At 41.7% G+C, this 143,653-nt stretch overlaps 3 protein-coding genes across 4 annotated transcripts in view; 2 read left to right on the forward strand and 1 right to left on the reverse strand.

Annotated features, from left to right (window-relative positions):
• Window positions 1–42,985: 42,985 nt before the first annotated feature.
• Window positions 42,986–49,601, forward strand: msantd2 (Myb/SANT DNA binding domain containing 2). Its single transcript, XM_085798718.1, has 4 exons — window positions 42,986–43,453; window positions 45,693–45,948; window positions 46,036–46,099; window positions 47,370–49,601. The coding sequence occupies exons 1-4, from the start codon at window positions 43,019–43,021 to the stop codon at window positions 48,304–48,306; spliced, it is 1,692 nt and encodes a 563-aa protein (XP_085654844.1). The 5' UTR covers window positions 42,986–43,018; the 3' UTR covers window positions 48,307–49,601.
• A 6,592-nt stretch (window positions 49,602–56,193) lies between these two features.
• esama (endothelial cell adhesion molecule a) lies at window positions 56,194–121,222 on the forward strand. Its single transcript, XM_085798719.1, has 7 exons — window positions 56,194–56,327; window positions 112,947–113,098; window positions 116,911–117,109; window positions 117,213–117,368; window positions 118,337–118,459; window positions 118,652–118,784; window positions 120,634–121,222. The coding sequence occupies exons 1-7, from the start codon at window positions 56,261–56,263 to the stop codon at window positions 121,184–121,186; spliced, it is 1,383 nt and encodes a 460-aa protein (XP_085654845.1). The 5' UTR covers window positions 56,194–56,260; the 3' UTR covers window positions 121,187–121,222.
• Window positions 121,223–125,431: 4,209 nt separating this feature from the next.
• The window catches only part of fez1 (fasciculation and elongation protein zeta 1 (zygin I)), a 29,560-nt gene continuing 11,338 nt past the window's right edge, over window positions 125,432–143,653 (reverse strand). For both annotated transcript variants that reach the window (XM_085798720.1, XM_085798721.1), the window contains 6 exons: window positions 130,725–130,890; window positions 129,434–129,747; window positions 128,787–128,867; window positions 127,309–127,384; window positions 127,162–127,227; window positions 125,432–126,479 (listed from right to left, as the gene is read on the reverse strand). In XM_085798720.1, the coding sequence (XP_085654846.1) occupies window positions 126,463–126,479; window positions 127,162–127,227; window positions 127,309–127,384; window positions 128,787–128,867; window positions 129,434–129,747; window positions 130,725–130,890 (720 nt within the window). In that variant the 3' untranslated portion in view covers window positions 125,432–126,462. The remainder of the gene's footprint in view (window positions 126,480–127,161; window positions 127,228–127,308; window positions 127,385–128,786; window positions 128,868–129,433; window positions 129,748–130,724; window positions 130,891–143,653) is intronic.

Raw genomic sequence — 143,653 nt, forward strand, 5'->3', positions numbered from 1 at the left:
AAAACATGCCATTAAGCAGACTCATATTCCATAGTGGAATCAAGAACCTGAATACAAACAAGAGTCTTATAATCAGGATCCTTGTTTAAGGGCCATGAATATTGCAGAAATAACCTCAGAGCGACCACATAGACGTAAATTAAGATATAAAGCACAAAGAGAACACACAAGAGTGATAATAAAGTGTGAAAGTGGCAAAAACAATATTTCCTCCAGAGCTTTGTTGCACGTCTTAATTGTTGAATATGCACATTGACACATCTGTGCATATTCATCTGTAATTATCCCGTCGAAAAGACACAGAGGTAACAGGAGGATGTATTATGGTATGTAACGCAAAGCCACCGTGATGCACACTCCTCGCACCGTTCTTTATATCTTAGTATTCATGGGCATGCGTGACCAATTGTGTTGACACCGCAGGGATGTCATCGCACATTTCTATCCCACCGATGCATTCAGGAGGTAATTGTCAGCGGAGGATTGAGATGTGAAATGAAATTTTATGGATTTTGAAGGCAGCTATATGTATTACAATGTGTGTATTACATGTGTGTGTGCGCAGAGTGTTCTTTGATTTCATTTGTCTGTACAGTATGCTGATATTTAGGTTTGCATGAAGGTGTATTTATTTCTTACAGTTTCTTGTAGGAGGCTTTGATACAGACTTTGTTACAGTTTAGAATAGAATAGAAAAATACTTCATTAATTCCCATGAGGGATATTCAGGTATCCAGAAGCTTAAAGGACCAGTGTGTAATAATTAACAAGGTTTATTGGCAAAATCTGAATAAATTTTGTAAGTGTATAATCGCTATAAAATTCAATTTGTTTGGTTTTCGTAGCCTTTTAATTCTTCTTGTATATCTACATACTGTACAGCAAGGGTCTTGCCTTAGATAGTGTCACCATCTTGCGCCGCTATGTTTATACAGCAGCCTGAATGAAAAATCCAGCCAATCAGAGAGCACGTTTTGCTATAAGTAGAAGGTGGAAGGAAAAGAAGGAGTAGGAAACAGCAGACGTATCGTAAAATGGTTTAGATCTTCACCTCATCGCTCCATGCTCCTGAAATACTTCCAGTTGTGATAAACAAGTTTTTTGTCCACGGGGGCCACCGTCACTTTGCCGAAGGGTGAGTGCTAGCGAGCGAGTGAGTGCTGCAATCTAGAATCTTAACGCTAGATATCACAGTTTTCCCCCCATTTTACACATTGGACCTTTAAAAAAACACAACACATAATGAAACACACACGCAGGGCAAATGACCTTTCCAACCAGAACCTGTTGGTCTTACCTCCACGTGTTTATCATACATAGGATTACCTGGAGGACAACACTACAGACACTTCACTCTTCAGGTGAAAGACAGTTTTAGAGCCACCACCTTCCTTTCACCGTTGCCCCCTGAAATCACTTCCATTGTGTTGCGTTTAATCAGGCTACATATGTCTCCATTAATGCAGTGATTAGCTGAGGAGAGGACAGTACCGACACCCACTCCTGACTAATCCCACTGATTGGAATCACAATGGCGGCGGGGCAGATGTGCCGCACAAAAGGGCCGTGTCATCACACTCAATATATCTCAGTGAAGATGTTTTGAGGGTGGAGGGAGGGAGGGAGGAGGGAGGGCTCGGCTGGCTGGGTGGGTGGCTGGGTGGGTGAGGGGGGTTGTGGATGGGTGAAGGGTTGTGACCTCTCTCTGTGACCCGTTATTCATCAGCACACTTAACCCCTCATTTTCACTGACCCCCTCCTTGTACGCCGGCTCCCAGATGAGCAGCGCTGCCTCTTTAACACACTGGAGTAGGAGTTGTTGAAGAGACAGTCAGGGTAATTTATGGACGGTTCAATCGAGGAAGCTCTGTTGGTTTTTTTTTTCCTTTCTTTTTTTTTTTGTCTGGTGTTTGCAGAGAGCGTGCAAACTCTGTGTGGTTGAATTGATGCGATTGATTTAAATGTTGCACATGTTCATGCCATTAAGACGTTTGTATATTTGTTAACAAAAATCCATCTGAGTCTGTTCTGTTCACTGCATACGGATGCTTCAAAGGGTTAGATGTGGATTTTACAGGATCTAAGTGAAGTTATCATCTCAATGTATAAAAATTTCATTTAGCTACATAAAAATAATTTTATCCTTTAAAAGAAAAATGAGTCTTTGGAAAGCGATCATATTGAAGAAGGGATGACTAACATAACTAACACGTCTATTAAACTGAATTCTATTTGTGTAGCACCCAATTTTTCCTCAATAACCGAACAAGCAACATTGTATATTGTGTGTATATATATCTTCTTGAGGTGAAGATCTAAACCGTGTTACGATATGTCTGCTGTTTCCTACTTCTTCTTCTTCCCTTTCGCCTTCTTCTTTGTTGGTTTATTTATGAACGCGAAACTCGCTAAACATGCTCTCTGATTGGCTGGATTTTCCATTCAGGCTGCCGTACAAACATGGCGGCGCAAGATGGCGACACTCTGCAAGACCCTTGCTATGTAGATATAAAAGAATAATTATAAAGCTACGGAAACACACACATTTTATTTTATAGCGATTATACACTTAAAGCTATAGTGCGTAACTTCTGTCGCCCCCTAAAGGATTTCTGCGTTATTACAACGATACGGCCGGCACCTATGGCCCGGTGTAACCCTCCCCTTCCCTCCCCACCGCTACCCCTGGAGCTCTCCATGGCACATCACACACAGTAACAGTAACACACCACATAACGTAAGTTACACACAGCAACACGGGCTACCTTGTAACTTACTGCTTGTTAGGCTAACGATGTGGCTAACACCAGGCTGCTAACAAGTGTTGCTTCTAGCAGCGGAGCGCTCTCCTCCTCCCTCCTCGTTGTCAGGTAAAACCGAGTAAAACGCGTTGTTTCAGTTGTTTCCTGTGAGCCAGCGCAGGAATGTCGCTCCAAGACAACAAATACTGAAAAATACCGCGAGGTGAGCCGAACGGCTTAATCAGCGTTGTATCATCTCCTCTTGTAGTGGCTTGGGTGAAATGGATATTTACAGACACATAGAAGTTACGCACTACATAAATATTCATGGGTAGTATATTCAGATTGTGCCATAAACCTTGCCAATTATTACACACTGGACCTTTAAATAATTATTGTACAGAACAGCAGGGCCTTTCTTATATTTTTTATTAGTGATTTTTTTTCCTGTTTGCCTCTAATTTCCCATACGTGGGATTATAGAAGTCACATGTCTAAATAAAAACTTAGCTAACATGGCGCAGTCAAGACCGAGCCAGAGAGCAGCACAGGCTGGTGTGGTCCTGGTTTGAGAACTGATGTCACATTCACAGACTAATCTGACCGACACTGACATCTGCACGTTGTCGGCTGCTTGCTGTGCTTCCTGTCTGTCCGTCACAACTGATTGTTGGATTACAAGAATTCCTGTGGAGACATTCCTGGACAGACATTATAAACTTAGTGTGAAATACCACGTTGATAGAATGACCTGATGATGATGTCATTTTTTGCCCGTTTGTGAGACAGAGACGTCTCGAAAGCGGACAGCTGTCTCACTGGATGACACTAGCTGCTCTATGCAAATCAGGCTGAGATGAAATAATTTGATAGGTTATATGCAAAGAGTTCATCTGCCTGTGTGACCGGGGAAACTCAGGGGAGGGAGGAGGCGCTGTCACCAAATAGAAAAAAAACACGGACCATATTCTTCTCTTATACAGTAGGGTTTATAATGCGAAGAAAGAGAAATGAAAACGGGAGAGGAATCTTGAGTTTATTTGTGAATTGATTGTTGAGTGCAGAGAGAGAGAGAGAGAGAGAGAGAGAGACGAAGACGTGGACGGCCCCAATCAGCTACGATGTTTAAAAAAACCGAGAGGCTCCATGTCTGAAGTGAGACAGACATCATTTTTATTCATTCCAATAACTGCGCCGTCCGCATGCCCACCCCAGGAACAAAACTGCATTATCATACCCTCATCTCCGCGGCTTATCGCAGCTCTTCCTCCCACAAACAGTCTGGAAATTGAATGAGCCACATTGACAATTATAATTCCAGGGAGTTATCTTCCTCTCCCTGCATCCACGCCTCTTCCTTTTTCTTTTTTTTCCGTTTTCTCAGCAAATGCAAACTAATCCCTGGCCACATATTGTACCTTATGAGTAAATCCAACAACCATCTTATGTCTTCATCGTCACAGTCATCATCATCGTCACAATCATCATCATCATCATCATCATCATCATCCAGCCTGCCTGTTTTAACCACCTGGAGAAATCTTTACTGAACGGTCTTCTGCTTACAGAGCAGTGTCTCTTGCCCTTCTCTCTCTCTGTCTCTCTCTCTCTTCATTCCACTTCAGTGTTCCTCCTCGCCACAGATGCTACCTAATTTCCATTCCCCACTTGGTTATGTACATATTTCTGCATATTATCTCAGACACGGGGGCTAACTAGAAAAAAAAACATCCATCAGATGAGGTCTAAAGGTGACTTGGATTTATATTTTTTACTTTTAATCCTGTTTCGATTAGAGATATAAAAAATGCATCCTAATATGCATTTTGAACTTTTTAAAGTAAAATCTTACCCAGATGTTCCAGTTCTCCCATACACACAAATAAAGACATACAGATCAAAGATATGTGGTGAAACTATAGCTCGGGTATTGAAGCTGGTAGACGGGGGGCAACGTTTCCACAGACGGCCCCATGCTGCAGCCGTAGATTGAGGCTTTAAAGTGAAATTGTGGATGATAAGCTTAACAGGGACGCAGTGGGCCCTGTGTTTGATAGAAAAGCCACAATGAGGAGGCTCAAGCTGATGGCAGCAGAAATGTACACTGGAGATGATCTGCCCCGTAATTGGGCACCTAGCTGGACCGCTGAGCCACCGTCGAGACGGAGAGTGTCCGTTTGATGTTATTCATCCTTCTGTGAAAGAAACAGAGGAGGTTTCTTAATAGGGAGGATGGGAGGGACAGATGGATGGATAAGGTGAAGGGGGCACAGGATGGATGAGGAGGAAGAGGAGGAGGTGAAAATGTTGCTCAGTCAGACGCTGTCGGACATATGAATTCAGAAGGAATTCACTGGCTTTTTTTGTTTTTTTTCCTCCTATGTGGCAATACTGTTTGTGGAACAGCCACGCCAATAAATGGAAGTGAATTGAAACAAAATTGAAGTGAGGCAGATAGTGGGAGCGGGCAAATATGGAGTGATACGGAGGGAGGGAGGGAAACAGGATGAGTGATGGGGAGACGGGAGAAGAAGAAAAAAGAGGAGGCAGCACAGGAGAGAGCAACAACAGACGTCTGGTTTATCTCACCAAGCTTCAAAAACAGCACAGCACCTCTATTTATTTACCAACAATACATCTGTGATTTCTTTCTAACGCTAACCTGCCAACCCATCCTTTCATTTAGCAGATAATTACCTCTGCTGAGAGGAGCAACAGGTCACACAGCAGACTGAAATATAAACTATACTGTAGCTGCTTCTGTCTGGAACCTGTGACTGTCATACATTACAATATATGTGACTGTTTATTCTGCAAATTATGAGGTTTGTGAGGAGGAAGTTGTTCAAGGTCGCCTGCACTGCTTCATTTTCTAGTGTCGACACATAGCTACTACAGTACAATATAGAGGTGCATCTGAATAAAGCAGAATATGATGGAGGTCAGCAGTCTTCTCTATGATAGTGGAGCTACTGAACCAGACTAAGAGACCATTTAAAGGCTCAGGAAACCTTTGGAGTTGATCAGCTGATTAGAGTGCGACACCATTAGGTTACAATAGTGAACTTTTTCACTGTATTCTAATTTCTTGATTTACTGAATTTGGGGTTTTCATTAAATAGATAGATGCAACTTTATTGATCTTGAAGGAAGTTCAACAGTGGTCAGCTGGTCTCATACACAATAAAAACATACATACAATAGAAATCAAAGCCAAATAATAAGTTTGATAAAACATGAATTGAAAATATATAATCAAAAGTCACTCAAGGGTCCAGCTTAAATACTCAAATGTTCAAATGATCAAAGTTAAAAGAAATAGAGACATGATATATTTCAGTCTGTGTGTAATGAGTAAGGGATAATGTGAGTTCCCCGACGCAAGGTTGTTATTTCTCCATAACAACTCCACATTATCCCTTACATAATCTATGTACATAATCTATGAGTTTCACTATTTGAGTTGAATGACTGAAATAAATGAACTTTTCAATGATATTCTAATTTAATGAGATGTGCCTGTATCGGTTATTGTAATATTGTAACTATAAACCTACTAGCATCAGATGCTTTGTATGTGACCACCTGCCTTCACTCAGTCTAGTCCATACTTATATATTACATCCCTGCTCCATGGTAACAGAGAATATGAACCATTTTGTCACAATGTGAAGTCTAGTCTAATGGCTAAAAAGTAATTTGGTGAGGTCACACTGACCTTTGACCTATGGCCACCATAATCTAATTAAGTCCTGATCAGCCAGCAGCTGTGGCAGCAACAAGGCTGCATGTCACACAGAAGCATTGTTAAGTTCACTTGGACCATGTTGTGTTGACAGTTTACACCTGAGTTGTGTTATTAATGAAACTGTTTTCATCGACAGCTGGTGTGATGCTAAGGTTGTCCATTCCTTCCTTTGTGTTTTTTGTTTTGTTTTAGATTCACACTTTCTGGAGAACACTTTGAGCTGGATAAAGCAGTGGTCTGTTCTTCATAGGGAATGGATTACTATTCATATTGTACCTGATAATCAACACAAAGCAAAAGTCCACAGAGCACAGAGAAGTCTGCGTTGCCAGGTTGGACGGAGAGAGGTCCTGACGCGCCCTCGCTATAGAATAATGAGTTGGAATTGGCCGGATGCCATCAGTGTGTGGGGTTGACTTCCCTCCACCTCCTGCTCTCTACCACAGTTAGTCTGGCCAGCCGCCGCCGAGCCCCCCCTACCCTCCACCCCCCACCCCAACCCTCCACCCCTCACCCTCTCCAATTCATCACACATTCTCTTTCTAGCCCACTACAAAGTTCCAGCCGCGGCCGCCACCACCATCACCACCGCCACCGCCAGCATCAGCATCAGCATCAGCATCAGCATCAGCCAGAAAAGGTCACGTTTAATGATCCGGGCTTCACGCTGGAGCTGGAAGCAGCTTTGACAGGAAGTCCAGGAGTCCAGAGGTGAAGCAGTGTTTGTGTCTGTCCTCCTGGTGACTTTGAATTAGTGTGCGTTCAGTGTATCCGTGTTTCCATGTCCTAAGTGTATTTGTGGTTTGTGTGTGTGTGTGAGAAGAGCTGCAGCCGTGGTCGGGTAATGGGCGCCTTTTAGCGGTGGCAGAGTCAAGCTGAGGTGAGAACGAAAGGGGGGGGGGGACAACTGGTGGTTCCCACAGCTTGGCTCGCGCTATGAATAAAGATGTTTGGCTTCCCAAAACGCTCCCTGGAAATGTATTAATAATGCAGCTCTGCTAGCCGGCCCGTTCCTAACGAATAAATGAGCAGCCGCAGCAGCAGCAGCAGCAGCAGCAGCAGCAGCAGCAGCAGCAGCAGCGAGCATGTGGTGGATACAGATGGAAACAATGCAGTCTGACACCACTTCCACCTTCCTCCTTTTCATGTTTCGTGCAATAGTGAGGCTCTGCAGGTACCGGCCGGGCTCAAACGGCCCCACGCTGACAGCACCATTAGCACCAAACAGCGAGCTCGCATGGAGTTTAAACACTTGGAGCTCCCGGTGCGTTTGTGGGGAGACCGCCTGCTGGTCGCCTTCTTTCTGAATTCACCACGCCTCCACTCCGCTCTGCAAATTACCACCGGTACAAAAATACGCTGATTTACGTTGATAAAGATTCTGCAGGCGACTCACTTGGCCTCCAGTTCTGTCCAGATACAAATCAGTGGTGGACGTCGCAGGGGGGGGAGTGTACTTTTATGGGATTTGCATATTAAGATGTTTTGAAGTAATTAGCGAGAAAATATGCACGCACACACACACACGTGCACGCAGCGTTAATGACTGCCTGGCGGATTTATGGGAAACGGAGCAAAGGGGAGCCTACTTGACCTCCATAAAGGGACAAATGGACACATTAGAGCCCATAAATTACAATAAACTCACACATACAATTACACAATGAGATGGCAGACATGGACAAGTACGCAGATGCTTGTGTGGATACACACACACACACACACTGACTGACTGGCAGCTTCTGGCATCAACTCACTCACCATGCAAAGTCCCATAGTAAGGACCTGACCTGAGGTGTTATTGATCCTGCTGTGGCCTCTTTATAATGAAGGTGTTTACATCTTTACTGCAGCAGAAAAAAAGCTCACAAACTTCTGACCCTCATATCAAAATGTTAAATATTGATTCTGAAGCGAAACATCTTCAAAGCAGAGCTGTTTTTGGAAAGCGCAAACGCTCCCTAAAGGACGCCTCTCTTTACACCCACTGACCCGAGCTGAGCCTCCGTGGTCTCTTTGTGGATTATAAATGTGTCTCTCCACAGTCAGGAGCTGCAGCCAGCGCATAAATGAGAGCGTGAGATGAGGACGTGTGGGAGGGACAGAGGAGGAGCTGTCATTTATTCTGTATCCTCAAAACACTTTTGAATCATCTGTTTTGTGTTTGTTTTTTTACAGTTTCTGTGAAGTCTATGGATAAAACTCAAGGAACAAAAAGTGCAAAATAAATCAGTGGTTTCCAGCCTTTTCCAAAGGACAGATCATTGGAAAAGTTAAATTTTCATCACCACCAATGACCATCATTGTGATTCTCTTTTCTTATTAATTTTTCCTGTTGTGTCACTTCTGACATGTTTGAGTATATTTTAGTGCACAATCAATAGCAAAAATTATGCTATGAGGGCTTATCATGGGACTAAATACAAGAAAAATGAATAAATAAGTATTTGAACATAATTTTACTAAATTTAAGAAGATAGAAATATTATTTCATTTCAGAGACAGATAATATCCCTAGTTAATAGACATATATTCTAATTTAACGTTTTTTTCATTCCATCGTCCAAGCAAACAGCTTTCCGATAATCAACTTTAATTAGTGACACACTCAACTATCAGGTGTTGTCAGGTGAGAGTGAGTTCATCTTGGGAGCTGAAAATCCCCAAAGAAACTATCAATACTTCAAACAGAGATGGTGTGATGAAGGAAGAGAGAGAGAAAGAAAGAGAGAGTGGACAAGTGAAAGAACTAATAGATAAACTTGCCGGGCCCCAGCAGTCCACTATAGTGCTGTGTTTGAGTGAATTGTCCATTATTTCCTAAATTGGTTATCGGGCTGTATTGATTTTCCCATTGAGCCTCCCTCTGAGCTCCAGGTCGACCCACACAAGCTGTCCACCCACTGCTTTGCTATTGAGCTTCTCGCCTGGATACACATGGCCAGACCCCCCAACCCCACCCCTCCACACCTCTACTGATGAATCAGCACATGATGGCGGGCGAAATACATCTCTATTGCAGCACACAGCGATAAATAAAATTATGTGGCGTATCAATCCAAATAAGGGAGAGAAAAAATGACACAAACCACATTGTATAGAGAAAAACAGCTGGGTGTGCCTTTTGTGAAGGGACAGTGGTATTGATTTGATGAAGCAGGTGGAAATTTAGATATCACTGTTTGTCTTTCATTCTCCTCGTGTGCTCAATCTATACCCTTCACACTAGTTTACAATGGAGAAGCCCCCTATATACTTTATCTTACTGATCACTGATTAATTGATCTATTACATTTACACCCTCCCCATCCTCATTTAGACTCCCTGAATGTATTGATGTCACTTAAAGATAAGGAGGAGGAAGAGGAGGAGGGGAGGAGCTAATTCTTTCTAGGAGCTCTGGGGAAACGTCCCACAGAATATGAATCCAGATGCAGACGAGTCACGTTCGTCTATCAGCCCATCAGCGCACCAGAGCTGCTCTGCACCACATAGGTTCCTCTCAATAGATTCATTGTTCCTTCTCTCGCATCTCGCGCTTACTTTCTCATCGGGCCGCTATAGATCTGAGGAGTGAGCACCACCGCGCTCAATCTGCACTCCATTAGAGCTGCTGGATGAGACAGAGATGAAAAGAGAGACACAAATAGAAGAAGTGTGAGGGGCAGTGGAGGAGAGGCTATAAACTCAGCATTACTGATACAGCACTGCTGCTTCAAAACTGGTTATTGGGTGTATGTGTGTGTGTGTGTGTGTGTGTGTGGGAGGGGGGTTCACGCCCATGTCCACTCATCAAAAGGCAAACCTCACTCCCCTCTGTGACAAAGTACACACCAATTACCTACATACACACATACACCCACACGGGGCAGCACAAAGGGGACACACTGAGAGCACTCACTGGCTCTTAACCATCAGATGATGGGCACAAGCTGGGAAGCAGCAGGAAAGAGAGGAAGAAAGAAAGAAAGAAAGAAAGAAAGAAAGAAAGAAAGAAAGAAAGAAAGAAAGAAAGAAAGAAAGAAAGAAAGAAAGAAAGAAAGAAAGAAAGAAAGAAAGGGATTTGCTCATACTACAGCATACAGTATATTAAGTATGCATATGTTTCCTAAACAATGGTATGGTGTGTGTGTGTGTGTGTGTGTGTGTGTGTGTGTGTGTGTGTGTGTGTGTGTGTGTGTGTGCGTGTGTGTGTGTGTGTGTGTCTTTCATTGGTATGCAGTGACATGGAGACAAAGCTATAGTGCTCATTATAGCAGACATCAAGGTGATCTTTTGACTTAACGCCACCCTGTACAAATGCACAAACACACGCACACACACACATCCTTGTAATGCTATCTTTGTGAGGACACTCATTGGCATAATGTATTCCCTAGCCCCTTACCCTAACCTTAGCCAAACAAAACAAATGCGTAACCTTAACCATTACTCTCAACCTAATTATAACGTAAAGTCTTAACCCAAGTCTTAACCCTCAAACAGCCCTTGGAAAAGTGAGGATCGGCCAAAATGTCCTCACTTCCCAAAAATGTCCTCACTCTGTTGGTTAAAAATTATTTCCGGTCCTCACAACGTAGTAAGTACAAGAACATACATACATACATATACATGCATGCAGCCCTGCCATCACAGCCACTCACAGGAAACATCTCATTATATCACACAATGCTAAAAAGCCCAAGCAGACGCACAATTAAAAAACAAACAAATAAAAAACAGAATTTCTTCTTTAGCCAAAAGAGAAAAGAAAGAAAGAAAAAAAACTCAATAAACTTGAGTGAATTCCACCTGCAGCGTAAACACACACAAGTTCCATCAGTGATGAAGAGGAGGGGATGAGCCCCGTGGCAAAAGTTAAGGAGATGTGACAGCTCCGCTCCATCACGCCTGACAGCAGACAGCTTCATTTAACACAGGGAACAGGCTGTCCGCTCGCGCTCCTACAAAACAGCCCCTACCCGTGTTATTGGGTAAAAAAACAGCCTCTCTGTCAAATTTCCCTCACAGCCTACAAAACACTTTGACAAGCATGCCATCCCAGAGCGCCGCCGTCATCTTGCCGACCCTCATTTTCTGACAGAAATCTTCAAAAAAGGGACTTAGATGGAAGAAAATAGCAGTTCAGTTCAAGGACAGAAGATAGAAACTGAGATCAAGAACAAGTTGATCTGCCCTGTTTTAATTATTCTCTCTTTTATTTACTTTGCTTTTTCCTAGGGATTTATCCCATAATCAGCTTTTACCAGTTATTTGATAATATATTATAATCCATTATAAAAAGAACACCTCGTCCGATTCACCTCGCATGAGATTTTCCCTCATGCCAATTCATCCCCACTTTCCCTTTTCTCCATCTCCAGCTCAGTTATTATCACATCACATTATCATCACAAAAGACCCCCACTCTTTCAAGAAAAGCCTTCCCTGACACTCTCACATCCCACTGTCAGGGAAAAGAAGGCAAAGACAAACCAAAGTTGGGGGCGAGAGGGGGTTAAAGAGAGGAGAGGAGAGGAGAGGAATGTCAGACTCCTACCGTTGAAGCCGGTGAAGTTTCCCCAGTCCAGCAGGGAGCTGTTGAAGGACGGCAGGGAGACGTTGAAGAACGGGTCGCTGCCATTGGACGGGTTGCGGATGGTGTCGGTGAACAGGTTCATCTGCAGCAGAGTCTTTAACAGATATCGCAGCATGTTGCCTCACAGAGGGGCGTCCGGCGCTGTCCCCCCTCCGATGAAGCTCTGTCTTTTATTGAAAGTGTGTCTCTGTGTGTGTCCACACACACTCCTGAAGCTCCTTCTCCTCCGTGTGCAGATGAATCAATGAGAAGATCCCCGGCTCTATCCAGAAATCGTTGTGGTGTTCTTCAAAAAAAAAAAAACTGGAAGAAAAACAAGTAAAGTGGACAAAAAGAAGTCAATTGTAGATGTCAGAGTGAGTTGTTGGGTGAGGTGAGGTGGTGGTGGTGGTGGTGGTGGTGATGGTTGGGGGGGGGTGGGACCCTTGCTGTGATTCCCTTCAGTTCCTTCCCAGCGTCGGCTTGTTCCTTCCTCCCTCTTTCTTTTGTTCTGGCATCACATAACTTCACACACTGTCTGCCATCACACACACAAACACAGCCTCTTGCCGGTGTAAAAGAATCCAGCAATGTGGTGGTGACCCCTTCGGATTTGCTGCTCTCCTCTCTCCAACCCCTCCCTCTGGCTCCTCCTGTGTCCCTCCCTCCCTCCCTCTCTCGCTCTCCTCGCTCTCTCTCCCTCCCTCTCCTCTCTCTCTCTCTCTGTGATGGGGTCCCGCGGGGGTCCAGAAGAGAGAGAGAGCAGGTGCTGTTGGCAATAAATGTTTAATTATTAGATTAATAATCATCCCAGGAGGTTCGGAATCGGGGCAGTGGAGGGAAAAGGGGGAGAATAGACTTACTGTCACTGTCTTAACCATAAAGTACACACATGCATGGGGGTCATCTAATGCACATGCATGCATGCATACTGTATGTTTAAGCCAAACAAACACTCACCTCCAAGACAAAACCGGATTGCTGCTGCTGCTGCTGCTGCTGCTGCTGTTTGGTGAAGTCCAGGGTTTTGTTGCAGAAATCAGCCTGATGATGCTGTGACTCGGCTTCAAACTCACTTTTTCAAGTAGAATTTATGATTGTTTCCATGAACTTCCAACAATGCAAAAAACTGCATAATCTCAGTGTTTCATAATACCAAACAAAAAACAGGAGAAAACAAAGGCAGTGAAGTAGCAGCAGCATTAAGTTGAGTGAAGTGCAGTGAATGTTAAAGCAGATATCAGTGGAATGTTTTTGTTAATGTAAGTCCTAAATAGTCCTATTTTCCGTCAGCAATCACTTACATGAAGTATTTCAGCCTAAACACGAGTCTCTCCGTCACTCTGCTCTGCTGTAACCCGAGGAGAAAATTTTCCTTGTGGGATACAAGTGTTATCCAATGAGGGGAGAGAACGGCATGAAGGGCTGTGTGTGCAGCCAAGGGATGCGCGTGAATGTGGTGACGTAGCACGAGGACCAATTGATGCCTGACAAGGGCGGGGGCTGCTAACTCATGGTGCGTTCAAGGAAACTCGTACTTTGTGTTTTTCCTTCCTGTGAAGTCATACCAGTTCGATCTGGTACGAGTTCACGGGTCGGAAGTTACGAGTGGCCGTTATAGGGAACTTTCACAGACAACAGGACGGTAAAAACACGAGCTACGGGTTACCTGGAACGCTACCAAGTCGTAGTTGTGACTTGAAGCTGTAACTTACGGTTTCAAAAGCCTGCCTTGAACACAGCATTAGCCGAAACGGCCGTGCCGATGATATCTGCTTTAACTTGATGCCTTTGGAGGTCATTCCATCTTCCACTTGCTGAACTGTTCACATTAAGTTAACTTAATTTTGGCCAGGGGTGCCCTGCCCATACCTTTGCATGCAGATTTCACTTCTGGCTTTTAGAAAAACCTTATTTATTAATTCATTTATGCATTTATTTATTTTAATCAAAGAAAATTAAAAAAAAAAAAAAAAAACAGCCTACAACATCCTTGCATGATTTAGAAAAGTAGAAAACAAGTAGTTATATCATAGAAAGTATAGTCTGCATTTGATCCCAACAGTACAATAATGAGTTGTGTCAAACTGCAGAGCTGCTTTGTTGTTGTGTTTCAGTTCCATCAACTCTTTGCATGTGGATGAGACTGAATAAGTATGTGCATGCCTGTGTGTGCATGTGCATATGGATGACAGAAATGGAACCCACATACCTTCAATCATTCTCAGGCATGCTATAGCCCCTAATGCATAGTCTACATATCATCATTGACGTGCATGTGCGGTCGGAGCAATGTGGTCGCATGTGGCTCCCCAACGCCCCGCTGACAGCCTCAGTGTGACTCCTATTAACGATGCCCGTCCCCCATCAGGACCCTGTCCTCCTGCTCCATCACCGGGACAATGGGAGCCATCCCGGCAACAAACTTGCTGTGACGACCCCCGTCCTGCACCCCTATACTATTCCTGGGGGTTGTTTCCAGTCCCCAACCCCCTCCCTCTTCATTTTAGAGGGTCTTGCATTCATGGGGCATCTGTGCCAGCAGCGCTAACACAAACACACACACACACACACACACACACACACAAACTACACTAATGGGTGCACAATATGGGCACAGTATTGAGGGAGGGGTGTTCTGTCAGATCGATCGTTGCTGATAGGCCTGGTTGTGTGCAGGAGCCATGGGATGTACCCGAACCCGAATACATTACTCGGAAGTACACAAATAATGCTTTGATCCAGAATAGTTTTTTCTCCTCATTATTCTGGAGCTTTTTCTAAAGAATAAGAAATGTTTGGATGTGTGTTTTGAGCATGATTTTGAGCCAACTACAAGAGATTAAAGGGGAACTACGCAAGTCCGGTTGCTTTTCCGCTGTTTTGCTAACCCTCCTCTCAGCCATGTGCATTTGTTTACAACAAAGCCAGCGAAAAACCAATACATGGAACGATGGATAACGTTATATAACATATAAGATGTTACGACGAGTGTGTTTGTGTAGTCTTAACTGCCATAAACAAAAGATTGCCAGTAACGGAGCGCGTCTGTGTTGCGGTGTGCAGAGACGAGAGCTGGGACGCCGGGGCGATGATACAAGGTTGGTTTTCAGCCAAGAGATGCCAGGAGGAAGGCAGAGAGCCTCCATTCTCACTCGTAACAAGTCGTGTAGTTAACTATCACAATTAGCCCGGAACTTCTTGATCAAAGTAAAAATGTAGCATAGCCACGGGAAAATCCTGCTTAGTTCCTCTTTAAAACAAAACAGAACAAAAAAAAAACATGTGGGTGCGTCTTTTGAGCCAATCACATCCATGCACGAGACACTGCCACAGTTTGGTTTTGGTGAAGAGAGCCCTCAGGCTCAGTCCCTTAGGTTATCACAGAGGAGCAACAGCACATAACCAGGTGACTCTGGTTCACACTCCAACACAGTAGGTGGCGCTAATGCACCTGGACGGGAAAAGAAGTGGCTGTAAAATAGTGGATACATTTTTTGGAGTGTCACAAACCCCTGAAACGATTCGTTTCACTACCAGAATTTGATCCATTCAGTCCGGTTACATTTGGAAAGTTGAGAAGAGCTGCACGGTTTATTTATTTTAATGCTGTTCTAGTTAGCTGAGAGTTATTAAAGCGAAAGTTATCCAGCTAGCTAGGCGGAAGTCGCTAGTGTGCCCACTTCTGGTTTCTTCCTGAATACGAATAACGAATCCAAAGTTTTTTTTTAAAAGACTGAATCCGAACTCAAATATATACAGTAGTTCACTGGCTGTACACCCTTAGTATCTAGCCAGTCTGCTCTTGCTGTTTCACACAGAGGAGTGTTCAGTAATAGGGGAGAGGATGTAAACCCTGTGCATGCCTCACACAGATGAACGATTTCCTCCCTTCTCGTCTCAGGCAGCAACGGCCGCAGCTTCTTCAAACTCTTTCTCTCTCTCACACACACACACACACACATATATGCATGCTCACACAGTAATTCCTCAATCAATCTCCTTAAGAGCAGGCTTCCCACCTCCACAGCCAGGTCTCTAGCAGGGTGATTAACAGTCGGAGGGAGGAACACCTTGCTCCACTCTCCCCTGTTAGAGTCAGGTTACACTGTGTGGGAAAGGTTTATGTGCATTACAGGAAAGACATGAGTAGATACAGATAGACAAGCTAATGTTTTCCTCTTGTTTTCCAGCACAGCTCAACTCCTGAAGCACCAAACTGCATTAACCTGGGGTTATTCTTCTCTGACAACATTCAGCCCCATGCACAGATTCTATATCATCCGACGCATGAGCCAGGGAATAAACAACAAACACTTGCAGCGCTGCCTCACCTGATAACGATATGCAGGAAGGGAAAAACTACAAAAAAACACAAACTCATAACTTGTGCATGATGCTAATGTTGTTGCAATTATCCTCAACACCAAATTGCCTTTATTTTATTTCTGTAATAAACTAGCAATAATGAGGCGTTGAAGTGCCACCGCAATGAGCGCAACTGCATGCTCTGTGGTTTCTCCCGTCAGCCACTCATAACTCTCAGTAATGACTCAGTGGTCATGTCATACACCATAATAACAAGCATGTTTTTTGGGGGGTTTCTTTGGGTGGGAACATAATATTTCTGCTGCACAGGTGGAACATTAAACACCTCATGTACTTGTGCACCTGTCATTCTTCTCTTCTCCTTATAGCCATAGAATAGCTGTATTAATAATAGTATGAGCTAGTTGATATAACGTCTTGTTTTTTCCATATTGGATATGATTTAATTTAATGGCCGAGTGCGACCTTCGCACAGAATAGCAGGTATCCACATGGTGACCTTTTGTTTTGTCGGAGCTGCTTTTGTCTGAAACATTAGGACCTCTCTTTCAAGCATGAAACCAAATTTCATGCAAATCCATCAAACAGGGGGATGAATGGCGGCACACTGAGTGTTTGGCCTTTCATATTAATGTGGAGATGGACGCAGATGGGTCATAAATGTCAACATCCTGTTGGACGGACGTCTTTGTCCCACAGTTGCGCTTTCTACCAGCTTAAAGCCTTTTAACATTCCCACACAGGTCTGACAAAAGAGAAATGAAAGAACTGAAATCTCACTGTGAATCCCTAAGTCAATACCTGTAGATATTTTCTGACTCCTGGTTAAATCCAGATGGATACAGCGTATATATCAGGTCAGAGTAAGATGACTACATAAGATCACTGCTAATGAAGCAGAGATATGTTTGATTAGGAACTTGTAATTAAGTCACTCATCACGCAGGGACAATAACGTTCCGGGGATAAAACTGCTTAAAGTTTTTGAAACTGCATCTTTAATGAAGGAGCAGTATCATATCATGCAACAGCTATGACCATTTTAGATTCATTAAACTTGAATTAGAGCTGGCTCCCGGCCCATGCATGTTTCATGAATCCCTCAGAGTTTTTTTTTCTCTCTTTCTGTCTTTCTTTCTTTTTAGCATATTTCATTAAGAACTTTTTTTTTCTAAAAACTGCAGCAGTAGCTGTAGTTAGATTCTGACTGAAATCCTCCGTATTGAGGATTTGTGTGAATTTACATGGAATCCAATAGAATGTGGGGTTTACATGCGCTGACACTCACCTCTCTAGCAGAGCAAATGCACAGTGATAATGGAATAAATGCATAATTTTAACTTATCACTCTCCAAAAGAAAAAAAAAAGAATACATAATGCTGCTAAAATTATTTTATTTTATTCTCAGTCCTTCTGGATGTTGATCAGCTGTATAGTGCATGAACAGATAAAGGAAGACTCTTTGGTAACTATTATAATAGACAAGCCATTTGATTCAACTCTATGATTGAAAATACACTACTAGCAAAAAGCTAGGGATATTTGACTTTCGGCTCAACATCACATCGTCTGAAGCCTTCACATGGTCCAGGTACTGTTGATAGACTGTTACAGGTGTGGTCTTGGTCTCATGATGTCAGAATGTGAACAGCAGGATGAAGACGACTGTTTCAATACAAACTGTCACTGAAGCAGAACATTTAGTGGTGGATTCATGGATCAGACACTTGTTGTGATATTTGTTGTTAGTGAACAGCATGTTATGTTATAAGTACTGAAACATTGAACAGTTGGACTTGTGCATCCAAAAACTTTTTATGATTAGTGAATGTTATGTTTGTTGATGGGTCATCTTGCTGATCAGATCTAATTGTGCAGAATGATGTCAGTGATTCTTCATATGCTGAAGTGGGAACACTTTGAATGTCACTTTAAGGTTTCTTAATAATTTGTGGCAGAATTTGTGTTGAATTAAATCTTCATAGGGTTTCTTCAACTGAACCCAGATGCAGACACAGACACAAAAATTGGTGCCATGCAACAAAAAAATGTTTTATTGAAAAACAAAATAGGAACTTGCACCAGAAGAAGGAACACACAGGGAAATACAGAGAAGGAATACTGAGGAATAACACAGGGGAGGAGCAGCGAAGACGGACAATGGGAAAACACTGAGGTAAAATACACAAGGGAGAAACACAGGTGGTGCAATCAAACACAGGTGAGACACACAAGAGATAATCACAGGAGGGAGAGCACAGGAAGACAAGACAGGAACTTCACAATAAAACAGCACATGGACAGGGAACAGGAGACTGACCATGACAGGTTTTTAATTATGTAAAACATAATTTCTCTCAAACATCTGGAGGAACAGAATCTTTAGAGTAAAAACTGTAGAAAGCTGCTGCAGTGATAATGATAAAACATTTTATAGCTAAATGTATTGTGTTGCATATAATCACAAATATCACTCAGTGAGTGACTTGTCAAACAGATGGGTTAGACATAAAGACTTCCTTCTCGTAAAACTCTGATGTGGTAGCTCACCTTGTAAAGTGTCCGCCTCAGGCTTGGTCTTCTGTCTGACCTAAAAAATGGCCAGACAGACAGTCACCTTCTTTCTCCCTGAAGGATCAGCTGAAATCACAGCTCAGTCTTTGTTTCTTTATGTGTTTGGAGGTTTGATCAGAAGATTCCACAGTTAGAAAATCTGTTTTGATTTTCAGAAAGTTACCTTTTTTTTCAATGGTCATCTTTCTTTTGAAACAAGGATAGGAATCATGTCTGACGATGTGTAAGATAAGGTGAAGCTAAAGTAGACTTATCCAGTGTGAACGCAAGCTGTCCAATCACAGATTGAGGACCTGATGAGACCCGGTTCAGACCTGGTATTAACCTGATCCGATCACAGTGATCACCTCCAAGTGTCACACCTGTGTTCACACCTGCATGTGTCTCCATTGACCACTCATGACCAGATCCCACCTCCATCTTTATGTGCAAATTTAACAGGTGTTGTTGTTTCTATACAATCCACAGATGAGGAGCGAGGGAGAGTGGGCGAGGGATTGAGTGTACTAACGTGCCATGCAAAACTCTTACAATTGAATAAAGTTTTATACAGTTGTTGAAATAGTGAAATATTTCACTAATTAGACTGTGGCAGCTGTTGAGTTTACACTGTTAAAAGGCTGGGGACACACGTGGCCCAGGTCACCTCTGAATGTGAATGAGTGATCAGATCTGAAATGTGTCTGAACTCAGAGCTGACCCATTGTAATTGGTTCACCTGGGACAACAGAGCCTGAGGCTGTCAGTCAGACTTGTGTCATACTGTTTCAACACGTACAATAAACTCACTGGCATCAATCACATACTGATATTTTGTTCCATTGCTGTTGTGTTGTAATGTTGCTGCTGAATGTTAAAGCAACCTGAACCAAATGATTAGCATCACTTGGTCAGTGATTGAATCCCTATGTATGTCAGTTCCCACCCGGGACACGCCCCCCCTCCCTCTCTGAGTGGCAAGACCTCCATCGACATAGTGGAGTGTAATGGTAGACGCAGCAAAACCAGGAGTACCCAAGTACAATCCATTGCACAACAGCTCTTCCCAATTTCGGACATAGTTTGTTAAGTTTTAGTAGCGGTCAAGCTAGAGTTCACAAGTTCGGGCGGACAATTGACTCAGGTTGGGTCGAGGGGGGGGTTGGCTTCTACACAGCTCTCATGCCCGCCAATATTATTCTGTACGTTCGGTCCGATTTGGTATTTCATTATTTCATTGAAGTTTTATCTCGTCATTAACTCTTTGGCCGGGTTCTGGCTGATAATTAACGCTCATTTCCAGCTGCGTTGAGAACTCTAATTCAAGCTAACGCTGCCACTCACTCTGCAAGTGTTGTGTTGTTTGCGAACGCTTTGTTCAAAGGAAGGAATTGTTTGAGTGAACGTACTGAATGGAATCACTTCCCTGACCTGATTCGTTCTTTTCTCAGTTCACTTGAACTCAGCACTCTTACACTGAACGTACTACAAGTGACACAATGATACGTTTGCAAATGTGTCGTTTACTGAACATAGTACTGAATGTAGTGTTGTGCCATTCGCAAACGTGTCGTTTTGACGCTCGCGAACGTCTGTGCCCACAAATGTATCAGTAGCTACGTTCAGTGAACACACTACAATGTGAATGTGAGAAGGACTGCCGTTCCCAACAACTTTCTGCCACTCAGTGGGCCTAACCACCTATATGTTTGTCTGACTGCTCGGCAGACATATATGTCCCTCCAGGGTGTGAGCAGGATGGAATTGAGTTAAAGGGATAGTTCACCCAAAATTCAAATTTCACTCATTATCTACTCACCCTCATGTCGACTAAGAGGAGGGAGAAGTTTCAGAGTCCTCCGTGCCTTCTCTGAGTTACAGCGGGGCTCCGTGCAGCACTGCATGTCCATATGACGGTTGCGAACGGACCCCCCTTTTCTTTGTCCAAAAAGACACACCAAAAAACATCCAAATACCTCCACACAGCTCGTCTGTAATGTACGCCTTGTATTGAAGCCCCAACATGAGAAATTGTCCCAAAAAAATGAAACAAGTCTATATTTTAAGCTTGTTTGCCGCGGAAGCTCCTCTTCCTGGTCCGTCCAAATCTTGCTAGATTTGCGCATTTGCATGGTGAAATTTTAATTTTTAATTTTTTTAATTAATATCTTTTTTGGCTTTTTATACCTTTATTGATAGTCCAGTTGAGAGAGACAGGAAAAATGCAGGCGACATGCAGGAAAGGGCTGCCCAATTCGGTACTCAAACGGGCGCCCACTCAACCCACTGTGCCACCCAACGCCCCGTGTAATTTTTCTTTTTATCAGTTTATAAAAAGGTTTAAACTTCCCTTCTACAACTGACCAACGTTTACAGTTAATGCCTGTTTGTTCTGACTGAGGTGCTCACACATTAGGCTCCATGTACATATGACGTCCATTAAAATTAACACGACAGCCTTTGCCGCTGCCTGGGGAGCCCTGTCTCTCTCAGGAGAAAGCCTTATACGGCGATGTGTTCTAACCTAACATGCGATGTCCACAGAAAAACTCAGCGGCTCATTGTCGGAGCTGTCGGTGTAATGACAGAGTGTCGGCCCCCGCTCCCCTGGATGAGGCGTCAGCCCCAGATGAAGTGTTGTTAATGTCTGACTTGTCTAGAGCGGCGAGGACGGTGATCGGTGCCAGCGCTCGCAGTGATCTGCCTCCAGACGCCACACGGCACCGGAGTGGAACATCTGTGCCCCAGGTCTGGTTTGGTTGTGCACGTCTGGGGTCTGCTGCTGCAGTTTAGCCCCATGGGAGCCTCTCTGGGCTGGGGGGCAGAGACAGCCGGCTGCATCCCTCACCTCCTCTCTCCTCTCCCAGCTGGATGTTTGAGGGGCTAAACGCGGCAAGCAGCCAGATCCGGCACCACCTACCAGGCTGCAGGTGTATGATACCAACCCCCCCAAAGTCTGCGCCTCCTGCACCGGTACATGCGAGACCACCATCAGGGAAAGGAAGGTGGTAATAATTGGAGGGTGTTTTTTTTTTTCTTGCTTTTGTTTTTTGGCAGTAAATATCATGTCATCTGACCTGCACTGGCAAAGCAGTTGGTGGGGTCCATCATTAGAGCTCGCTGCTCCCTGCTGCCCATATGCCAAGCCTCCGTAATTGGTGCCTCTGTCCTCTGCATTTAGTGCGCAGGCCAGAAGGACAAGCCTCCCCTGAGCAAAATGGCCGCTGTCTCCCTCCGGGGCGCTGTGTCCAATCGCTCCCTCTCACAAAACTGGCCACTCAGGAAACCCCGCGGCTCATTTCCTTATTTCCTGCGGTTGCCTCATCACTTCAAAGGGCGGCTTCAAAGCATTTGAACTCTCCACCATTGTAGCCCTGACCGCACAAGACAAAACTTCTATCTATCTTATAGGTATAAAAGTATATATTTATATTTCCTCTTATCATTTGTCATATAGCAGGAAAAGTAACTGCAAGTGACAGAGCCAATATGCTTGAGCCGGGGGATTATCCAGTCTCCAGAGGCCCCCCGGTTACAAGCAGGGGCCACAAGGGGAGGAAGTTAAACAAAGCACTAGCAGCACCCCTCGGCCCCGACTCTCTAAACCCTGAGCAAAGTCTGGGTAATTGCTCAACAAAAGCACAATTAAGCATGACTCCATGGACGTTAAGTAGGAAAACATGGACCTGTCACATATCCTGTCATTTGCATCTCATGAATTCCCCTCCACACACCTTCTTCATATCAATTTCACTCTATTCTTATTGTCAAAGTCTTTTTTTATTCTCAGATGAATGCAGATAAATGCAAAGTGCTCATTTAAATATGCATTAGTATGATGACCGGGCCCCACCTCCCCAAACCTAAGGGCGGTAATTTTTTGCTAAGCCCCGACGCACGTCTGCTCCCTCGGGTTAGACGCCCACGGTCTTCAAGTGGCTCTCAGACACTGACCCATCGCACCGCACACAGCCAGACTTTGATGTGACTCGCCTGGAAAAAAGACGCGGCGCCCGCTCAACGAGATTGGTTCGCATTCTCACAATCAGCGCGCCGGCAGACCTTCAGAACACTGGAGCTCATTCCAATCAGCATTGGAGAGAGAAAATATTGCGGCGCGGGCGGACTGAAGAGGTCTGTGTCATATTGATTGGCGCTAGGAAAGATGACTTATTTGTCAGCCTTCTGAATTTGAGGGAGGAGAAAACTTTAGAGCCTGATTGCTTTCCCACAGTGCGGCGGACAGGCGGCTTCAAAGAGGCCACGCACGCCGGGGGAAAAATCAATGGCGGGCTCCAGTCCCGGCTTAATAAGTGCTTTAACCAGGACTCACCTGGAGAGACTTAGCCATCTTCACTGTCACTCTCTAAAACATTTTATCTGACAAGTCTAAAGGGGTCTCATGAAAATTTCATCTCATCCATAATATGCCCTCGAAATGCTACAAAAGTAAAGGTGAGACTAAAACATAAACTCTCATAGAAGAGCCCACATAGCTCGCGTTAGCTTCTGTTTCATCCCATTTTCCTACTGTTTTCTTGTTTCCCAGTGGGGTTGATGAATAAGAGGGAAACAAGATTATAAGAAAAGAGGCCCATCAGATCAAACCTCATGATCTTCTTGACTCCAATCTGAGTTTCAAATCCCACGTCAGCAAAGTAAAACAGACAGCCTTCCTCCACCTAAGAAACATCACAAAAGTCTGTCCCTTTCTGACAAGATAGGACACTGAAACTCTAATCCACGCCTTCATAACCAGCCGACTAGACTACTGCAAAACAGTCTTTACCGGCCTCCGAAAACCGTCCATCAAGAAACTAGCAGAGTGACTGACAGACCCGTGTTTCGGACCAAACACTCTATATAAGTGATTGCTGTCGGAAGATAGAACTATTTAAGACTTATATTAACACAAACATTCTGCTTACTTCTGCTTTAACCAAGACTCAACTTCTCGTCTGGTGATGCTGATGGCAGTTGACACTTTGGCTGCTCAGGTCGCCGGGCTCTCATTGAAAATGAATGACTTCTGATGTTTCTGAAGCTTTGGAAGCTTTTGGTGTGGTGTCTTAGCCAACCTGCACTGGCTTCCTGTGTCATCCAGGATTGATTTCAAGGTCCTTCTACTCATCTATAAAGCCCTGAACGGGATGGCGCCCCTATACTTAGCTGAACTTCTAACCCCTTACCAGCCACAAAGACCTCTGAGATCTGTAACACCTGGCTGTCCACAAAGCAAACCACAAACAAAGTGGAGAAGCAGCTTTCTCTGTCTATGCATAGCTCTGGAATACCCTACCCCTCGACATCAAACAAGCTGCCTCCGTGAACATCTTTAAAGGAACTGAAAACACATCTTTATACTAAAGCCTTCTTGATTTAGAATCATTATTACAAAACAATGGATGAAAAGCACTATACAAATAAAATTAGTATTAGTATTATTAAGAGGAGGGTGTCACCATTGTTCCTAACAATCCCAATCACAACAGCCATCCATCCTGACAGACAAAAAAAAAAACAAGTTGTGACAGATCTGACAGAAAACTGATGCTGGATGCGCGGGGCTGGTTCAGTGGTTTCAGCCTCTTCTTGTGTTTTATGGAGTAAAACAAACACACGGGGGGGGGGGGGGGGGGTGTACTTGTGTATGCATACCTAGTGATGTGTACTGTGCCCTAAATACCCTCAAGGCCGCTAAACACAACTGCATCGCACCCCAGCGTCCACCGCCCCACCTCCTCTGGAAAGTGCCAGTGCAGGCCAGACAGCTGGGCCCCCGCCACCCCCACCCCCCTGCCTTCTTCTCTGTGAGGCTGATGAGCCAGGCACTGTAACAGGTAGACTCCCCAGGTGCAGGGACCTCCTCCCAGATCACTAAGCTATTGCACCACAGCTCAACAAAGCTGAACTTAATTAGCCAGAGAAGGGGGGGTATAAGCTACTACTGGCCAATAATAAGCCCCAGTGAGCATGGAGGGACGTGGGATGGGGGGGTCCGAGTATTTTTTTTGGCAGTGAATTATGGATTTTAACCATCTGGCCATGCAGTAGGGGTGTGGAGAGGAAAATGATATGCCTGACGGGTGACTCTAACAAAGATGTGGCAAGAGAGGGGCGTGTCCGAGATCACAAGCTGAATTATAGCTAGCGTGACTGGGCTATTGTGTGGCATGATGGGTTGGTTATTCACAGCTGGGGCAGCCCAAATTGTTCTTTTATATTCTTTTATTCTCCTTTATTGAAGCCAGAGGGGCTTGTGGGGGATGATTAACCGACGGCACAACAAGATGGATCCAACGTCAGACGTTCCTTCTCAATTTAGTCCCCGTCCATTTATTCTGCACCACTGTCTCTGTGATGCAAATGCAGGTCCGGCTTGGTTAACTGTGCTATCACAAGCAGAAAATTGGCTGGAATAACACAGCGGGTACAGCACCAGATGGAAAATCACAAGGTTTGTTTTCACTTTTTTGTGTGTTTTTTTTTTTTTGTTTTTTTTAAACTTCTCATTGTGGAAGATCCCTGTCTGAGAGTTTTGGGGAAGAAACCCGAACTTTTCACAACTCTGTGTCCTGAGTCCTCCATGATTCCATGGTATGCAGGTCTTTGACATCTTCAGTCATCTGAAGATGCGTGGGCATATGCCTGAACATTATAGAACATCAAGAACTGCAGAGGAAGCCAAGTTGCCCACCGGGCTCCATACTTAAATCCCTCCTCCCCCTGCTGCTGTTATGCTTCCTCCATCTGGTGTCCATTTTGTAGTCCTCCTCCCTTGCCCCCCCCTGGGTGCAGGCACTGCAAGCCAGAGGAACGGGGCTTGCTTAACAAAACCTCTCAAAGGGCACCGGTCCCTCCTGCCACTCCATAAACCCAACTAGATGGAGTTTTCATGGCAATTAGGGTGGAGAGATGAGTGGCTCTTTTCCAGACACCTACTGGCCTTCCCTCCGCCACTGGTACCAGCACTCACGTCTTTCACACTGAAGCCATTAGCACGGCTGGCCCGCTGGCAACCGCTAATTGTTGGCCTCTCAGGAAATGACAGTGGTTCTAATGGTGGTGCCATCATTTAGAGGCTCCTGAGATCAGACACAGCTATTTTACAGTGACCAGAGCTTCAGGCCAGACAGTTTTTTTTTTTTTTTACTGAGAAACTTTCAGATGTCGTCATTGGATGTTTGTGTTAATTTGTTTGACACTTTGATCTTGGCTTCACGGCTTTAAATGGCTAAATTCTGGGTCAGCTCCATTGTCGACTCAGGACACACATACAAGTTACAACACACACACACATACAACACACACGACCCTCCTATTCTAATCTTCTCCCCCTACACACACATTTGCACACAGGCCCAGCACATTATCTAATTAAGTCACTGAGCATTTCATTGAGATCATTAGCAGAGTCTTGTTAAGATTTGATGCTTGATCAGGTCTCAGGCTGCAGCCAGTCAGCACAGGGCTCTGGAATCCTAATACACTAATACATGGTGAGCAGCACTGTACAAAAGGATCTCTGCACATACTGTTGACTACATTTACATAATATGGAGGCTCTCCTTACAGTTTTTTGGTTAATTACTAATAAACTTCACATACAAAAGCACAGTTGCGAACAATTAAAAAAATATGTTTCTGTCAATGATGATAAAATGTGTAAATGTTGCTATTTTTAGTTGCATCATCAGCCCCAGACTGAAGAACCCAGGCCTTTTTATTCAGTTCATTGTTTTCAATGCAGCACAGTGACAACAACAGTCTGCTGCTGAGTGTTTTATTCGTCCAATCACAGCAGGTCCTGCTCAGACAGACAGAAATCACATTTGAATACAAGACTGTTCGTTTGTATTGTTCCCTATTGTTATGTGGTTCCAGATGTAGTTGTTTGAACGACATGATGACACGATTTCGGTAACTCAGAAGACACAGAGGGAGATGGTATGCAAAATGCTACACACATTGTTACATATTAGGCTCTACTGTCACAATGATGAATGCTTTTATGAAGATAATTTTCACTCTGCATGGGTTCCTCAGCAGCAGCGGCATGAAGATACCTTCAGTGAACACTCTTTTATAGGAAGCTGATCAAAGCTGAAAGTTCAGACAGTCATTGCTGCTGCCAGTATTGTGGTTACAAACAAGCAAAACATCTTATTGACTCAGGTATAAAACATTAATGAACTGTTATTTCAAGTTTTATCTATTTATTTACTTTTTTAGTATAAAAAGTATAAATTTTCTTATACTTATTATCATCATAAGTTTTAATTTTTATGCAGTCCAGTGATATCAATTTTCACGACATGATCAGTGGCCAAAATAAATGCTGATGTTATCATGATATCTGTATAGGAAATTTGAAGAATTGATAAATGCTGTCAGTCAAAATCATATTTAACTTAACTGTGTATTTGACAGTACAAGTGTGAGGAGGTGGAGAGAGAGAGTGCAAGAGCAATTACACTTAATACACAGTGAAAAACAACCAGATGAACAGTAAAAAAATAAAATAAAAAACACCCACAGTCTGCACATCTGCCATCAGGATATTAATCATGTTGATATAATATACCTCTCTTTTTTTAAATACATATACAAATTTTCATCAACACCAGCCCAACTCTGTCCAACAACCACATACTGGAATATCTAATATGTGAAATCCATAAAAGATAATGTCTTTGACTTGGTTTCACATAATCATTGTTCTTCATTATTGAACTAAGTGTCCTTTAAAAGAGTAGAGGTCAACTAAAAACAATAGAGAGCAGCTCTGGTCAGCATCACAGCACTGAGGGTTTTATCTCTTAAATCTTGAAACAATACAAACCAGTGTTTCCTGTTTGTTTATCAGCTGAAAGCTCATGTGTTTGTCTATGCAGAGCCGTGAGTGATTACTGTTCATTGGAAGGGGCAGCCCTTTAATTAGTCAGGGATCTCTGGGGAGCCATTACCAGGGGGAATCTTGCCCCTCTTTATTAGCCCATTTTAAAATTGACTTTACCAAAAAAAAAAAAAGGAGACATGGGGAGAGGCAATTTGGATTCCTCAGACAGGATACCAGCTCCTGTGAATGCGGGACATGGGGGAGTGGGCTGTGAGTCATCAGAGGGTTGTGGGGACATGTGACAAAGGTGATGGACGACCCCGGTCGGGCATCATCTGGGGTCCCTCATGCTGTAACAATAGGGGTTTGAAGTTCCACGACTTAATAAAGAGAGCGTGGCAATGTAGCAGCAGAAAATGGGAGGCGAGAAGCAATTCTGATGAAAAGGGGATGAAGGGTTAGGAAGTGTTCCTGTCCATCACATGTATAAAGATATGCACTACATAAAACATCCTCTTAACTGTACAGATTGATGAACACGCACGTTCCTTTCAGTCCTTCCTGGCAAAGTCACCCTTTTCTCTTTCTGTACCGACTGAACCCAACAAAGTGCAGACACTAATTCCTGCCAAGGACAGACTTGATCTCTTCCAATTTCATCCCTGTATCTCTTTGAAAGCTTATATTTAAATTTAAAGTCACAGTGGAGAATTATTACATTTCACTCTTCCACAATACTGTCTGTCTCCACTCTCTCTCTTTTACCCTTCTCTCTCTCAATTTTCACAGGTCTGCCTTTTGTTTAGTCGACTCAGCTGCTCATTTCAAATGAAGCCAAATCAAGAGGCACGTCACGGGGGCTGACTAATTACCAGCCCTGATGCGTTTATTTTAGCCTTCTTGTTTGGGAATAGAAAGATTAAGGCATGGAGAGACATATGTCGTCGAGTAGCGACCTTGGAGAGACCCGGGACTCGTAGTTCCCGGCTGAAGTGGCTTCAGGTGAATTAAGCCTCTCAGAAAACTCCTGAATGCAATTACAGCGAGGGATTATGTCCCTAACTCCACAGTGGGGGATACACAAACTCAAACTGGCCACAGTGTGTGTTTAAGTGTATGTTTTCTTTGCATATGAAAGTGGAGGGGCTGTTATTGGCAGCTGATCCCCCCCCCTCCCTCCCTCCCTCCCTCCCTCACGGCCTCTCCTTCATCACCAGCACCAACACTGCTGTGCTGCTTCTGTTTGGACAGCCTGCTGCACAGTGCATGGTATGTCAATAAATATAGTAAATTAATCATTCATATCTGTTGTTGTCAGAAGGACCTTTGTGGTCTGAGTGATGACGGTCAGGCTGTGTCTGATGTTTATGAAACACAACCACACAATGCAGGAATGACCACTTTACTATAGTTTGGTGTTGGACATGGCAAGTCTGCACGCTCACAATGTTTTAGATAGAAATAGATGTCTGTCTGCAAGTTCATCTGATGTGTCAGCTGCTTTAAAAAAAGAAAGGATCTGCAATATTTTTTTTTATCCAACAGTCTTCACTTCAATTCAACTGTTGAGAGTTTCTATGGAGATGAGTGTGTTATGCTTTCAGCAAAGACAGTTAGAAACAAGATGCCCCATGACAAGTCAGTTTCCTGGACCTGAGTCATGTGGGTTTCTCCATGACTCTGCCCCTTGAGGAGACCAGCAGCAGGTTGGGTCTATTGACTCCAATGGGAGAAGTGAACATGAACACAGATTGGTCGATTCTTTCGCCTCATAGTCACTGAAGTCAATATTGGACTCATTTTTTACAACACGTCTCGTCTGAGCATTTTGACATGGAAATGACAAATTCAGACCTGACCTCCAGACCTGTCTCTGTCTCAACAACACACTCTCACGAGCTCTGGCACAGTAACAACAACTAACATCTTTGCGAATGTCGTTGCTAACAAATTTTCATATTTGCTAACTCTGACTGTTTGCTGTGTAAATATTTAAAGGTCCAGTGTGTAATAATTAACAAGATTTATTGGCAAAATCTGAATATACTATCCATGAATATATTTGTGTATTATCACTATAAAATAAAATTTGTTTGGTCTTGCTTTAGATTGTCGCCATCTTGCGCCGCCATGTTTGAACGGCAGCCCAAAGGGAAAATCCAGCCAGTCAGAGAGCGCATAAATGAACCAACGAAAAAGGAAAAAGATGGAGGAAGCAGATTGTGTGAGTTGGTAGTTACTCGGTAGAGAATAGTGAGAAGTTTTTGAGTTATAAACAAAGTTTGCGAATGTGTTTGTCCTCGGAGGTCACCGTCACTTTGCCGACGGGGGGGGTGAGGGCGAGTGAGTGAGTGCTGCAACCTAGAATCTGAACGACAGATGTCATGGATTTCCCCCCATTTTACACACTGGACCTTTAATGTTAACAGAAGAAAATTTAAATATCTTACTTTCCACTACTGACAACTTTTATCCATACGGTACGGGCGACCCTGCCCACTTAAGAGACAGGAAGTGTCATTTGATTGGCGCAGGCTCCACAGGTCTGACTCCACACCCCCTATTCTTTTACCTGTCAAACTCATCAGATGTCACCTGGTTCCTTCTACAGACACTGAACAAACTGTACATTTTTGACACAGAGCAAGGTTTAAATAGGTTGAATTGATCCTCTGTGTTCAGTTTCCTTTGGTACTGTCAGGTTCAAGTCTTCAGCCCTTTTTACACTGGTCTAAAACTCTGCAAAGATCCACTAATGTCTGACTTCTGTGAAAGAGAATAATCAGGATCCACTCGGAACGAGGCAAATGACTCTGCAGGGTGTTTATCAGCTGCAGCTCCAGTTAGCAGGGACAGAAACATGACGCCTGGGTGAACACACACATTTTCAACCCTTTTCCTGCTGTGATGCTTTTCACAGGACACACTCATACAGTGTTCACTCACACATTATACACAGAGCAGTCACTTGCCCAGGAAATTGCTGTTAGACCAGGAACACCACAGCTACACAATCACAGGCAACACGTTTCACCAATAAATGAAGGATCCTCTTCATCCTCTGTGTGTGTGTGTGTACTTGTACAGCTATACATGTGAGGACCGGTTTGAGTTTTATATCAGAGTGAGGACATTTTGGGACTGTGAGGACATTTTGGCCGGTCCTCACTTTCTCAAACCCCTTCCAAGGGCTGTTTGAGAGTTAAGACTTTATAATGACTAGCTTATTATAATAAGGTTTAAGTTAGGTTAAGAGTAATGGTTAAGGTTAGGCATTTGTTTTGGATGGTTAAGGTTAGGGTAAGGGGCAAGGGAATACATTATGTCATGAGTGTCCTCACAAAGATAGCCATTCAAACATGTGTGTGTGTGCATGTAACTTGTGATGACAATGCTCTCTGCAGCAGTATGCCTGTGTCCTCTCTGTCTGAACTAAAAAGCAAACTCAGTCTGTGAAAGAATCAAGTCAACCTCCTTTTTTTAGTGGGTGTTTAAAAAAAATGTGCTAATGAGGTAATCTTTATGTGAAAAGGGCAAAACAACAGATAAATACCCACGAGACGGATGCAAAACTGCTCACTCGCGTTGTTCAGGTGCTGTTACAGAACACAAACCAAGGCTGCTGGATCTGCTGCCTCATGACATAATGTCAATTACACAGTAGCCTCAGTGTATCATTACAGGCTCTCTTTTATTACACTATAGCGATACCAGCAAATGAACCATGGCATTAGAAACAGCAGGTTATGAAGAGTCAGTCTCTTACAGACAGTCACAGTCTGTCTATATGGTATTTAAGGCATTGTCAGCTGTGTTATCTGATTGCAGTAGCAAGACCTGCCTCATAAAAACACACTGACTGACTGAGTGATGAAGCTACGTAATGGGTCAGCCGACTGTTGGTTTTACTTGGGCTGCCCTTTCTTAACTGGTATTAATTGTTCTATTCACATTAAGATCTTACCTCGAAAGGAAGCCACACTGAATTGCATTAGAAAATGTGTATGACAAATAAAGTTCATTCATTCATTATTTAAAGTGACCTTTTGGACAAAGTTTAGCTACTTCCTGTGCAGGTACAGTATGAAGTAAGACCCTCTGCAGCCACAGCTCTCACTCAGCTGACCACACAGCTTCCCACATAGAAGTGACTGAGCCTCTAACTTTCTCTCTGTGTGATTATTGCACAGTAAATACAGAGAATACAGCACAGTCTTTGTCTTTGATGTGTTTTTATAGATTTGTGATTTTAACAGACAACATCAAATCATATTTTCTGGTTATCATATATGAGAGAAAATAATATGAGAACTTTACATCAACATCTGGCTGAACAGTGTCATATTGACATTGAACCTAGAGCCAGTTGCTCTCAGCTCCCTGTCTCTAGGTTGAATGTCAATATGACACTGTTCAGCCAGATGCTGATGTCTGCCTTTGTCTTGTTTAGGCAAGGTAAGTATATTTGTATAGTACATTTTTACAAATAGTTTGTCTCACAGGGCTTTACACAGCATCATCCTCTGCCCTCAGACCCTCACATCGACTGATGGAAAACTCCCAAGAAAAAACAGGAGAAAAGTCAAAGTCATGATGTCCTTGATGTCCATGTGAACATGGGCCAGGGCTGGCTGGTTTACAGCAGGCCAACTCAGAAAGACTGAAGTAATAATAATGAAGATATACAATAAGGGCAATGTATAGCTCACTTGGTAGAGCAGCCCCCTACAATCAGAAGCTGTAGTATGTATATATCTGTATAGTGTTTGTGTAATGTGTGGCTTCTCTGTCAAAGGTGCCAGGGCCGTTTTTTGGTGCCAGTCCATCACTGTCCCTCACCCAGGACGGACAGACATATAGATGTTGTGTACAGACAAGAAAACAGTTTACAATATGGAATAATGGAATAAACTGAGATTTTCCAGTCAAGGAAGAGCTTGCAGTGGCAAACACATTAGACTGAAAGCCACTGAAATTTTAGTGGAAGGCAAGGTTCAGTTGGCTTGACTCATGTACGTTACTTCCACACTCACAAAATCACCGCAGTCAGGTCGTCCTTTTGTGGGTTTTATTTCACGACGTTCCATTAGTACACATCCAATCTTCTATTGGGTTTACAACGGTCAGATAATGCTTCCAACTGCAACATCCTTCAGTAACATCTTAAAGTAAACGGTCCAAAACCTTTCTATGCTGTACCTATAGCACCTCCGCTAATCAACGTACTGACCTCCGATCTTTCCCTTTGGTCCTTTGTTAAAAGCGTATGCGCAGTGCTTACTTCAGGTGCTATAGGACCTTTCACAACTATGCAAAAAAGCTGTCATAACATAACACAACAAATACTTAAATATAAAACACAAACCACATTAAAGATTTGAACTCCCTTCACAACAATATTGGCTCCTACAGAGCTGATAAAGGCTGCCTCTGGTGGGCAGGCTGGGCCATAGGGGCAGGCCGGTTTAGGAGCAAAGGAAAGCAGGTGATGCAGGCTGCCGTACCTTTAACAATCAGAGGAGCACACCAGACATCCATGACAGACCTTAAACCCTCCTGTTGTCCTCCTGGGTCAAGAAAGTAAGGACGAAGGGAAAGAAGGAAGGAGAGAGGGAACAGATTGGGTCAACTGGGTCAAAAAGGAAGGAAAAAGTAAGGACAAAGGGAACGAAGGAAGGAAGGAATGAAAGATGGAGGGAGGGAACGGATTCGTTCAAGGAAGGAGGAAAGGGATGGGAAAATGACTGTGGAAAGAAGGATCGGAAAAAGGAAGGAAAGAAAAATGGAGAGAGGGAACAGATTTGTTCAAGAAAGGAAGAAGAAGGAAGGAAGAATGGAAAGAAGGCACGAAAGAAGGAAGGGCAAAAGGAAGGAAAGAAAGATGGAGGGAGGAAACAGACCGTCAATTGGATCAAAAGAGGAAGGAAGAAGAAGTAAGGAAGGAAGGAAGGGAAAAGGACTGTGGAAAGAAGGAAGGGAGAAAGGAAGGAAAGAAGGAACAGACTGGGTCAATATGACCCAGAATGACAACAGGAGAACTAAAGGTATCAGGAGTGAAAGTGAATATTTCTACCTGCTCCAGCAGTTGGCTCCCCAGGTGGCATGATGTGCCTACAGGCAGCCCTGGTCTAAGAGCCACCTCAGAGACCGAAACAATGTCTCTTGAGGAACCTGGTAAACTCTGCTCTGTGTGTCTTGTCTGAGAAGTAATTTCAGTTCCACTTGACAAATGTTTGAGCGAAACAGGATCTTTCTGGCCGGGAGCTCTCACGGTGAAGCGTGGGGAGGGAAAGGTGCTCTCTGACAGCCTTCCTCTCCTTGGCTACGGAGCGGTCACATGTGTGGCTGCATTTGCGAGGTATTAGTGCTCCTCCGTAATCAAAGGCAGGGTATGGAGAGGAAGGGAAGCGGGGATATAAAGGGGCTCGGTTGGGTGCCAGAGCGGCCCCCTCTGCACCCAGTGCCTTTTAATTAGGCTCACAGCAGGGACGCTGCAGCGGCACACACGCACACCGCTCATCACTCACGCACAGATGCATGCACGTACTCATATATACTGACAGTCACATTGCTTTATTATTCCGGCGTATGTGTCATCTCCATTTTCTGTTAAATTGGGAGGGGGGGGGGTTTGGACGTCTGCTGTCCCGGCAGCCGCCAGGGGAACAGAGAGGGTGTGTTCTGGTGTTCTCTCAGGTAAGCCTACTCTGTCATGGGCTTTTTGTCTAACAAAGGGATTAGAGGTGTCATATGTGTTCAAGGGCATTCATTCATAACCTCTGAGGCATTGCTGAGTCTCTGGATCTGATAATGCCTCTAAAATGTATGAGCCCACATGTTTTCATTTAATTGCAGAGGACAAAGTGGAGATGTGGATGTTGAAATAGTAACCTGGTGATGCACATGTCTGATGTCTGAAAGTTATATTTTTTGTTTCTATTACAATTTACATATCAAATTTAACTCATTTGAGCAGAGTCCAAATTCAAAACAGCTCAATAGCAGGTGCTAAATGTTTTACAGTAGTGAGAGGGAAACAACCCATAATTTCCCCTTTGTATTCATTAAACTATCACTGCTGCCTAAACTTTAGTATATAAGCTCATTAGATTTATTGACAAGATTTTTTTTTTCGCAACAGAGGCAATGAAGTGCAGCTCGCCATCTGCCTGGAATCCTCCGTCCGCTGACATTTGACCAGTGACCTTTAACCTTACACGGACATGTCATGACATCAAAAGCCAAGCTAACACAATAGACTTAAAAATAAACTGCACTTTGTTTAGAAGAGAACAAAATTCAAACAATCAAAAAGAGCATTCTCTTTGTTGGTTTGACTCAAACGCAGGTGCACACTTTATATATTTGAGGAGTGGTGACGGTGAATTACTCATGCAGGCACTGGAGGGAGTCGGCTCTTTGTGTATGAAGGTTAAAAATGATACAGTCTCATCCTCAGTAAGGAGATATTTAATATGGACACATCAAGGGTATGATCCTGACTTTTTGTTACCTGGTGTCTGAAAAGCTCCTTTGTTGGACCTGGGGAATGTTGATATTTAAAGTACACAGCCACATGCGTTCATCTGTGTAATTGGTTGACAGATTTGCATCATTAAAGACCATTTCTATATTATTCAGTCAATGATCCTTTTCATAGGGGGGTGCTGGAGGATTAGTCTCTGAGCTCTTGAGTTTTATCAATACATTGTTTTTTTTGTCATTATATATTCCCTCTGTTGTTGACAACATTAAAGAGATAAAATGGTAAATTATAGGGGCAAAGACAAGAGAAGAAGTTTTGATCATTACATTGTGATTAAAATGATTGGTGCTGAGGAGTGTGCAGGTCAGCAGCTGTGGAACAAAGGAGCATCCTCTGAGAGTGTCTACATCAAGTGTTCATTCATCATTAACAGCAGCCCTCATACGTCATCATTAAGTTTCATCACATCTTTCAGTTTTTACATTATCACAGTCACAGTGTTTTACTCTTTTTAAAACTCTGCAGATTTTGTTGCACTCACTCACATACATTTGAGTGATGTTCCTTACACGTCTCTGTGTTGTGCTGTGCCTCTAAAATCATCAGAGGCACAACTCCCTCCACAGTGTCCTGACTGAATGTATTCACTGACTGCAGTTTGATGAAGTGTTTACACTTAAATCCCAGGTCACACCAACACAGACACAAAAGGCCATATGTTCAAGTAAAAAAATGTTTTAATTTACAACAGTAAAATGCCAGATGAAATAAAGTACCATACAAGTATAAATTAAAAAAAAAAAAAAAGTTAGTACCAACAATTAAACAATGAATCTACTGGATAATAGACTGACTGTGGGTCAGTGACAGAGTAGGGGGAAGTCCAAAGGAGACAATACAATGGGCTAATTCCCATGGTGACTAATGCTTAAATTCATGCATAAAGTCCACTAGGACACTGCAGGCAGAATTAACCAAGTTGAAGCTAAAACACATCTGTACAAAGTTTTTAACAGCAAACACACTAATGAATTCAAAAAATCACACTTGTCATCATCTGACACGTTCTTGTAAACAAGTTTAATGTTTGCACATTAATGAGTAAATGAATGATTAAATCCGCCCAACTATATTCCTCTGTGCAATGATTTCATTACTTTATGGAAATAGTCATGACATTTATCATAAATTAGGGACTTGAGCAATTTAGACATTGCTTCATTGTCAAACTTTTCCTTGTATCTTATAGACAGTGAAGCCTGCCACATTGCTGCAGGTCAGCTGTGGAGGCTAATGGTGTATTGAGCTGTGGACAGGCCATGGGTCAAGAGGCCTGGGTGGATCAGCTGCTCCACACCTGGGGTCTGGAGATGATGAGGGTCTGGGGGGGCGGGGGGATCGTGGGTGGCACTTGGATCTCAGTGCTCCCCTCCACCATGAAACGGTACATTTCCACCTCAGATAGTCGTTCTCTCTGAATGTGGAAGCAAATGGGAGGGCAGAGTGCCTAATGATCTGAGAGTGAATAAAGCTCTTTATGAAACCAAGTGCATCTGTTTGCCTGAGCTTTGTTGCAATAATAAAAAAAACTAATCGTTAGAGCACAAGAATTCACATTGGGGCTTATGAATTTCCATTGTGATGACACTGCAAACTATATCATCACCAGCCAATTATTTGCTTCTTGATTTAACATTCATGAGATGATAATGAGCTGGGAAATGTCCTTAATTCAAAAAGCTGCTTGTGATATTCAGATTTAATTGGGTAATGGTACCCAGCTGCCGCATGGCGAGGAAACTTTTTGTCCGCGCCGGTTTGCCGATCGGAAACAACAAACACCCCAACCCTTCCGCCCCAAAGCTATGTATACATACGAATGCCTCCCAAATGAGAGCAACATCTGCAGAAAAGGCTGACTGTACAAGAGGCGGTGGTGGTGGAGAATGTTTTACTGTTTGATTAAGGCAATGTTAAGACACAGAGATCATGTGATGACTCACCAACAAGGAAGCATGAGCCATGAATTAATCCAATCCACACGAGACCTAAATAAAAGTCCTGATGGATTAGCATTAAAGAATCCTCCTCTCTGCCCTCAAGTATCCCTTTCTTCTCTTTTTCATCAGTACTTGAACTTGGATTCCCTCAGTGCCCCCCCTCCCTCCTCCCTCGGAGCCAGGGAGGCGTGACATGACTTTGGCCCTGACCCCCCCGGGCCCCTATACCTGAATGTTTTGTTTGGAGCCAGTGGAGATCAGATGTTTTTGGTCATTACACCGCCTCTCATTAGGGTCTACTGTTTGGTCCAAATAAACCTAATGAGACAGTGTTTAATGTCCAGAGTCCCTCTCTGCCCCCTGATATAAGGACGCTGTGTGTGTTAGGGCATGTCGAGCCAAATTACCCCGACGTCTCGTTCCGCGATGGCACCTGGGCCCCCTTGTCGCTCGGGGGAGGTTAGCTCAGGGTAGGGGAATCCACTGAGGGGGGTGAGCCCAGCTGGAGGAAGTTAAAGAGCTAAATGCTGATTGGGGCTGGCTTTGATGAGAGAGGTGTCTCAGCATCAGGGGAGTCAACGGGGAGACTCGGGGGGGTTTCTTTTGTTTGAGGAAATGTGTAAGAATCCAACATCACTGTCCTGTGGAAAATTCCCTGAAAGTGAATACATTAGTTTGGTGTTTGCTTTGAATGTTAAGCAATAAAACACAGTGTGTGTCAGGTCTCTGTAACAAAGAGAAGCTAAATCAATGAATTAATCAATACATTGATGGACAGAAAAATAAACTGCAGATTAAGTTCTATATTTACCTTTGGTTATGTTAAGTTAGTGTGGCAGTGTGGCTCTACTCACCACTTCACCACTTTGGTCCAAACTCAACAACTATTTAATGCATTAATAAATGTTGTATAGTTGTTCATGGGCCCCAGAGGATGAATCCTACCAACTTTGGTGACCTCTCTTGAGCCAACAGCTGGTCAACATTTGTGGTTCTTCACTGAATATTTTGACAACTATTGGATCTGATTAAATCTGGTACAGGCTATGATGTCGACAGGATCGTTTAAGTTTTTAGCTGAGAAATATCCCAGCATTTGAAAGATGTGTTTGATCAGATCAAGGTTGTGATATTGGATTTGTATCATCTTCGCTTACTTTTAGTTTAGTTTTTATTAGTTTTAGTGTTAGTTTGAGTCATTTTAACATGTTGGGATTGGGGAAGGTCATAAAAAAGTATTGTGTTATAAAACATCAAGACAAAAACCATCAAACTCTAGATGTCTGGTACTTGAAGAAACTTGTAATAAGTTCATCAAACAAATTAGCATTCTGATCGTTGAGGCAGAAGCTCTATTGAACATCATTGCAGTCAATTACCAATAAAATACTCCACAATTTACTTGACATTGTTAATTGTTTCGTACACTACAACCGGCTGTAAGAATTTGCTTTATATGACACTCTAACAAATGTCATATCCACCAAAAACACCAGGCTTATGTGTTAAATATACTGACTAAAAGAAAAACTGAAGAGATATTTTTCAGGCTTTTATTTGTAAAGACACATTAAAATTTCATTCACATAGATTGTTAGTGTTATTAACCAAAAAAACATGCATGTGTCACATTATACGCTTAACCAATAAGAAAACTGCAGTTATTAGTCTTAATAAGCCCCCCACAATCAAGTCATGGAACTGCTTATTGTCTTCAAATACAAAATCCACAAAATCCAAATTATTTTCCACTTTGTTTATAATGCACAAATGGCCATACCATAGTTATTGTTTTTCTGTGAAGCCATGTTCTATTCTTGATTCAATTAACTTTTCTTCTAGTTTTATTATTTTGTTAGTTGTATATTTAACAATATTAATCTTTGTTCAGATGTTCAGCTTTTCAAACCTGGTCTTCAGATGCCATAAGGAGAGCCATGTTTTTTTCAGCCTGATGTGCTTTAAGATGACATGTCCACTGCAATCAGTATCAGGGAAGCTATCCACATAATGGTCATTTCACACCTATCAGGTGATGATCCAACCACTGAGATGAGCCGAGTGAAATCACACTGAAAGTGGTGGAGACTGCGAAAAAAAAAGCCTTCTCTGAAACGCATAGCTCATTTTCAAAGACCATGCAGAGGGTGGAGAAGTTTAAAAGTCCTAATGTGTTTTAGCCATTATGTTATGAATAAATTGTTTTACTGCATAACCACCTCTTTTTTTCTAACTGCTGCTTTTAGTTCAGTTTTGCTGTTGGATGAATTTTTAATGAGATGATACAGGAGCAGATTGGACAACAAGGCTAAGGAAGCTTACAGATTATGCTGGAATAGATCAATCAATTGATTAATTAATCGATAAATCAAAGATACTTAACTTACAATTGTGTAAGTCGTCATGTCTAATTCTAATTCCAATAGCAGCTTCCATCCAAGGAAGAGGAGCCAATCCAGGACCAACACCTAACATAACAATGTAAAAGCAGAACTTAACACTCAGGCCTTGTTGGCTTGTGGCTACATATAATGAGAACTTTTAATAATGTAGTCATACACGATCAGTATCTTAGTATCGCTGTTTCAATTCATTGCCAAGTGCAGTTTGAGGCAAGTCCTCACAGAGACACATTGAAATGCAAAAAAAGGCAGAGCAGAACACCTGAAACGTGAATATGATGAGTGTAGGTGTTTAGCCATCTCTAATACATGAATATATTACACCTCTGAGGAACGCTAATAAATTCATGTTGGGCAGCTGAAGCCTAGAAATCACTCTGCATTAAGATTATCATCAAGAATGCAGATCGACTGCTGAATCGAATGCTGCAGTAACGTGTGTGTGACTTGTACCACCTTGAATTAAACAGGAATCATCTGACGGGCGGAAAGAGCATCAAATCTGAGCTGACAGACTGCACTTTAACTTCATAATCATCATGTCACTTCACACATGTAAAGTAATGAGTTTGGAGCCATAAGTAGGACTGCACTCAGATACGCTTAAATGAAAACACTTGAGGCCAATTCTGGCACTGTCATTAATACTGAGGCTCATGGGTAACAGATGTGGCCCGATCAAAGATGAGCATGGAGGCGAAAGAGAAATCCACCACCCAACTGAAGGGGGAAATTAATATTGCTGCCTTAAGCTACACAGCGGTTGAATTTTCCAACTCTTTTCACTGAAGCTGTGATTCTAACTCACAAAAAAAGTTTCTCCTAAAAAAAAAAAGAGAATATTTGTACATTCTGGTGCTATAAAAATTAAATCTATCCTCTCATTGGTCATTTATGTCATCCCCATTAACATCCATCTATGTCAACTCCAATCTCTTAGCAATCATTAACAGTTTGAAAAAGCAAACCATTCCTGTGATGATAAAACCAGGATTATGATCACAACCCTTTTCTAATTATAAAAAAGAAGGAAAAAAAAGCGACTCTCGGGTTTCAAATTCATGAGGCGTCAGCAAAGCTGGTGGAAATGAAAGGTGAAGTCTATGTCCTGAGCATGTGCAAATAAAGTCCCATCTCATTAACTTTAAGTTATGTCTGTTCATGTTCACAGAATGTGAGTGAAAATGTCTCTTGATGCCACGTAGATTAACACAGATCCTCACTATTTTGTTCAGATGTGCTTTCTGGAATATTAAAACACAAATGAGGCCACAGAAGACTCCAGTGCTTTCTGCTTGTGTCTGAGAAAAAAATCCTGGTGAGAAACACTCTATATAGCATCTTAAATGTTCCTCATTTAGTTCTTAAGCTGTGAGCCAATTGCACACATTAAACCTGTATAGGTATCGTGTACTGGATGAAATTACGTGTAAGGAAAATGTATGCTCATGCAACATTCTGTTACTTGCATTGATCACATCACATCACAAAATTTAAAAATATATAATTTTTCATTTTGAATATTGCCAATAAATAAAATGTTTTTTTTTATTGAAAATATAAAATATGAAGAGACTTCAGACAATGAGACACACTTTCTGAATTTCATGAAAAAGATTGATCCAATCATAAACAGGACGTTTCATCTCTTCCTGACAGCAGAAATAATTGACAGCTGCAGTCGTCATGTAAAGGTTATCCACTGACCAGTGTTTCCTGTCTTTGACCTTTCTTGGACAACTATTGTGTAGACCTCATCCAAAAAAAAGAAAAGAAAGAATCTAACTGTCCCTTTGGCCAGGTCATGACCCAGATGACCACAAACACACACACACTCACATACACACTGCCAACACCAGACAGATGGCGGAGCAAGCTGGAATGACTTGTAGCTCCTGAGGGACGCCAATCAAACACTGTCACAGAAAAAGGATGAAGTGAGCAATGACACAACTCCACAATCAGGACATCAAATCACCAATTATACCCTTAAAAATCCAATAAAAGGTCTTATTCACTGACCAGCAGTGACCACTGTCCTGCTGGACTCTACACCTCTGCTGCAGTAACATGAACAACAGAGACTCAGTGGTTCATGTCAGACTTTCTAGATTCATTGATAAATAATTAAGTATAAAACTGATCATTCTGATTCTTATAATTCTGAGGTTGTTGTTTCGGGTGCAGACCGTTTGTTTACTGTAATGTAACTGTACTGGTCTTGACATCACATTTTCAAGGTCCTGGTCTTGGAATCGACTACATTTTTACTCAGTCTTGTCTCGGTCGAGCTGGACATGAGATTTTTTCTCAAGACCAGTCAAGACCACAGCTGCGGTGACATCTGTTTTTTTTTTTAACCGCAATGTCTCTCTGTCACTCACTTCAGTTTATGTAGGCTAATGTAATTCAATAACTATAATTAAAATTTACCTACAAAAGTAGGCTATCTGTTGTGTAACCATCTGAAAAACTTGGAGTCAACAGGGGGAGGAGATTTCAGCAGGTTCTGTGTTGTGTTCTTCTGTTCAAACTTTGGTCTCTTTTTCGCTGAGGAATAGGCTAATGTAAATATCAAGCCACATGATTATTACTGAATACAGTAATGGTCTTGAATTGGTCTCAGTCTTGGACTTGACTCAGTCTTGACCCCCTCAAAGTCTTGGTTTTGTCTTGGTCGCTCTGGTTTTGGTCTTAGCCTACTTGGTCTTGGGTTAGGTGGTTCGCCTACGACCTAACTGTGAAGAATTGTGATGCCTATATAGCTTATAATTTTATGTGCCGCTTGGATGATTCAGGGAACAGCATTATCGAGGCTTTAACCATCACCTAAGAGGAGCTGCTTCAGGTAGGCTATTCAATCATCCAGGCTCGGGACATTCATCTCAAGCCTGGATGAAAGCAGCTTGTTTTTCTCTCCCTCTCTCTCTCTCTCTCTCTCTCACACACACACTTTTTTTTTTTTTTTTTTTTTTTTTAATCTGTCTGATTATAGGCCTATTTTATTTTTGGTGATGTGGACCACTTATTCTACAGAACAGATTGATTGATGTGCCTGCACTAACTGGGCCAAATAGTGTCTTGCCTCTGTCTCAGTGAGCTGACACCGTGTTATCCTTCCACACACTCATACAACTCGGTAGAATGAAGCTTTTGTTTTCTCTATTTTACTTCTTCACCTCCCTCCAGGTGGACCCCTCCTCCTCCTCTCTTCCGGGTTCCACTTTGCGCCCCTCTTTTGCATCCGCGCCGTATTTTATTTTTTATTTTTTTATTTTTTTTTATTTTTTCCCCTCCACGCTGTCTGCGCGTCGAGCCCTGACGTCACACTTCCCCCCCCTCCCCTTAGCAACAGAGGCAACATGGCGGCGTCCAGTAACGCGGAGCATTCTCCAGAGATATCGACGCCGTTAAAGATCCCGAAAACCGAGGTGCCATCCCCCGAGTCGGAGGATTTGAGTGACAGTAATCAATACCAGTCCAACCCCTCCACGCCGAACCGCTTCTCGCCTCTGAACGTGGGCTCCGGGGGGACCGCGGGCCGGACGGCGGCCTCGTCCTCCTCCAACAGCTTCACGGCTTGCCGGGGGATGTCGTGGACCCCGTCGGAGACGAACGCCCTCATCGCGGTGTGGGGCAACGAGCGGCTGACGGAGGCGAGGATGCAGCAGCTGGAGGTGGCCGGGACCGTGTTCTCCGGGAAGGCCCCCGGTCCCGCCATGTACGAGCGGGTGTCCAGAGCCCTGTCGGACCTGGGATACGAGAGGACCCCCTCCCAGTGCAGGGAGAGGATGAAGGTAAATAAGGTTGTGATGATGAGGAGGAGGAGGAGGAGGACACACAACAATGGCCGGGAGGCTGCATGCTCCATCCTCCATCATTATCATCATCCTCCATCATCAGGACCTGGACCTGTGGCTCCGACAGCAGACAGCAGACAGCAGGCTGCAGGCTGCAGGCTGCAGGAGCTGTCATGGAGTTAGAGACTGATACAGAGTAGACAGCCTGTCCTGGTCTCATATATGTCTTATATGACACCAGGACAGGTTCCATACACCACCTACATTTACCCACTCAACAAAAACCAAGTGTCCTAGTCTCACCTGTCACACCCTGACTGAACAGTGGCTGGGTGCTGGGGATGCACTGGAACAGTTGATTTCATATTTAGCAGAGTAGATGCTGATCACCTGATAAAGATGGGGATAAAAATAAGGCTGTAAATGAAAAGAATGTCAGATAATATTTTAGAAAAATCTACATGTTTGCTACAAGAGCCAGAAATGATATGACAGAGAGAATCAAACCTTAACTACTAAACTAAAGCTTAGCTTCATTCAGCTTCATTCATTCATTCACTCACCTACGTACAGATGTGACAACACACTGCACAGCTGTGTGACATTTGTAACCACAGCATTCATTTTCAACATTCAGCGCATTTGAAATGATACCCTTTCTTAATTTTACAAATCATTATCATATCCTGTAGATCAGTGGTTTTCAAAGTGGGGTCCGGGGACCCCCAGGGGTCCTTGAGAGGGTCCATCGGGGTCCCCAACTTTTTCTCAAAATGTTACCACATTTCTTTTCCAGATATACGTATTACATTTTTTTCCAGAAATTTCTTGAAGTTTTCACAAGAATTCATGCCATTGGCAGTAATTTTAACTACATTGACTAAAAAAAGTAACGTTATTCAGTCTCAAAACAAATATTTGTGTGTTTCTCGTGTTTGTTTCAAAATGTTGTCCAGTGGGGGGGTTCATGGTTCATTTGTGTCAGTTTAGGGGTCCTTAATGTAAAAAAAAGTTTGAGAACCACTGATCGTGTGTAATATAATGAAGGTTCATATAATTTACTCAGCGCTTCATTCACAGTGTTTCATTCTGAAGTCAAAAGCTACTGCTCCTCATGTCTAGCAATTAAGGCAGCAGTCTAAAAAAATGTTCTTTTTTTTCTTTCACATGGATGTTTGAGAGTTACTGTGCAGCTTAATGCAAGTGCAGAGATGTGCAAAGCAAACTATTCAATTCATTAGGTATGTCATAGATAGACTATTGGACAAAAGAAACTAAAAACATCACCATAAGGGAGAGGTTGGAAAAGAACATCTTGAAAACTGTTTAGTATTTTGGAGGATGGCTGCAGTCCACTTTTACATTTTGTCAAAGTGCAGGTTGACAGGAAACAAAGCGTGAGACAGAATAGTGAGAAAACCATCGACCGCTCCCTTCATCCTCTCATCAGATTTTAAAGTTCACCTCTGATCATGGCGAGAGCTGACTCCCAGCTGCTGCTCTGTTGGAGGTGACGTCCTCTGGGAGGAGGTTCACACACCTCTGGTTTCTGTCTGGGACTTCCCCTCAGGCCACTGATTGAATAATAAACTGATGCTGAGTCTTTTTTGTTTATATTTGACTTTTTGTTATTATTCCTGGGAGATTACCATTTGCCTCCTGGATGTCACTTTTTTATTATGCAGTGTTAAATGAGCTCACTAAATAATAATAATTGTTACAATGGTAATAACTGTTTTTTTTCTCCATAATTTTATTTCAAACCAGAACATATTCACATACAACAGACACACAGTTAGAACAATAACAATACATGGATGAAGCTGAGCTATACTGAAAGTCATTTTGTTGATGGAAGTTATTATAGGCAGGATGTTTGTATCGAAATTATCATTGGATGTAATAAATGTAGATGTTGTTTCATCTTTGCAATGTTTCAAATAACAGTCAGACAGAGTCAGTCTCTTAGTAGCTACAAAACACATTCACTTCAATGTTAAGATGTGTTTATTGTGCAGCATGTTCACTGCACAGTAACAGCAGTAGTGATGCTAACATCAGCACAGTGTGCAGAGTAAACATACAGTGATACTCCTGCTCTTTGGGATTCTTTGTGTAAGTCCCTAGTACGCCCAAACAAAAGCTAAAGTTTCTAATCAACAGCTGAGTAAAAAAATAATTTAGTTTACTACATGACCAGCCTAAAATCATCAGGTTCTCCTCCCATCACATCCAGACGCTGCGGCGCTGCTACAGCCGCGTGAAGGAGCACGGCATCGGCAAGAGGAAGAGCAGCTACACCATCGAGCAGCTGGAGAAGGTGTTCGGTCAGGGAGGCTGGGACTCCCAGAGCTGCGCCCCGGTGCTGATCAACAGCAGTGGGCTGTACCAGGAGATGGAGTCTGATGGCAGCACCCTGGGGGACTTCTCCCAGGAGGACTGGTGCAACCAGGTGCTGGACTCAGCCTTCCAGGAGGGAGACATGGAGACCGGTGAGTCCTGTGAGGGAGCAGTGGTCGGATTGCAGTGAATGACACAGGAATGTTGCATTTGAATGTTTGTATTTGTTCTCCCTGCAGATGAAATCCAGGTGCCTAAAAGCAGAGCTCTCCAGATTCAAGCAGAACTGTCAGAACAAACCCAGTAAGTCTCAGAGACCAGACATGTTTGTTATGAAGCTTCGTGCTGTGAGCTGACTCAGCCTAACCTTTGCAATTTACTGATGATAATTCAACAGTGTCTAATTTGTTTGACATTACTCTTAATGAGATGTGCCTGGTATAAATGTTATCTTTTCCTTCTTCAATCTCACTTTGACAGAGGTAAACTGATCAGAGGTGAGGAGGTTAATCCCCAAATGCACAGTTGAACAAAATTACATTCTATCATAGAAATTTTATTAGGAAGTGGGTTGGAGTGTCATTCTTGTTTTAACCACTGGGAGACAGAATATTTAAACCCTACTCTTCAGCATTTTTTTATCTGATTTTTTTTTTTTTTTTTTCAGTCCTAAAATTTCAGTCCCACATTTTGTCACATATCAGTCACAGTGTCCAAACAGAGAATCTATCTCCATTTGAAGAGGCTTATTCTACTGTTTTCCATGTGCAGAGTGAATGACAGTCGTACATCAGCTGAGCTGTAGTCAGACAGCACCTGGTTCCAAAATAGCTCATGTCAACAGTTACCCTCTCTCCTCAGTGATTTGCCTACAAAATACATAAATATATATACATATTATTTTTTTTTTTTTTAAATTTCAGTAATGTATAATTCAAGCTATTGTGAGCTTTAATTCTGAAAGGTTCTGACAGGAACTTCCAAAATTTCTATTGCAAGCTCACAGACCTAATAGAAATAGCAGACACATGATGTGTGCTTGGGGTGGGCCACATGAAAGCTTAAAACTTAAAATTAATATCACAATCACAGGATTATATATCACATATTACATTTTCCTCTAAAGTTTTGGGGAGAAGAAGCATTTCCTGTCTTTTTATGTAAATTTACAAACATTTTGATAATATATTAAATAGATAGCATGTTTTATAGTCAATTGAGAGACATGGGAGAGATTTTTTTAACTAGCCTGAGGATCTTGATTTTAACTTCATTTGCTACAAGAAATCTAAACCGAGCAGTTCTGCTGCACCAAAGGAAAAACACTGTTGGTCACATGGTGGCAGTGAGCCAAATTGTGTCAGAGAACACAGAAACACACGAATGAAAGCATCAAGGCACACATTGTACAGTGCAATATTTTAATGATGTGTTATATAGTGCAGCTGAAGGGAATGGGGGGGCGACTGTGTGACCTGTCAGCTGTCTTGCACACAGACGCTTCAACCAAGCGCCAGTACAGGGACATGTTGTGTCACCTTGTCCTCACCATGTGTCTCTTGTCTCTCTGCAGGAAAAGGGACATGATGCACACTGTGATGCGCATCCTGGAGTCGGTGGAGCTGAAGTGGGAACACTTCCAGACGTGGACCGAGTTCTCCCGCCTGCACCTCTCCAACAAACTGGCCATCTTCGGCGTGGGCTACAACACGCGCTGGCGGGAGGACGTGCGCTACCACTACGCCGAGATCAGCTCGCAGGTGCCGCTGGGCAAGAGGCTGCGCGAGTACTTCAACCCGGAGAAGCCCGAGGGCCGCATCATCATGACCAAAGTCCAGAAGATGAACTGGAAGAACGTCTACTACAAGTTCCTGGACATCACCATCAGCGAGGCGCGTTGTCTGGAGCTGCACATGGAGGTGGACTGGACCCCCGTGTCCCAGTCCAGGCCGGCCGGCTGCAGCAAGGGCACGTCCCACTACCTCCTCCCCGGGGACATCCCCAAGGCGTACGGACTCTACGCCATCGGCTACGAGGCCGCGTCGTCGTCCTCCAACTGCGCCGCTCTGACCTCTCCCCGGGGCGACGGCGACGACCACAGCTTACCTCAGTGGGAGACGGAGAACGGGGCTCACGGGCCGGCCGACGGAGAAGCGGCGGGGCAGGGAGACAGGACTGGGGCTAGAGTCATTTACTGCTACTTAGGCATAGCTGAGGACAGGACCATACAGCAGTGTCTCTTCCAGCACTTTCAGGGTTCCGCCAAACACTACGTCCACGGCGAACCCGCCGTCACGCGTTTCTTGCAGGAGAACTGCCGCGGCGGTGGCGGCGGCATCCCGGCGGGTCAGGACGGAGGAGAGGGAGCAGAAGACCCGTCTCAACGTTTTACTATTTACATAAAGTTCATCGAGGTGGAGCTGGACTTCCTCTCGGCAGGGTCCCTGCTGGAGTGCCTCGAAACCGCCGTGGGCTATTCCTTGAAATACAACAACAAAGAGGCGTCGTAACTACACGCTGCAACACAACAGTGCTACCCGTTTGTATTCACTAAATAGAGTTAACAAGAGTTCCAGCCTGCGAAAGGCGACACGAAAAGGTGACCAATTCTGTTACAAAGCATGGATGTGCGCAAGAGCCCGCCATATTTTTGCAGTCTTTTCAGTTCCCTTTGAACACATTTTCATTTCAGATCCTTCTAGTATATAAAAAGAATGACAGTGCACAATATGTCACATTGTGTATTGTGTTGGAAACATGGGAACAGTAGCTTCACTGCAACATTTCAGATTTACGTACTTCTTATTTTTAGGCTAACGTGCACTACAAAGGTTTCTGCTGCTTGTTTTAGTGTTAGATAAATATTGCCTCATCAGGGAGCGTGGGGGGTTGGCAAGGTGACTTATTGCAGTATGCATCTGTCTACCTCAGTAGGATGTAGCAAACAAGGCAGCGAGGGGACCATAGTGTGTATTTATTCTTAAACTGCCTTTTTACTTGGGGACTGTTGAAGTCTTGGACCCAGTGACGGACTGGCACCAAAAAGAGGCCGTACCAGGTTATCACGTCTTCAGTCTGTCAGAGCTGGCCAGACGTAAACCAGATGGCCCCGACCGACTTATTTTTATTTATTTTTTCTTCACGTGGCTGCATTATTACGCGGCCGTTGTGGCATTTGCCCGTATTGCCCTATGGCCAGTCCGTCACTGCTTGGACATAAAAATTTCACGAAGCGTCGAAGAGTAACAGTGATTTAATTGTCGTGTTTTGCACATGTAACTGGGCTGCAGCTAGAGATGCCTCGATGCGAACGAGAGACAAAAAGAAAAACAAATGGTTAGCAATCATTGGACAGCTGGGTGAAATGACCCTCGACGACGGCCGTCTGCATCAAGTAAACAAAATAACACATGCACCATAACGCAGACTAAAGGAAACATTTTTCACACAGCTTATTGTGAATGAATCCATATGAAAAATGTACTGTAGTTGTCCTTAGCACTTGAAAAACTAACTTATTGCCAGAGCAACCACCTGCTGGTGACTGCTCATCAGCTGCTTCACCTCAACTCACATTTAAATATGTTTCCCCACCCATAGTGGCTTGACCAGTTGGAGCATGTATGGGCTTAGCTGCATGATCTGTTATAGCTGTAACGCTTGGAGAGAATCTATGACAATACACTGGAGAGTAAAAAACACTACATGCGCCAATGGCAATGCATCGGTAGGGCCAGTATTAAAGGAATAGCTCAACATTTTGGAAAATTGGCCCATTGCCATAATACCTAGAGTTTCAGGAGTAGGTTTGTTACCTTTAATTGTCGGTGCAAGCTGTTTTTAGAATGGCGGAGCAGAGCTACTAGCTGCTCAGAGCTACGCTACGGAGGCTAATGGGATTTCTTGGTTTCCCTCATCAAAGCTGCACATTCACCACGCTATGATAAAATAATAGAACGTTACGAGAGTTGTTTTAGAGGTAAATTCATGCAAAACCCATGATGTGCGTCCCCAATGCAGTTTTTCTGCAAGCAGTCTCTGAATTTCCCTCTAAAACAACTCTGTCTCGTAACGTTCTGTTATTATCTCATAGCGTGGTGAATGTGCAGGTCACAACTTGTCCACCAGAGCGTTTTGGAGTTGTTGGATTGTGTATTTGATGAGTTTGATGAGGGAAACCAAGAAATCCCATTAGCCTCCGTAGCGTAGCTCTGAGCAGCTCGCAGCTCTGCTCCGCTGTTCTAAAAATAGCTTGCACCAACTTACAGGTCATGAACCTCCTCCTCACAATACAGGGATTATGGCAATGGGCCAATTTGCCAAAATGTTGAACTATCCCTTTAAAGAGCATCTCTAGCTGCAGTTGTGGAGGTCGTGTGTATCAGTATATAGCCGTGTTGACCAGTTACCAGCACCTTCCAGATTTCGGGTATTTCCAATGACACATAACCTGTTGGCTGTTTGTTGGTGTTAATCTGCTCACATGCAGGTTATGAACCAATGAGAGCGCTGATCAACAACCGCCAGTCAGGTTGAGCCTATAAGCTGCAGAGGTGAACTCGCCTTCGACCAATAATCAAACTGAACATGATTCCTGAGGTTATGTGCAATGTGCCAGGAAAGACTGTGTGAAGAAAAATCAAACAATGGACGAGTCCATACTGAATCTATGTATATGAAATCTACCTTATATATATATATCGGAAATATATATTTAAGAATATTATTGTTCTTTAGCATTCTGGCTTTTGCAAACTTGCAATGTTCATTTGTTTGGGTATACAGTATATAAAGATGAATATGATATTTTCTATTTTATCGGTTGACACGATTGTCTTGTATGTGATTGTTTTGAAGTCACCGTCTTGTATGTTTACATGTTTGAAAAACAATAAATGGAGCTCTCACTGTCATTTGCCACAAAGTGGAGATGGGTTTGTGAGTACTTGAGCAGAACACATCTCTCTCACTCTGTCCGTCTCTTATCATCATCTGATATTCTAACATTATCTTATAGATTCTGTTTTTATGGTGACACTGTAATAGGACTACAGATTGAAAATAGCCTAGCTGCCACATTTACAGCATTGGTTTGCAGTGTCCCTGTTAAATAAATAATAACTAATAAAATAAAAAAAAACATCACATCCTGTAACTTCAGCTTCAGGTGTTTTCAGTAGCATGTCAGATTTCACCACTACTGACAATGTCAAACTTTAAAATCTTCTCTCAGCTCTCATTTCAGTCCTTCCACACTGACCCTTGACTCCACCCCCCTCCAGTCTTCTTCTAGTCCAGTCCTCATCACATCCACATCTCACACACCTTGTATCCAGACCCCAGGGGGGTTTCCTGTACTTTGCACAGCATCACCCCACTTTTCAAATACAATCACATCACAATGAGGTCTAGTCACCTCTCTCACATTCTTACTTTTCCCTCTCTTGCTTTGCATGTGGGAATAGAAATAAATCAGTTTTCACAGATTGAAAAACAGTCAAGTGGGAGAAAGAGATAAATTCTCAATTTAGTTTATAACCAAATACCTGCAAAGCTAGAGACAATCCCATCAGCCTCAGCTGTGTTTGTGTTTAGTGCTAAGTAGCAAATATTAACACATTCCAGAAGAGCTGCTCTGGGTGAGTTCAATCAACTTGAGTATATTCATTCTGAGATAAGAGCACAGGGAATTTAAAAAGCTATCCTAAGTCACTTGTGCCATAAATGTAAGTTAGCAAGTGGGACATGGGCACTGCTTCTGGAGCTGTCCAAGAATATCAAAGTTCTGAAGTGACAGCAATGTTTAAACACCGCATATGTAAAGATCTGCACCAGTTTGAATAGAGTTATGGATGTGAAAAGATCAAAATTACGCAATAAACTCTTATTTTTGGCCATAAAATGTATATTATTCAATTGGATTAGTGAGGAACCTCCCAATGTAACCAGGTAGTACAAAGATTATTTGAAAGTGAGTTTTTCCTATGGAAAGGCTAAGTGCCAAATGACAACACTTTCTCTAATGGATTACTTCTAAGGAAGTGAAATTATCCAGAGGGGAAACACTGGTTAGAAGGTGCCAGACTGAGCTGACCAATGATACGAAATATTCTATCAATGAAGTTTTCACTAAACCTCCTTTGTCTAGACCCCTGTTCATCATCATCAAGCACTGAAGCATTATGTGACTGTGGAACTCAGACTTCAGGATTGTCATTCACCCATGTGGCCAGCAGATGGCCACAGAGAGCCGCTGTAGAAAACCCCATCATGGTGCAGACATGACTGTAATTCATCATCATTGAGAAATAAAGTCTCTCAGAGAAAATCATTTAATATGATAAATTGAAAGGGTCAATGAGACATAGAGCCACATCTGACAGAGTTTATGACTCATGCGAGTAAATGATGCTGAACTACACTGGACACTTTAACACACCCACCTAATCCAAAAACGGTGAAATAATGATAATAAAAAAAAACAGGTGACATTATAATAAGTACATGTAAGCACAATTAAATACTTTAACATTTAATATATTCTACACATAGAAATACATGTACTGTCCCTGTACTGTATTCTGCCCTTTGTTTGTTAATTATTAATGCTACATTTTCCATTCACTATTTTATTTACATTGAAGGTGCAGAGTATGTCTGAGTTAGCGACAGAGATTGCTCATACATAATGGAAATAAATATTTTATTGTACCCTGCTGGTGTATGTTTGATATTTGCTTTTGTTCCCAATGAATGTGTAATAGGCTTTCATTAATGCAGTGCACTAGCATGCAGGAAATAACAGGGATTTTGTTTTTACATGTAAATTTTGTTCTGTCATCAAAGCTTTAGAATAAATCTACAGAAAATATTCAATTCTAAATGTCATTTTGTTCCTGTTGTGGTGTGGAGGTGGAGGTCATGGGTACTGAACATACTCCAATGTACTGATGGGAAATATAACAATAGACTGATATGCATACACATATCTACATACGACTTACATATCTATACAACCATCTGGACATATGCAATACATATAAAGTGTCCTGAATACACAACAACTATAAGCCAATGATCCTTTAAACAGGTTTATGTAGATTTCACACATCTACCCACAGAGTATAATCTGAGATAACCTCATCAGTGGATTCTTACTCTGTGGTTTTTATATTGTTTTCATGCCTCCACTCCAGCAACAGTCAGAGTGAAGACATAATATCTTCAGTTCCTCCATTCTGTCCATCTTGGACATGATATCTCATTGACTTCTTCAGTTTTGGTAAAAATACATTCACTTGGACTCAATGAGCTGATGAGATTTTGGTGGTCAAAGGTCAAAGCTCAAGGTCACAGTGATCTAAGAAAACACTTTTTAACGTTTACTCGAGTTTTCACACAGAAATGATGACTGTGGATAAACAGTGATGTAACCCGAAACTAATCTGAGTGGTGGAGGCAGATTTATGTTTTCTCACATTTTTTTTCCAAGCATCACTTCCTCCTTCTTCTTGTTTAGGACAGATATCAGTCCAAGGAGATGTTACTGCTTTACTGCTCTACACTTTACACACACATGTAGCAAAGTTGTTGAGAGAAATATAGCATCAGAACATGAGCAGTGACCGGTCCTCCCTCTCTACACTGTGTAAGGCTGTAGCCATATGGCAAGCAGATTTAACATTTAAAAGCTAAGTTTGACTATCCAGAATTAACATTGTAGATACCAACAACGTCTTTCTGACTAGTCATAATTACATTTTGAATAGTTGGATTTTTCATTCAAGATATCTGTAATTCAGTTGCCTATAGTCACAAAAAACACATATCCACTACATTCTTCATATCCACAATTGTCATCTTAGAAATCCACAACTACATACTTCCTAGGACAAATGATGTCACTTTTGACATTCATGTCTATGGGGTTTGTCGTTACAGATATCTACAACTCAGTTGCAGATATCTGAATTATGGATATCTGTAACTGAATTATGACTATTCCTAATTCCAGTTTGCGATATCTACAATGTCATTTTGAATAATCATAATTCAAGTTACAGATATCTACAACTTAATTTTGCCTATAGTCAAATCTTAATTTAAGATATCTGAATCAAATATATCTTGAACAGGAATTATGACTAGTCAGAATCAAATTGTAGATACTGGAATTACTACTAGTCATAATTCAGTTACAGATATCCATAATTCACATGGCGGATATCTGCAGCTGAATTGTAGATATCTGTAAAGACAAACCCTGAATGGCAAAAGTGACGTCATTTATCCTAGGATGAATGTAGTTGCGGATATCTGAAATATTATTTTTGACAAGGCAAAACTGAATTACAGATTTCTGCAACACATATATCCAGTCTGGTTTTTAAATGTTAAAATGGCTTGCCACAGTAGCCAGGCTTATTGCTCAGAGTAACACTGAATGTGAGACACTTCTCTGCAGATGTGGTGCTTTTCCCCTCGGGGTAGGCTGTGATACAGTAAACAAGTTCCAAACATGTCTCATGACAAGCTGACAGAAATATTTAATTGCTAACAAATTTTTATAGTGAATGTCCATGTTCATAACGTGTGTGTCTATGTGTGGAAATACCTGTTACACAACCACAAATCTGGAGATAGATCTTGACAGGGATAGTCTATATTTGTTCTCTATATATGAAAGTGTGATGAATATTCATTACAACCACATGTGGATGTGATATTCTGATGTGTCTTTCCAATTGACATTATTGGTACAAGTTTCATTTTTAATCTATTTATTATTCATGTTGGGGATGGCAGTAATAGTTGTGACTATTATGTATCTATTTTCATTTCTTTATTATCCTTTCATTGCTGGTGGGAGGGCGGATGGGTTTGATGAGGAGGATGATTGAGAGGAGTACACCAGATTACTGCTACTTCCTCTGAATGTTATCTCATCACATGAGAGAAAAGCTCTAAAACTAACAAGAGCACAAAGCATCAGATCCTGGGCTCAGTAAACAATGTGTTTGGCCTCCAGGTGTCAGGTTTTCTTACCATTTGACCAGACTTCATTGTGTTTATTTGGATTACAGCGGTATAGTCCAGAATCCTGTATTAGCCTCTCTGGCCTGCACAAATTGATTTTGCACCATTATAAAAACAGGCTTGTTTTGACAGCTTTTCTCTGAATGCTGTAGATTTGGTCCAGAGACCCCAGATGCAATTTACAACAACACGACAAAATCTCATCCCCAGAAGGATTGGACCCTGCTTCTTTGGATTTAATCACAGGCATAACCCTTGTTCACCTCTCATAAGTGAGCAGTCCTCCTGTATTAGCCTCACCCCTGTTTCTGAGGCAACCAGGTGACCTTAGAAAATGAATGTCTGAGGGGTCTGACCACATCAGAGAGCACAGGTCAGGCCTTTTTTTTCTTTCTTTCTTTTTTTGTGTTGGTTTGAAAATATGATTATTGTGAATCCAGGTTGTAGATGTCAGCCTTTTATTATTTTAAAATCTGTTATTCTATTTCTTCTGTGTGTGCTTTTGAGGAGAACTAACTGAGACTGTCACAATGCAATTTATCACAGTGTTTTCCACAAAGCAATTCTTCAGGTAGTTTTTTTTTTAAATTGCATTTGTGAAATGTGCTGACCCTGTAGTTAAATCACATCTAATATATTCCAAGACATGAAAAGTTGTTTTTTGCACCTGCATGTGATCAGCGAACAGGTGTACGCTACTTGCGTCATTCTACAACACACAAGCAGGGAAATTCCGGATGTTGGATTTCAAAATAAAAGCGGGACCATCATGCAAACTATTCATTTAAAGCGATGCTCGCGCAGTGACTTTTATTTTAACGCTCATAACCGGATATTACTTATAATGTTGACACCAGCTTGTTCTATGAGGCGACTCTACTCTCTCTCTTCTCCTTCTGTCTCTCCCCCTCTCCCTCTCCCTCTCTCAGGAAAGGACACACAGCCTGACAAGTTGCGGGCTGAGCTTGTTCTCTGCGCCGCGTCGAGAAGCAGCGGGGGATCGCAGATGCAGCCCGGTGTCAGGAGCAGGAGGGGAAGAAGAGCAGCGGAGCAGCGTCGGTGTCGGAGGTGCTGATCCACTTCACACCAAACACTTTACCACCGCCTGAACGCGCAAAGTCAGGAAAGAGGACCCCCCACCCCCCACACCCCCCACCCACCCGATCAGAAGCCGTCCACGTCCTCACCTGCACGGTCCCTCACCTTCCTCCGCTGAGCCCTGCTGCTGCTGCTGCTGCTGCTGCTGCTGCTGCTGCTGCTGCTGCTGCTGCTGCTGCTGCTGGACCACCGACCGGAGGAGAACCACTTGACAGACTTGAAGTAGTGTGGTGGGGGGGCGGGGTGGGGGGGTTTGCCTGAGGCGGAACAGAGCTCATATATATAAAGCCGAGTGAAGGACAGTGACACAGTGAGGAGTGGAGTTCAACCATGGAGGTCTATACTACTTCGAGGAAACTTACTTTGCTCTCATTCACCTTTCTGTGGGCGTTCTCAGGTCAGTTTCACTCATGTTCTCATTTATTCATCAGCAGCGTGTGGGTCGTTTTTTTCTGTTTCTTCTCATCTACACCACCTATCTGCTTTTTTTTCTTTCTTTTTTCTAAACACAAATTGGAGCAATCATTGGGATAATGATGTGACCCAAGGTGACATTCAGTCACCTGGACTCATTTTATATCCAGTTTAATGGATCAATCACAGGGAATATTATTGTAGCATCTTTTTTTTTTTTTTTTTATATCTCTAGAAGTGCCTCTCTCCAGTTTAGGAAATAGCCTATGTCCTGAAAGCATGGAGACATTAGCCCTAACCACAGGGAGTGGCGATGACAGGAGAGAGGTCTGTTTCTGGGGGCTCTCTCCTGTACTGTAGCCTATGTGTGCCAGAGGATGAAGGGATGGATTTAAAGCTGAAACACCTGTTTGTTTTTCACAGGATTTGAAACAAGTGTGTTACACATGATTATGTCTTCCAGGGAAGAATAATCCCTTTATAGCTGCTGCAACATTGGCTCAGCCATCACTCTCTCTAGCAATGTATTAAACTCCTACTTTCACTGATAGCTGTACAGTACACACACACACACAGCCTACTTTCCCCCTGCCATCTCTTTGATTTTTTGAAATTGGGGCACGGTGCAGCTGCACAAGGATTTAGCAAATGTTTTAAGAAATGACTAGTTCTAAATGATTTATTCAGGTAAAAATTTGAACAGAGAAATCCGGAGGGGAGCATAATTTACATTTGACAGGAAAATCAAGATAGGGGGGAAAAAAAGTAGTTGTTGTTCATGAGATGAGTTTTTGCTTCATTCCCAGTGGCAGAGTTTAACATGTAGTCTCTGCCAGACTGGAGGTCATAATAAAGCACATACTTATGATTTAACAGACAGTCGTTGTCCTTCAACAGTAAAACTGATTTGATGTGTATTCATGTTGAAATTATCATGAATTCAGAATCATTTCATCCCAGCTCAATTCTCAGTTTTAACAGAAACTACAATTTTTTTTGTCATGGACAGATTTAACTTGGCCACTCTGAGCTACCCTGCTCTCATGTGGGGGAAAAAAGAAAAAGAAAACACAAACAAACAAAAAAAAACAGGATATATCCATTTAAGCTAGAGGCCTCCGTCCGCTCCAGGTGAGTGCGTATTAGTTCCAGGAGACGGGCTGGTGGCATTTGCCTCCGCGAGACACGAAAAGCAAAGCAGGAGATTCACGTTTTGCCTGAATCTGCCCTGAGCTGCCCATGTGCACTTGCTTTTTTCAGAGTTGTTGCCAAAACAATCAGTTGCGCTGACACAGGCGGTCTCAGAGTGGCTTGTTTCCACCCTGAGGGAGGGCGGGCGGGGGGTATTACCTGGGAAATGCTACTATTTCACCACCCAGGCTGCTCTGGTAATGTGACATGGTTTAGACACTTTAAAGTGCTTTTGAAGCAGTGATTTAAGGTGTTTGAAGGGACTAAGGCCTCCCTGTGGGGACTAATATGGAGTTTTAACAGCAGGCCGTGATTCAGTGTCACGGCACAACGGGACAATACAAACAACAGCAGCTGACCTTGACCTCGGCGCTTAGCTCACAATCAGTCACCCTGCAGGTGTGTCCTGAAAACACTCAGTGGTCAAGATACAGGCAGGAAACGGTCATGAATAGCAGCTTGCGGCAACAGGAAAGCCGTGCGCTCCTTGAGTCCCCGACGTTGCCGAGGGTGATAAGTGTTGGGGGGGCAGGAAGTGAGCGAACGTGCAGCAAAACAATACGAGGCCTCATTGTGGCGTTTGAGTTCAAAAATCAAAGCTGCACAGGACGTTAGGAGCCTGTCGACACCAGAAGACATGAGCACGGCCGGCCTCTGACTGTTTGAGTCATTCGTCTGCATGCTCGGTGTTTTAGGAGAGAAAATACAATATAGAGCACAGCTACAGTGATTATGTGACTCATTGACTGTGACCATTGTGTTTAATTATTAATTGTGAGGTCATTTTTCAACCCAAAATATACAGAATCCCTAGTCAAGTGAGGGGAAAAAACTAGATGTGATTTAAATTGTTCTTAAGCTATTGGAAGTGATTTATAGATGCATCAGCATAACCTATTTTCTCACTTTCTCACCACTTATTTACACTCTCCTGAACACACAGTATTGTGAGTTCAAATCCAAGTTTGTCTCCTGTGTTTGATTCATTATCACTTTCCGTTAACACCTTATATTAAGTACACACTATTAAGCATTAGTTAAAGCAGAAGTAAGTGGTCCGGTCGTTTTCGCTAATGCTGCGTTCCAGGCAGGCTTTTGAAATCATAAATTACAGCTTCAAGTCACAACTTACGACTTTGTAGCGTTCCAGGCAACCCACTCGTGTTTTTCCGACCTGTTTTACCGGTGAAAGTCACTATAACGGCCACTCGTAACTTCTGACCCGTGAACTCGTACCAGATCGAACTGGTACCACTTCACGGTCGGAAAAATACGAGTTGCCTTGAACGCACCATAACAGTCCTCGTCCCTACGTCGCCACATTCACGGCGTTCCTTGGCTGCACACACAGCCCTGCATGCCGTTCTCTCTCCTCATTGGATAAAAACTGTAGGATACGATAAATGTTTTCTCCTCGGCTCAGAGCAGAGCAGAGTGACTGACAGACCCGTGTTTCAGACCAAACACTCTATAGAAGTGATTGCTGTCGGAAGATACAACTATTTAAGACTTAGATTAACACAAATATATCACTTACTTCTGCTTTAAGCATTAATAAATACTGAATTCTTCATTTATAACGTAGTATGTAGTTTATAAATACTGTACAGTTAGTGCTTATCAATGATGAGTAAAACATTTTTAACTGTGTTTATAAACTACATACTAATGAGTGTTGATGAATTCAGTATTAAATGCTTAATAGTGTGTACTTATTATAAAGTGGTACCTTACTTTTCTAAATGGAATTTGACACTAAATGCGTGTTTTTTTTTTCTGTTTTAAGCTTTTTCTTTATCGAGCTCTGAGTACTTCACTATCACATGAACTCATTATGACTGTCTCACTTAAGTTGTGTTTGGATCAGCTAATCTGATTACATTAGCCTGAGTTCAGGGCCGGGTGCCTAATTATGCACTGTGTTCTAATTGGGAGCAAATTAGATTAATTTGCCCTCCTGTAAGTACTTTGTTTCTAAGGCAGGTTAAATTAAAATTCACACTCAGGAAGAAACTAACCCTCAGTAAATGTTTGTAGGACATTCTTGTCACCTGTATCCATGGTAATGTCAACTCCAGGCCCCGTGTTTGGTGTGATTTGCACAGCCTGATCACAGGAACATAAATATGTTCACTTACTAAATATACAACAGGTTTTGCTGACTCAAACACTAACTTTTTAGGGAACTGGTGCACTTTCCAGAGCAGCTGTTAATGGGAATTGACCCCTGATTCCTAAATGGAAACCTGGACGGTCCAATCGTACTTTTTTTAGATGCTCACAGCTCCAATGAAGCGGAAAGAGGTCCTTTTTTTTTAGTCCTTGGGCTGGCATTAGCATTGTGTTGTGGTGTGTGAGAGAGAGACGTCCATGCATTTACATGAGCACATGTGGTAATCTCAAAGCTAGATGTCCCCTTTTATCAAAGGTTGGTTGTTCACGGTAACAACAGCATACAAGCCGTGCCTTATCGCTTTAAGCAACCATCGTATGCGTGCTCTTCTATTCTGGACACACCATCTGGCAAAAGAACATCTTCATTTGTTTTCCAGGTGGGTCCCACAATGGACTTTACTTATTTAACAAGGTCAATCCATACAAGCTTCAAAGGCTCCAGGGGGAGGGGGGAGTCACTGCTGATTTTCTCTGCCAGCGCTCAGTGAGTAACAGGGGTTAGAGGAATTACTTTAGCGACATGTTTTATTTTACCACGTGGCAATTTTCGGCACTGACCTTTCCCCCGTCATAACGTAGCGTATCATAAAGCTTGGCATATTCATTTACTCTTTGTTTGTTTCCTGGTTCACTTCGCAATTGTTGCTGTGATAACCCTTCAGTGGAAATATATTATAATTATGTCCCTCAAGACAGGCTAAAGGAATGCTATGGAACACAGTTCATCCAACTTACAACTGTGGCCTTATCTCTAATTGCCTATTTCTTAGAATAATACCAAATGGATGTGCAGCAAAGCCCCTTTCCACTTTACACCAGGATTACAGCATGTTGAAGCTCACAGTCCTCATGTATGTCCCCAGCAACTGGTGCAATTTTGATTTGAGGAAGGAGATTGAGGGATTTATCGGGGACGTAATGACAGAGAAATACAACGGTGCACTTTTTCCCTCCCCAGTGTGCCGTCCAATCGTTAGACTGCGCAAGTGTGCCAGTGCCTCTTGTAATCCCGTGTATTTACACCCACCGGCACTCAGTACAAGGCCCAGGAGGACAAGAACCTGAAGGGAGATTAGTAGTGCAGGTTCAGCTTGGCCGTGGTGATGGATAAAAAGAGAGAGACACCGCGTCTGGTAACGGCAAGGTTCCTGGTTCGATACCCTGCTCCTGTAGAGAGTGCCCTTGAGCAGGCACTGAACTCCCAGCTGTCAGTGTGTGAGTGTGTGTGTGAATGAATAAAGAGGCGTATGTTGTGAAGCACATTTATAGGGGAATAGACTAGTACAGTACTATATTAATACATAAAAAGAGAAGATCATTTTCCCTTATATCCTGTAAAACTCCCCCTTTCGCCACTGTGTTATTGGCCTAAAACCTTAAATCATTTCAAGCCACTAATCCCTAAGTCATTTCCATTAGCTACGCACATCTTCTTTGTGGCTGCTTTGTGTGTCTTTGCAGTTATTTTCATCTCTAATTGTCGTCTTTTTAAAAAAAAAAGAAATGTTATCTCCATGTTGTTTTGTTTGTTATTTCATTAATTTTTCATACTTCTCATTTAGCATGAATTGCATTTACTGGTCACTTGAGTCAAATAAGTGTTCAGACAGGGGCACTGGTGTTTATGATACTTAAATCCTACAAATTCTGCATTAAAAACTAAAAGAATCACAATTACAGTGACTATAATGATCACAGTTTTGTTAAAATGTGCTGCAAATTTTCAAAAGCTCATAAAACACAACCTGAAATCATGTCACCCGGTGAATGTTTTGAATTGCATTTAAATATAAATTATAATGCTCATTATCTTTGCTGACTATAGCTAGTTGAAGCCGTACAGAGGCAAATTACCCGCTGTAATTAACCACCGACTGGCATTCCTACTGTGATATCGCGTCAAACTGGTACAGTAACCGTTTCATCTGTAGCCCGGGGTCATGTAAACACCTTAATCTAATTATATTACCTTAATTAAACTCACACTAGCTAGATGAATGCCGTGATTAAAGAATGTGGAGCACCGTGGTATTAGCTGCGTTTTTTAAAGGCTGCTCTGACCTCTGACGAGCACGCTCAGCTCAGAACCATGAGAGGTTTGATGAGTTGCGACTCCTGCCCCACATTCACTGACTTCCTACTATTTTTAAGTTTATACAAACAGTGACATTTATAGATATTTATAGTCCTGGTGTGGCATAAAATGTGGGAAAGAGATACGCATGTTGTTTTGTATGCGTCAGACATGTTGCTTGGGAGATGCAGTACAGTGGCAGCACTTCCAGTTGTGTGTTGTTGCAGGATAACGTAGACCGTAGTCGGCGCCAGACATGACGTGTGTTATATTCTGATATATTAACAGCTCCTCTGTTATCAAACAGTGAGAATTTGCTGCCGTCCGTCTGATTGGTCGTACCAGAATGACAAATTGCGTCACAAGTAGTACAACTTCATAAAATAATGATATTTATAGCCATGCTGAATATTAAATGTTCTAAAAGCATCACCACATATTTAGTGTGGGCCACGCTGTGATGCGTGGATGTGTTGGTCTACCGTTTCCTGGGGTTTTCGGTGACATCCCCATCTCCAGCGATGGACCCAGAAGGAGGAAGGCCTCCTCACAGGGGTCATGAGAAAGGCACTGGGTGACTTTCCCAACGCTCAGCCCTGGCCTAGGGACTCTTAAAGGCGCAGGCGCACATAACTTTCAAACTTCATCTTTTCTCCTTCTCTGTTTTCTCACTGTCCTCTTCTCCATCCTAAGAAGAGAAAGATTTACCAGTCTATGCACACGGGCATAGTGATTGTATATGGGTGTTGTTGACATTATTCCCACAAATGATGCCTGCGACATCTGATAGAATTCTCTTGTGGACAGTAAAACATGGTTTTGTGGATTGTTTTGTATCTGGGCTCCATAAACAGAGTTATTCTCAGCTGGCATTTGCCCCATGGCAGTTTACGGACAATAACAGTTTCCCTCAACAAAGAATGAGGCCGTAAATATGTAATACTAGTATAGACATAGAGATGTTATCCTGATCCCTGCTCTGTCCCATTGTCATAATAGTGGCATGTGCTGCTGAATTGCTCTTCACTGTGCGAGACTGCAGTGTCAGCCTCATACCCGGCTTCTGTAATTTAGGGTTGCCTGTAGCCAGGCTTTGACAGTACAGTGGCTAATGACTATTTACAGCCAGGAGAGCCACAGGAGACTGATCAGGTGGCTCTTCAGGCCGGTCTGGCTGCTTCGCTGGGTATTCTCCCTCGTCTCAACCTCACATCAGACTGCTGATGTAAAAAAAAAAAAAAAAAAAAAAACTCTTTTTCCCATCTGGCTCTGCAGACCGATTGTCTCAGTAACCATTAATGAAAGCTAATTAAAGGATACTGGATTTGTGCTTAACAAAGATAAGGCTGTAGGTTAAATACGAGTGAATAGCTGGCAACCATCCAGCTGGTCAGAGTTTATAGTTTCAACAGAAACACAAGTCGGTAAGGGTATTTTTAGCATTCCTGTCATAAATGATTTTTCTTTTCTGTGTGGAGTGACTGAATTGGCATCTCGACTTGAAGGGATAGTTCAACATTTTGGCAAATTGGCCCATTGCCATAATCCCTATAGTTTTAGGAGTGGTTTGTTTCCTTTAATTGTCGGTGCAAGCTATTTTGAGAACGGCGAAGCAGAGCCGCGAGCTGCTCAGGGCTACGCTACGGAGGCTCATTATGGGATTTCTTGGTTTCCCTCATCAAACTCATCAAATACACAATCCAACAACTCCAAAACGCTCTGGTGGACAAGTTGTGCCCTGCACATTCACCACGCTATGAGATAATAATGGAACGTTACGAGTCAGAGTTGTTTTAGAGGTAAATTCATGCAAAACCACTAAACCGCTTAAAGATAATGAACCTACTCCTAAAACTATAGGGATTATGGCAATAGGCCAATTTGCCAAAATGTTCAACTATCCCTTTAAGGGTCGTTTAGTTTATTAAAATACATCATCACAGCTACAGCTACAGATTATCATTCACACATGTTTAAAAAGCTGTTCAGGGTTAGTGAGATCAGAGAAGGAAAAGTAACTGGAGATGCTGATGTTGTGGTGTGTTTTTTTTTTTTTTTGAAATGACACTCACAAAGTTTTAGCTGGTCTTGGTGGTCACAGAAATCCCATGATCCCCGCTGCAGTTGGTCCTGCTCTCGGACCAGTTTTGGTGACACAGAGCCGGTTCTTTACTGTAGCTGTCAAAACATGAGGAACGTCCTCAGAGATTAAGAACCCGGCGGCTCCCAACCAGCCCTGCAACTGCCTCCGCCTCGGAGTGGAGAGAGGCGGCATCTTACCACTGCATTTTAATTCTCACAGACAAACCTACATACCAGCAGTGGCAGAGAAAACAAACAGGTCCAGAAGCAGAAACAGCTAGGGCTTTGTGCTGTTTGATTTGTCAGCCACCTGACGAAGCTAAGTGGCAATTGGTATGTTTTCAAGATTGTGATGTTTCCAGGGAGGAATACACAGATGACATATGTATGCATGCATTATTTATTTTCTCCATTTGCATCCAGTGAAGAAGAATATCAGAGTCAGAGCCAATCAGAGGCTGAGTAGGGACGGTTGTTCCCGGACTGTGTTTGGGGGGGAAAAAATAATGCAGCTTGCTTCCAGTGGTGCTTGACAGATGTTACACACAGAAGTCAACAACAACACATCCTTCTGACCTGTCCTTCAAAAAAAAAAAAAAAAAAAAGTTAATAAAGCTGTGGACAGACGGGAATTGAGGGCACAGGCTTAGACAAGATAGGCCGTGTTAAATTATTCTTACTTGGAGGTACTTAGGTGGGGGTGGGGGGGTTGGAGCCTGATGCACTTATGACTTAAGGAACACTGACATAATCCTGGTTTTCTTCTTGAAGTGTTTGAGCAGCCCGTAATCACACACGCTGCCAAATATCCATTTGTGAGCTGCCTGCTGCAGGCCAGTGTCAGTAGAGTAGGTGTGTCACCAGATGGAGACGCTGCCACTGTGCTGCCCTCCTGCTTTAATGGTTGAATGCAGACGTTTGGTTTCAGTCATCAGTAAACAACAGCATCAAGAAGAGTGATTTTTATTTCCAATGTTGACATTGAATACAGAGGGATTCTGTGCACACAGCTGCTAATGTTAACGTGACACTAATATCTGGTATACAATCAGATACAGTCCCTGTAATTGTTCACAGTTTCCTTTTCAGATAAGGCTGATGTTATAAACCCACACCTCTTCCAACATGGTGCAGTGTCTCTTTTCACTTAAAGAAAACCAAAGCCTAGAAGTTAAATCTGTTTTGAATTTTGTGAGGAGGCTTCTGCTGCTACACCAGCACATTTCATGGTGTTTAATAAGCCTTTTATTTTTCTTATATTCCTATTTCTGCATTTGTATTTCATGAAAATGAAATTTAAATGTAATGTTAGTGCCACCACTCTTAATTTTAAGGTTCCAAATGCTGCAGGAAACCTTTAACTGATGTGATGATTCACCTCATGATAAGTTGAAGGAAGTTCAGTCTTGTATGTAGATTAGATTATTTCCACCTTATTTTCTATAGCCACAGCAAAAAATGAATGTGATGATAAGGTGTATGTTAAAGGGATAGTTCAACATTTTGGCAAATTGGCATATTGCCATAATCCCTATAGTCTTTAATTGTCCGTGCAAGCTATTTTTAGAACGGTGGAGCAGAGCCACAAGCTGCTCAGAGCTACGCTACGGAGGCTAATGGGATTTCTTGGTTCCCCTCATCAAACTCATCAAATACACAATCCAACAACTCCAAAACGCTCTGGTGGACAAGTTGTGACCTGCACATTCACCACGCTATGAGATAATAATGGAACGTTACGAGATGGAGTTGTTTTCGAGGCAAATGCAGAGACTGCTTGCCAAAAAACACGCATCAGTGGTTTTGCATGAATTTACCTCGAAAACAACTCAGTCTTGTAACGTTATGTTATTATCACATAGCGTGGTGAATGTGCAGGTCACAACTTGTCCACCAGAGCGTTTTGGCCTCTATGAACATACACACACAGGGGCAAGTAGCCTACTCTTCTTTTTCATTAACATCGCCAACAGACTACCTGTCAGATGAGAAAACAATCCTATGACATTAGCCAAAGTATTATTGGCCCCGTGAAAGCCAGATGTAGTAATCCTATGTGAGGTGACAGTGGCAGCAGGCAGCTATGTGGAAAAAGTCATTACGGTCTCACTATTAAGCCCCGGCCTTCAGGGCATCACAGATGTATCAGTGCTCTTCACCGAGGCAGAACGAGTGAAGAAGAACCACAAAGAGACTGTAGGAGACATGTCTGCCTCCTCACACACTGGTACAGGTACACACTGCTGCCTGTCACTCATCTGCAGTCTGGTGTGCAGTGCTTTCCTGTGTGTGTGTGGGTATTTAGTTGTGTACGCCTATTCAAAATTATTATCCCAGCCAAACCTGTACAAAAAAAAAAAAAAAAAGAGCGTGTTCCTCCGAAATCATGATACCTAGAGAGTTACTGAGGTGCGAGTCTGTGTGTGTTTGTGTGCGTGTGCATTGACAGTGTTTTGTAACATTTAGTCCTAGCACGGCTTCTCTTTTACACTACAACAGGTAGGGGAGAGCGGGGCACAACCTAACGGATTTTGTTTTGGGTAAATATCTACAGATATATTTGAGTTAGATAAAAAAAATTTTTACACAAGCAACATACACATCTCTACTACAAATGAGCACTGGAAGTTTGTTTCTAGAACTTACCATTCTTTTACAATTTCACCACAGATGGAGGAAGTGAAACGTTACAACCTACCCCACTGGTGGGGTAGGTTGTAACAGGGAGGGTGTTAGTTGTAACGCATGCTGGAAAGGTTTGTTTAAACAATTGATTCAGTACAATTTTATCTGAAGACTGATTGTTTGTCCATCTATGATACTAATAGATACTCTGTAAGAAAAACATTGCTATTTTTAGAAAATAAAAGATGAAGAGCACTTTCAAAAAAGCTTTAATATAATTGGAATTAATCAGGCTGTCATTAGAACAAAAAAAACGCTCTCCAAAATGGAACATGAAATTATTATTTTAAGTTTAACTGATATAATGTATTTTAATAATAATAATAATGATAATATTAATATTAATAATAATAATGCTCACTCTCCCTTTTCTTTCTAGACCTCATTCGGGAGATTAATTGCTTTTATCAAGGTTGCAAACCTGTCACACACTGTTTCGTTTTTTATTTCTATTTAATTTTCATCTTAATTTTTATTTCTGTTTTGTGTAATTTATTTATTTATTTATGTTATGATTGTGCTTGATCAGTTTTTTGACGAGGTGACAAAATCATGGAAGGAAAAAAAAATAGGCCAATATATATATTATTTTTTAATTATCAATAATTCAAATTATTATTGACACTAATGACCTGTTTTGCATTAAAAAACGGCTATTTTCGCTGAAAGGTTAAGTTTGCACCCCTGTTTTATATCGAAGACTACATGAGGGGTTAGTTGTAACACAGTGTTACAACTAACCCCTCATGTAGTTTCCTTACTCTTGCCTAGCTAGCACTGGCTACGAGCTAGCTATAAGCTTTAGCATGGTACCATTTTTTAGCTAAGAAAACGCTGAAAAAGATGATATAAGAATGGTTTTGGGGACTTGCACACATGCTTCAGCAACCAAAAAACTAGCGATATGGAAAAATATACTTTCATGGCGCTAAAACACACTTTCGCGCATAACTCTGTGAAATCGCAGCGGGATCTTCTGAATCTCCTCCACATAAAAGTGCTAACTAATACGGACCTGTGGCCGGAAGTTGGCGGAAGTTGACTTGTGCGTCTGGATAAAAAGTCCGTGTTTCAACTTGCCCCGCGTTAGGTTGTGCCCCGCGCTCCCCTACATGACAATGATACAAAATAATTTATATATTTTTATAATTAATTTGTTAATTAAAGTTCTATCATACGTGAAAGAGAAGAATGTGAACTATCCAACTGTGGTAGCAGGTGTGGGTATATACAGTGCATATAGATATCACCCTTCACTGATTTTATGACATAATGAACATTAGTCAGCTCAGCTGTGATCATAATGTTTGGCTCATCTGTATCATTAAAGATACAGCATGTAAATGATAATGTGATTTATTTATATAAAAAGATTTGGGAATAAATCTCTTAAACCCTGCTGGTGGCAGTTCTCCCCCCATCCCCCTGTGCTCGTCCTCCTCTTAGCAGAGATTCTCTTGGTTGGTCTCGAATGTGGCGTAAAGAGAAAAGAGAGCAGGTAATTTAATTGGGCATGCATGAACCCCGGAGGTAGCTGCGCATTTCTGACCATGAAATTATAAAGAACAGTTGCACCCTCAGCCTGAGCACTCTGTGTGTGTGTGTGTGTGGCGCACTGCTAATTGAAGGAAACAGAGCTGCTTCCATTTGGTCTGTCAGTGTGTCCCATTGACACAGAGCAGGCGTCAGTCACACTGTTGAGGATGACTGCCGTGTCAACACTGTTGATCTGATTTAAAAGCAAAAATTGGAATAAATCTACTGTTATAAAGGATTTATACATGGTGTATAATTATGTTGTCAAATTTGATTAACATTTTATAAACCATTAAAATATGTTAAACAAGTCCTGACAGTTTTTACATATTGATACAGGCTTACTATTTGGCAAGCTTACACGCTTTCCTTACTGCTCATTATGACTTATTACCATTTATAAGTTGGGAAAGAAACACTGCTGTTACTCATGTAAGAGTTGGCAATGATAAAATATCATTAACAGCATAGAGAAATGTGGGCTCACTGTTTGGCAAGCAACAAGTGACTGTTACCCTTTTTAGATATATTTTGTGTTATTAACAGCTAAATCAATCATAAACCCTCTATAATGATAATCTGTAATACTTTATAATAAGTACACACTATTAAACATTAGTTAAGCATTAATAAATACTGAATTCTTCATTTATAACGATGAATACTCATTAGTAGCCTATGTAGTTTATAAATACAGTATTTCATGCTTAATGCTTAATAGTGTGTACTTATTATAAAGTGTAACCAGATAATCTTAGTGTGTACCACATCATTTTTAGAAAAGTGCAACCCAGTGAAGGTGCAGTACCTTTCCTGAGTCTGACAACTTCCAGGGTTTGGTTCAGCTCTACGTGATGTGAGCTCTGAATGAAGCTGGATCCTTTCATGAAGGACCAGGATAAGCCCTGGTTCTGCAGCCTGAGTCCTTAAAGCCCCCTGCCCATCAGTACAGGAAACAGGTCCCTCCACCCATCACATTATCTCACACACAAGCTCCTGTGTTTGATGCTCCACAGGGCAGGACCTCCTGTCAGCTCAGAGCTGGGTGCATTAAGTCTTCCTCTGTTCCCTCCTTCCCTCCATTTCATTAATAACATAGTTTATTGACAGTCGACAGGAGGAGACAAAGTCGTCGACTTTTTAATTCCATTCTTCTTCTGCTCACCTCTCTGTCTTTCATTACTATTATTGCATCTCGACCCCCTCTTCCTCCTTTCCACCTTCTTCTCCTCTTTCCTCATCTTGTTGTGCAGCCCCCCTCCCCTTCCCCTCCCCTCCACCCTCTTCCACTCCTTCATCCCATCTCTCCTGAGGTCTGCAGCTCCAGCATCTCATCAGCATCAGTGTCTGGGGTCAGCCGGGAGGGTTACAGCCAGCCAGCGGGATGTGTGTGTGTGCATGCATGCGTGTTTGTTGTGTTGTGTTGTGTTGTGTTTTTTCTTTCTTTCTGCACATATTATGTGTGTATAGTCCCTCATCTATCCCTTGAAGGGACTGGATGAGGGGTCATACATATATATAGTATAATATGTTCAGTCCTTCCTCTTCACTTCTCGGCCCCGCACTTTTATACGTTTACTCATTCTTTCAAATTATTTCTCTCTCCATTTCTCATCTGTCCTCGCCGCTCCCTCTCCCTGGGTGGTGTGTGTAACTATAGGCTCTTATCTATTTTTCTGTCACACACAGCTACACTCCAGAGAGAGCCCAGTTGATGTCATTATCTCCAATAATGACTCCGAGGTGCAGACCCCCCTGCCTCACCCCCCCTCTCCTCACCACGCTCTACCATACATAGTATAATTGCTATTTATTGAAAATATCTCCCACATAGCCGCCCTCCCCTGTGCTCTCTCTCTCTCTCTCTTGGCCAATGTTCCCTCAGTCATGAGAGTGGACATGTTTTTAATATGCCTCTAATTGGATTTCTCTTTCTCCATTTTCAGTCCAAGTGACAACAGCCCTAAGAGGAAACATGTTTGCCATCATCAGATTAAGCACTAAAGTGCTTTTAACAAACTCTTACACACAGAGACAGGCATTTGCACATCATTTGCACCAAATTAAACAACGGAATAAGATCTTTGTCCACATTTTCCTGGAAGAATGAAATGTATCTGTTTCCTACAAAACTCGGTTTAAAAGATGTGTTCAAGTACAACATGTGTTCAGATGAAGCGGGCAATCTGTTCACAAGCAGGCTGATGTCAGATCACTCTTTCATGGACCCCAGGAAATGGGGTTATTCACTACCCATTTAATAATAAACCACATAAACCTGTGTCATGTAAACACGTCGATTGGAAATTTTTAATCTAAATGGATTCATTCGGAAGAAGTTTCTTCCCACCCAAGATGGGTGGTTTAGACCAGTCGATTTTCGGATCAAGGTCCTGTAGCCGACCCCCTCACATAGATCACAAGTGTATACTGCTATGCTTGCAGCTTAATTAAAGGGGACTCACCGTCATGTCAAGGAAGGGTTTGGAGAACTTTCAGAGTCATCAAAACACTTTTGGAGTTCAAGGGGGGGTCCAGCTGGCAACGGATTTTCATATAATGGCGGTGGATTGTGCTCACTTTTGACTCGTCCCTGGAACCCCCCTGGAAATCCAGAAGTGTTTTGATGACTCCGAAGGTTCTCCAAACCCTTCCTTGGCATGACGGTGAGTAGAAAATTGGTGAATTATACATTTTGGGTGAAGTATCCCTTTAAAGAGAAAAACAGGGACAAAATGATATAGGTCCATTTTGATCATAGGAGGCAACAGGCACATAAGAGAGAGAAGGTCAGCACGGAGAGAGCGAAGGAGCAATTTGACAGTGTTTACTTAAGGAAAAGCTTCTTCGTCTACTGTTTTCAACAGATTTGAGCGATAAAACCTCACTGCGCATGTCAGTGAATTTATTCTGATTAATTTGTTGATGCATGTACAAGCGCGTTTTAATCGGATCACTTTATTTCAAGTCAATGTAAACAGTGAAGTTGGAATTTCCAATCAGAATGATTATAATCAGGTTGTAGAAAAAATGCAAATGTAAACGTGGCTACTGCTACCTTCAGCTATTGGCTCAAACATATATGCTCTCACGTTTTTATAGATTTCATCCCCACCTGACTATGCAGGAGTCCCTCCCTACTTGTGTTTCTTTACTGAAAACATGCGATCATGTGGGACTGAATAGCTTAACAGACTTCTCCAATTTTGTTACCATGGATACCAGGTGCAGCACTTACAGGGCTTCAGTCAAAGTGGTGCACTCGTCATAACTTTAACCTGGTCACAACTTTCAGTTCTAAGTTGGAAGTGAACCCGATTCAAACGGAAGCATACGTCATGTTTGTACCAGTCACAGGAACGAGTGACGCCGTCGGTCTTGGACTCACTGTCTCCCTCTAAGTCCTTCTGGACAAACGGTTGTGTGTCTGTCCTCAGGGGGACACTGTAAATCCCCTCACAAGCCATTGACATCCACTCCTCTGGTCCAGCTGTCCTCACATGCAACCATTGTTAATTGTGAGTGTCACCGAGGATCTGCGTCCCACTCTATGTAAACCCACATCGGTTTCCTTGCGGCGCTGATCTGACGTCAGCTCTATTTCCTGACTCTCCGACCAAGAACAATGACAGGTAAACTGATCCGTAAACACCAGAGGGGAGAATGCGAAGGAAATACTAACTTTAACATCGCTCTGTGCCGCATTGAATACTATAGCCTCCTCTTAAATGTCACTGTTGCCGTAGCTATGCCCCCCCCCCATTTGTCATGTATCTGCATGCAGCAGCACTACAGTACGTTGACTCTGAGGTACAGTACAGCAGAGGCACAGAAAGCTCATATAATCTCCTACAGCACATGTGTTTGAAGAGGTGGAAGTCGCTCCGCTGAATGCTAAACAGGATCTATGTGGATTAAGTCCGGGGTTTGAAGCAGTTTAGCTTATTGCTGACTCTGTTTCACAACTGGAAATTTTGAAAAGTGCTCACCGCGTGAACCACAAAGCCTCAGATTTCTCTCACGTCCCTGAGACACCGGGGCAAAAACCTGGCCTCTCTTTTTTTTTTTTTTTTTTTTTCCAGCCAGCACACAACAGACAGACAGAAAGCCTTTCAGTGGAGTATCATCATTGATGTTTTTGAGCATTCATTAGTGACTGGTCATTACGTTCACTGATTTCCTGAGGCCAACCATCCGTGCGGGCCCATTAACCTCAGACATTAAGAGTAATTAGGCAAAGTGCTCACTTTTTGTGCAGAGATTCTCACTCGCCGGATTGTTTATGTGAATGTATGCGCGACATCCTGAGGGCAATTGGCAGTCTACGTTAGACAGGCAATTGACCTTTCAGTGCTCTGTTTTTGAATTAGAAGGTTTATATGAGCTTTAAAGGGGACATATTATGGAAATATCACTTTTTGAAGGCTCTTTAACACATAACTTTTAGGCTCCTAGGTTGAAATCCATATGGTTTTATGAGCTGTTGGCAATGATGTGCCTAGGCCTGTGCATATTCTCATTTGTCCAGGTCATAGTATCATAGTAGGAAGACGTTTCACCTCTAGACAAATAACCAAGTCCAGTTACTTTCGATTTAAAACTCCTTTGAGAAATGATGTAACTAGTTTTCTAATTTGCATAATACCACCCCTACCTGGTACCGGTAGAAGGGGCGGGGCAAGCAGTGGTGCATTTAAAGGGACAGGCACTGAAACCAGCTGTTCTGAGTAGGGCTGTTCTGAACGGATAAAAAAAAGTGCTGTGTTGTTTGATTCTTGGGTATTTTAACCAAAGCATGTCACAGACATGTCTTTAAGACACCTAGGAACTATTTTAATTTGTGGAAAAGGGGCATAATATGTCTCCTTTAATGTAGATCTGACTGAGAGAAAAGCATAATAAAGAGGAAATGGGTGAAACTGCTGAGGTTGTGTTAGCGCTGGAGGGATCCTGTCAAATAGCGTATAGGCCACGTTCAAATGCATATGTTTATACTGTATATATGTGTGTGTGTGTGTGTGTGTGTGTGTGTGTGTGTGTGTGCACGTAGTGTACATACAAACAAGGGCCGTATTAAATATCTTCATCATGTTGTCATATGAAATAAAAATCCTCATTTAGATGTTTTTTGACCCTCACTTCAGCCTGTACACCCCCACACCGCTGCCACAACACCCCTTGCCAATTCCCACTTTAATCACGGTGGCACATCCGTATATATAACCCCACCCCCTCCATCCACGTGCTCACACACACACACACACACACACACACACACAATCACTCACTGACTCGTCTTAACACACATCCTCCGGGAGGACGAAGGGCAAGCCTCGTCTGATCTGTAATCGCTTTCTCAAGTCCCCCCCACCCCCCCAACCCCTCTCCCATGTGTACCTCCTCCTCCACTATCACCATCATCAGGAAAATAACAGATCCCATTTAATAACGGCACAGGCGTGCACGCCGGGACCACAGAGGAATACTAGTTCCTGTCTCATCTCCTCCCCTGACACCGCCTGTCACTGAGCAAGACATCACACGGAGAGTCGCAGGAGGAACGATCAGAACTCACCCTAACTGCTGAAAATTGTCGCTCATCTGTCTCTTACCTCCACCCCCCCCCGTGTTAAAAATAGAACCAAGCTGTCAAATGCCAACCAAAAATTTTTTTCCCGACTCTCTTCCTTTCTCTCCCTCTTTCACTCACTGTTCTCAGCTGTTTAGAATTTGCTGGATGCAGCAGTTTTGTTGGTCATCACCAGCCATGTGACAGGATCATGCATGGGTGATCGATTCAGTCCAAACTGTTGTGGTTCCAACATGGAGAAAGTTAGAAAAGGCAGCAGCATGGATTTATCTGTGACCCTGGGTGTCAGTCGGGTGTCAGCTTTAAATATGCGAGTCATGCAGGCGACATGAGTCCATCAGTGTTGTGTTGTGTTGTGCATAAATCTTACACATACACAAATCATTAAAGCCACAGAGTGAAGCTGTCAGACAGCCAAAGGTGATACTGATGATATGATTTGTAATATATCTAAGTGTGATTTAACTATGATACTATCTATAACATTTGTGTATGTGTGGATACTTCACACCGCTGGGAGTGTGGGTGTGGGAGGAACGTCCGCTGCTTTCATCAGGACAGATGCTGATGATGCTCTGGTCCTCCATCAAACTTCACTTTATCTTTAATCATCAAAGTTTACAGCAGCGGTGATGTAATCAATCAATTACTACATGCGGTGTTTAGGTTTTAGTGCGATAAGGTTGGGGACATGTTCATGAATACCTCTGTGTACCACAAGTGTACACACACACACACACACACACACACACACACACACAAACAAACACACAGATCTATGATTAATGGGCGGCTCATTTATCTTCCCTTCAGTGTGTGATGGATGGTTTATGTAAATAATCAGAGGAGCCAGCCTGTGTCTCCATGTCCGCATAGAGACGTGTTCATCATGTCAGGTTTCTGCCATGTACCCATTAAGTTCTGACCTCATACATCCAACATATATTTTTTTACAGCATTTATAAGATTTATGAATGATTTTTTTTTTAAATTACAAACGTATTTATTATATTCAGACAAAATAACAACATTTGAAAAACACAGTTCAGTAATTTCCATACGTGCTATTGCAGCACATTGATCCATCAGCTGCTCCTCCCTGTGCTTCAGCTCTCAAATTCAAATTCATATTCAAATTCAATGGAGCTTTATTGGCATGACAGTTTGGGAGAGAAAAATATCACCAAAGTATCAACACAAAGTTTCCAAAAATACAAATACAAAATGCAGCAAACAGCTGTAGGTTACACACACACAGCAGTGGATCAGTCTGTCATAGTCTGCCCTGGTTGCAATATCCATAAAGTTTTTACCACCCCTGCTGTTACCAGGCTTCTCTGAGTGCCTGTGATTCAGGGAGCTGGGACTGAACTAACCAGCCAATCACAACATGTTATCACCCCTCACCGACCACACCTGGATTTACATCCAGTCCTCCACCTTTTTCTTTTTTTTGTCTAAACTTCCGGAGCAGTCAGAATAAGGAAGTGTCTCATTCCTGGGCTCCATGGTCTCATTATCAGCTGACTAAGTGACAGCAGAGTGACAGCTGAGTGCTCTGAGGCTGATTCGTCCCAGCCCTGTTTAACTTTACTCAGTGGGGCGATGTCAGCCTAAGATCACGCTCACTAAGATGGTGCGTGACACCACCCAGTGCTTCTTAATAAATCATGAGTCCGCAGAGAAGAGAAAGGCTGGCGGTGTGATGTTAGAAAAAACAAAGGCTTGGAGTCTATTAAATATTACAGTGGCCAGAGAATAAGTGAGATTCAGTGAATGAGTGTGAGTCATGATGAATGGACTGACAGGTGGAGACAGCTCACCCTGTTGGCTGATGTACGGCATTCACATAGATGTTGGAGAATAAGGTTCTTCATGAAGCTGACCCAAGGTCAGGGGCTGCTACAGCTACTGAGGTGTGTATGAGATGATTCTGAAAAACATTTAACTCAGTTTTGTTTTTGTTTTTTTTACATTCTAGCATTTCTCAGTGGTTGAAGTAGCATGGGATCATGAGAGTTGTGTTCACCAGCATCACTGTCAGTTTGTACCAGTTTAGATTCAGTGTCAGTTGTTCAGGAGCTGAATGATCCACAGAGGTGTCCTCCTCTCTGCAACAAACAGACACAGTGTTAGCAACCAGGAGAACACTGAGTTAAATAACCACACTTTACAAATCAGTGATTCACTGATGCTCTTCACTGGACACAGGGCAGGACATTTAGTCCAAGGGCCTCCAAGGCTTCATTTAGATAACATAGTGTATATAGTTGAAAACCTTTTTGTTCCTTCCCATCCAGTGACTGGAAAGGAGCAAGGTGAAGAGAACGTATGATACCTGCTCCTTTCTTCAAACAAATAAGATGAATTAGAAAAAGAAGAAATAGCCAAGGCACTCTCTGTGACCAGTTAAAAAGCCTTTACTGCTATGTCTTGGTCATGTTAATCTTTAAAAGACTTCTACGCGTTTTGGCTACACGCCTTTGTCAGGGAGTCAAACGAGATGAATTGCCTAACAAATCACGTTTACATATCACGTTTTTATATACTGTAGCTTCCCTTTTCTCTGCGTGTGCATATTCTTTAACTGAAAAATATTTGTACATCACTTTTTTTCTATAGTTAATGAATTCCATCTTTTGACATCTACAACACAAATACACATTTGTTTTAAATTATTCCTTGCAATGCAGTGTTTGAAATCTATGATTGTTGCCTTGTGAAACCAATACAAATTCAAATTTGCAGGCAACAATCTTAACACTGAATAAGTCGATATTCAGCTGTAGTAGGCAACCACATCACTGACATATTATGCATAGAGGATGTGACATCATTTACATGCGACCAAATTGTTTGAGAATGGACGGAAACATTTTGGACATTTGGAATTCAACTCAACAGCAGATAGTTGTTATTTTTAGATATATTCATGTTAAAAATGAACCCATTTTAACTTTAAATGATTATTATTTATATTAGTTCCCTCCCAAAATGGGATGGGAAACCTCTTCATGGTCCCTCTCTCAACTGTGTAACTAACAGTTTTTATTTTTTGAGGAGACATGAGTCACTAAACTCATTGAAAGTCTAAGCTATGCAGTGGGATCTTTCTTAAAGAGGATTTTTGAAAAAAAAAAAAAAAAAATGAAGGATATGAAAATCTACCTCTCCCTATGCACTCCACAACAACCACTTATACTGTATGTGCTCAAATAAAGAGAAATATCTATAAGAAAAAGGCATGGTTCTGAAGGAGCTGTGGACCCAGTTTACCAGAAGGATCTGAAACACTGAAAAACCGAAGATGGTCTCATGGTCGAGTTGTTTTCATGGAGACGTGCTTTAGGTTTTATCCAGAATCCAGAAGACAGATGTGACAGAAACATCTCAGGGAAGCTGGGACAGTGAGAGAGAGAGAGAGTTTAGAAAAGGAAGAGAAAAAAAAGACGGTGAGAGAGCGGCTGAAAGGGAAGACGAAGCAAAGAAGATAAAGGAGATTTTGTTGAGAGTCCAGAGGTGGAGGGGAGGGCATGGAGAGAGAGAAAGGAAGGGCAGAGGGAAAGTGGAATACAAGTGAAGAGTGCAGCAGATAGAGCCAGATACTGAGCTGGAGATTTGGCTGTTTAATCGAGTCTGTGAGGATTAGAGCCGGATTATGTAGGAATTGCGATATAGCAGCAAATTAGCCCGGTAGCTTTAATCTGAGAGGCGGACAAAGCCAAAGTACTTGACCAGACAGCAGTGAGTGTGTGCGTACGCGTGCATGTGTGCGTGCGTGTGTGTGTGTAGCACATAAGTAATGAGGTGACATAGTTTGTGGTGTCTGTTGAAACGCTCAGCGTGAGAGGCTGCACTGACACAGACACACAAACACACACTGATCCAACACTGGAGACGTCACAGCTCATTGATACCACAGACTGTTTTTCTCTCATTTTCCTTCATTTCCAAATCGAGTCTTTCTTTTTATCACACAGCACATGGATGGACACCTGTTTTGATAATCGATTAATAATCTAGGTCCTAAAAAAATATGATGTCGCTCTGTGGAACAGAATATTGTGACATGCTTTTTCTTTTACTGTTTACTAATGTATAAGAGAATAGCTGTAGGCTATTAAAAAAAAACATTTGGTGCTTCAATAGAATGTTGTATTCAATATAATTCTATATTGGATATAGCTGAATTTGATGATCAGTTACAGGGCTGAGAATTTAAGCATCGAACACAGAAAAAATGAAAGCTGCAGTTCCTGTAATGACCACTAGGATGTGGCTCCAACTGTGAGTCAGTCTCCATAGACTCCCATGTTAAACTGCCAACACTTTACAGCAGAAAAAAAACATGTTTACAGCCTGGTTACTGTTTTGGTGGCTAAAGCTGATCTTCTTCTTCTTGACGGCTGTTCATATACTAACTCATATAATTACATTTTATGTTTTTGCATATTGGAGGTTGACAGGTGAGTGAGCATATGCTTGCCACCTGCCACTGTTGGCTTCATACACAATTCACATCTTTGCCCCTTTTTTTTTATTAGCTGGGAGTTGGGGGCGGAGTCAGGCTAAGATGGTGGAACAGCTAACTCTTCAACTTGAGTCTTTCCTGATTCTGTTATTATTTATAAAAAATAATATTTCTACATTTCGCAATATTCATATATTACCATATATTACCATATATCAGCCTAGGCCCGATGGTAGCAGACATTCAGTTCTCTGTTCACCCAACACATGGGTATGTTTAGTGAATGTGCTGGTTTAGCACCAACACTGTCAACCTGACTGCAACCTGAAAGAAAACACTGACTCCAGCTAATGTGTCATATTCATTACTATAAAACACAATAGGGAAAACTAGTGACCTCAGTTTTACTCGGCAGCATATAAAGATAACTCCTTGGAGACTGAGGAGCCCAGTGCAAATATTGCTCTGAGAATTTCTGCAGGAAAAATCTCCTCCAGCAGAAATGCTCTGTGGAAGCTTTTTGTAACCACTGAGCTGTAAAGGCACGGGGACAGCTGGAATTAGCATCAGGTAAAGACCTAAACTGAAGTGAGTAATTCCAGTCCTGTGAGCACTCCAGCCCAGATGAAACCTGATCAGAGCAGGTAGGTCAGGCAGCCAGGAAGGCAGAAACAGTCCGATGAGTCCTGCATTCACAGCGTAATCTGCAATGACATGCCGCACACCGTGCACGGAAGCTCGCACGAACTCGCACCCGAGCGTGTAACACTCTTAACACACACTTTAGGTGATACACAGACCTCCTGTACACATGTGATGGGTTTACTGGTGGTCGAGGAAGAATGGCCTGCCACTCACCTCGGCCCGACTTGACTGCACCTTGCTACGTGAGGATAGATGGTGTATGGAGGAGAGCAAAACATCTGACTTATGACTTATTAATGCTGTAAAATGGGGGGCGGTGGGGGGGTTTAGGGTGGTGGGGGTTGGTTGGATTACAGGACAGGATGAAGTTGCTTATATAAGAGCTCATTTCCAGGCAACCCCACAGTAGCACCTCGGATGCCCCCCTCCCCCCCCCCCCATGGTGGCGACCACCTCATGTCCATTTGAATCAGGGTCCGTTCATGGGACCTGATGGCGTCTCGGCTTCCTGCCCCGGCACTCGGCAGGGCTCACTAACAGGCTGCAGACATCGTCTCACATTTGCACACGCCACGCCACACACGCTTCACCGCGGGGCCCGTTGGTCGCCGTTTTTTTTCCCCCCAGGACCGCGCCAGTGCAACTTATTCACCGCTCAACTAACGCTTGTGTTTGTTTGCTGCTCTTCTAACCCATTTTCATCTTCCGTGCCGAGCTGGGAACTGACAAAGACAATTTGGGAAAGAAGCAACAGGGAACAGAACAGGAAAAGCCCAGTGATGATGTAATGGAGGGGGCTCTTCTCTCACCACAAACAGTTAATGTGCTTTAAAAGGATAGTTCAAAATGTGGCAAATTGGCCCATTGCCTTAATCCCCATAGCTTTAGGAGTAGATTTGTTACCTTAAATTGTCGGTGCAAGCTATTTTTAGAATGGTGGAGCAGAGCCGTGAGCTGCTCAGAGCTACGCTACGGAGGCTCATGGAATTTCTTTCTTTCCCTCATCAAACTCATCAAATACACAATCCAACAATAAGATAAGATAAGAGATAATAACGCAGTGTTACGAGACAGAGTTGTTTTAGAGGCAAATGCAGAGAATGCATGCTGAAAAACTGCCATCGACGGGAACTTGCATCAGTGGTTTTGCATGAATCTACCTCTAAAACAACTCTGTCTTGTAACGTTGCATTATAATCTCATAGCGTGGTGAATGTGCAGGTCACAACTTGTCCACGAGAGCATTTTGGAGTTGTTGGATTGTGTATTTGATGAGAAATTCCATGAGCCTCCATAGCGTAGCTCTGAGCAGCTCGCGGCTCTGCTCTCTGAAATAACTTATAAGTTATTTCTAGAATGGTGGAGCCGACAATTAACGATCGTACTCCTATAGGGATTATGGCAATGGACCAATTTGCCAAAATGCTGGACTATAAACATTTTGTGTGTAGCCAAAGATGTTATTGTACGTTGAGCCAGACTAACTCCTCCATCACATTTGTCCATGCATTGTAAAATGCATGTTGCATATTCAGCATAGATGATAACAACAAAGCCCCCGGTCCACAAACTGATGTCCAGATGGCAATCTACCTGACAAACGAGCTGTTTCACTTCAGTTTCAATGGATGGTTCTGATTGCATTTCATCACACCAAACACACACACACGCACATATGTTCAGATAGTTATTGGTGCAGTCATTCCTCCTGCCCATGAAGTGATTCCTCTGTAGCTTGGTTACACTGCTGAAAAATCCCAAACTGTGCAAAGAACTGTCTATGGAAACATCAGAAAGAACCAGGGCTGTGGATTTTGCCCCTTAACATTTACAATATACTGTAGTTAATAAAAAAAAGCAATTGCAAGGTGGAGGAAGTCCAATCCCTCAGCTTTGATTATATCAGCCAAAACCCATGATGCCACCCTGCTAGCTGTCACCAAGTGTGAGCCATAAGCGCAAGGTCAAGAACATTATGGAAGGCAGGCTACAGCAGCTCGTTGCAAAAGTCAGATCGTTTGATTGATGGAAGTGCACGGATGAGAAAACCTCTGGATTTGTAACAGGTTTTATGTTTGGCCTAAATGATCCTATATATCGGTCTTCTATGTGTTTATGTACTAGAGCAGGTTTTGTAGCCACAGCTACTATGGAAACACATTTACATAAGGTCTATAATTTGCTATAATCACATGATCAAATGTTAGACTGAATTTACGATTTTTGTGAACATGTTGAGCTGCTGCAGCAGGCGAATGATGATGACAATTGATTATTATGATTTTGATTATCATATCTGAAATGTGTCCCAACATTTGGTGAAGAATGGTAGATAATCTTGATAACAATCATGATTGTTATTATCATTATTATTATTATGGTAACACTTAATTAGTACACACTATTAAGCATTAGTTAAGCATTGATAAATACTGTATTCTTCATTTATAACACATGAATACGCATTAGTATGTAGTTAATACAGTTAGTGCTTATCAGTGATGAGTAAAACATTTTAACTGTGTTTATAAACTACATAATGAGTATCCATGTGTTATAAATGATGAATTCAGTATTTATTAATGCTTAACTAATGCGTAATGATGTGTACTTCTTGTAAAGTGTTACCATTTTTTCTACTACTACACAAAACCATAACAGAGGAATTATAATTTATAATTTGAATGAAAGAAACATTTGGAAAATGATGCGTGTGTATAGAGCATCTTAACCCACAGGATCTGGTGTCATGCTGTGACGGCCCAGCCTCCACCTCTGGTCTCACTTCATAGCTGATTTGTTTGTTTAGCAGCTAAACAACATGGCGGGGTAATTCCTGCCGCCCCCTGGGGACTCGCTGGGCAGATCAAGTAAGAACAAGTCTCTTCTGAGAGCAGGGCACCGTATCACTGTCACTATCACTATTGGCCATCACATAATTACATCCCCTCGTCCCAGCGGATGCTCACTGTTGGCTGATCGTTGTCTATAAACTTGAGATGTACAAACTGTAAACTCCCACCCCCTCCAATGGTGAGTGTTTTTTTAGGAGGGACAGCGACGTCCTGGAGAGTCCAGAGTGCTGGGTTCAGTAGAAGGAGAGGACGTTGCATTATGCATGGCGGTTGTTATTTTCATCACATGGTGCGGTCAGGCGTCATTGTCATTCCTGCTCTGTCAGCACAAATTGTGGTGTTTTCACAGATTGCTGTATTAGTGTGTACTTCAACCCCCCCTACCCCCTCACTTTCTCATACTTCACTTCCCTGTGTCGTGTCCCGGTGCAGGGGACCCAGTGGCTGCCATTAACTGGGCCTGTGTCTCAAGAGTGGTGTTGGTCCTGGTTTGAGGAGGGGTGGGGGAGGTTGTGATGATGTATGTGTGTGTGTGTGTGGTGGGGTGGGGGGCTTGAAGTCATGTTGGCCCTCAGTGTCAGGCCACTCAGGAGAATGAGAGGAGAGAAAGTGCCCCTGCTCTGGAGTCCATGCATTATTTCACACAGCAAGTGACAGCCCAGCACACAGGCTCAAATGCCAAGAGACGCCGGGGTGTCAGTGATGTGTGGATGTTTGTCTCTCTGTTGTGCACACAGCCTCACGGACCCGTGTGCAGGTGTGTGTGTGTGTGTGGACGGTAGAGCTGCAACAATTAATCGATTAACCGCACGATAATCAATTGTTCAATTAATCGTCAACTATTTTGATAATCAAATAATTTGTTTGGATTTTCTGGTTTCTTTGTTCCTTTATGACAATAGACTTAGTGTCCCTTTGGTTTGTGAACAAAACAAGACATTTGAGGATGTCATCTTGTGGTTTGGGAAACACTGAGTGACATTTTTCAACATTTTATTGACCAAACAACTAATCGATTAATTGTTTAAATAATCAACAGATTAATCGATAATGAAAATAATTGTTAATTGCAGCCCTAGTGGACATGTATTCCAGCTTTATTGCACTGCTACTCTGAGCACTCCCATCCTCTACAGCAGAGGTCTTCAACAGGGGGTCCGTGACCCCTCGGGGGTCTGCAGAGGTACTGCATTGGGGTCATAAAATGTTTGGTTGATTATATAATTTTGTTTCCACATTTATACTTAAATAAAAAAGGCAATTCAAATAGCTTGCATGCATGATTATCATGCAATTGACAGACATTGTTGATATAAGAAGGTATGTTTATAAATGACAGTGGCATGGCAACCCTACTCACTGTGCCTTTAAAGGGACAACAAGGAATTTTGGAAAAGCGAAGCGTTTCCACACTACATTTATGAGCCTCCGCACCGTGAAGTTCTTCGACCGGCGCAAGACAGACTCATGTTTTCATTCATCAAGAATTAAAGTCAGAGGTTCAGTTACCGTCGTAGTTTCAACCATAAACAGCGATTCGGCGGCGTTATTCTCATGAGCGTCCGCTAAACCGAAAGTAAGGAAACGCTGGTCGGCTTGCCCAGCATTTCCACCACCACTAATAATAACAAAATAACGATAGAGACAAAACCATATATTTATCGAAAATGGAGCCATTAACAAGTGTGGCTAGCGGAGATTCATCCACATTAACGTGAGACTTTTTTATAACCAAATAGAAACTCCTCGTTGTCCCTTTAAAATAAAAACATGGATATATGAACCTGTGTATTGTTTGAATAGCTTAGTATTTGAATCCAGGGTATGTTATACATGGTATTACGCCCAGTTTAATATAATAAATAAAGTAGGGGGCCCCTGCTTCATCCCTCCATTCGTTTGGGGGTCCTTGGCCTGGGAAACACTGAAGACCCCTGCTCTACAGCTAAAAAGCTGAGATTAGGCTCAGACACAGCTGTTGGAAGTGTTTTGAGGTTGTTGGAAGGTCTCGAGGCTCTTCTTAACGAGCTGTAGCTAGCTGAAAACACAGAACAGGCTTCTACTGTAGGTTCAACATGATGATTGACAGCAGGAGGCAGTCAGTCATCTCCGCCCACCTGCAGAGCGCTCGGCCCGTCTCATGTTGATGATCCTTTCTCAGCTGTTTGTTCTGTTTCATGACCTTGATGCCGAGCTGTTTGTTGCTGCATTGTTCCGTAAAGGCTCATCACCTCTGCGACGAGCCCATTCATTTCAGATGTGAAAATGATGCATCATTAGGTGGTGGCTGCTATAATTGGATGGTGATATTAGGTGACATTAGAGTCTGGTTCAATGGCTCAGGAAAACAGTTATTTACTTCATCAGTGGCGCACTCATTACTCTCTAACGTGCAAAGCTTGACTAAAGGCTTTTAATCAGGTACTGTATACAATGTGTGTGTTATTATAAATGAAGTTTACTTCATGTTCAGAGGTGTTGGAGGATACAGGATGCAATCTGGTTATAACTAGATCTCCCTGCATCAGTTTAAGCTTTAGAATATCCTTAGTACACTTACATGGGTTAGAATAGGCCTAGGCAATATGATTATGTTTTAAGAAATATGGAAAATGGAAAATTGCACTTGCAAAATAACATTGAAGAGTTACATTGAAGTTTAATTTAATGAATACAGAAAAGTTTGTTATTTGAAATAAGATTTGTTTTTACTCTGAAATCAATTCACTTCAATTCAACCAACTTTATTTATCCCAAATAGGGCAATTCCGTTTGCAGTCCCCAGGCAGCACACAATAAAATAGACAAACAAACAAGCAAACAAAATAAGACAACACAAAATGCATTAAAAGTGCAATGGAAAGGCATACATGTTAGTTAATAAGGAGCTTTATCAGTTACATAAATTAGAAGTATCATCTTTCTATGTTTGTGATACTACCTGAGTGTGTGGGCATACCCTCTCTTTTTCTATGACATTTTTTATTGCCCTGCACCTCAAGACAGCATGATGTGCATATAAAAACCCTTGTTTTTCCCTTTGCTATAATTTGGACAATTCCTTACCAATATTTGACGGACTGGATTAATAAGCCTGACCGGCCGCATTTGGCCCACGGGCCTTAGTTTGCCCATGCCTGCACTACACTCTTAAAACACTGGTGTTAGACACTGGTGCAAGACACTGGTGCATCAGTGTGGTCACTTTTACAGATAGACAAACAGACCCAAGACCACAAGAACTACCACAAGTCTATTGATATACTATTCAGTGATAGTAATTGATACAAAAGAACACATTAAGATCACTCTGTGCACACACATGAAACCTATTGTATCCAGTTCTGTCACCGTCTCCTCTGCTTTAATATTCACCTTCAGCACCATAATGCTGCAATTTCCCTCTTTGTCCCTGTTCCATTAAAAAGCGACTGATAAAGACGCAGAGAAATAGGAAGAGAGAGAGAGAGAGGCGGGAGAGAAGGAGAGAGAACTGGGAGATAGGGGAAATAAAAGTGAAGTCACAGAGACAGGAGAAAGATGGGAGTTGTCTGTCGCTCTAGCGTTGCCGATTAGGCAGGAAGGGCTTGTGTGCTTGTGTGCAGGCGCGCTTGGATGTGTGTATTTGTACTCATATGTGTGTGTGTGTGTGTGAGTGTTTTTACGCGTTACATCCTAGCCTACTTCCTCTTTCCCCTCCTGACATTCCACTTCCCGTCACAGCCGCCTGGCGCTCCCAGATAAGGCCTTCCAGTACATTCCTCCTTCCTGTCGTCGCTCTCACCTCAATCCAGCGCCGATCGTGCCTACAGCGATCAATCTCAGCGATAACAGCTAAGCCGCCAAAATAAATACATTCTGTCTTCTCTACATCTCCGCACAAAAGGCACGAGGTTGTTGGCGAATACCGGACGCTATTGTAACAGGGTGGAGAGAGAAAAAAAAACAGTGAGAGGAATGACATATGGAGAAGGGAGTGTGGACTGTGGAATATGTGGAGATGGTAGAGACCCCAGCTGCTCAGCAAGCACAGATCAATACTTCCTAACCTTTTGTGGGCGATGAAGGTAGAAAGGTGATGGAACGCTTCTGCACTGAACCTGAGCGAGTCCCCCATCGAGCAGGGGCCCGTTAATTGAGCCAGTGTGTAGCCGGCTCCACACCCATCCTTCCTGTAACTGGACCCCTGCTGTGCTGTGGTATAGCTGTAGTGAAGGGACTCAGGGACAAGAGGTGGGGGTCTGAACTCACTGTGTGACTTTCTGTCTCCTGTTTCTGATTATGTGCACAGGCATACAGGTGCTTGGTAACTGGACTCGGACCCCATTGTGCATTGTGCCGAGGGATTCTGGGTATAGTGGAAGCGGGCCGCGGCTCGCACAATCATTTGATTTAGTAAAAAACTGAAGCTCTTAGCTCTAGAGACCGCAGAGGGACTGAGGTCTTTTAGTCCTGCACCAGGTCTGGATCAAAAAGAAAGTGCTTCAGAGGAGTAAGAGAGAATTTACTGTGTGAGGGTTCAGTGTGTCGTAGTCTGAGCCTTCAAAGAGGAGGAGGTGATCATTATCTAGTGGAAATGGAGAAGGGAGTGTTTAGTTCCTCCTTCTCTAAACCTGCATGTAGGGCAGGTTTTCAACCAATTAAACTCACTGCACAGTGAACACACATGGATTTTTATGGAGTTTCTCAGTAAAACCGACAGTTATATTTTATCTAATCATTATTATTATTACAGATTCATTAAATTCTCACAAGCAAAAAGACAACAATGTTAACACCTGCATTCAATGAGAAAAAAAAGCATTATTGGTACCATTACCCATTGACTCTACCCAATTAATATGACATAAAATTCCAGTGAGAAACTGCAAATATAAAACTATGCTACCAGCAGAGGTTAACTGTTCTCTTATTCATAAAAGGAATACATTAACTTTCGCCAAAAATGCTGAATGTAATGCAACAGTGATAACCAGAATGGTCGTTTTCATCAGCACCCCTATGAAGTATATTCCTTCATAGAGAGATTTTATTATAGTAACTTTAACATATGAAAAGAACATTCCAGACATTTGATATACCAGAGGTCTGAGACTCTCTCATGACAGTAAACAATCACCAACTCACACAAGTGGACACAATATAACAGTCATAATGTTGCACTGCGTTACACACACAAATACGTGGGTCTCACCTTAAAGGGATAGTTCAACATTTTGGCAGAATGGCCCATTGCCATAATCCCTATGGTCATAGCAGTAGGTTCATTACCTTTAATTGTTGGTGCATGCTATTTTTGGAACGGCGGAGCAGAGCCGCGAGCTGCTCAGAGCTACACTATGAAGGCTAATGGGATTTCTTGGTTTCCCTCATCAAACTCATCAAATACACAATCCAACAACTCCAAAATGATTTTGTGGACAAGTTGTGACCTGCACATTCACCACGCTATGAGATAATAACAGAACGTTACGTGACGGAGTGCATGAATTAACCTCAAAAACAACTCTGTCTCTATGTCTATCTCATAGTGTGGTGAATGTGCGTGAGCGTTTTGGAGTTGTTGGATTGTGTATTTTAAGAGTTTGATGAGGAAAACAAAGAAATCCCATTAGCCTTTGTAGTTTAGTTCTGAGCAGCTTGCAGCTCTGCTCCACCATTCTAAAAATAGCTTGCACCGACAATTTAAGGTAACTACTTCTAAGACTATAGGGATTATGGCAATAGGCCAATTTGCCAAAATGTTGAACTATCCCTTTTAAACAGGTGTGTTAAAACCCAGCACTGACCAAGAATTTTCCTGTTTTATCGCATGTAAAGCCATCTTTGAAAACTTAGTTCCACATCTGCATTTATTTCTGTTATAGACCAAAATTGTGTCTGAGCTGCCAGAACTTCACAATAAATGACAGTTCTGACCTTGATGCTGACTTAGGAATTACAGTCCTGTTTCAGTGTAAAGGGAAGCTGAACCTTCTCCAGCATGCTCTCATTCAGGGATCAGGGGGGAAGTCATTCACAGTTTGCCTCTTCCAGCTCTGTGTTGTTGCCTTGCGTGTGTTAGGACACTGCAGCTGGGACGTCTGCTGAAGCTGACAGAGTGAATCACATCACACCAATTCTCCCATGACCTCACGGGTTATCTGTTGGTCTCAGAGTTCACTCTGTGATTTCAAAGCACATGTTTTGACCTTGGATACTTTCCATTTCACAAAGGAAATATGCGTCATTTTGTCATTATCTATCTCAATATGCTGTAGTCCTTCGTTAGTCACTGTACAATATGTGGTGCGTAGCCTAATCATTTCCTTCCCAGTCCGTCATTCAGCCCACAATGACACATCTTTTTACAAGTAATTCATATTACTTCTTATTTGGTCTACTTTACGATTAATTGTGAGTTTGTGCCTATTTCTGTCTTTGCTGTGTGGGTATGTTCATATTTTGGAAATTTGTGTACAAGATGTAAAATGTTGATGGGATAATGTTGTAGAGAATCAATGAAAAAGTTAATGACAAAAAAAAAGCATGTTTTTTAAAGGAGACATATTATGCAGCCCTTTCCACGAATTAAAATAGTTCCCAGGTGTCTTAAAGACATGTCTGTGACATGCTTTGGTCAAAATACCTCAAGGATCAAACATAACAGCTCTTTCAGTGCCTGTCCCTTTAAATGCAAATGAACCACTGCTTTCCCCGCCCCTTCCCTACCAGGTAGGGGTGGTATTACGCAGCTCACATTTTCGGGGCCAGAAGGCAAGAAAAACACCCAAATATATGTTAAAGAGCCTTCAAATAGTGATGTTTCCATAATATGTCCCCTTTAATGGAAGTCTATAATTCGCAATATTAGCATGCTAACATGCTAATATCCTACAAATACTGTTTTGGTCTGGCTAATTTCCTCCTTCATCACAACAATATGAGGGTGAATTTCTGTATCACTCACCTGCTTAAAGTTAAAGTTTTGTATTTGAGGTCATGGCTGCTTTGAGTGACAGCTGGGTGAGCATATGTTTGCCACAAACTGACATCTTGGTTCACACACGCCCACATCTTTGATTATTCTTGGATTAGCCGGGAGTTCAGTGGAGGCAGGTCGACCGCGGAGAGATGGCGACGGCGAAGCGGCTCGATCGTTCTGAGCTTCACAGCTGTTTCCTCAGAAACCAGTGGGTGACATCACAGAGGGCCTGTCCATCTTGATTTACAGTCCGTGGGTAAACCTGATTATCATCAGTGTGTCAGGACTGTTGCTGGGATTAATCTTTTAGGTATAAGCCGGTGCATTCAAGCATAATATGGAAAGCATATTTGTGCAACTTCAATAAATGATAACAGATGGTCAGTATATGTTCAGTGCTCACCAAGGACATCACTGATTCATTCCCTTTCTCTAGTGGTTCGTTTTTCTTTTTCTTTTTTTTCCATTTTCAGAAAAAAAAAAAGCACATTAATCCACCGTATTACATTTCATCCCAGTCGGTCTCATGAAAAGAACATCTCCTGATGACAGGTAGACCTGCTTGATGATTGATAACACTTGACGGCCGTGTGTCGGTCTCCACCGTGGCAGCAGTTGGTAATATTTCTCACCGTGAGTTTGATCACCGACAGTGACATGTTTACTGTCAGTCACTATGGCTGGTAGACTCGGTGCAGCTGTACGTATATGTGACTCCTGTCTGCTCCTAGCATCCCTCCACCTCTGCACCAGATGTGCTTGTCTCTTTTGGGAGCCTTACCTTTAGCACTGCCTTTGAACACTGATAGGATTAGGAGTGTCGAGGCTTAGCGCAGAGTCCTCGCTGCCTCACCATCTAACCCAATCAACTCTGAGTGCAGCAGAGATGAGGGGAAGAGGAGCCGCGCTAACACCACTGTCCACGCGCTTTTATGTTGTATTCCCCTGACATAATGAGGAAGGCATTCACACACCCAGTCACATCCAGTCATGTTTTACTTCAGAAGAACTAATGTCTAAAGCAAGACTCTTTAAAAAGAGATGTATTTGAATGGATTTGTTGGATTCACACTGTCAGCAGCAATGCTGTCATGTGTCTATAAAGTGATACACAGCTAACATGGCAGCCAGTATAACAGAATCCAACACCAATGTTTTATGTGTGGATCTTGAAATGACTTTAGCTATGGATTTAAACATGACAGTGGCTGTGGAATCACTTTGTGCCAGGGGAAATGCATACTGTATGTAATGTATACAGCACTAACATGTGCCAGTCATAACAACATTGTATCTCCAGCACCATCACAAACAACAGAGCCTAAATTTAGACTTTAGTTTGGATTTAGTTTGAATGCTGGACAGGTCTTATAGCACAACAGGCATTGTGTGACATATGTTGTGTAATTAGGAGACAGAACTGGATGTAGACGTTCATGTGTAATGACCCAGGAAGTCCAGACTTTGTTAATTTCAGAAGAAAAAACATGATATGGGTTAAACGTGTTTGTGCAGCAGAAGATCCTGTCACAATCCACATGCTGCAGGTCAGCCAAACAGCAGAGGCAGCAGTTGACATTCATCTGTATCTTCACTGGGTGGTCTGATCAATAGTAGCATTTCCTGATGAAGATGTTAAAAATGCAAGATGCTTTTAATAACTTCATAATTGACCTTCATCATCAATACAGCCATGACATTGGTATTTGGTATTTGGTATTTCACACATTGGTAACTCAATTGAAATGTAATTAAGTAATCAATGAGACAAGCTAACACCCATCCAGAAAGAATTATGCATCATCTGACAATTACTACAGATGTTTCCAGATGCAGGGCGTAGATTACACATATATTCTATAGGCTATACTTAAATATCAACTTCAGAAAGTGGCCAGGTATAAATGTGGTATAAAACACTCAGATCAGTGAATCTATCTATCTATCTATCTATCTATCTATCTATCTATCTATCTATCTATCTATCTATCTATCTATCTATCTATCTATCTATCTATCTATCTATCTATCTATCTATCTATCTATCTACTCACCGCGTCCTGACATACAGCGACGCAAGCAAGCGAGTGAGGAAAAGTGATTACAATGCATACTTTTTAATCAGTCTGTCCTGACATGCAACGAGCGATATCGCTGTCCAGCGATGTCGCTCAACCCGAAAAAATCACTCGCTCTGTCTCTATCTGGATGACATTTTGCGGCGGTGTCCCGCCCCTAAACACTTACTGGTTGAAAAGTACACGCTGCTTTCTGTTGACAAGCTAGTAAGCAGAGAGAAGAGAATATGAGAGAAATAAAATAAAAAAAAAACTCCAAGATGTGAAAAATGGCAACCAGGAAATGCCAGGAATCTCAAAATAGCGCCAGAAGTTTGTTTACGTCCCTTGATAATTTGATTGGTTTTGGATTCTGAATCAATAGAATATACTCGTGACAAAATAATCCCCTTTGCACGAGATTACGTCGCTGTTTCGCTTGCTCGCTGTATGTTAGGATGCGGTGTATCTATCTATCTCTGTCTATATATTATAAAATGTTTTACATTACATTTGCACTTCGAGCTCTGAATAATGTTTAACGCCTTCAAAAGGTAAATCAAGAGTGATGTCAGCTTTTTAATGGTCCTTTACATTCACTGAGAGCAACAAGAAGATGAAATCATAGAAGAAGGTGCTGGGCCACTGTGATCAATGTCACTTTTGTGTACATTACCGTCTCTGTGGTGATGTGTAGCTTTATGGTCTGTGACAGGATAATTGTCTCAACAACAACAATTACGGTGTAAATATAGGTTCCTCGGCCTATACTGTAGCTACTCACACACTCCAGTTATAGACGGGCTGACCCTAACCCTCCCCCACCTACAGCAGACACATAATTATGTGGCATGATTGCTATTATTACATTTTTCACACTTAATGGCCTGAACAGCCATCAGGAGCCACACCTTGCTCCTGAACTCAGTCACTGGAGGACGGTGTTCCTGCTCTCCCAGTCACAGTTCAGCTTTTTTTTTTTTTGTTTATTGCACAAAATCCCCCAGACAGTGATAACATCAGTCAACTGCAGAAAGACCGAACCAGAGTTTTGAATTACTTTTGAAGGTGTTCAGAAATGGCTGTTTGTCCTATTCGTCACACCTCCTTCAACGAGTTAACATGAGTTTCAGCACACGTTTACACGAGTAAGGAAAACGAATTTGATTGGGTGTTATCGAGTGGGCGGGATATTCAATGTTTGGGCTGGGACCTGCTACGTTACAGCTTGCTAACTTAGCTCGCTAGGCTAAGTGATGGACCGCAGGGATCTGCTACTACTCGCTGTCGAAGCTTCCTGGTTTTTCTCAGACGTTTGATTGACAGATGACGGATCCTGATATCATTGGCTGATGAATCGTGAGCAACGTGACACATAATTTGTTTGCTGCATTATCCAATGCGGAAAAAAGATACCCCACTTTCACCCCAGATTTACTCGAAAATAGAATTTTGCACAAAGTTTGGGCTACATCGTCTGATAGATGAGTGATTACACTAATGTTAAGACCCATACTGGGCTCAAATTCAGTTTTCTTTTCTGAACACCTTTAAAAAGGTGACCTTTTAAAGTAGCATATCAAAACATACTACTATGGTAAAAGTAAAAGTCGATGGTAAAAATACAGACATTTCCTACTATTACTAAACTGTACTGTCATGTAATGCATTATTAAACAAAGCCATTGTTGCATTAACACTGCCCTAGCTGATGCCAGAAGGGAAACAGAAGTAGGGGAAGGGACCTGGACACAGACTCTCTTCTAGTTCAGTGGTTATTTAAAACAGAGAGGAACAAAGGCTCATGGGATGTGAGGCAGAGACGAGTCAGAGTGGGTGGTGGGAACCTCAGACTGGTGCTGGGGATCTCAAGTAGTCTCAGGACTGAGCAGGGTAGAACTGAAGGCCTCGGGGAGACAGCCTGGGGGGCAGTCAGAGGTGGAACAGGAGACCTGCAGGTGGACGGCTCAGAGGACAGACAGAGGGGCAGAGCGGGACACTGGGTCCAGAGGAGGGGACCAGTGACAGGCCGAGAACCAGATAGAGGCTGGAAACTGGAACATCAGGCAGTCAGCCTGACCAACTGTCTGGCTGCGTGTCATCGGGGCCATCAGCTAGTGTCAACTGGGCCAGCAAACTGGAAACCAGTGTGAAGAGCCAGAGGAGACACCTTGCAGATGACTCTGGAAGGGACAGGCTTGGCGTTGTACTGTAAATGTAGTGGAGTAGAAAATATAAAAGACACAAATTTAAGTACAAAATATCTGAAATGTAACACAGAAGTACAGTATAAAGGAGCATAAAATGAAAATACTCAGATACCTCAGAACCTCATGTGTTTAGTTAATAACACCACTGTCAAGCTGTTGAAATAAACGCTGCAGAGTGTGGAACATGTCAGGTGAGGTTTTCCCGTTCAACACTTGATGCATGTGCTGGTAGATTAAAGGCTTCTGCTTCAGCTCCGAGCCGTCACTTCCACAGCCACAGGTACATTAACATGCAAACAAACAGCACTTTTATCTCGGCGTCGAGGCCTGGGAAGAAAAAAAACAATCACGTCAAGTTTGAACTTGACAGCCAGTAATACGATCTAATGAAGCAACAAGAGCTAAAATATCTTTTAAAACACATACCCAAGCTTCCATATAATTCTTTCATAAAGAGCACCACTCACACTAACATATACTCTGTCTGACATATTGGTCAAAGCCAGCTCTCTTGGTCCTCTGCCAACACAAAGCTGACACTGAGTAAAACTGGTATTTTTCCGTAAACAATTCCTCCAGTTCAATGATAGAGAGTCATCAGAAACGGATGTGCGTCTAAATAATCCACCCACAAGTAGCTCTTTGATAGCAGGAACTCACAAGGGACCGGCTCTCCTCTGTTTTCCTTCTGTCTCTGGAGGCTAATACCCCTGCCATGCTGATGTAGTGGCTCAGTCTTCAGGTGTTTTTTGTTTTATTTATTTATTTAGATTTAATTTATTTTCCTCGTGAGGGACAAGCCACTCCACTTTGGACTGAAAAAAGGACATTGTCCCCAGCTCTCCTGCACGGCATATCAGGGACCAAAACAGCAAAAAAAAAAGAAAAAAGAACCATTTCCTGTGGAGACAGTGAACTTTGGCCGCCACTTCCCGCCTCCGAGAGCTGTTTTGTTTGTTTTTTGATGCCCCCACCCCACACGCTCTCTCTGGGAATTTGAGAGTTTGCTAATTAGGATGTGCAGCCTCTTCTATATGAAAGAGAGTATGTTATTATAGGATGCTTGGGGCCCGAGCGCAGAGCTGTGATAGATGTGCAGTGAACAGATTGAATGTTTATCATGTCAGCTCTAATGGCTCAGCTTTTATATCTTAGATGGAAAAAAAAAAAAAAACTGAGATAAGTTCTCAAATATCTCTCGTCATCTCCTGCTGATTCAAATATTATCCAGTTGAATGTTTTTGGTTTGTTTTTCTCTTTCTTTTAAATTTGTCATAGAACCAGACTCACTGTTTTTCCTTCCTGCAAGTCTTTATGCTACAATGAAAATAGTATTGATGTCTCATTTTCTCTACAAAAATTTCACTCACATTTCCCTTTAAAGAGGGCATATTATGGAAATATCACTTTTTGAAGGCTCTTTGGGTGTTTGTCTTGCCTTCTGGCCCCCAAAATAAGAGAATTGACAAAAAAAAATCTGTAATTTCCAGGCTCCCTGGGTTGAAATCCATGTGGTTTTATGAGCTGTTCCCTCAGTTGTCTTCCAGTGATGTAACTACTGTAGTTTTCGAATTTGCATAACTCCACCCCTACCTGGTACCTGTAGAAGGGGCGGGGCAAGCAGTGGTTCATTTACATTTAAAGGGGCAGGCACTGAAACCAGCCGTTCTGAACAGGGCTGTTTTGAGAGGATGAAAAGAGCTGTGATGTTTGATCCTTGGGGCATTTTGACCAAAGCATGTCACAGACATGTCTTTAAGACACCTGGGAACTATTTTAATTTGTGGAAAAGGGGCATAATATGTCTCCTTTAATGTCCCAAGTCCCTTACAGTATGGGAGTACAAAAGCAGGTTGTCTTCAACTGAGCCACACAACAAGATGCCAGAGCCTCAAGGGTCATGACAGACTTTTTTACTTTCTTCTTCATTAATGAAAGGTCAGACTTTCAAATGCGTTTATTGTGAGGTCAAAACAGGGACATAGTGTATCCACAGGCTAAATTTCACTGGTAATCCGCTTGAAGATATTTAAGCCTTCTGTAAAGACTGTGTGTGCGTGTGTGTGGTTTGTGGCTGTGGAAGTGTGTTTACCAAGAGTGTCATAAGTGTTGACTGACTTGTCATGTCATGGGAAAACCACAACAGTTTCTGATAATCTATTATAATCCAGCTCCTTCTGCAGGCCCGTCCCGCGCTCCATGTCACGGTCGCTCTCATTTATTTCCTTTGTTCGGGTCTCACTGTCATTTTCGCCATCTGTCCACCGCTGCTCCACCAGTGATGATATCCTCCAGACAACACAAAACGCCTGCTGCTGTTTTGAGATATATGATCATGTTTCTAACTGTAGAGTCCCCCCCCCACACACGATGTTTGACATCTCCAATTAACGTCACCACTACACTGCAGACAACCTCATCTACGCTCCCCATCCGCCCCCCGATCCCATGTTATCAGTCTTTGTGTCAAAACAAGATGAATGCCTCTCCCTCTCAGACTGCAGAGCCCTTATCTCTGATTCTAAGCGTCGTCCTCCTCTCTCCTTCCCCGTCTTTTTCAAGGGTACGCAAGCCCGGGCTCTTAATTATGCAGAAATTCATTTTGAAAGACAAAGAGTTATGTCTTTGAAGATGTGTGACACTAAATAAAACATCTAAAAAAAAAGAAGACGGAAACTATAAATCCTAATAAGGGGAAGCCGTCAGATTATCAATGTCCTTTGGGAAATTAAATGAACTTGGAGGAAAAAGCCAATCAAGACCGTTAGAATCAGAAATGTTTCTTATAATATGCGTTCACACACTCCTTTCCTCCTAATAAGGCAGGTAAATTTGTCACACACACACACACACATACCATGAGCTAGCCATCCAAACATCAACATCTGCTGCTTCTAGTTCTGAGAGAGAGGAGGCGGACCGAACACAGGGTGTGCATTGCACCATGAGAGGACCAAATGGCGTCATTATGGACCTCATCCGCTCCTTCAGCGGCAGACAAACTGCTTTCATCTTCCCCCCAAAAAACCAAGAATTTCCTGCGCTTTTGTGTCTTTACAGCATATTTCTACACAGCTTTCTCTTCCCCAAGGATCAGTTGACTTTCTGTGCTTTTTTTTTCTTTTTCTTTTTGATGAAGGCGTTTTGTCAAAGAATCGGTGGAGTTAAGATGAAAGTTTATGTTGATGATAACCGTATCTAATCAGGTTTACCTCAGCCTGGCTTTGCGTTTGTTAGCTCAGAGCTGCACAGTCAGCTGCCTGCAGCACAAATGTATTATTGATCCAGTATGATGTCAAGGTAACACTGAAACTAAACACACAGGAATTAGAGATAGAGATATTAGAGATTCTATAGTGTTTCAAGGGGGTTGCTTACCAGTGTTACACAGTGTCCAGGAGTACACTAACAACATCATGTGTCCACGTCATCCTGGTTCATATTTATATATTATATATTATATATTATATATTATTAGCATTCATCCCCAAGTGCCCAGAGGCAAAACCATCTATCTGGCATAGACACAAGAAAGCTGCAGGGCTTATACTGCATGCACTCACACAGAGAAATGTATCATAGATGGATGTGAGTGGCATGACAAGTGTAAGATGTGTAAACATGAAGATCTTAATAACTGTCATCACAGTATTTGATAAAAAAAAATTTAAAAAAAAGTTCACAATGAAATTATACTATTTTTTTAATTATAGCGGGGGTAGAAGAAAAGTCTAAATCTATTTCTTAGATACACCAAACCATCAAATTTGAAAATCCAGTATGTCTCTGAAGTCATTTATTTGGACAAGCTCAGTAACTCTCAAATCCAAGAGGCTGTTGTCTCTGTTATGACAGATGAGGCAGCGTGCCATAGGGTAAAAAAACATTTCCTTCAGGGAGGGGTCACTTCTGAGGAGATTGGAGGGAAAAATCTATCTAACTTGTTGACATGTGACAACATCCTGAAGTGTGTTTTTTTGATCATTGAGGGAGGGGATGATGTTCAGTAGAAGCTGCTTCTGGGCTGTGGAGATAATGATCCATATATGATTTGTCTTAAAGGTCCAGTGTGTAATAATTAACAAGGTTTATTGGCAAAATCTGAATACACTACCCATGAATATATTTGTATAAGTGTATAATCGCTATAGAATAAAATTTGTTTGGTTTTCGTAGCCTTATACTTATTGTTTTATATACATATAGCAAGGGTCTTGCTTGTCGCCATCTTGCGCCACCATGTTTGTACGGCAGCCTGAATGGAAAATCCAGCCAATCAGAGAGCACGTTTCACGAGTTTCACGTTCATAAATAAACCAACAAAGAAGAAGGCGAAAGGAAAGAAGGAGTAGGAAACAGCAGACATGTCGTAAAATGGTTTAGATCTTCACCTCATACTCCTGATCTGAACGCTAGATAACACGGTGTTCCCCCCATTTTACACACTGGACCTTTAAAAACATCTCGTCCTATATAGTGACTGTGTTTTTAACATCAGAGTTGTGTCACAGATCCTTCGCAGCCTTTGAAATTGGCCATATGGGATCTGATTTTTGAGGTAATGAGGATGAAAGGATCCATAGTGCAACAGGGAATAACTGTGAGTGCGGTAATTTGTAGCCAACCGCCTTTGTAAATGGGGAGGTCTGAAAAATATTGTTGAGTTCACACTCAGAAAGTCCAAAACATAGCCAAGCATGTGCAGAGGGAGAGCTAGTACCCACACAGGTCCCTTTGTATTGTTTCAGCAATGTCTTGAAATAGAAATACATTGCTATTTAACACCTACTCAGTGAGATCCACTATGAAACCTCGGGGGATGTCAGATTTACTCTCATCTTGAATAAAAACAGGAAATGTTGCTTCACACCTCTGTGTTTTTCAAATTGACACTCATTAACCCAGGGTGTCAGCGAAGTCCAGGCCAAACCAAGGGAGCATATTTATCACTGATTGGTCCAGATGGCAGCTTTTTGTGGGTCATGACTTCCTGTACTTGCTTTGTCGTGCACTGCATGAATTCCAAATAGATCTATGGAGCGTGTAATTGAGCTGTGCTGTGAAGCTGCAATCACTTGTTTATGTAACCACAGGTAGTGATGATAAAAAGGTTTAGGTGTTTATTGGACAGCCAGCATTGTGCATTGGTGCTGCCTTCTATCCAGCCTTACTTTCCCAAAAACACAACCTACATACCTGTGTTTCCACTGGAGGAATCAGGACCCAGATGAAGTTTTGTGGAGATGGTTTCACCCTCAAAAGGTCTTTGCTTAGTGTGTTGTACTTTCTGAGGGTGTAGGAACTTTCAGCTGACTGGTGGTGAAACATGCAACTTTATTTCTGCAGCTTTGTTTTACTCCAGCATTTGTAAAAACCTGCAAATGACAATAGTCAGGAGCAGCCCAGGAGTTGTTGTTTTTTTTTTTTTTTTTAAAATATATCACAGATGGACTAATGGTGCCGTCCAGGTTTTGTAGTCTATTTTTGTAAAGGTTGTCGTTACACAAGCGCACCAGTGGTGTGAAAAGCAGCCATCCTGCTTTTGATATGTCTGTCAACTGAGGAAGTTCCTTAACAACAGGGGAAGTCCCTGGAGCTATGAGTATGATATTAAAAACTGTAGTGAAAGTACAGGTAGTAGCAGTAGTAGCGGTAGTATAATTATTGTGTGAGTGTGTCAGATTACTCAAGATGATGTTAAAGAGTATGAGCTGGAGTGTGAGCTGTTACTGTACCTGACTTCCTGTTCACTCTTGTAGTCAATGAAGCCCAGAATTATTTCAAATCATTTCACTCTTGTCTTTATCACTAGAGGAGCAGAGCAACCAAGGAGCAAATAAATGAAACAGCATCAGTAGCAACAGGGGGCTTACATTAATTATCGTGAATTTATTTTTTTTATGGTAATAGCTTTTTGTTCATTGTAAAATGATGTCAGAAATAAAGCTGGAGTGTGAGACTTCTTCATACCTACAGTATAATTGCCTTGGAGTGTGCATAATGTTGACTGAGCCTGTCAGTAAATCTGTATTTCACAGTTTACCTGTTTTAAGTCTGGTCTCTGCTACATTCCCACACGACTGCACCAGCAGAGTGGGCTATATGATTGGTTTGCCAGAGCTGAAGAGGGGAGCGACTGTATCATCACAGGAGATGCAGCAAAAGGTTAAAAGCAAGAAGCATGAAAAAGTTTCTGGTGCTCCAGTTCTAGTCAAAAGAGAACAACGATTGACGCTGAGCGCTGTTTGTGTTATTACTCTCCCTGCCAGGAGGGGGAGACCGGAGTTCTGCAGGCATAAAGTTTACATAAACCTCAGCGAGTCATGATTCAAATGTGGGGGCCGTTAGCGAGCAGGTAGTGTGTCAAAGGCTGTTTCAGTGTGGGCTACTTCCTGCCCGGCCCTGACTACTGGACTGCACTGTAACAACAGGCTAATCCTGGAATAAAGCTCCATCACTGCACTATCAGGACGCCCAGCTTTTTCCTCCCTGCCACCGTCCACACAATGCAGAGGAAGTGTGTGTGTGTGTGTGTGTGTGTGTGTGTGTGTGTGTGTGTGTTTGTGTTCGTGTTTAGAAAGTTTGGAGAACGTCTTTGATTTTTTTTTTCTTTTTTTGTGGATAATGTTGACTTTTGCTGCTTTTCACTTCTCTTTCTAATCAACAAAAGCCGAGCAGTTTATTCTTCTGCTGTAAAGTCTTTCTGGTCTAAAGCTGGATTGGAGTTGAGAACTGAGCCACTGATTCTGTCGCTTCATGAGAATGATTTGTCAGATGAACAGGGCCTGGATTTTTTTCATTTTTTTTTATCTGTACCATGTGTTTAATAAGAGCTTCTAGCTTTGTCAATCAACAGATTTTTTAGTAATTTCCCCTCTCTGGCAGTTCCCATGATGTCTCCATCAGATCCAATTAACCAGAGCACTTTCTGTTCTCGCTAAAGGCTCAGCTGCTATCAGGGACCTGTACATCAGCCGGGCATATGGACGCTGCTGCATTAGAATATGAGACCAGAGATAATAAGTTGAGAAGGGCAAAAAGGAGGGGCTGAGGTTGTCAGAGAAAGCCTGTCATGGATGCAAACACAAGTATGATTTCAGTGATTTTCCTCACATAATCATTAGATTGAACAGTGAGGAGCTAATAATGCTAAAACAAAAGGTAACTTTGTGTGAATGTTAAAACATTTGTTCTTGTGTTGGCTGACTCTATCATCAGGATACGATCTAAAATACCCCCCAAAAAAACCTTGACAATGGCTTGAAGTAAAAAGCGAGTGTGCTACATAGTGTGAAAACAACTCTGTCTCGTAACGTTGTGTTATTATCTCATAGCGTGGTGAATGTGCTGGTCACAACTTGTCCACCAGAGTGTTTTGGAGTTGTTGGATTGTGTATTCGATGAGTTTGATGAGGGAAACCAAGAAATCCCATGAGCCTCCGTAGCGTAGCTCTGAGCAGCTTGTGACTCTGCTCCGCCGATCTAAAAACTTGCACCGACAATTAAAGGTAACAAACCTACTGCTAAAACTATAGGGATTATGGCAATGGGCCAATTTGCCAAAATGTTGAACTATCCCTTTAAGTTCTTCCTCGTGAACTGAGTTAACCCGCTGACACAGCTAAACATGACTGGAACAGTAGCAGACAACACCTGTATGTTCAGACTTCTAGCATTTGACTGTGAATCTCCTTCACTGTGTGGCCAATCAGACAGCAGACGCCTCTGGATGGGAGTTAAGCATGTTGTGCCAACTGCTGACAGTGTTTCTACTGAAGACCCCATGAAGGTAGAACTAATGAGATGTACCAAATGCACAGTGAGATGGCGGCACCCTATAGAGATGAAACAAGAATTAATAAAAGAAAATAAGAAACAAAACAAAAAACATCTCAATGATGTTTGTGACTTCACAAAGTCTTGCCCTGGAGTGGAATCTGTCTCAGCTGGATGCTATGCTGTGTGGCTCCCTTCATAAGTTTGGATAAGGGTGGTAGTTCTGTTTTTTTTTTAAAAATCATCTGATCGTTGTTTATGTTTTTGGTTGCCTTTACTGGACACTATTTCCCATAAGACATGTTTACAGGCAAGTATGGAGTCTGCAAGGGACTTAAGGGATTGTGGTTTGTACCAACAGGACTAGTGTCAGAGCTTCAACTAGAAAACTGACAAAGAGTGGTGAGTGTTATAGATTTTTGATAAACCCAAGATTGTCGTGGTCTCATGAGAGATGTAGAGAAAGAAATTCTTAAACTATGCTGAAATCACTCCAGCTTCACATCAGCTTATATCAGCCGTACTGGAACATAAACTCCAGGAACTGGGTCATTCCAGAATTGGAGGACATTTCATGTCCCACCCATTCATTTTCAATAAATCATGCATGAAATTCCAAAACTTGCATTTGTGGTGAAAATTATAATTACTCTGAGACAAAATATAAATATAGTTATACAAAAACTGGTTCCAAAATATTATTTAAAATACAAAATAACTCTAAGCACCCCCTAAAATGGCCTTTTTCTCTTGTCCCACCCTCTTAATGGCCAACATGCATGTCAAATAAACCGGTTAAAATAAGTTTAAAATTTTAATTTTTTTGTATGATTTTGTTGATTTATGTCTTTTGTAAGTGTAAAAACACTTAGTTTAATCATAAACATATTTTAAATAAAAGTAATTTTGCACTAAAGTTGTGTCCCACAACATCCACGCAACCCTGTTACCAAAACCTTTTTAGCAGAGAAGAAGAAGAAAAAGAAGTATGAGACACATGACACAAAATAATTTGTATTATCAAACTGTTAGATAATAGCATGGGTAGACACAAAGTAAGTCCTCTCTTCTATTTTTCATATTTTTCATATTTCGTCTGCCCTGATTGAGTGCGTCACTCTAACCAGTGCAACCCTGTTACTCATATTACCAGAATAAGGCAAAATATTTTCAAAGTTTTCTTTGTTCCTTTAAATAACTAAGTTTGTTCTCAACCTTACAGTAACATTACATTCCATAGCTAGCATCTTTCTTCTGTTAAACAGCTGACATAAGCATTGATTTGCAACCCTGTTACTTGCAACCCTGTTACTCCAGAGTAACAGGGTTGCGATTTATGTCATAATCTACAATCAAAAGTAATGAATCTATTCAACCCTGTTACTTTGTTCAACCCTGTTACTCTAATTTCAACCCTGTTACTGTGTAATTTATCTTAAAATTATCTTAAATGACTGTATCAGCTCATGAGGGTTTATCCTATTGTCATTTTGGTAGTGTGTATGATTATATTTATTATGTATTTTGGCAAATATTTATAGATAAATACTTATATAATACCTTTACAGGTTCCTGAGTATTGGTAACAGGGTTGCACCAAGCAGCACACACAATATATAAAATATCTAATAAAAAGTGTCACTTTGAGTCCTGAGCTGGCCAAACATAATTATTTGATGATTAATTACCTGTATTTCTTAAATATATAGCAGAAAATGATCAAATAAATAGTAAAATTTTGAGGTGTTTCAGTCCTTAAATGTCCTCCAATTCTGGAATGACCCAACTGGCTTCCTGTTTTCAGAACCACTGATGAAAGAAGTGAGAGATTTGTATGAGATTGAGTTACAGAAGCTGCTGGAACAGAGGCTAGCCCCGGCAGAACATCGTGACTTGTGTTCCTACGGTCTCCATAATAACAAGATTACGTGTCTGCAGTCGGGCCGGAGGCTGAGTGGCGCTGTGAGCTAAACACTGCCCCAAACCACAATGCTAACATGCCGATGTATGTACAGTAGCAGGAATAATGTTCATGAATCATGTTCATCATTTTAGCTTAGCATCTTAGCAGATGAGCAGTGAGTAATAAACACTGAATATAGTAGAGCTGGTAGAGCTTTTATCTGGTCAGAGATCTCTATGAAGACAGAACGGAGCTCATGATGTTGCTTGAGAGGAAAACACAAGGAATTTATTCTTGTGAAAGATGTGAAATGTCTGAATAAAGCTCTGAAGCAGAAGAACAGCATGCAGAAGTTTGAGCCCCTGGTCAATTAATGTGAACAGTTCAGCAAGTGGAAGATGAAATGATCTCCAAACGACAGAAAGTTAAACATGAAACACTCTTTTGCAATATTTTAAGCAATATGTATCAGTGTATTATTTTTGTTTTCTACAACTTTAGAGTGGAGAATGGAAGGGAAACAAAGCAGCAGCCTGCAAAAGATTAAACCCAGGAGACTGGAGCTTTCAGATAAATATGACCAATCAGACAAGATATTTACTATTGCTGTGATAGTTTCCACTATACTATGCAGGGTCGCCAAACCTTGGCTTCAGGCCCTTTTCCTTTTCCGTCATTTTGAAAATGTAAAAGATGAAAATAAAAGATATACTGTATATATACTGTTTAAAATGTAATGGGAATGTGTCATCTGTAACGTTATGTCTTTTGGAGATCATTTCATCTTCCACTTGCGGAACTGTTCACATTAAAGGGATAGTTCACCCTAGAATGATATTTCGCTCATTATCTACTCACCCTCATGTTGACTAAGGGCTGGAAGAAGTTTCAGATTCCTCCGTGGCTTCTCTGAGTTACAGGGGGTCTCGGCATAGCAGTGCATGTCCATATAACGGTTGCAAAGGGACACCGGAGCTCTTCGTAAAAAAACACACACAAAAAAACATCCAAATACCTCCATGCTGCTCGTATGTAATGTCCGTCTTGTGCTGAAGCCCCAAATTGCGTAATTGTCCCGAAAAAAATTAAATAAGTCTATATTTTAAGCTTGTTTGTAGCGGAAGCTTCTCGAAGCTCCTCTTCCTGGTCCGTCCAAATCTCGCGTGATTTGCGCCGGCGTCAGCATGCGTCAGTGCGGTTACTGCGAATCACGCGAGATGAGGGTGAGTAGATAATGAGCGAAATATCATTCTAGGGTGAACTATCCCTTTAACAGTAATTTTGTCAGGATGTGAGGATAGGAAAAAAAGGGATGTGGCACACTCTTAGTCTCAGATGCAAAAATATTTATTCAAGCTGTGTTAAAAACCAACAATTCAAACAAAATATGGTCTTCATCAGGGTGGAAGACTGTGCAACGTTCATTTTCGTTTGTGAGCACCTCATCAATACAGGTGTGTGCTCTCCTCGTCAAGGATAAATAATTACATAACAAACATTACATTAGGCTACATACATTCTTCGGCCAGTCAACCTCTGAGGGAAGGACACTGAGGTGGTGCACATTTACTGTATGAAGACCTAGGTGTTCACCTGGACAGCAAAGTGTCTGAACACAGATAGGAGCAGAGTCGGCTCTGTCTGTCAAGTTGTGACCTGCACATTCACCACGCTATGAGATAATAACAGAACGTTACCAGACGGAGTTGTTTTCAATGTAAATTCATCCAAAACAGCTGATGCGCGTTCCCGTCACGGACAGTTTTTTGGCAAGCAGTCTCTGCATTTGCCTCGAAAATAACTCTGTTATCTCATAGCGTGGTGAATGTGCAGGTCACAACTTGTCCACCAGAGCGTTTTGGAGTTGTTGGATTGTGTATTGGATGAGTTTGATGAGGGAAACCAAGAAATCCCAAGATCCTCCGTAGCGTAGCTCTGAGCAGCTTGCGGCTCTGCTCCGACATTCTAAAAATAGCTTGCACTGACAATTAGAGGTAACAAACCTATAGGGATTATGCCAATGGGCCAATTTGCTAAACTATCCCTTTAAATACTGTACGTATTGCTGCACATGTGTGCAAGGACAACAGGACCTTCCACACGGTGCAGCCAACCATACATACACTACTTGTTAGTCTGTGGATGGAGCAGTCAGGCAGCAGCACCACTTCAGACGCTGAAGCATTCAGGAAGCGTCCCAAGACACTTTTTGCATCTGTCGCATAGCAGGAGATGTGTATCTCAGGTATTACTGTATGTTCATTAACATATGGACACACATGCAGAGTTGCACAGCTCCAAACACATGCAACTGCTGACCCCTCTGGCCTCACACTATCTCTGCTCGCCCAATTAAGCAGATGTTTCCATCCTCCTCTCCTCCTCTCCTCTTTCTCTCTCTCTCTCTGGTTTGCTTGCTGCAGCCGGCTGATGAGTGGCTGGTGGTTGTGCAGCTCGAGGACAGAGATGACACGTTCTTTCTCTACAACGCTCTCACCGCTGTGTCTCCGCTTTAATTATAGTGAGAGGAGCGGCACTCGCTGGGTTTATCAGATGATGAGCTCTGCCTCGCTCTCCAGCCCTGAGTCCTCTGTGTGAATGAGGAGCTGTTAGTGGATGTGTGTGTGGAAGAGAGAGATGGAGCACTCATGGACTAAATGTTCATACAGTACAACAATAGTGAGATTGAAGTGATTTTTGAAAAAAATATTAATATTATATTCTCACAGTACAGAGGAGTTCTGGTGAATGTCACTGTGTAAGGAGTCGTTGAGTGTGACCATTGATTGACAGGAAACCAGCAAAGATCTCTGTTTCCTGTTACTTTGGTGACATCAGATGAATTTTTTTTTCTATTTTTTCTTGACCTGATATGTACGTATCAAGATGCCTCCGGTACCCGTTACATGACTGTATGATGGTTTTTCTATGCCATATTATGTCATGTGACTGTTATCACAGCATGCTTGTGCACACATTTTTCTCCTTTCTTTTCATATTGTGTGTCCTATAATTCCGTAACTTTTTTGAATATTGTGCACTTACGTGTATATTTTGTCACATGATCAATCAGGTGACTCATCATGTGGGTATATTAGAGACTTGCTTTCCCACCTGTTTTAGTCTGAGGAAGGGTTTCTAACCCGAAACGTCAATCCTCCTTTTGGGTGATGATAAATTATTGCTCTGGAGCTGTTGTTGGTGTGCAGACTTTTCTTTTTTCTTATCATTTACTTGTGTTATCCAGCACCCAGCGTTTAGACTGTAGGGATGTGCATGCTTTTTCTATTTTTTCAGGAAAGCCCATGGTCTGTGACTAAATGTTCCCCACATTTACTTACATCATACGTTGAGTCTTGATTTATAATTTGAGTCTTTTCGTACCAGAGAGCGACAGAAATGAACTGTCAATGCAGACGCTTGCACTTGCTGTGACTGCATGAGGACTGGGCCACTGTTTCAGTAGTGTGTCCACGTCACTTTTCTCCCATCAATTATTCACAGTGAAGTGTTTTTGTTCTGTCTGTGTGTAAATGTGCCGCTAACGTTGCACTTAAAGCAGATATCATCGGCACGGCCGTTTCGGCTAATGCTGTGTTCAAGGCAGGCTTTTGAAACCGTAAGTTACAGCTTCAAGTCACAACTACGACTTGGTAGCGTTCCAGGTAACCCGTAGCTCGTGTTTTTACCGTCCTGTTGTCTGTGAAAGTTCCCTATAACGGCCACTCGTAACTTCCGACCCGTGAACTCGTACCAGATCGAACTGGTATGACTTCACAGGAAGGAAAAACACAAAGTACGAGTTTCCTTGAACGCACCATGAGTTAGCAGCCCCCGCCCTTGTCAGGCATCAATTGGTCCTCGTGCTACGTCACCACATTCACGCGCATCCCTTGGCTGCACACACAGCCCTTCATGCCGTTCTCTCCCCTCATTGGATAACACTTGTATCCCACAAGGAAAATTTTCTCCTCGGGTTACAGCAGAGCAGAGTGACGGAGAGACTCGTGTTTAGGCTGAAATACTTCATGTAAGTGATTGCTGACGGAAAATAGGACTATTTAGGACTTATATTAACAAAAACATTCCACTGATATCTGCTTTAACTAAAATCCCTGGATCTTAGTGGAGCTACATATAAGACAACGGGGCAGTTTATGCTTCTGAAGTGTATTAGCTATACATCTGAATTTAAAGGTGTATTACCCGATTAAATCATCTCTCTAGTTGAACTGAAGTGACAGCGTGTGGCGGTTAGCGGTACTGAAGTTAAACTCACTCACCCATAAAAGACATGCTAATCCACTTGCTAAGTGGTCATTGACCTCCTGGCGAAACGATTAGCAGTGTCGCCTACAGTGCGGCAGACCCGGGTTTGAGACCCGCTCAGGGCAGGCCACAGAACAACATTGGTCACATCTATACATAGTACTTTTTACATGTTACAGTAGTGGTAATGGATGAAAATGTTCTAGCAGTATGTGTATGGATAAATAATTCAGCTCTGAATATAAAAGCTATTTAATGTTAAAATTAATGTTATACTAATGTAGGATACATAAAACACTGATGTGTATAATGTTTTGTGGCTGGTTGGAAATGTTTGTGGCAGTCAGACAAAAAAGTAAAATAGCGGATCGGCGCGCTGGGAAGTTCAGTGAGTATTGAGGACTGTAAATGAATATTACATAATTCCGTAATATGTACTTCTCCCCACTGATCCAGTCGACACACTTTGTTATGAATGTCACAACATCCAAATGAGTCCACAGACATCACACACACACACACACATACTCTGTCCCCACTTTACATTGAGCAGCCTACGTTGCATACTGTACACTACTAGAAATCAGTTCCTGGCCAAGACAGTTGTGCACATCTGGCACCACCTGTGAGGGAGAAAATAAAGCTGCAGCTTCCTGAGGCAAACAAACACGTCTGTGTCTCAAACTGAGTTCCTGAGACAATCAACCTCTTCCATCTGCCTGGATATTTCCCAGAGCCATCTCAGCTTCCTGACATGAAACTGTTACGCGTCGCCATTCATCTAAACAACAATGGCGAGGTTTGCTTTTGTCCTCGGAGCGGATTCCTGAGGTCCTTCTCATATACGGTAGTTCCTGCTTTGAGGACAGATGGGTCTCAGATCGCGAGTCCAATCTGGAGGAATCTGGGTTGACTGGGTCCGTTGGTTTATCTCTCGTGAGGGAATGCGGCGTCGCATCTCCACCCAACCTCCAGAGAGAGGATGCAGCTTCCCTCCATGGGGATATCTCTTCAAACTAGAACTACATCTGATCACCGGATCATATAATCCTCCTCTCTATCTGTAATCACTCATCCTGTCATCCTCTCATCTCCTCACTCTCCGTCTGTAATGACACTATGAAGAGATGTATTAGAAATGAGGATGTAGGCAGAGACCCAACAACATCTTACCTATGACATTCTCATTTTCCATCCTCTTGGCTCGCTGTAGAAGTTTACTCAAAGTAGCTGATAACGCTCTCAGGGGAAGCGACTAACCCACCCCGCCCTGTCTTTTTTATCATGAAAGATGCTAGTTAAGGTCACTCTCATCAAAGGCTGCTCAGCTCCTGCTTTATCTACAGTCAGCCCTGTAGAAGTAAACAGGCTCAATTTAAAGTGTTTCCTGCAATTAGAAGACTTGGACATACAGAAACACACACACACACATACACACACACACGAAGCAAACTATCATCAAGGGAAAGAACAGGCTCGTCAGCGCGAAGAGGAAAGCCGCCCAGCTCGCGTGTACAACACACACTTGGCTCTGAGGTTCATACACCAAACTGAGGAATATGACGACAGCTTCATCTGATGTTGGCTCACGTCCTCGTCATATACTCGCAGCGTATTTCGGGTCCTTAACTGCATTATAACTAGACAGACACTGATGATGAATGAATAATGTGCATCCACTTTGTCGTCTGTGATTTATTTTGTTCGTTATGAGCCAATGTCACTATTTCACTATCAGGACATAGTTTAACTTGACTGAAGAACTCAACATTAAAAGACTGAAAACTAATGATTACACACAGTGAATAGAATACAATAGAAGTTATAATTGACATTAGTAAAGTCTTTGTTACATGGTAATCTAACATAATGACACTGGGTAGAGTTTGATGCACTGAATCTGTGCAATTTTGATACATTTGCCTTTCCTCTCAGTCTCTGTAGGACACACAGAGAGAGAGGATAAATATAATATAATCAGAATATCACCTTTGTAAGGTATGATGGTTCTTAAAAATCGTCACCAAATAATAATAATAAAATAAACTTTACTTGTATAGCACCTATCAAAACACAGTTACAAAGTGCTTTACAGAACAAACGCAGTCAACAGAAACATAAAAAAACAAACATAAAACTAAAGACCTGATCTGCTACACAGTGAGATAAAACGGTCAGGATAAAAGCATAGGAGCATCATCAATCAAGGAACAATTAGTCGTGAAAACAAGGATAATAATAAAGTGAAGTGAAATAAAATCAGATAAAAGACAATAAAAATGGCACTGACTGACCATATGATTTGGCATTACCGCTCAATGATTTGGCTTTTGTGATTAAAGGTCAAAAGGTCACTGTGACCTCACATGACAACACATTTTTTGTTTATAACTCTGGAATTTATTATCTCATTACAACACAAAAGCACACAATGTGATTTGAATGACGTTTTTAAAAACATATATAAAGATCAACTTCACAGTGACATCATATCATTTTTTTTAAAAACACTGGTTGTTATCCAATGATGTAAGTCAGGAAGGAGAGATTGTGATAATATTTCCTGTAACTTGGCGGGTTGGCAGAGGCAAACAACCAGAGGGTGGGACCAAATATGACTTCAGAAACAGTCACTCTTTAGTTGTATTGTTCCAAATTTTGACAGAACTTGGAACCTGAACACAAAGTTGTTGGTTTTTTTGTTTTTTTTACCTGAATCCTATTCGGTCCTTGAAGTGTTGCACCTGCAGGTCTTGTTATAGGAGCAGATTCACTTCTAACAGCTTGAAACACCTTGTTGAATCAGACTTAGTGAAGTCTCCAGTGTGACACATCCAGACCTCATTACTGACTTCATTCTGGTCACACTGAGCGAACTCACGCCCATCTGCCTTCGCCATCAGTCACCATGGAATATTTAAAGCCAATCGTCCCACGGCCTGCAGATTGGATTTCAGACCTGCCACAGTGGGAAAGATTAAGCCTCACTGACCAAATTAAGAGTGAAGAGTGAATGTTATGAATGTGATCCCCGTGGCTTTGTTCTTTTCTCTATTTATCCCTTCGGTTTTCCATCTCTCCGGTGCACTCTCATCGGATTTCTGTCAGGAAATCTTCTTAAAGCAGCACTTGGCAAGATTTTTATGACAAACAAAATAGATATATGTCTATGCAGAGCTGATCAGGACAAATCGGGATGTGCAGCCCCATCCACACTAATGAGGAACTGAGGATTTGGCCCCATTTTCTCCAATGAGATGTTGCTGTCACTAACAGGTCCTGAACTGCAGGTTAAGAACAAAAGACACTTCCTTTTCCACAATAGTTGCAGCAGTAGAACAGCTAAGTCCTTTTCGAAAATGTCCTCACAGGACAAGATGAACATTAGTTGACCTTAACACATGAGCTCAGTTTCTAAGAAAGTAATGTGATCAATCTAAATTAGTTGGAGAAATAATCTCTCCCTGCCCCTTTCCATTAGATTTTATACGGGTCATTTAGACACGAACAGATAGGAAGACACACAGAGTTTCAGGCTCCCATCTGAATGGAAAATAATTTCTTTTAATGATCATTTCTGGGCACTATACCAAGACGGCACCAGTGGAGCAGCTCACTCTGAGCTTTAAAACAACTCTCCAGCTCACAACTGTCAGGGATTTATACCTCTGTTTTTTTATCAGGTCAAGATTTCTTTAAATTACAAAAAAGATCAATTTGAAATCAGAAAATTAAAACAGTAAACTAATATTCAAGTAAACTTTCTGTGTAAATGTAAAAGGAGCGACAGGAAACAGATAATAAATACCGTCCCAACCACAGATGAACCGGACCCACTCCCTCACATCCACCCGTCCGTCTTCTCATGGTCTAAGCTGACACATCTCTTCTCCTCCTTCTCTCCTTTCATCTTTCATTTCTCTTTCCTTTTTCCACCAAGATTAATTTCCCTCCTTAAATCTATCCATAAAGTAATGACTTAATTAGCACAACGCTTCATTAACGACAGTGTTCCCACAGGAGTAAGAAGCCCACACGTTTTCTGTCTCTCTGATCACTGATCCATCCTATCTGTCTCCATGGTGATGGAGAAACTGATACCAACCCCTCCCTCTGTAGGGATCTCTTTACATGGTGCATTGTTGCAGTTGTAATTTCACTTGTGCCAAGTAAGAGAGGCTCATTAGAAACCACATAGCATCACTCACTGAGTTTTGTAGTTTCCTGGTTTGTGAGTTATTTACAAAGTTGACGGTCTTCATTCAGGAGGTTTTGGAGAATCAGACTTCAAATTAGTTGCACTTGTTTATGATAAAATCAAATGTCCAAAAGTTAAAACAAGGGTTGTGAAAAGAACTGAAATCAGGAAGTGCTTAAATGGTCAGAAACATCACATTAATCACTCACAGTTATATAAAAGTATTTGAACTCATCCGTACTGATATACAGTTTCAGAGGGGAACAGATTAACAAGCAGGACACCTCAAAAATGTAACTTTAAAGCAGCAGCGGGGAACTTTGAAGGTGGGTGGCCCCAGCTGGCAGCCAGCCTGAGGCAGCTATTTGAATGCTGGAGACTTCAATACCCAGAAGTCATGCACCATGAGATTAGTTAGACCAAGTTTCTTTTTACTGCAGGTGTCTATACCTGGGACAGATGTAGCTAGAAGTTCAGAATTCACTGAAGAGTCCGGACCAAACACTCACCCAGCTCAGAAAACAACTTACTGCACTTACATTTAATTGCATCACTTCCTGTACTCTAGTTAGTGACAACTGTGGCACTGGCTCCCAAACAAAGGTGCTAATTAGTACGAATATCTTACCAAGGCAGGCAATGCAATTTAAAACTCTATTTTTGGAGTGTTTTGATTAAAATGCCATCAGTTTTATAAGAAATATGCATCCACCTGCCACATCTCTACATTTTCTAATGGACACACACACAGAGCTGCACTGATCATACACAGCTCACCTTCCTTCCATGCTGGTTTTATTGAGCAGAAAGGGAGATTTTGTTGTAATTCCTTTTGACTAACAACATGACCATGATCCACTTCATCTGTGCTCTTTATTTGAGTAAACATAAATGAGGCCACTTTTTTGCATTTATCTGTCACACATGTATAGTAATATTGGAATGACCTCAAAGTGACTACAAGAGAAAAATGTCAACAGAAACATGAAAAAGCACATTTCACATGTTTCTCCAGAGTTGACTCTCTGCTGCCCCTCTCTGGCCATACATACAAACTACATGTGACTCGGCCATTGTGCTCACAGTGGTTCATACCAGGCCACTCACTCCATGTAACACACATCTACAGTATATTTGTTCTGTTTTATTCAGCTCATAGTTTAACCTTGAACTGAGATGATGTGCTGATGCAGTAATAAACTAAATGTTCATGTTATTAGAGAAACTACTGAGCTGAATTTATGATTATTTCCCTCATTATGACAACGATCAGAAGAATATCACCAAGAGGAGGCTTACCTTTCCAGGTGTTATGAGTCAAACAGCTGTTTAAATATACTGAGTTTGAGATACTGAATTTGGGGTTTTAATTAAATGTAAGCTATAATCATTACAATTAAAGGGAATAAAGACATCAAAAATAGAAATATAATATATTGATATATGTGTGGAATTACTTTAGGCTATATGAGTTTCACTATTTTAGTTGAACTACTGAAATAAATGATCTTTTCCATGATGTTCTAATATATTGAGATGCACCTGTAAATACAGCGGTGGATAGTAAACAGTTACGGTTAATTCCCTCAAACCAGAGCTCATTGATGTACTGAGTACAGTAGAAGAAAAGCCTCAGTACAGAACACCATGTTATGCATCTTCATGTGACGGCACAAGTAGAGACATTATGTTATTATCATGTGCTTCCTTCATTTTTAGTCAGTGGTTGAAATAGCATAATTTTTAAACATGTGAGGATGGGAGATTTTTATGATATATGAACTAATGTATATTTCTTAAAAGCCATGAACATACTGTATCATGTTCAGTGCTGTTATTAATCCAGATTCATAACAGTTTTGCAGTTGAAGCAGATCCAGTTGGCTGATCACTTTTCTTTCCATCCATCTCCTCCACCCAGGTGTGTTAGCTAAGCTGGTGATACCCCAGCCCAGTATTGATGTGATCAAGGGTGAGCGGGTGGAGCTGAGAGCCTCCTACAGACCAACACCTGGCTCTGACCTGGACGCCAACACCGTGCTGTGGAACCTTGCCACTCCTGTCTTGCAGCCGGTAAGGAAGTGTGTGTGTGTGTGTGGGTCATAGCTACAGTATCTACACCCTGACAGTAAAAATCTTTTTACTCTGCCATCTGTGGCTATACGTGAGATTAACGTTAAGAAGGATGTCTGCTTGTTCTTATACTGTTAATCTTTTTTCTTTTGTAAACACTGAGAAATTAATCCAAGACAAAAAAGGCTGAAAGCTTCACCCGAGCACAGTATATTTCTCAACTGCTCCACTGTAGCAACTGTGTGTTTGTTTGTGTCGGGACATTAAGGCTGAGATAGATGTTGTTGTCCAGATCAGAGCATTTTGTGAAGTAACTCTTGCGGTAAAACATGAAACGAAGCAGAGGAGTTTTTGCGTAACGAGCCCAGCTGAGCAGCTTCCTCCTCAACACCAACACCCTGTATAGTGTTTCTTTTTACACGTGGCCTGAGGGACCTGGCTGTGGCCCAGTTTACGTCTGTGCCTGGGTCAGATTACTGGGCTGTACAGATGGACGGCCCGACAGAGGAACGCAATCAAAAAGTAAAAGCAGGGGAACAGAGACGCCAGAGAGACGATTGAAACTGAGGTGAGGACAGTCGTCCGCTGTCCCGCTCTGCTCCACCTTCATTTGGAGCCAAAGAGATGAAACATAAGAACAAACTCTCCCACAGAGTGGTTCAGCACAGCCAACATGAGGTAAAGGCCTCTTATCAGCTACTGAGTTTTAGTGTATTTAACAGGAACAATGCAAGCAAGCAAAACTTTATTTGTATACTGTTGTAGCACAGTTATAATAACGTTGGAGTGTATCTGCATGGGTAGGCTGTTCCATAATCTTGGGGCATCATGCTCACCCTGGGAACAGATGACTTCTACTTGGCTCATATGGTAAAAGCATGTTCTACAGATACTGAGGTGACAGACCATCAACCACCATCAATTCTAAAATGTACAGGGAGCCAATGTAAAGACCTCAGAATGTGTATTAGGTGATGATACTTCCATGGTCCATTGCCATAATCCCTATAGTTTTAGGAGTGACTTCGTTACCCTTAATTGTCGGTGCAAGCTATTTTTAGAACAGCGGAGCAGAGCCACGAGCTGCTCAGAGCTACAGTACGCTACGGAGGCTAATGGAATTTCTTGGTTTCCCTCATCAAACTCATCAAAAACACAATCCAACAACTCAAAAATACTCTGGTGGACAAGTTGTGACCTGCACACTCACTACGCTATGGGATAATAACGGAACATTACGAGATGGAGTTGTTTTCGAGGCAAATGCAGAGACTGCTTGCCTAAAAACTGCCACTGACAGGAATGCACATCAGCGGTTTTGCATGAATTTACCTCCAAAACAACTCTGTCTTGTAATGTTCCTTTATTATCTCATAGCGTGGTGAATGTGCAGGTCACAACTTGTCCACCAGAGAGTTTTGGAGTTGTTGGATTGTGTATTTGATGAGTTTGATGAGGGAAACCAAGAAATCCCATTAGCCTCAGAAGAGTAGCTCTGCTCCACCGTTCTAAAAATAACTTGCACCGACAATTAAAGGTAACAAACCTACTCCTAAAACTATAGGGATTATAGCAATGGGCCAATTTGCCAAGACGTTGAACTGGAGCAGCTGATTTGGAGCAGCTGCAGTCGAGCAAGGTGCTTTTGAGGTATGCCAGTGAGCAATGCAATTTAACACAGATCCAATACAAAGCATGCAAATGTGTTGCACAGACTTCATAACTTCTGCTGATTAAAGCAAATGAAATAAAGATCTGGATGAAGAGGAATGGATTCTGAGGTCAGGAGGTGAAAAGAGAGGAAGGGGAGGAGGAGGAGGAGGAGGAGGAGGAGGAGGAAGAGGAGGAGGAGGATCACAGCAATCTGCCTGAAATTACAGATGACAGCAGGGGGGAGACAGGAACATGACATGATCAGTTGATTGAGATTGAGGAGGAATATAATTGGCTGACTGATGACGTCCTGCTAATCTTTGTAATCAGTTCAGCTGATTACAGGCAGTATCAGAGAAAATAGGTTTTGAATGAGATTGGAAAGTGTAAAAAAAAAAAAAAAAAAGTCTAAAAAGAAGAGCTCCAAAACAGTTAAGACCAGCTTAACACCACATCACAGATCTACAGCTGGACAACCAGCTCTCACAGTGAAGCCCTGTCGACAAAACTCACACTACAGATGTTAGAGTTGGCAGCAACAGCAAAAAGAAAGAAAGCAGCTGATAATATCCTACAATTGGCTAAATCTATACGGACGAACCGTCTAACAACACAAGACAAGTATAGCACAACAGGAGACAAGTAGTCTAATAAAACAATTAACAATACAATACAATTACCAAGACATTGTTTTAGCAGCACTTAACCTTTGTTGTAAAGCAATTCATATCTGGGGTTAATTTGATTTCAGCTGGTGATGCGTTCACAGCCCTTTATGGAGGAAGCTGATTGTCTAAATTTAGATCTACAATGTGCTATTGTGCTGTTGTTGCCATTTACCACACTGCTGCGGGCGCTGAATGAATGATACATTCACATGAGGTCTGTTTGATGCCAGTTCTACTGTATGCAGTTGTTAAAATATAATCATAAGAAAAATAATGTAATATTCTAATTAAAGCTGAGGCTGTTTCCTGCAGCAAATGTTTTTTTGTAACAGGAGGAGCATCACTCAGTGCAGTGTGTTGTTATAGTTTTTGGGAACAATGGAGTTTGAGACGTTCCTCCTGTCATGTTTAAAACACCTGCAGACTCAGCTCCTTGTTGCTATTCAGGGGACTACATTTTTTTGTGATCAATTTTTTATTTGATTTCTGTTTATTTTTTTGTTTATTTTTAACAAAACAATGACAAACATGACAAAAAAAAGAAAATTTTCAATACTAACAATGACAGAAAAACGAATATACAAGTTAGTAGTAGTTAATATACACAGCTATTCAAACACAACTACCACACTGAACTACCACACTACAGCAAAGATGAACCAAACTGCAACGTTCTCTGCTTTTGCGAGCCACAGACATTTTCGAGATTCGGAGGCACAAACATTTTGAAGTGTATTAGGACAATTCAGAAGTTAAAGGGGACATATTATGGAAATATCACTTTCTAAAGGCTCTTTAACATATATTTGAGTGTTGTCTTGCCCCCAAAATGTGAGAATTGACAAATACTTCTGTAATTTTTTGCTCCCAAGGTTGAAATCCATGTGGTTTTATGACCTGTTCCCTCAGACGTCTTCCAATGATGTAACTAGTTCTCGAATTTTGTATAATCCCACCCCTACCTGGGACCGGTAGAAGGGGTGGGGCGGGGCAAGCAGTGGTTAATTTGCATTTAAAGGGGCAGTCTCTGAAACCAGCCGTTCTGAACAGGGCTGTTTTGAGAGAATGAAAAGAGCTGTGATGTTTGATCCTTGGGATATTTTGACCAAAGCATGTCACAGACATGTCTTTAAGACACCTGGGAACTATTTTAATTTGTGGAAAAGGGGCAAAATATGTCTCCTTTAAAATCAGAGGTTTGTGCTCACACTGGTTTGAATTTATTTTTCATCCTGTGATCCAGTACCTTATCAGTCTTACTGTGTGACATCACGTCCTCCTAAATCTAACCTAAAACTGGTTGTAAATCCCAGGTATGTGAGAGCACATGATCAGTGCGGTACAACTGTTCTCAACTCCCACAAATGCTCATCACAATTTCCTGGCCAAGAGAGGTTAGGATTAAAACATTCCTCTGATTCTTCTGACCTACTGTAGGATGCTCGGTCCCTCTGCAGTTCTGGAAGTGTGACTCTGTGTTCTCTTGTCCAGGTCATCGTATACAACAAAGGTGTGACTAATGGGACCGAACACTTCACTGGCCGGGTGGGTTTCATCAACCCTATGCCCTCAGGGGACGTGTCCGTGTACATCGACAACACGCAGGAGTCTGACTCAGGAAAGTATACCTGCCAGGTCATCACGTCTGAGAGCCGCGTCCTCACAGCTGAGCTGAAGCTGGATGTGAAGGGTAAGATACAGACTCTGGTTGAGACTGAGGCTAAATTACTTAGCAGGCTATGTTGTGTAATCTAACAAAATAAACATCTGGTGATCCTCTTGTCTTCCCTCAGTCCCTCCTGCTGTTCCTAAGTGCTCTCTGTCAGGGAAGCCGGTGCTGAGAGGAAATGTGACTCTGAGCTGCAGATCGAGCTCAGGGAAACCCATCCCCATGTACAAGTGGAAGAAAACCAGCCCCACCTCGGAGGTCTTCTTCTCACCCATGCTCAGTGAGTAAAAATCCTCGCTCGCTCCTCATGTTACCCAAAAGTTTTTTAAAGTATTTTTTGGGGGGGCTTTTTTCACCTTTGATGACAGGAGAGGGGAGAGAGAGACAGGAAATGGGAGGCAGAGGAGTGAGAGTGAGGACTATAGCCCCAATGCATGGGGCGGGTGCTCCACCAACTGAGCTAAACACCACCACCCCCCCCCCCACACACACACACACACACACACACCATCTGTAAATGGATAACATATTATCCATTAATTTAGACTCAATACACCACAATGACATTTTATTTCTTATTCCACTTTGATTTACTGCTTTCCTTTACATGTCGTTTCAATAGTAGACAACACACACACAAACTTTTTCCTAACGAACATATAAAGGGGTTAGGAAAAAGAAAGAAAGAAAGAAAGAAAGAAAGAAAGAAAGAAAGAAAGAAAGAAAGAAAGAAAGAACATGATTTAATAAGATACTAATACTACTAAAAATAATAATAATAAGCATTTTTCCATGCATGCATCATGCATTTCCATGATAATTGCTCACATACACATTATCACACATGTACACACATCATGAAGCAGTAGAACAACTCACTGAAGATAACCTCTCACGTTTTAATCAAGTGGAATAGACTTAATGTTTTCAAACTGTGATATGAGAAGTTGCCAGTGTTCATACAATTCTTCAATGGATCCACAGAGAGCAAATTTAAACCTTTGCAAGTTTCACAAATGACATCAGGTGCCATGATGTTGATGTATGTACAGTACGCAAAAGAGATTACGTTATTTTGTATTAAATTCATCCTGACTCCTTCTCCTGGAGTGCTGAAAATGGCTCAACATTCAGCTCTGATATATGTGAAGAAATGTGAAACAATGACGTATTTTGTAGAACACTTTGTGTGTCTGCACAGTGTCAGCCCGTGTTTGACTGTGTCGTCTGTGTCCATCGCTGTTGTAGATGAGAAGACTGGCGTTCTGAAGCTGAGCAACCTGAGCAGCAACATGTCGGGGAAGTACGTGTGCACAGCCAGCAACACTGCAGGCTCAGAGGACTGCATCATCGACCTGGACATCGTCTCCTGTACGTCACACACAGCAACACACACACAGCAACACACACACAACAACAACACAAAACAACCAGTGTGTTCACAAAATTGGGAATTTTTTTTAAAAAATGGAATAAGAACCTTTTATTGGCTTTGTTGACGTGTCATCTGTGTGTCATCTGTGTGTGTGTGTGTGTGTGTGTGTGTCTGTCCTCTGATAACAGCCACCAACGTGGGCATGATTGTTGGAGCCACGGTGGGCTCGATCATCGGTTTCATCTTCCTCCTCCTCGTCTGCTTCTTCTACGTGCAGAAGAGGCGGCGAGACAACGAGGACGACATGGCCAACGAAATCAAGTGAGTTCATGTGTTCACAGCCGATTTGAAATTGTACTTGCTCCATCAGCCTGGACAGAGGTGTGTGTACATCTGTGATTCAAACATCAAATTACAGAATTTACAGTACACCATATGCTGTTTTTGAATTAGAGATGCACATGGGACAATTAAAGATCTTAAACAGTGAGGTGTTTCTCCTATTAGGGATTTAAGCAGTTTTATGATTTGACCATGAACAGGAAGTGGACACTGAGTAGAAACATCCAAACAGCATTAGAGGAAGACAGGCTTTATGACCCACAGGATTGATATTTCTCTCTTCAGGATCACAGTGACTTGGCTGATTGTTGTGTCTGTGCTGTGAGGAGCAGGAAGTGCCAAGTAGCCAAGCAACAAGCCAATATATAATGAATTATACACTGTTTCCCATAAAGTTGGAATAACATGTGTGATTTTCCTTGATAGATAAAGTGTATATCTTCTCAAACCCTTCACTGATCAATCTCTTCCAAACATATCACTGTGAAAATTAAACCACAATTAACCTTTATAATGGGAATAAAAAGAGGAATCAACTCTCTGGGTAACAGTGTATGATAATAGATTAGCTCTATAGTAAAAACACCTAAGTTCAAAGTTCAGTATTCATGAATCAGGGGCGAAGAACCATATTTGGTAACTTCAGCAGACTTCCAAAAAGGCCACCTCATGCCGCCCCATGGGGTCCTAGAACCACACCAACTTTTCACAGCCAATCATCAAAGATCAGGCCACATCACAGATAGTCACATCATGGCATGTGACCAATCAGCAGTGGCCTGGAGCATGTCAAACTTCAGCGTTAGGGTTAGGGTTCTTCTTCAGCAATACTGAAATGAAAATACAGTAAATGATAATTTATTGATGATTACTGATAATTCAGTAAAATACTGTAAAAATACTGTGAATAGGAATACTGTGAAAATACTAAAAGTAGCATACTGTAAATAAAAATACTGTAAAAATATTGTAAATGAATATTATGTAAAAACACTGAAAATGTTTTACTCTAGACAGGCGAGGAATCATACATGGTAACTTCATTGACCTTGATTAGCAATATAAAAATGAAAAATTTTGAAAAAAGTGACAAAAGAAAAAAAAAGTCTTGTAGTATTTTTTTGTTTTGTTTATTTCGGGCGTGTCAATTAAATCATCATCATCACACTTCATCTTAGTTCAAATAATACAATACACATGACCGAAAGGGAAAGCGGGAGAAGCAAAAGCTGATCTAGTCCCACCCCCATTACCCACAGAATAAAATCTTTATCGTAATCATTCCTTTTCTTTTGTTTTTTACATTTTGACATAACATGTTACAGCAGTAGGTACAGGAGTATACAGAGCTGAAGTCTAGCTCTAGACAGATTACGTGTGTGTCTGCACATGTGTTTGTCCATCATGAGTGAACAACAGTCTCATTGTAGCCTGGCATGTCACAAAGTCACAGAGTGGTCCAATCGACAGAGAGCAAAGTTCAGTGTACTGATTATTTGATGGGATGGTGTGAGAGCCCTTTTATGCCATTTTTCTTTTATAAAGTATCCTCCTATACTGTAACACTCCAGGGCTGAAATTATAAATGTCCAAGTATTTATTTGAGTGCCGTAGAAAAGGTTAAACTTCAAATAAGTTGAACACTGTGATTCTGTATTGAAACCTGGTCTTAGGAACTGTACAAAATGACCAATGGAACCTTGATGCATTTTCATCCAGATTTCTAACAATCACACATGTGTCTTATGTAGCTTTTATGGGATGGGAAGTCTGTAATGTTTGTGCCGTGCAGACAAATCCAGCTCCTCTGTCCTGTCCCCCCCCCCAGGGAAGACGCCCAGGCCCCGAAGCGAGTGTCGTGGGCTAAGAGCGGCATGGGCTCCGACATCATCTCCAAGAACGGCACCCTGTCGTCCATCGCCTCCAGCCCGCACCACAAAGAGCCGCCCCACAACCACCACAACAACCACCACCACCACAACCACCACCTGCAGCAGTACCCGCAGCGCCCCCCCTCCGACACCGCCTCCATCATCACCGCCACGGGCAGCATGGCGGGCTACCGGCCGTCCCGCCAGCACGGAGCCTCCACCCCCACCCACTACAACTACAACAACAACACCACCCTGCCCCGCGGACAGACCCTGTCCTCCGAGGCCAGCAGCACCAACGGCAGCTCCCTGCCCCGACCGGAGCGCTACGCCCAGCTGCCCCAGGCCGCCGCCCTGCCCCAGACCTACGGCCAGCCCCAGATGCAGCTGCAGGCCGCCCCCTCCCCACCGCCGCTGCCCACCTCGGGCGTAACCACCTCCAACATCGCCCGAATGGGAGGGGTGCCCATCATGGTGCCTGCACAGAACCAGGCCGGGTCGCTGGTCTAACGCCACACAGTGTTGGTGAAAACAGTGCTGTTGACAGACAGTGGTTCTTCTGTGAGAGGGACGGCTGCTGATTCTTCTTTTTTTTTAAAGGGAACGCGATCAAATGTCAAATTCACTTCAGCTTTCATGCCAAGACTCTCAGACACAGACTGTTTACTTGCTTTGAGTATATTTCAGTCTTTTATATTCCGTATGCGCTGCGTTGCAAACTGTGTATAGACATGATTTTCATACATCTGTCCAGTATCCTCTTTTCTACTTTATCGATGCATTTCTAATGTTTTATTTTATTTTTTCAAATCTATCTTTTAACTATTTCATCCAGAAACCTTATTTTTGTTCCTCCTGCCATATTACTGTAACGACACAACATCAAACCATCACCGGGGTCTTGATGATGCAGGTCAGCTGTACGTAGAAGGACCTGAAGGAAAAGTCATCAACACCAGGATAGGTGCAAGCATAAAAGGAAGTTAGTGAAACTGAGTGTAATATACTGTAGAGAAGATCTGTGTACTAACGACTATATTTTCTGCAGCAGACTTATGGAAAGAAAGATAAGAGAACATTACACATATAATGAAAAAGTTTGGCATTGCAAAAACATCCTAATCCTTTTTTTGGCTTCATTTCTGTCGGTGGTTCAGCTTCTAAAAAACGCTCTTAGACTCAATTCTTCAAACGCAGATTAGCGAAAGCTTCTTATAATATTGAGCACTATTCAGAGCTGCAGTGTGACGACTTTGCTAATACATGAGTCCACAACTCGGGGTTGTAATAATTTAAAAGTTGCCTGCAGTGGTGAGATTGTAAATACGATATTTATTTTCTGTTAAATGTGTAACAAACAGTGGAGCATATCGTCGGCCAGCAGCTTGTGTGGAACATGTGATGGGTGGTGATATGTTGTTCTGCAACACTGGATACTGAACCAAAGACACACAGGATGTATCACTTCATTATGCCAACATGCTTTCTTCTATGCTGTGGTTTGTAGTGGTAGGTTTTTTTTCCACTACCATCATCTACTGGCTTTTTTAGACAAACTATCTCGCCCATTTAATTGACATAAAAAAATGATAAAGAGTTTCTCTGAATGAGAATAATAACATGAAGGTGCCTAGTCAGTAATGTTCTACCATTTCCTCTGATGGGAGGATGGTACGGTGGCCCTGAGAGCTCAACTCACAGCAAGTTGCAAATAGACAACACATGCAGTGAGTCCCTACAAAAGCATTTGCAAGGCGTTTATTTGTATCTGTTCCCTTAAGTTGCAGTGCATTGAGCTCCAGGGCCACCGTAGGATGAGAAGATACACTTGTCCTCCTTAAAGCTGGGGGAGGCCTTTATTACAGAGCCCCAGTGTGACACTGAAAAGTCCCAGAACATAACATGAATCAATTTTCCTTAACAACACTGAACTCTGAGGATTATTTTTGATAGTTAATCTTATTTTGATCACTCTCATGCCATAGAAAGTCTCAGTAAATATCCTCATGGTCTGAAGAGAATTAAAAGCATATACAACCGCGGAAAAATTAAGAGACCACTTTCTCTGATTTTACTTTTTATAGGACATGTTTGTTTTATTCTGTTAATACTGACAACATTTCTCCCCAAACTGAAATGAAAATATTGTCATTTAGAGCATCAGAAAATGACAACTGATCAAAATAACAAAAATATTAAGTATTTTCAGTCCTTGGATAATGCAAAGAAAACGTGTTCATATTCATTTCTAAAAAACACAGCACCACTTAGGCCCAGCAGTGTTTTTATAGGCAATCCCTATAACATTGTTTAGGTGATCCCCAAATCAGTGTCTTATTATGTAAAATGAGTGAGATGCTTTTAAAGAAACATTGTGAAAGTGGTCTCTTAATTTTTTGATCTACATCCCCACCTATTCTGCTGGATTGTCATGACACTGGAGCATATTTTTTGTTTGTTTGTTTTTGTTAGTGTGCACAGCAATGGTGGGAACAACCATTCAGAAAAAGAAACTCCATATTGTTGGAATAAAAGATTTGAGCTTCCTTTAGAGCAGTGGTTCTCAAAACTCAGAACCTTTGACCTCAAGGATCTTAAACATATGGATGGAATTATCATGAACATAAATGATTCCCATGTTATCTGGGACCACTGGTGATCCCTGGGTCCCACTTTGAGAACCACTGCTTTACAGACCCACATCGTGAATATTGTTTGACACGCGCTTGGTAGGACAGTAACAGAAGCAAAATGTAGTTGTATGTTGAAGTTGTGACGGGTTTGTGTTGTTCTGAATGTGTTAGAGCAAAAGGGAAAGTTGAGCTCATACTCTTGACAGGTTGGACTTGCTACAGCTACAGTTACCTGGCTAACTGTTAACTTGTTAAAGTGTACATGTTGAATATTAAAAAAAAAAAAAAACTATTCAAAACAAACCTTTATTTTTATATATTAACATATGAGAGCACATGACCAGAAATTATAAATAGTAAATGTCAAAGTTTTTATGAGCTATAATGGATTGTATAACTGTGGACAAACTGGTGGCCAAACATGCTTATTTATACAGTAGGTCTAAACTGTGGACATTAATATCCAGTGTGCACTTGTATCCTCCATATTTATGTTCATGGAAAATGCTTTGTATGATATTTTCAATTAAATTACAAATGATCATGTGTGTGTGTTTATTTGAATATAATTCAAAAGGCAAGGCAAGTTTATTTATTTCCCATTTTTACAAACAGTTTTTTTATGGTAAAATAGCTAAAGTGCCATACAAATGCACCATGTTAAAAGTTTGGTTTTTTTCGTTGAAAATTGACAATGAATATGAAATGTACATTGCTGATTTAGGCTATACAATCTGGACCTCTTTATGAGGTTCGGACCTGTTACTTGGATGAAAGTTTAGTAACTGGACCTCATTGAATTTTAATTGAATACCCCTGTCTTAGACCCTCACATCAACTGAGGAAAAACTCCCAAGAAATAACAGGAGAAATCTCAGGGTGATACAATACAGCCATTGATACAAGTCTTGTTGCATAAGCACATAGTAATATTGAACTTTGTATTATAACTTTATTTCTAATCAATCAATTTTTTTTTACAATGAATGGTTCATTTTAATGCCAAGGGCATTCACATTAATAACTGGGTGAAAAAAAAATGAAACTGTCAAAAAAATTGTCCTGATGTTCATAGCTTGGTAAAGACCAATTTGTGTCCTGTCGTGTTTTTATATGATTCCACCAATCACAGATTAGAGCTTCACCTGTGACAAATACTGTAATTAACACAAGAACCACAGCACACAAGCACACAACCTGACCTCTGACAAAATGCCAAGATTCAATCACAGGCCAAAGTGCTGATCATCGAGAGCCTGAAGACCAAGTCTGCTGCTGAGGTGGCAGACATCTTTAATATCTTTAATATCAAGTGAAGAGGATAATAAAAATACTTGAAGAAAGTGAGGGTTTGACTAGTTCTCTCTTGCTCTGGGCAGTGTCCTGTTTCTTTATCTTTATGTTACAGAAGCCACATGATGATTTGTAGTAGAAATGTGTCTGTTGATTAGAGATCAAACTTGACAATAATGAGCAAATACATGTGGGAGTGAGGTCTCAATCATGTGAACTGTGTAAACATAAACTAGTAGTATAGCTTAGTATAGCACAACTGCTCAACCTTTGCTGCTGTGATTTTGTTCTCTATATCAGCCACCAGAGGGCAGCAAAGTTGTTCTTTTTGGCAAGGAAAACAGGAAACAGCACTGTGCCATCAAAGGACAAGATATATATTTTGCACCTTTAACATGTTTGATACAAGTAAAGCATGCATACCAGTTTCATAGAAAAGTGATTATTCAGGGACATATGTGTTTTGTATTTATTTTTCTAAACTATCCATTTGTTACCTCTGGTTAAGTAGTGCAGTTTGCCTTCTTGTACGGAGAGTGTGCAGTACACTGGACACTGATGCTTCACTGGTCATATATATACAGTCATTACAGACATTAGGAGAAATCTCCACATTCATCTGTTCAGTTTTTCTAACGTAAATATATCTGTTTTTGCCTACTCATCTACCATGAAGTTGCTATGAGGCTTAAAGGATTATTTCTGATCTATAAATACATTATCAGATTATCAGACTCTTCATAATATAGAAGTGAATAATTTTTTTCTCCAGAAAACTAATTCATACATCACTGATGAGTAGGTTTAAAAGGAGCATATGGACACAGCATTTGGGTAGAATGTTTATTAGAATTTGCGATTAGCAATGTAACATTCATCTACATGGCGCAAAGGAAGTCATAAATATGGTAATATGCAAATATGCACGCCTTTACTGAAATGAGCTCATCTGATCAGGGGATGACAGACCCCAGGAAACTGAGTGATACACCTGCACGTGGCTTAGACAGGGTGGGATGCACTAAAGGCCTATCGCTCTGATGACGGTAAAGGAAATAGAAACTCAGCAACAGAATTGATATCAAATATTTAGATACAAATAAAAAGACATTACTAAAAAAAATGTCAAAAGAGCACTGGATATAAGACAAAAAGTGATAGAAAAAACAAAAACAGCTTAGTAATGCTCTGCACCCGTAATAGTTGTGTGTTTCTGGCTGTTCACATGGAGCTACAGTACTAAGTTGGCAGAGAGAGGTGCATGGCTTTTGTTTTCATCTGGAACAGTACAGGAGGATGATGGGCTATGGATGCAGTATGGCATTTCTTTTTAATTACTGTGTTGTCCTTAAATGTCCTCAATGAAAAAAAAATCAGCTGTGGTTAAGAAGTCAGTTTATGAATAAGACTCAAAACTTGGCAACATTGAAATTCTGTTATAGGAAAGAAAGAAAAGGAGAAAAAAAGGAACAAAAAGTCAAGAAATCAAGGATAAAAAAGCAGCGATTACACCGTATCCCTGTACCAAAGTGGTGTTGTGATTGTTAACAACATGTCATGCTCCATTAGTGAAGTCCTGTACAATGGGACTGACCATCCCAATTGTTTTAAGTATTACGATGGCGGCCATCTTTGGGGATGTGGCCTGGATGTAATGTGCAGGGAGGGAGAAGGTGAGCTCAGCGAAAGGCAGTAGTCATAGTTGAGGTGAATATGATGATGTCGATGGTGAGGATCCATGGTTGATAATGGTAAAACAGGGGATGTCATGCAGCTCGGGGCCAGAGGTGAGGAGGGTTGGAAAGGCCCTCACGGGGGAAGAATTCTCCGTCACGCCGTGGCCCCTGGCATGCCAGTGCCTTAGGTAGGACACAAGACTGCAGAGGAAAAACAACAGAAAGTAGTTACTATGGGATACGGTGTCACAGAGTTACTAGTGAATGAGTTTGTTTTTTACAAGAGCTGAACTACTGTTTATATTTCAGTTAGAGAAAATGTCGTCATTGTTTTTGTTTAATTCAAGTCTAAACCTTCATATTTTACACTTTACTCCCCCTGTGGTTTATTTAAAGTGTTGCTCTATAAAAAGTTATTTGTATATTTATCTCAGTTTAGTTTCACATCTCCTTTTTGTAGTAGTAGTAGCTTTAGTAACATCAGGTTGGTATCAGGACTTCTAAAGTCTCTCTTCTGATTGAAAATGTAGAGAAAGCAACATCTGCAGGTTGGATGGTGGGTCCAGGTGGGCGGGCCGTGATAACGTCGTTGTTGTGACATCACAAATAAGTCACAGAAGTCCAGACGGCTGGTTTTAAGGCCCAGTTACTAAACACAAGTTCTGTGCATTTCCCTGTGTGGACTGAGGCTATGATACTTTACCAGTATTAAAATAGAAACTCAACCTGCTTTGTAATCAGACTCAACATGGACTATATGGACCTTTAAAACCCCCCCTGCACTGTATAGGGTCAACTTCACTGTATATAAACTGAAACCTGAACCACTGACATTTTCTATGCCACACTGGAGAAGGAATAAAAGGCGTGTTGGTGTATTTACCTTTTAATATGTAGTCAGTTAGCAGTGTAGGCACCTTCTCACTGTCCTCCTTCATGGCATAAAGAACTAGATTGAAGAAAAACAAACGGTGTCAGCTCAGTAGTAATGATTTGTCTCTGATACAAACATTTAAGACTGGACACTTACTATTTGTGAGCATCTGCAGGTCATCAACAGATGGAGGGGTGCTTTTCTTCTCATATGGAATAACTGTGTTTAGAAACTGAAAACAAAGTGGAAGATCAGAGAATTTAAGAAAGTGCTGGGATAGTTAGCATGTAATGTTCTGGTATCATTTTGAGTAATTATGCAATTGTTGGTAATGACAAAACAGAATTAAAGGACTTAAAGGGATAGTTCACCCAAAATTCAAATTTCACTCATTTTCCCCTGTAACTCCAAAAAGGCACGGATGACTCTGAAACTTCTCCCAACCCTTAGTCGACATGAGGGTGAGTAGAAAATGAGTGAAATTTGAATTTTGCGTGAACTATCCCTTTAAAATTCAACATTTTGGGAAGATTTAGGATCTTGACACCACAAGGCTAGAGACAGAAGACTGCTAGCTTAGAGGTTACATGAATAAAAAGAGAGCTAAGAGGTGCTGGTGCTACAGTAGCTGTCGGCTAAGCTAAGCGAACTAGCATATTGCTTTACTGTCATCTTTGTTTTAGCAAGCAAATAAACATATATCCCAAACAGTAAAAAGTAAAAGTAAAACAGTTTCTTTAAAAGTAAAATCTTTTATCTGATCGTTTATATTTCCATTTACATTAACAGACTGGCTAATTACTAAATCTATATTAAGATGGTTTCCTCATGATGAAAACTATCAAAGTGCTCACACCAGACCCTTCACTTGTGTGCGTCTGCCTGTTATTCATATGAACAGAAACAGGCAGTGAGCATACTGCTTACGCTATCACCACAGATCCAATTACACACAGTAGGCTGATCATCCCTGTGTGTGACCTTAGCTGTGTGTTGGACTGAGGGAGTGGCATAAACACAGACAGTGCAGCCGCAGGCATGTGGCCTGAGAAGGCCTGTGCATGAATGAACTCAGCACAGCTGGTCTCTGTCCCACCCTGAATAAGTTACATCACATCTGTACCACACATGAGAGCACTGCGAGGAGCATCCTCACTATGATCAATTATTACTACAGTCTACTAGCTCCTGCAGGCCTCCCTGTGTTACACTGTGATTATAAGGATAGTTCAACATTTTAGCAAATTGGCCCATTGCCATAATCCCTTTAGTCTTGGTAGCTCGTTACCTTTAACTGTCAGTGCAAGCTATTTTTAGAACGGCGGAGCAGAGCCGTGAGCTGCTCAGAGCTACACTACAGAGGCTAATGGAATTTCTTGGTTTCCCTCATCAAATACACAATCCAACAACTCCAAAACGCTGGACAAGTGGACAAGTTGTGACCTGCACATTCACCACGCTATGAGATAATAACAGAACATTACGAGACAGAGTTGTTATAGAGGTAAATTCATGCAAAACCTCTGATGTGTGTTTCTGTTGGGAGCAGTTTTTTGGCAAGCAGTCTCTGCATTTGAAAGGTGCTATATAAAACACCTTTATGTCAAAATATATTTGTCCACCTTTGACCTCACCTGTTTGTCATTCCCTGTGCCTCCAAATGTCTGTCTGATGCCCGTCTGCAGGATGTTGGACAGTCCCTCCATGCTGAAACGCTGCAAGTCATAATACACAGAGAGAGAGAGACAGACAGACAGCATTACTAAATTAGCTCCTTGATTAAAATGAAGCAGTGAAATCTGATGATGAGTCATGTATTTCATTTAAATACAGCACTCACAAACCGTGCTCTGAGATACCATTTGTCTTCCTGTTCATATTGCATCTGTATCATCTGTACATCTACATTGTTTCAGCAGTGCAGCCTCAGGTACTCAGGACTAATCAACGCTGCTGCTGCTGAGATTTACATGGAGGGAAAATCCATTAGGTTGTTTTCTTTGTTACTGGACGGGAGCAGACTGGACTGGGCTCTTACTGTATGAAGACAATGGGTCACCTCCACTTTAGGATCTTTCCTGGAAGTTACTTTAGAGGCTAATGGACCAGATCCATTATACTAACAGTGGAGTGGAGGAGGAAGAGCTGCCAGGCCCTGCGGTTTCACCTTTCTCTAATTTACACAAGGATCATGGACATGGACGTACATTTTCACAAGGTACGGAGACAGAAGTACGCATTTTGGTTATTTAAGACATGTCTGTCCCTCATGTGTCCTCACCTTGACAGGCATGGTCCCCGTCTTCTCGGTGCGTCCCAAGGAGCCTGTGTTCCCTGCGTTCAGAGGTAGCGTCCCCCCCCCCTGCAGGCTCAGGGCCTTGTCCCGGCGTCGGCGTTTGCTGCTCTCCCTCTGCTCCCTCTGCCTGTTCTGCACCTCCATCAGGGCTGTGATGAAGGTGTTCTTCACCTCCTTCTCAAACTCCAGCTCATCGCGGCGGGCCAGCTGGCTGACCAGCTCCTCCGAGTATTCACGGATGGCAGATTCTACTCGCTGCAGCAGCTCGACCAGCGCCGAGCTGGGCATCAGGCTCAGGCCTGCGGGGCGGATTGGACAGGCAGAGACAGTTGGTCATTATAGTCTGAAGTATCAGTTTCATTCGAAGAACTTCTGTCATCATTAAAAATGAGAGAAGAGACTGAGAACAGTCAGCCCACACATTTTACTACATCTATAGGGTGAGGGCATCTTATATGAAGGAGACACAGGTTTTATTCCCCCCTTACCCCTCTCTCTCTCTGACAGGCAAAAGCTCTGTCAGGCAAAAATAAATCTACTGTAGTATTAATTTAATACTACATAATATAAGTTACTACATTACAATGGGAAAACAGCTCAAATATGGCCTTGACATTTGCAAAGGTATGGTCATTTAAATTATCATCTACCACCAATATAGTTTTTTCTAAATATCTTTATACTACCATGTGGATTACTAAATGGTAATTTATCATTTATCATCATTTACCATTTACCATTACTAAATCAAAGCCTGGTGTATGTGTGTGTATGTGTATTAGGGATAGACCAATTATCAATTTTTTAAACCAATAACGGATAAAATTGTATTTTATTTTATTTAAAAGCAGCCATCTCTCTGTCTGAAGTCACCAAGGTTTGTGTTGGAGTTTGTGTCATTCTACAAAAATCGAAGGTCTTTTTATCACAGATTTTCACAGTATACAAAAAACAAACAGTAAACTGTATTCAGTCTAATCAGAGGTGTGTTATTCCAACACCATTTTTACTGAAAATGAATATTAAATATCAGTTATCAGTTTCCTTGATTACTAATAATTGATATCATATCGGTATCGGAGCGGAAAAAGCCATATTGGTTGATCCTTAATGTATGTGAGTATGTGTGTATGTGTGTGTTTGAGTCTGACCATGCACTCATCATGAACAAAATTCAGTCTTACATAAGCGAGACAAAAGCAACAGTGTTTTGAAAAGAATGTCACCATTCAGGTCCCGGACCAGACAGTCGGGACGTCCCGTGCTCTGGTTTTACCTTCGTAGGAGCAGTTGTTGTTGGAGGCCTGTGACAGCTGTCTGATCTCCTCCAGCAGGGAGGGGCTGGTCCTGGTGGAGCAGTGGCTGCTCTCCTCCTCGTCCTCCTCCTCCGTTTCACCAGGATCTGGAGAGTTCTCCATCATCTCAACTATCTCCTCAATGACCTTGAAGACAGAGAGAGAGAGAGAGAGAGAGAGTTAGATGGATGGATGGATGGACAGGAAAGTGATGAGGAGACAGAGGGAAGAACATATCCATAAAAATCCATTTGTCAGTAGAATGTGTCCAGTAAACAAAAGCGTACATAGCACATGTAAATCCATTATTGATGTGGACACCGGCTCTGATGCCTCTATGAGCACGATGACATCACTGTCTGAAAATCAGTTAAAGGTTAAAGTTCAGAAATGATGGTGGCCATCAGAAACAACAGGGTTGTGCACTCTGGGGGTCAGTAGTGATGTTACTTTGTGATTTTCCCTGTTTCACCTGATGGACAGCAGCCTTTACTCCTTAGAGTGCTACCGGTCTTTGTCATTGAACACAGATTAGTCATAGTTTATGTATCTGAAACAGGAAAATAAACCCTAACAGGATGAATGAGGTTCCATTCATCCTGAAGGGGTTTATTTCTGCGACCAGCTCACTCTATATTATCCCGCTTATTACACGGCTTACAAGTGAAATAAATAATTTTAGATATAATATTGATCAAAATACAAATTTTATTGGTTTATAAATTGCATCAAATGCCTATGACATTTATAAGTTTATATTCATATTATTTATTAAGTTTATGTACACATCAGGTAAACCTCTGCCAACAATGATTTAGCAGCAGCAAGGATTGGTCGGTAAAGTTTCTATTTATAATTTATATCCAACAACTTTTATTGGTTCATAAATGAATAGGCCTACATGAGGTAAATCTGCACCCACAATGATTCATCAGCGGTACAATACTTCATCTTTTTAAAATGATTATTCTTAAGCGTAGCCTGTTGTCAGGGCGGATCAGAGCAGCTTCCCTAGCAACGATGTGTTATACTTACCGTAATCTATCATACAGAAATAACAGACCATAGAATTCAGCAATTGACCAATCAGAATGCAGCATTCAATAGAGTCGTGTAATAAAACAAAAAACAAAGACAACATGGAGCAGATGACAGCTTCCTGGCTTGTGATTGGGTCAGGTGGGAAGATCTCGCTGCCAGAGCTCCACCACCCAGTCCCTACTACACAGTCTCTGGCTGATCCAAATGACATCACCAGCACAAGATGGCAGCACCTTTTGTCCTCACAGTGGGAGTTTGGACAGTGGGAGTTGTCATTTTTATCTACAGTCACCGGTCCACAGCCTGCCTGGGCTGCACTGTGTGAGCTGTGCCGTGTCTATTGAGATTAGAGCTTTTCTTTCGCTCTGTGATTGATAAAGCCTTAATCGTGCCTTTGTCTCTGGCCATCTTAATTAGCAGAGCTCTTAATTTGCTGAAATGCCCTTGAAATCTGTCTCTAGCTTGTGTTAAATACAGCAGCTCTTCCAAGATGTGGACATTTGAGCATATCTCTACCTGTGGCATTAGAGAGATATATAATACACCTCTCGTCAAACTTGACAGGTCTATTGTTCTATTGTTTCGCAGCAGCCAATGAGAGCTCGTTATTTACCGGAAGTCCCGCCCCCTGACTGTCCAATGAGAGCTCGTTATTTTTCCGGAAGTCCCGCCCCTGACTGTCCAATGAGAGCTCGTTATTTTTCCGGAAGTCCCGCCCCTGACTGTCCAATGAGAGCTCGTTATTTTTCCGGAAGTCCCTCCCTCGTATGGTTTAATGAGAGTTTAGGAATTTAAGGGAAGTCCCTCCCTTGTGTGGTTTAATGAGAGTTATATTTTGTAACAAATTGACTAGCCTGTTAGCAACATCCCAGAACCTATTTTTGTAACTAGCCTGTGATTGAAGAAAATAGCAATTTAGGGAAAAAAATGTGAAAGAGAGGGGAGATCTCTCCCCTTTGTCTTCTCTGTAGCCCTTTTCCCGCCAGAGATTACAGACTGGAGAGAGGTTTAACCTAGCTCTGTCAAAGATTTCTCCACAGGAAAACAACAACAATGCAGTTTAATTAACTTACTCAAAAAAAAAAAACAAAAAAAACAAAAGAGAAAGGTTTTTAAAAAAGAAAAAGAAATCCTTTGTATTTCCATCCTTTGTATTTCCGGGCTTATAAGACCTTCTGACGAGAAGACTGCTTCTTCGTTATCCGATGAGAGCTCGTTATTTTTCCGGAAGTCCCTCCCTCGTATGGTTTAATGAGAGTTTAGGAATTTAAGGGAAGTCCCTCCCTTGAGTGGTTTAATGAGAGTTATATTTTGTAACAAATTGACTAGCCTGTTAGCAACATCCCAGAGCCTATTTTTGTAACTAGCCTGTGATTGAAGAAAATAGCAATTTAGGGAAAAAATGTGAAAGAGAGGGGAGATCTCTCCCATTTTGTCCTCTCTGTAGCCCTTTTCCCGCCAGAGATTACAGACTGGAGAGAGGTTTAACCTAGCTCTGTCAAAGGTTTCTCCACAGGAAAACAACAACAATGCAGTTTAATTAACTTACTCAAAAAAAAACAAAAGAGAAAGGTTTTTAAAAAAGAAAAAGAAATCCTTTGTATTTCCGGGCTTATAAGACCTTCTGACCAGAAGACAACTCAAATCTCTTTCTTGCATCCTGAAACACACAGAGCACTATGTGGTTTTTCCATGACGACTTGTCGTCCAGGATAACACCCAAAAAACCTAAATACAGACACTCTTTCAACACTCTCTCCTGCAAATGAAAGTTCAATTTCATCCTTTTCTTCGATTTGTAAAAACCATAAATTTAGTTTTTTTCAAATTTAACAAAAGCTTGTTTTCATCAAACCATCTCTTAAGTTTATCCATTTCATTAGTAATGTTTTCTGCAATAATCCCCAAATCATCCCCAGAACAAAAAAAAAAAAAGTATCATCAGCAAACAAAACAAACTGTAGAATCTTTGAAACATCACAAATGTCATTAATATATAAAATAAAAAGTTTAGGTCCCTAAACCGATCCTTGTGGGACTCCACATACTGTCCTCATACATTCTGATTTGTAACCCTCTAGCTGAACATATTGTTTTATATTTTGTAAATAACTACTTAACCAGTCCAAGGCAATTCCTCTCAAACCATAATTATGTAATTTAGAAATTAAAATTTCATGATTAATTGTATCGAACGCCTTTTTTAAATCAATAAAAACCCCAACTGTATATTTTTTGTTATCTAATGCCGTTGTTATTTCTTCCGTTATTTTCGTTAGTGCCATTGCTGTAGATCGGTTGGTTCGAAACCCATACTGGCTCTCACTCAGCAAGTGATTCTTTTCAAGAAATATGTCTAACTTCTGAACAAACAGTTTTTCAAGCACTTTTGAAAATTGTGAGAGCATTGACACTGGTCTATAGTTATTAAATTCATGTCTGTCGTCTGACTTAAATAAAGGAATAACCTTTGCCGTTTTCATCCTCTCTGGAAAAACACCTGTACTTAAAGAAAGATTAAATATGTAACTTAAAGGTTTAATTATACAATCAATAGTTTTTTCACTATACACATGTCTATCCCATCACTGTCTGTTGATGTCTTACTCTTTGTTTTGGTTATGATCGATATTATTTCATTCTCACTCACCCCACCTAGGTACATTGACTGTAGCACCTTGCTTCCCATTTTTTCTTTTCCCACGAATTGTTGATTTTGTGTTGAGATTGTGTTAGCTAAATTTGGCCCAATATTTACAAAAAAAAAGAGTTAAATTCATTGGCAACTTGATTCATGTCTTTAATTTCTCGATTCTCATTAATAAAATAATTTGGCATAGCTGTTGGAGGTGTTTTGTTCCTCATTACCTCATTCAGGATCCTCCATGTTCTTTTCAAATTATCTTTATTTTCTTTTAGTATTTTATAATAATACTCCCCTTTGGCCTGCCTCATTATTGTTGTTAACTTATTTTTATACCTCTTATACTTATTTTCAGCATTGTTTGTTCTAAATTTAATAAAGTCTCTATACAGTGTGTTTTTCTTTTTACAAGCATTTTGTAAGCCCTTGGTAATCCAAGGTTTTTTGTTGTTACTACCTTTGTGCTTAAAGCAGAAGTAAGCGATCCGGTCGTTTTGGCTAAGGCTGCGTTCCAGGCCGGCTTTTGAAATCATAAATTACAGCTTCAAGTCACAACTTACGACTTTGTAGCGTTCCAGGCAACCCACTCGTGTTTTTCCGACCTGTTTTACCGGTGAAAGTCACTATAACGGCCACTCGTAACTTCCGACCCGTGAACTCGTACCAGATCGAACTGGTACGACTTCACAGGTCGGAAAAACACGAGTTACGAGTTTCCTTGAACGCACCATAACAGTCCTCGTCCCTACGTCACCACATTCACGGCATCCCTTGGCTGCACACACAGCCCTGCATGCCGTTCTCTCTCCCCATTGGATAAAAACTGTAGGATACTATAAATGTTTTCTCCTGGGCTCAGAGCAGAGCAGAGGGACCGACAGACCCGTGTTTCAGTCCAAACACTCTATGTAAGTGATTGCTGTCGGAAGATATAACTATTTAAGACTTATATTAACACAAATATATCACTTGCTTCTGCTTTAAGTTGAATTATCAGACAATGTTTATCGTAATGTGTTATGAAACATTTGAAAAAAGAATCATATGCATCGTTTACTCCCTCTGTATAAACCTCATTCCATTCCTCATTTAACAAATCATTTCTAAACTTAAGTATTGCTTCCTCTGATCTTACCCTTGCATATCTATAACAGTTTTCCTTTACCTTACTCTTTATGTGACAATCATATATTACAAACACTGGTAAATGATCACTGATGTCATTTATTACTAACCCACAAGTGATATTATTCTCCGTGACATTCAGAAATATATTGTCAATCAGAGTAGCACTAGATGATGTAATTCTACTAGGCTTTGTGATTAGGGGTGGAAACCTCTACTGAATAGAGTGTCCAAAAAATCTGATGTTGCTTTATGTTTTGCTGCACAGAGTAGATCAATGTTCACATCTCCACAGATCATGTATGTCTTGTTTTCATTCACTCTACTTATTATCTCTTCTAGACTATCTACAAACGTTTCTACATTTGACCCTGGGGTTCTGTATACACAAGTAACCACAATGTTTCTGCTCTTTTCTAACTCAATTTCCACAGTTATACATTCCATTAGATTTTCTTTAACAATTGTCATATTTTGAATTACTCTGCACCTCAAGTCTCTGTCAACAAAAAAAAGCCACTCCCCCTCCGATCTTATTTTCTCTATTTATGTAGTGTAACTCATAACCCTCAAGATGAAACTCAGTGCCTCTCTCTCTTTCTTTATCCTTGTCTCTGATAATGCAATCACCTTAAATTTTCCTTTTAATTTATTCAGATACTCTTTAATTGTAGTAAAGTTTGCATACATGCTTCTTGAATTAAAATGAATTAACGAAAATGTATTGTCCATTACAATTTTAGCATTGAGCTCATCATCTGAATAATATTTACAAGTGTCAATGATATTATTAAACACGTGACTCTCCGGGTCTACCTGATATTCATAATCATACACTTTGCAGTCAGACCCCGTAAATGTTCGATTCTCTAAGAACTCTGTCATTTAAGAGGAGAGAACTGAATACAGCAAAAAAAAAAAAAACAACAACAATAAACAACAAAATTTCATGGTGACTGTTTTTACACAGGGAATCCCTAGTCCACTATCCTTGTCTTTATTTTGTCTATCAGTCCATACCTTTTTCATAAAGTCACTTTCTGGTGTCTCCTCTTCGACTCCTCTTCGTTTTCCCTCGCGCCTCCTCTTCATCCTCTTCCTCCTCTTCTACGTCGCCGTCTTCATGCTTTTTGATAGCATCCAATAATGTCTTTACCCCAGACAGCATTTCCTTTGCCGGGTTTGCTCTCCTGCTGGGCGCAGTCTCCCACCCGGAAGCCTTCAGCATGGACTCCAAGTCGGGCTCTCTGGGCGTCATCTCCATGGCAACTCCATAGTCGTGGAGCCCCTCTGCTGCGTGTCGGGGGTCGCGACACGACACTCTCACTTTTTCCTCCAGCCTCTGTTATCTTCAGCCTTGCTGGAAAAAGCACACGCGCCTTTATCCTTCTCTCCTTCAGTTGCTTTCTGACATCCCTGTACTTTGCTCTCTCCTGGAACACTTTGTTAGTGAAATCTTCGTCAAAGTAGAGGCGGGTGTTATCTTCCAGTTTAATCTCTTTCTTTGCCCAGACGGCACTGAGCACCCTCTGCCTCGTATTGTAGCTTTGAAAACGCACTAGAATGGACCTGGGTTTGTTGTTATTGCGCTGAATCAGCTGTCCAGAGCGGTGCGCTCTTTCGATGGGTATTTCCCCCTCAATTTTCAGCGTGTGGCGTAACTTTTTCCACAAACCCAATCATGTCGCTTCCCTCTAACTTTTCAGGTACTGCATAGATTCTCAGATTCTTTCTTCGCGATCGGCCCTCAGAATCTTCACATCTTTCCATCAAATCTTTCTGAACACGTAGAGTATGAATCAGTAGGCTACCTTCGACAACATGATTTCCTGGTCCTCCTTCGCCGCAATCCTGGACTCCGCTTCTTCCATCCTACTATCCAGCTCTTTGATTTTTTTCTTTATCTCGCTCATATCCTTCTTCACCACTTCGAAATTGCGAGTTGTTTCGTGGCGGAACTCTCTGATTTCTCTCAGAATTTGAGTAAATCCTTCCACGTTTTCCTCCTCAGACGTCGAGTCGGTCGTTTGGCAGTCTTTGTAGGCTATGTGTTTGTTTGCTTCTTAGGCATCCTTATTCCTCAGATTTAATGCTGCTTTATATGCTCGTCGAAATATTGATATTATTGGAGCTCAGCCAATATTTTGTAATTGTTTGTTCTCAATTACAATTGTTTGCTCTCTGAGGATCTTCATGAGCACGGTGTCTCATGAAACTCTGACAAGTCAAACTTTAGGATGTGTTAGAGGACTAATTAATGTGTCTAACCATCATAATTATAACACCTGAAATGGTAAACACAGCTGATCAACCCAAAAAATTACCGCTCAAACGAATTTACTTTTCGTCACTGAAAACAGGTTCTTGAGTGTAACTCGGTCAAAGTCAGACATATTCTTAAGCTTTTTTGCAGTTCTGTTAGGTCCTGCATGATATACATGCTGACCAAGTTAGACATGTCAGACTTGTATGGGCTCAGAGAAAATCGCTCTGTTACTTTCGTCCTCCGTTACTTTCGACCCTGCTCTCCCCTACTGTATCAGTACAGGTTATTGATTGATTGATTGATTGATTGATTGATTGATTGATTGATTGATTGATTGATTGATTGATTGATTGATGTATATTTTATGATGATTTCATGTGTAGAGTCAAGATGGCTGCCGAGACACCGTGCTCATGAAGATCCTCAGAGAGCAAACAATTGTAATTGAGAACAAACAATTACAAAATATTGGCTGAGCTCCAATAATATCAATATTTCGACGAGCATATAAAGCAGCATTAAATCTGAGGAATAAGGATGCCTAAGAAGCAAACAAACACATAGCCTACAAAGACTGCCAAACGACCGACTCGACGTCTGAGGAGGAAAACGTGGAAGGATTTACTCAAATTCTGAGAGAAATCAGAGAGTTCCGCCACGAAACAACTCGCAATTTCGAAGTGGTGAAGAAGGATATGAGCGAGATAAAGAAAAAAATCAAAGAGCTGGATAGTAGGATGGAAGAAGCGGAGTCCAGGATTGCGGCGAAGGAGGACCAGGAAATCATGTTGTCGAAGGTAGCCTACTGATTCATACTCTACGTGTTCAGAAAGATTTGATGGAAAGATGTGAAGATTCTGAGGGCCGATCGCGAAGAAAGAATCTGAGAATCTATGCAGTACCTGAAAAGTTAGAGGGAAGCGACATGATTGGGTTTGTGGAAAAAGTTACGCCACACGCTGAAAATTGAGGGGGAAATACCCATCGAAAGAGCGCACCGCTCTGGACAGCTGATTCAGCGCAATAACAACAAACCCAGGTCCATTCTAGTGCGTTTTCAAAGCTACAATACGAGGCAGAGGGTGCTCAGTGCCGTCTGGGCAAAGAAAGAGATTAAACTGGAAGATAACACCCGCCTCTACTTTGACGAAGATTTCACTAACAAAGTGTTCCAGGAGAGAGCAAAGTACAGGGATGTCAGAAAGCAACTGAAGGAGAGAAGGATAAAGGCGCGTGTGCTTTTTCCAGCAAGGCTGAAGATAACAGAGGCTGGAGGAAAAAGTGAGAGTGTCGTGTCGCGACCCCCGACACGCAGCAGAGGGGCTCCACGACTATGGAGTTGCCATGGAGATGACGCCCAGAGAGCCCGACTTGGAGTCCATGCTGAAGGCTTCCGGGTGGGAGACTGCGCCCAGCAGGAGAGCAAACCCGGCAAAGGAAATGCTGTCTGGGGTAAAGACATTATTGGATGCTATCAAAAAGCATGAAGACGGCGACGTAGAAGAGGAGGAAGAGGATGAAGAGGAGGCGCGAGGGAAAACGAAGAGGAGTCGAAGAGGAGACACCAGAAAGTGACTTTATGAAAAAGGTATGGACTGATAGACAAAATAAAGACAAGGATAGTGGACTAGGGATTCCCTGTGTAAAAACAGTCACCATGAAATTTTGTTGTTTATTGTTGTTGTTTTTTTTTTTTTTGCTGTATTCAGTTCTCTCCTCTTAAATGACAGAGTTCTTAGAGAATCGAACATTTACGGGGTCTGACTGCAAAGTGTATGATTATGAATATCAGGTAGACCCGGAGAGTCACGTGTTTAATAATATCATTGACACTTGTAAATATTATTCAGATGATGAGCTCAATGCTAAAATTGTAATGGACAATACATTTTCGTTAATTCATTTTAATTCAAGAAGCATGTATGCAAACTTTACTACAATTAAAGAGTATCTGAATAAATTAAAAGGAAAATTTAAGGTGATTGCATTATCAGAGACAAGGATAAAGAAAGAGAGAGAGGCACTGAGTTTCATCTTGAGGGTTATGAGTTACACTACATAAATAGAGAAAATAAGATCGGAGGGGGAGTGGCTTTTTTTTGTTGACAGAGACTTGAGGTGCAGAGTAATTCAAAATATGACAATTGTTAAAGAAAATCTAATGGAATGTATAACTGTGGAAATTGAGTTAGAAAAGAGCAGAAACATTGTGGTTACTTGTGTATACAGAACCCCAGGGTCAAATGTAGAAACGTTTGTAGATAGTCTAGAAGAGATAATAAGTAGAGTGAATGAAAACAAGACATACATGATCTGTGGAGATGTGAACATTGATCTACTCTGTGCAGCAAAACATAAAGCAACATCAGATTTTTTGGACACTCTATTCAGTAGAGGTTTCCACCCCCTAATCACAAAGCCTAGTAGAATTACATCATCTAGTGCTACTCTGATTGACAATATATTTCTGAATGTCACGGAGAATAATATCACTTGTGGGTTAGTAATAAATGACATCAGTGATCATTTACCAGTGTTTGTAATATATGATTGTCACATAAAGAGTAAGGTAAAGGAAAACTGTTATAGATATGCAAGGGTAAGATCAGAGGAAGCAATACTTAAGTTTAGAAATGATTTGTTAAATGAGGAATGGAATGAGGTTTATACAGAGGGAGTAAACGATGCATATGATTCTTTTTTCAAATGTTTCATAACACATTACGATAAACATTGTCTGATAATTCAACTTAAAGCAGAAGCAAGTGATATATTTGTGTTAATATAAGTCTTAAATAGTTATATCTTCCGACAGCAATCACTTACATAGAGTGTTTGGACTGAAACACGGGTCTGTCGGTCCCTCTGCTCTGCTCTGAGCCCAGGAGAAAACATTTATAGTATCCTACAGTTTTTATCCAATGGGGAGAGAGAACGGCATGCAGGGCTGTGTGTGCAGCCAAGGGATGCCGTGAATGTGGTGACGTAGGGACGAGGACTGTTATGGTGCGTTCAAGGAAACTCGTAACTCGTGTTTTTCCGACCTGTGAAGTCGTACCAGTTCGATCTGGTACGAGTTCACGGGTCGGAAGTTACGAGTGGCCGTTATAGTGACTTTCACCGGTAAAACAGGTCGGAAAAACACGAGTGGGTTGCCTGGAACGCTACAAAGTCGTAAGTTGTGACTTGAAGCTGTAATTTATGATTTCAAAAGCCGGCCTGGAACGCAGCCTTAGCCAAAACGACCGGATCGCTTACTTCTGCTTTAAGCACAAAGGTAGTAACAACAAAAAACCTTGGATTACCAAGGGCTTACAAAATGCTTGTAAAAAGAAAAACACACTGTATAGAGACTTTATTAAATTTAGAACAAACAATGCTGAAAATAAGTATAAGAGGTATAAAAATAAGTTAACAACAATAATGAGGCAGGCCAAAGGGGAGTATTATTATAAAATACTAAAAGAAAATAAAGATAATTTGAAAAGAACATGGAGGATCCTGAATGAGGTAATGAGGAACAAAACACCTCCAACAGCTATGCCAAATTATTTTATTAATGAGAATCGAGAAATTAAAGACATGAATCAAGTTGCCAATGAATTTAACTCTTTTTTTTTGTAAATATTGGGCCAAATTTAGCTAACACAATCTCAACACAAAATCAACAATTCGTGGGAAAAGAAAAAATGGGAAGCAAGGTGCTACAGTCAATGTACCTAGGTGGGGTGAGTGAGAATGAAATAATATCGATCATAACCAAAACAAAGAGTAAGACATCAACAGACAGTGATGGGATAGACATGTGTATAGTGAAAAAAACTATTGATTGTATAATTAAACCTTTAAGTTACATATTTAATCTTTCTTTAAGTACAGGTGTTTTTCCAGAGAGGATGAAAACGGCAAAGGTTATTCCTTTATTTAAGTCAGACGACAGACATGAATTTAATAACTATAGACCAGTGTCAATGCTCTCACAATTTTCAAAAGTGCTTGAAAAACTGTTTGTTCAGAAGTTAGACATATTTCTTGAAAAGAATCACTTGCTGAGTGAGAGCCAGTATGGGTTTCGAACCAACCGATCTACAGCAATGGCACTAACGAAAATAACGGAAGAAATAACAACGGCATTAGATAACAAAAAATATACAGTTGGGGTTTTTATTGATTTAAAAAAGGCGTTCGATACAATTAATCATGAAATTTTAATTTCTAAATTACATAATTATGGTTTGAGAGGAATTGCCTTGGACTGGTTAAGTAGTTATTTACAAAATATAAAACAATATGTTCAGCTAGAGGGTTACAAATCAGAATGTATGAGGACAGTATGTGGAGTCCCACAAGGATCGGTTTAGGGACCTAAACTTTTTATTTTATATATTAATGACATTTGTGATGTTTCAAAGATTCTACAGTTTGTTTTGTTTGCTGATGATACTTTTTTTTTTTTTGTTCTGGGGATGATTTGGGGATTATTGCAGAAAACATTACTAATGAAATGGATAAACTTAAGAGATGGTTTGATGAAAACAAGCTTTTGTTAAATTTGAAAAAAACTAAATTTATGGTTTTTACAAATCGAAGAAAAGGATGAAATTGAACTTTCATTTGCAGGAGAGAGTGTTGAAAGAGTGTCTGTATTTAGGTTTTTTGGGTGTTATCCTGGACGACAAGTCGTCATGGAAAAACCACATAGTGCTCTGTGTGTTTCAGGATGCAAGAAAGAGATTTGAGTTGTCTTCTGGTCAGAAGGTCTTATAAGCCCGGAAATACAAAGGATTTCTTTTTCTTTTTTAAAAACCTTTCTCTTTTGTTTTTTTTTGAGTAAGTTAATTAAACTGCATTGTTGTTGTTTTCCTGTGGAGAAACCTTTGACAGAGCTAGGTTAAACCTCTCTCCAGTCTGTAATCTCTGGCGGGAAAAGGGCTACAGAGAGGACAAAATGGGAGAGATCTCCCCTCTCTTTCACATTTTTTCCCTAAATTGCTATTTTCTTCAATCACAGGCTAGTTACAAAAATAGGCTCTGGGATGTTGCTAACAGGCTAGTCAATTTGTTACAAAATATAACTCTCATTAAACCACTCAAGGGAGGGACTTCCCTTAAATTCCTAAACTCTCATTAAACCATACGAGGGAGGGACTTCCGGAAAAATAACGAGCTCTCATCGGATAACGAAGAAGCAGTCTTCTCGTCAGAAGGTCTTATAAGCCCGGAAATACAAAGGATGGAAATACAAAGGATTTCTTTTTCTTTTTTAAAAACCTTTCTCTTTTGTTTTTTTTTGTTTTTTTTTTGAGTAAGTTAATTAAACTGCATTGTTGTTGTTTTCCTGTGGAGAAATCTTTGACAGAGCTAGGTTAAACCTCTCTCCAGTCTGTAATCTCTGGCGGGAAAAGGGCTACAGAGAAGACAAAGGGGAGAGATCTCCCCTCTCTTTCACATTTTTTTCCCTAAATTGCTATTTTCTTCAATCACAGGCTAGTTACAAAAATAGGTTCTGGGATGTTGCTAACAGGCTAGTCAATTTGTTACAAAATATAACTCTCATTAAACCACACAAGGGAGGGACTTCCCTTAAATTCCTAAACTCTCATTAAACCATACGAGGGAGGGACTTCCGGAAAAATAACGAGCTCTCATTGGACAGTCAGGGGCGGGACTTCCGGAAAAATAACGAGCTCTCATTGGACAGTCAGGGGCGGGACTTCCGGAAAAATAACGAGCTCTCATTGGACAGTCAGGGGGCGGGACTTCCGGTAAATAACGAGCTCTCATTGGCTGCTGCGAAAACAATAGAACAATAGACCTGTCAAGTTTGACGAGAG

This window comes from Trachurus japonicus, chromosome 14 (genome assembly GCF_045865225.1).
Source record: "Trachurus japonicus isolate A0001 chromosome 14, Traja_1.0".
NCBI lineage: Eukaryota > Metazoa > Chordata > Actinopteri > Carangiformes > Carangidae > Trachurus > Trachurus japonicus.

Excerpts from the sequence above, each read along its gene's own strand:
- esama (XM_085798719.1), top strand. The coding sequence starts at position 56,261 with ATGGAGGTCTATACTACTTCGAGGAAACTTACTTTGCTCTCATTCACC. Across the intron at positions 113,099-116,910 it reads CCACTCCTGTCTTGCAGCCG|GTCATCGTATACAACAAAGG; the intron begins GTAAGGAAGTGT and ends TCTCTTGTCCAG. Across the intron at positions 117,110-117,212 it reads GCTGAAGCTGGATGTGAAGG|TCCCTCCTGCTGTTCCTAAG; the intron begins GTAAGATACAGA and ends GTCTTCCCTCAG.
- msantd2 (XM_085798718.1), top strand. The coding sequence starts at position 43,019 with ATGGCGGCGTCCAGTAACGCGGAGCATTCTCCAGAGATATCGACGCCG. Across the intron at positions 45,949-46,035 it reads GGAGGGAGACATGGAGACCG|ATGAAATCCAGGTGCCTAAA; the intron begins GTGAGTCCTGTG and ends TTCTCCCTGCAG. Across the intron at positions 46,100-47,369 it reads GAACTGTCAGAACAAACCCA|GAAAAGGGACATGATGCACA; the intron begins GTAAGTCTCAGA and ends GTCTCTCTGCAG.